Source organism: Gossypium raimondii, chromosome 8 (genome assembly GCF_025698545.1).
Source record: "Gossypium raimondii isolate GPD5lz chromosome 8, ASM2569854v1, whole genome shotgun sequence".
Classification (NCBI taxonomy): Eukaryota; Viridiplantae; Streptophyta; class Magnoliopsida; order Malvales; family Malvaceae; genus Gossypium; species Gossypium raimondii.
The window spans coordinates 1,518,104-1,662,282 of NC_068572.1; the positions used below are offsets into that span (position 1 = coordinate 1,518,104).

At 32.1% G+C, this 144,179-nt stretch overlaps 18 protein-coding genes across 23 annotated transcripts in view; 14 read left to right on the top strand and 4 right to left on the bottom strand.

Annotated features, from left to right (window-relative positions):
* The window catches only part of LOC105790133 (lysine--tRNA ligase, chloroplastic/mitochondrial), a 7,145-nt gene extending 4,219 nt beyond the window's left edge, over window positions 1-2,926 (bottom strand). The window contains exons 1-5 of the mRNA XM_012617566.2: window positions 2,409-2,926; window positions 2,201-2,312; window positions 1,990-2,098; window positions 1,542-1,599; window positions 514-582 (exon numbers count right to left, since the gene is read on the bottom strand). Coding sequence (XP_012473020.1) covers window positions 514-582; window positions 1,542-1,599; window positions 1,990-2,098; window positions 2,201-2,312; window positions 2,409-2,864 — 804 coding nt within the window. The 5' untranslated portion in view covers window positions 2,865-2,926. The remainder of the gene's footprint in view (window positions 1-513; window positions 583-1,541; window positions 1,600-1,989; window positions 2,099-2,200; window positions 2,313-2,408) is intronic.
* Window positions 2,927-17,099: 14,173 nt separating this feature from the next.
* Window positions 17,100-22,045, top strand: LOC105790134 (beta-amyrin 28-monooxygenase). Its single transcript, XM_012617567.2, has 3 exons — window positions 17,100-18,073; window positions 21,257-21,444; window positions 21,667-22,045. The coding sequence occupies exons 1-3, from the start codon at window positions 17,119-17,121 to the stop codon at window positions 21,964-21,966; spliced, it is 1,443 nt and encodes a 480-aa protein (XP_012473021.1). The 5' UTR covers window positions 17,100-17,118; the 3' UTR covers window positions 21,967-22,045.
* A 13,977-nt stretch (window positions 22,046-36,022) lies between these two features.
* LOC105790135 (pentatricopeptide repeat-containing protein At5g56310) lies at window positions 36,023-38,540 on the bottom strand. 2 transcript variants are annotated; one of them, XM_052634360.1, is made up of 2 exons: window positions 36,869-38,540; window positions 36,023-36,316 (listed from the first exon to the last, which is right to left on the bottom strand). In XM_052634360.1, the coding sequence occupies exons 1-2, from the start codon at window positions 38,336-38,338 to the stop codon at window positions 36,302-36,304; spliced, it is 1,485 nt and encodes a 494-aa protein (XP_052490320.1). In that variant the 5' UTR covers window positions 38,339-38,540; the 3' UTR covers window positions 36,023-36,301. The 2 variants fall into 2 exon arrangements, with proteins under 2 accessions (XP_052490320.1, XP_012473022.1); XM_012617568.2 differs by having other exon boundaries at window positions 36,023-38,540.
* Window positions 38,541-40,169: 1,629 nt separating this feature from the next.
* On the top strand, window positions 40,170-41,412 carry LOC105793051 (F-box protein CPR1). Its single transcript, XM_052634413.1, has 2 exons — window positions 40,170-41,280; window positions 41,408-41,412. Exons 1-2 carry the CDS (start codon window positions 40,170-40,172, stop codon window positions 41,410-41,412), a joined length of 1,116 nt encoding a protein of 371 aa, XP_052490373.1.
* A 6,010-nt stretch (window positions 41,413-47,422) lies between these two features.
* On the top strand, window positions 47,423-49,242 carry LOC128042855 (F-box protein CPR1-like). Its single transcript, XM_052634124.1, has 2 exons — window positions 47,423-48,577; window positions 48,963-49,242. Exons 1-2 carry the CDS (start codon window positions 47,431-47,433, stop codon window positions 49,097-49,099), a joined length of 1,284 nt encoding a protein of 427 aa, XP_052490084.1. The 5' UTR covers window positions 47,423-47,430; the 3' UTR covers window positions 49,100-49,242.
* Window positions 49,243-60,156: 10,914 nt separating this feature from the next.
* Window positions 60,157-61,847, top strand: LOC105793052 (F-box protein CPR1). The gene is made up of 2 exons (XM_012621993.2): window positions 60,157-61,336; window positions 61,726-61,847. Exons 1-2 carry the CDS (start codon window positions 60,157-60,159, stop codon window positions 61,845-61,847), a joined length of 1,302 nt encoding a protein of 433 aa, XP_012477447.1.
* A 2,326-nt stretch (window positions 61,848-64,173) lies between these two features.
* Window positions 64,174-65,507, top strand: LOC105793053 (F-box protein CPR1). The gene is made up of 2 exons (XM_012621994.1): window positions 64,174-65,284; window positions 65,446-65,507. Exons 1-2 carry the CDS (start codon window positions 64,174-64,176, stop codon window positions 65,505-65,507), a joined length of 1,173 nt encoding a protein of 390 aa, XP_012477448.1.
* A 5,472-nt stretch (window positions 65,508-70,979) lies between these two features.
* LOC105790138 (F-box protein CPR1) lies at window positions 70,980-72,083 on the top strand. The gene has a single exon (XM_012617571.2). The coding sequence runs from the start codon at window positions 70,980-70,982 to the stop codon at window positions 72,081-72,083; it is 1,104 nt and encodes a 367-aa protein (XP_012473025.1).
* A 5,277-nt stretch (window positions 72,084-77,360) lies between these two features.
* On the top strand, window positions 77,361-78,478 carry LOC105793054 (F-box protein CPR1). The gene is made up of 2 exons (XM_012621995.2): window positions 77,361-78,097; window positions 78,148-78,478. Exons 1-2 carry the CDS (start codon window positions 77,361-77,363, stop codon window positions 78,476-78,478), a joined length of 1,068 nt encoding a protein of 355 aa, XP_012477449.2.
* An 8,490-nt stretch (window positions 78,479-86,968) lies between these two features.
* Window positions 86,969-88,255, top strand: LOC105793055 (F-box protein CPR1). The gene is made up of 2 exons (XM_052634416.1): window positions 86,969-88,147; window positions 88,238-88,255. The coding sequence occupies exons 1-2, from the start codon at window positions 86,969-86,971 to the stop codon at window positions 88,253-88,255; spliced, it is 1,197 nt and encodes a 398-aa protein (XP_052490376.1).
* Window positions 88,256-92,859: 4,604 nt separating this feature from the next.
* LOC105790137 (F-box protein CPR1) lies at window positions 92,860-93,969 on the top strand. The gene has a single exon (XM_052634417.1). The coding sequence runs from the start codon at window positions 92,860-92,862 to the stop codon at window positions 93,967-93,969; it is 1,110 nt and encodes a 369-aa protein (XP_052490377.1).
* Window positions 93,970-98,393: 4,424 nt separating this feature from the next.
* On the top strand, window positions 98,394-99,032 carry LOC105793056 (F-box protein CPR1). Its single transcript, XM_012621997.1, has 2 exons — window positions 98,394-98,417; window positions 98,502-99,032. Exons 1-2 carry the CDS (start codon window positions 98,394-98,396, stop codon window positions 99,030-99,032), a joined length of 555 nt encoding a protein of 184 aa, XP_012477451.1.
* An 813-nt stretch (window positions 99,033-99,845) lies between these two features.
* LOC105790139 (F-box protein CPR1) lies at window positions 99,846-101,143 on the top strand. Its single transcript, XM_052634421.1, has one exon. It carries the CDS (start codon window positions 99,846-99,848, stop codon window positions 100,920-100,922), a length of 1,077 nt encoding a protein of 358 aa, XP_052490381.1. The 3' UTR covers window positions 100,923-101,143.
* A 5,402-nt stretch (window positions 101,144-106,545) lies between these two features.
* On the top strand, window positions 106,546-108,341 carry LOC105793057 (F-box protein CPR1). Its single transcript, XM_012621998.2, has 2 exons — window positions 106,546-107,673; window positions 108,190-108,341. The coding sequence occupies exons 1-2, from the start codon at window positions 106,546-106,548 to the stop codon at window positions 108,193-108,195; spliced, it is 1,134 nt and encodes a 377-aa protein (XP_012477452.1). The 3' UTR covers window positions 108,196-108,341.
* Window positions 108,342-111,545: 3,204 nt separating this feature from the next.
* Window positions 111,546-112,700, top strand: LOC105793508 (F-box protein CPR1). The gene has a single exon (XM_012622410.2). It carries the CDS (start codon window positions 111,546-111,548, stop codon window positions 112,698-112,700), a length of 1,155 nt encoding a protein of 384 aa, XP_012477864.2.
* A 5,055-nt stretch (window positions 112,701-117,755) lies between these two features.
* LOC105790141 (probable serine/threonine-protein kinase PBL17) lies at window positions 117,756-123,785 on the top strand. Its single transcript, XM_012617577.2, has 6 exons — window positions 117,756-118,454; window positions 119,981-120,285; window positions 121,090-121,225; window positions 121,972-122,108; window positions 122,372-122,495; window positions 122,967-123,785. The coding sequence occupies exons 1-6, from the start codon at window positions 118,376-118,378 to the stop codon at window positions 123,548-123,550; spliced, it is 1,365 nt and encodes a 454-aa protein (XP_012473031.1). The 5' UTR covers window positions 117,756-118,375; the 3' UTR covers window positions 123,551-123,785.
* On the bottom strand, window positions 121,855-130,679 carry LOC105790140 (TORTIFOLIA1-like protein 2). 5 transcript variants are annotated; one of them, XR_008198837.1, is made up of 10 exons: window positions 130,549-130,679; window positions 130,363-130,415; window positions 128,825-129,532; window positions 128,453-128,647; window positions 128,267-128,369; window positions 127,357-128,021; window positions 126,245-126,952; window positions 125,414-125,579; window positions 124,583-124,742; window positions 121,855-122,124 (listed from the first exon to the last, which is right to left on the bottom strand). XR_008198837.1 is itself a non-coding variant. In XM_012617576.2 (9 exons), the coding sequence occupies exons 3-9, from the start codon at window positions 129,473-129,475 to the stop codon at window positions 124,729-124,731; spliced, it is 2,502 nt and encodes an 833-aa protein (XP_012473030.1). In that variant the 5' UTR covers window positions 129,476-129,494; window positions 130,363-130,415; window positions 130,549-130,679; the 3' UTR covers window positions 124,465-124,728. The 5 variants fall into 5 exon arrangements, 3 of the variants coding, with proteins under 3 accessions (XP_012473030.1, XP_012473029.1, XP_052491170.1); XR_008198836.1 differs by lacking the exon at window positions 121,855-122,124 and adding an exon at window positions 123,780-124,070; XM_012617576.2 differs by lacking the exon at window positions 121,855-122,124 and having other exon boundaries at window positions 124,465-124,742; window positions 128,825-129,494.
* A 3,780-nt stretch (window positions 130,680-134,459) lies between these two features.
* LOC105790142 (phospholipase A1-II 1) lies at window positions 134,460-136,526 on the bottom strand. The gene is made up of 2 exons (XM_012617578.2): window positions 135,916-136,526; window positions 134,460-135,369 (listed from the first exon to the last, which is right to left on the bottom strand). The coding sequence occupies exons 1-2, from the start codon at window positions 136,438-136,440 to the stop codon at window positions 134,662-134,664; spliced, it is 1,233 nt and encodes a 410-aa protein (XP_012473032.1). The 5' UTR covers window positions 136,441-136,526; the 3' UTR covers window positions 134,460-134,661.
* Window positions 136,527-144,179: the final 7,653 nt, after the last annotated feature.

Below are 144,179 nucleotides of genomic sequence, written 5' to 3' on the forward strand. Positions count from 1 at the left end.
TTCTAGATTTGCATTTGCCAATTTTTGTAGATCATAGATGAAAGAGACTCTTTCACTTTTTACTGTTTTTGTTGTTTTCTCTATGCATTCCTCAAAGCAGTAAATACAAATTTATTCCAGCAAAACATTTTATATGTTAACAACCACACAAATTTAGACTGCCAATTCTTTTTTTTATGAAAACGAAGATGTAAATTATTTCGTTTTTCAAAAACCAAACAAACCAGTCAATTTTTTCCTTTGGAGATGTCTGCAAATTAGTTTTACATCTTGCTCTAAAGAACAGAGAAGAATTTAGCCTTTTCCTATTAAAGATAGAAATTTTAAAAGATAAAGAGCTATGTGAATTCACATCTCCACCTAGAAGAACTCATATTTCTTTTGCCTAGTAGTGTTCAACAAGAAAAAGCTTGAAGAAGTCAGATGAAAGGTGATTCAGTCAAGAATCAGCAAAATATGTACCACAACAAAGAAAGGCAACACCTAGGAAAACCACGAATTTTATTCACAAACCTGCAGAACTGGAGTTTCAACTTCAACAAAACCTCGAGATTCTACTGTCTTTCGTATCTCCCTCATGATCTACTATAAGAAAGGTTATTAAGAATACAATTTCAAAGTGTCAAAGCTCAAATCACATAGGCACCAGAAAAACAAGACCTACACACACATGAACATACATGCATGTCAAGCAATCCATAACTTAAAGCCATTTAATCAAGTTCATACAGTTCTAAATAGACAACCAGATGGTTCAAATATTTTTCAAGTCAATATCCATCATTAAAGAGGAAAAAGAATCGTCACAAAAAAAGTCAGGAAGTAAATGCTTTCCTCCAAACAAGAATTAGTATTTTACTAAAGAAACAAGCTTGCTCAAGAATAGAAAAAATCAGACAAAAACAATAATTATACAAGTGGTAAAATCAGAAAGCTAGGCTACAGTAGAAAATTGGAGAAAAGGTTTAGGTTTGGATCAACATCCATCTATGACACTTACTATTCATTTGTTACAAAAATTCGAGAAATGTTAGTGCACATTCAAAAAGCAAGGGTCTCGGTATAAATACCTAGTCCACCATTTATTGCTCAACAAATCAGGCTATTAACAAAATATTACCACCTACTAAATTTTTTGACAAATTTCTGCTAAAACCAATGACTATATGATTTTCACCATGACTAAGACAAAATTCTGCATGGTTTACCTAAAGCAAGAAAGGTAGAATATTTGAAGGAAAATGAAAAATGCACAGCATAATAATTCCTTCTACATAAGAATATAAACTGATATAAAGAGAGAGACCGACCATGTAAACCAACTTATATGTAGTTTTATTGAAGATGAAATACAATATACCCTAAAAGAACAAGAAATTCTTCCTTGGTTCAATGAGCAACCAGATGGTGATTAGAGTGTAAAAGTGACTCCATACAGTAGAGACACGATAACCAAATGATTAAAATGTCACAAAAACAACCTGATAGCAAGAAAAACAAAAGGTAATTTCAATATCATTCTGAATGTGGAAATACATCACCTTTGCTCGTTTCCGGAATATGTCAGCTACTTCAGGATTTGCAATCATGTCAACATACCTAAACATGGGAGGAGGAGGAAATAATGGTCAAAGGGGTGAAACATTCCATCAATATCAAAACAAACACCAAGAATAAAACATATAAAGAACAAACAAATCCCAATGGGTTATATTCACTTAAGTAAGAGTTATGATTTAAAAAAGCCTCCTTGATGCAATTACTAATGGCTAAATTAAGGATATTAGTAACGCAATGGTATAAAAAAACTACTGATAATTATGCTTAATAGAGACAAGTGGGGGGGGGGCAAATATCCAGCAAAATAAATTGAGTATCTCAGTAGGACGAGATAGATAGGAAATATATGTTTGACCGAGTGCGTTATAAGATGATTCAACATGAATATCAATATACATAAAATAGAAGATGAAGTTAACAACAAGTCACCTTTGACGGTATCGCTTATCAATGTCGGTTAAACCATGAAACTTGTCCGGCAGTGGAAGTAGTGATTTAGTAAGGATTGAAAAAGAATCCACCTTAACAGAAAGCTCCCCTGAACAGTGAAGCAGAAAAAACTATACAATAAAATACACTGATAGAGATTAAAATAGAAGCAACAATGAGAGTAAATTCAATGTAAATGAAGTAAGCTCACCTTTCTCAGTCCGCTTGATAGAGCCAGAAGCACCCAATATATCACCAATATCAACAAGTGTCTTTAACTGCTCAAATTGATCATTCAAAAGCCTTTCTTTCTCACAGTATAGCTACAATCATTTGATAGAAATACAATAATCTAACAATGTTAATGAATTATAGCAGAAACACTACAGATTATAACTGAAAAACGGGAAAAAAAAAACCTGAATAGTGCCGGAATCATCTCTTAAAGTGAGAAAAGCAAGCTTCCCAAAGGCTCTACGAGCCACAATTCGGCCTGCAATAGAAACATGGTGGCTCTCACTATCCAACTCTTCTCCATTGTTTAGATCCTTGTATATTTCTTGAAGCTCCTTAGCACTGTGACTCCTATCCCACTTATAACCGTACGGCTCCGTCCCTTTGCTCCGCAATTGCTCTACTTTTTTCAGGCGGATCGCACGGACGGCTTCACGGTCCGAAGTGTTAGTGGAAGTGGATGTGGAGGTGGAAGCGCGGCGGTTGCGAGAGGGAAACCTTGTGTTGGTGGCGTTGGCGGCGGCGGCGCCATTGTCTAAGCAGCGGACTAGGCCAGAGGAAGTACCTAATCCAAATAGTTGCCTCAAATTCGAAGGCCTTGCAATGGATGAAGATAACCTCCATACCTTCAAGCCCTCCATCTTCAAATTGCTTTATGCTTTTTGCTGTTATTACCAGTTTACCACTACTACCACTCTTCTTCCTCGTTTTATCTGCTATTCCATCTTAAAACATTTTCCTTTTTTCTTCTTGGTCAAATTTCCCATCAGTCCCTGAATTTGAATGAAGTTTTAAATTTAATCCCTACTCTTAAAAAATTTAATTTAATCATTCGTGTTCAAGTCTCACCATTTACAATTGCAACCTGTGCGATGATGAATTTTGTCTTATTCTTTTATATTCTTCATGCATTGTATTTTGTACTAACTTGACAATACGTTGTAATTACTTACATTTATATTTGCATTTTACCGGTGAATATACAAATACAACTTTAAATAATATGTTATATTTTCAATCCCTTTATAACAGCTCCATTTATCATTAAGTTTTATCTCATTATAGAAAAGTGGTTAAAACATATAAGAGCTGTATGAATTATTGTTTTTATGTAAATTTTATTTTACATTCTTCTACACGATTAACTATAAAGTGGTTAAAAACGTATAAAAGGTGCATGAATTATTGTTTTATGCATTATTTTATTTTGCATTCTTCCACACGATTAATTATAAAGTTCATAAGTTTATGTTGTTTTTAATTCATAATAGAATATTTAATTAGAAATTTTAATTGTATATTAAATTTATATTTTTAATAAAATATGATTCATATTTTTTATGTGAAATTTAAATATTTTGTTGAAATAATATTATAATTAAGATTATTTTTATTTAAAAATATAATTAATATGTTTTCTTATATGAAATATTTATAATTTTACTTAAAATTTTAGACAATATGTTATTATAGATAACTAATTTAATGAAAAAGTATTTCATAATTATAGATATTATTGTTATAAGTGAAAAAGTATTATATAGCATTAAAATAAAAATAAAAAAATTATTTTACTATAAACTTGGTTATTGTAGTCAAATATTGTTATAGCGGTGACGGTTAAAGAGAGGGTTAATTATAGTTTAATTGTTGGTTAAAATATACCATAAGTACGTATACTCTTGAAAATTTAAAATTTAGTCCTTGTACTTTTTTATACAAAGCCTAGAATTACCCATAATCCTCCCCAGTCCTTATATTTTATTATTAAGAATTCATCTCTCTAATTTTCAAATTTCAAAATTTAGGTCCAATCATTAATATTATTTGTTAAATTTTGGTTCATTGCTACCAAGTGATTTTTTTTCAAAATGTGATACTAAAAATTTAACGGTGATAACAATTAGACCTGAATTTTAAAATTTTAAAAATAAAAGACTAAATTCTTACAAAAAATAAAAATATAAAATTAAATGCCAAATTTATGAAAAATAAACCATAACATATTTTAATCTATTTATTGATACCATTATTAATTTTCATCAAAATTATAGTTGAATATATATTTAAAAATTTTACACTATTTATATTTTCAGTCAAAATTGAACATACTTCATAAAATTATAAATTGTTGAATTCATTTTTATATAATTAGTTCAAATTTAGAATTTTAATATTATTTATTTTAATTTTAATTTTAATTTAATTAATTTCAATTTATCAGTTTACATATTTCACTTACATTTTAATTAATTTCTCCAAACTTTTTAAATTTATCCAGTCTTTAAAAATGTACACAAAATATATGCTTCTTATCAAGCCAAGCTTGAGAGCTATGTTAGGCCTTTTCGACCATTTTCCTAATCAGGCCAGGCTGAGTGAGGCTCAAACCAAGAAATCTGTCCAAAAAATTCGACCTATAATCGATTCGGGTTTTGAGTATTAAATTTTTTTGAAATCGAGTCGTGGTGGATTATAAATGGGACAAAGCTGGAAACTTTTATTAACGAGTCAGAATTAAATTATAAATTTTCGGTGATCAAATATAATTTAATCATTGGATTAATTTATAATTTTATAGTTTTTAGATGGGTCATGCAACAATTTTACTATTTTAGACAAAGCTAAGGCCTCGGTTACGATATTTACCTAAGCCCAAAGGTTAACATGAAATTTTAAAAGAATTGTACAAAAATTAGGCTTGGGAATTGGGTTTGGGTAAAACTAGACCTGTCTATAGGGCGGATCACTCGACTCGAAAGCCTACCCAAAAAGTAGGAGGGTTTGGATAAAATATAGGCCTGAAAAATGAGCTTTGGGCAAAAAATAAGGCCCGTTTGAAAAACGGGTCAAGTATTGGGTAAGACTTTTTTGGTCTTGAGTAGGTAAAACTAGACCTGTCCATGGGGCAGGTCACCCGACCCGAAAGCTTGCCTGAAAAGTGGGAGGGTTTAGATAAAATATAGGCCCAAAAAATGAGCTTGGGGCAAAAAATAAGGCTCGTTTGAAAAACGGGTCAAGCATCTTGTAAGACTTTTTTGGTCTTGAGTGGGTATGACTAGGGGTGTGCATAATTCGGGTAAAATCGAAAAAATTCAGTTAATCGACCGAATTCGGTTAATCGGTCGGTTAACCGAATTTTTCGGTCGGGGGTCGGTTAATTTTTTTTATGATTTTTTAGTTAACGGTTAATTCGGTTTGAAACCGGTCGGTTAACCGAAAAAATTAATAAATAAAATTATCCAACCCAGCCCAAACTCAATTATCCAACCCAATTACCCAACCCAATAAAACTAAAACTAAAACTAAAGTTTACCCAATTACCCAATCCAATAAAACTAAAACTAAAAGACAACTCAATTTACTAAAGTCTAAAACCCAATTTACTTTAATAATTTATAAATTTTAAAAATTTTAAAAATAAAAAAAATTTCGGGCAATTCGGGTATTTTTCGGTAATTCGGTTAATTCGGGTAATTCGGGTAATTTTTAACCAAAAATAAAAAATACATAATTTTCGGTTAATTCGGTTAACCGACCTTATTAACCGAAAAAATTTCGGTTCGGTTAATTTTTTTTTAAAAAAATCGGTTCGGTTAACGGTTAAAATTTTTGGAAGGTCGGTTAATTCGGTTATAGTAATTTCGGGTCGGTTAACCGAATGAACACCTCTAGGTATGACCCTCCCGAAAGCTCGCCTGGAAAGTGGGAGGGTTTGGATAAAATATAGGCCCGAAAAATGAGCTTGAGGCAAAAAATAAGGTCCGTTTGAAAAACGGGTCAAGCATCGGGTAAGACTTTTTTGGTTTTGAGCCCGACTCCCGACTTGAATATGCAAAAAAAAAAGCTGTTGAATTTTTTTTACTGTTTTCTTACATTTTTTATTGTTTTATTACTATTTTCTTGTTATTTTTTTCATTGTTTTGCTATAATTTCAGTATTATATTGCTACTATTTTGTTGTTATTATTTGGATATTGTATAACTCGATCGAATACTCACCCCTACCTCTAAAAGGAAGAGGGGAAGGACCCTTACCTGCATTAAGTTTTGTTATTATTGGACCAATAAATTATTAGCATATTTAATAGATAATAGATAAATACCCGAATAAACCTAATCCAATAACCCAAAGTTGGTTAATCAAAAAAACTAATCAAATCAAAGTCAGTTCGATTTGATCAGTTTTTTTACTTAAGTCGATGTCGAGATAAAATTTAAAATTTTGAATTTAAAACAACTAAAAATTTAACTTCCAAATGGGTAAAATGCAAATTTTCCAAATACTTTTGAAATACTAGTAATATAAGTACTAGACTAATAATTATACCTTTTTGCAATTACTTTTGAAAGTCACCTAATTATCACTTTAGACTATGAAAGGGTTTAATTGAAGTATTCTACAATTCATTGTTTTGATACCGAAATAGATGAGAAAATACGAGACAAACTTTTTAGGTCAAAAGCTTCACTTTTTAATCTTTTTTGCCATTCTTAATATATCACTAAATCAAGTCAAGCAAAGGGCAAGATACACTAAGGTCTTCCATTATACCTTTAATTAAAAAAATGTTTTCACATCTCACCTAACTCAATTGACTTCAAAAGATTTTTGTACTCTAATTGCACCCAAAAATATAATAATAAGAAATTAGGTTAGGTTTTTCAGATTCAAAACCATTGTGATTAACAAAAAAAAAATTTATTTTAAACAAATGAGATAAAGATTTTTTTTTATCTAATATTAGAGGTAGGAGATGGGGTAATACGGTTTGAACTCGTGCCAAATGGGTGTCTGACAAGAGTCAGGGGCGAAGGCAGAAAAGTTTTGAGGGGGGCCGAAATTAAATAATTTTGCCATTTTAATAGCCTGTATCTTATAATTTTTAAAGGATTAAATCAAAATTTTTTTCATTTTGGGAAGGCCAAAGTGCAATTTTACCATTATAAATTTAAAATTTTAAGGGGTCTAAATGAAAATTTTCTATTTTAGGGGGGTCAGGGCCCCTGCCACCCCCTGGATTCACCACTGACGAGAGTTTTAATCAATACTCCATTCAAGTCAAGACATAAATGACATAACGATAAATTTAACTGTCAACGCTTACATCTTTTGTCAAATTGGCTTTTTATTCTTTTTTTTAACAGAAATACTGATTAAAGTATTAATTTATGTATATGGCAATCCACATGTGTTTCATGCTGACATGGCACTGGTCTTGTATGCCATGTCAACAAATAATTTAATAATTATAAAAATATTAAAAAATATATAAGAAAATAACTCAAAATAAAAAAATCATAAAATTAGCATGAAGTACACATAAATTGTCATGTGGATCGTCGTTTAAAATTTTAACATTTTAGTCAATATTTCATTAATAACAGAGCAATTCAACTTTTTTTGAAATGTTGATGATCAAATTGTCTTTTTAAAAGGTTTAGGCAAAATTTAGCTCCAAAAAGAATAAGAACCAAATTGACAAAAGATGTAAAATTAAGGGCCAAATTTGTTATTATACCAAGAAAAATATATAAAAAAATTAATATTGCTATTAATTATCATTAGTTGCTCACTTTGAGCATGAATTTTTTTGAATATTAATATTAATTATAGGTTCTTATCATATTTGCTCTTTTTGATACTATGCCTAAAACTATCCATAGCCCATCCCCAACCCTTAAATAGAAGGATAATGCACTTCAGCGCACTTGAACCCAAGTCCTCCTACATTGACAATAATACTGATACTAATTAAGTCAAGACTAAATCAACTATTCACTTTGAAAATTAACAATTTTTGTTTTAAAAAATTAACTCAAAAATATACATTTTAATGTAAATTATTTGATTCAATATAATCAATACATTTAAATTAAATTAATCATTCCCTTCTTTCTTTTATTATCATCAACCCAAAATCATTTTTTAATAGAAAAATAGTTTCTTGCTTGTTTTAGTTAAATTCCTTGTTTTCATACTTCATAGTAGACGACAAGACAGGCCAGGTTGGCGAATCTTTATTATTATAGTTCCCAGTATGGTATGACGGGGTCGAGGTTAGTCTGAAAATTGAGAGAGTTTGGATAAAAATATAGGTTCGAGAAATAAGTTTATGATGTGAGCATAGTTACGTCATGTTACGATGTAATTTGACGATGTCGAAATTGGCTTAGGTGTTTCATATGTTTGTGTTAAGCTCGAGTTTGTGCTAATATTTTATGCGTGTGTTAATTTGATAGATGAGGGTGTCATTTGTTTATATGGGTATGCGTGTGGTCATGGTGTGTTAACTCTATTTGTTTATAACAAAGTGAATTTCGTAGAAAGCACTTGGAAGAATGATGATGGGTGGGTGCTTTTGAATCATCACTTTATATTAAAATGAAGACATAAACAAGATGACCAAAGACTTAAAAAGGAAAAAAAAATATCGAAAATGTTTCTTTTTTTTTTTTTTTTCAAATTTTCGTTAGGTCGTTCGTTTTTAAAAAAAAAAATCTTATTAAGCCTCTTAACATGTAAAATTTTTAATTATATCTTTCTTTTTAATTCATTAAACCTTTTGAAATTTTATCATTATTCGCGACTAAGGGTGCCTTTGAATGAGCGGTTTGTTTACCTCCGATAAAGTTAAAAACAACGATGACGGTAAGATTAATTACTATAACTATGAAGTAAAAAATTGCACCACATCACTGCCCATCCAAAGCCACCCTAAATAAATTACTTCCAATAAATGCATTTTTTAAAATTTTAAACTTTTTTTTTTTTTATATTCCTCCGATGCAAGAACGAGATTGTAACCTCTTCAACTAACAACCACTTCAACTAACAACTAGTTCACTATTAAAAAAGAGAGTTTTATGAATGGTTCTAATATGATCGATCATTAATGCAACAATTAACTAACTAGAATAAATCTAATTACAAGCTAAAAGTTGAACAACTAATTTAACTCTAATAGTCTAACTAACTAGAATAAATCTCACTACTAACTCAACAATTAACTTAGTTCTAATTAACTAAATCTCATTACCAGTAACAAATTGAATAACTAATTTTAACTCTAACGGGTAAAATCTCATTACATGTACTGAATTGATCACTTAACTCTAGAGTTGGTTATGGGTCGGGCTGGGTTAAATAAAAAATTTAGGCACAATTTTTAGACCCGAGCTTAAAAAATGGGTCTAAAATTTTGCCGAAGCTCAGCCTAGATGAAAATGCTAAAACTCGAGCCTGACCCAGCCAGTCCGTATTAATTTTTTTGTATTATTTTTTATATAAAAATAAATTTTAAAAATATAAAACATCAAATACACTAAAAACATTAAAATAAATGTTTCCTAACAAATGGAAAAAATAAAAAAAATACTTAAATAACACTAAGATAAGTGCAACTTAGCAAACAAATGCCTCTAAAATAATAGTAAAATTAATAATAAAATAAGAGTTGTACAATATACAAACAATAACAACAAAATAATAGCAATATAATAGCGAAATATAGCAAAACAATGAAAAACAGTAAAAAAAAAAGCAATAGTTTCTTTTTGCAACTTCGGGCCAAGTTGGGAAAAAAAGCTTACCCTAGGTCTGGCCCATTCAAAATCGAGTCTTATTCTCTGTTGAAGCCCATTTTTCGAGTTTATATTTTTGTCCAAACCCTCCCACTTTTCAGACGAGTCTTCAGGCCGGGCCACATAGACAAGTCTACCTAACTCTAGTGACCTAAATCTCATTACAAATATTGAATTAAATAACTAACTCAACGTAATTCAACTCTAATTACCCAAATCTCATTACAAGTACGAAATAGAATAATTAACTCAACTCTAATTGACTAACTAATTAATAAAAATAAATCTCGAGAAAAAAAAACAATATATTTGTATAATATGAGACTTGATTTTAAAATTTCAAAATTTATAAATCATAAACTTAAAACTTTTCCATTATACCATTATGCCCCCCAAAAAAAATTTCCCCATTCAACCAAAAGCCTAAATACTATGCGTTGTTTGACTTAGGCTTAGCCAATCATTTTGGTGACATTAATAAGGTAGACATTTCTTAGCGGGTTCTATCCTCAAAACGTTAAACATGAAACCATTAGTAGCAGTGAAACATTTTTGTGTTGTCTTTTTATTAGTAAAGATTCTATTTGCACATATTACTCCCACTTTAATAATTATATTATTATCTTTTTTCAAAAAATATTATTAGTTTGGTTGGTATTGATATCGACATTGTTGTCAGTGTAAGAAGACGTGAGTTTGAGTGTGCTAAAGCGCATTTATCCTCCTATTTAAAGGTTGTGATGGATTATGGATAGTTCTAAGCATTGTATCAATTAGAGGTGATCATGGGTTGGGTTGCACCAGAATTTTAGGTCTATTTTTTTACCCAAGTCCAGCCCGAATAAAAATATTAAAATCCCAACTCGGCTTGCCTGTAATAACCATATATATTATATTAAATTAAAAACTACCAAACGATGATAATGATTGGATTACAATTTTTAAATTAAAAAAAAATTAAAGGATTGAATTTTTAACTTTTAAAATATAAGGACCAAATCCCAATTTCTATACAAGTACATAGACTAACAAAATATTTTAACCATATATATTATATTAAACATAGTAGTCAGATCATTATGGACCAAGAGCAGAATGGAAAATTAATGGAAATTAAAGGAGGATTGAACTAATGTAAAATCAATTAGACCGATAGAAATTAGTTAAAAATCGTTTCAACTAGATTTAAGGTAATTTATATTTATTTATTTGATTTTGTTATTATAATTTATACAAAAATGTTTACATTATTATTTATTTATTTTAGAATTTAAAAAAACTATAATGATTAAACCCAAAAACTAGTAATTTAATCAATTCAATTATTGATTCAATTTTTACAACTTTAATATTAAGAGGGGTGTAGCTAAGGGGGCTCGCAGGGGTTTCGCCCCCCTAAAAATTTTAAAATTTTAAATTAATAAAGGTAAAATTACACTTTGACCCCTAAAATGATAAAAAATGATTTAGTCTTTTAAAATTATAAATATATAAGCTATTAAAATGATGAAATTATATTTTATTATCGTAAAATTATAATTTAATTTGAACCCTTCGACCTTGACTACTCTTTTAATATTGCATGATTGTCTTTTTGGTCATGTTAGTTGTAAGGTTTTCCAACATGGAATATATTTACATATTAAAGATGTTAAAGTCTAGAGTTACTTAATAGGCCAAGTGCCAGTTCAATACCATAAAGTATATTATATGCTAAGTATCTTCCTTTCTATATATATAGTTACTTATAAATGGCAAAAGAATAACAAAACAAACTGGAAAAAAAACAATGCCAGATGGATCCTATATATATATATATATATATATATATTAATGCCAAATGGAAAAAAACTGATTGAGAATAAATATTAAAAATTATAAAAACAAATTAAAATCAAATATGATTTTGGTTTTATTGGTAAAGTTAAAATAGCAAGAATTATGATATTTTAGGTTCAAATCTTATTGTGTTTGTAATTTTCTAAATTGATATAACAAATATAAAAAAACTTTTAAAATGATATTTGTTTCTTTGTAAGAATAATGAGTTTTTGGTAATTTCACAATCGAGTCAAAATTGATTGATGGATGATATCAACTCAAAAAAAAAACATTTGGTAGCCATGTAAAATAATAGCATTGTAATGAATCTAAATTTTATAATTGATTTTTAAATCCAAAAGTTAAAGATAAAAAGTAAGAGGATTAAATTTCAAATATATAAAACTACAGGAGTTTGAACACAATTTAACATATTTCCTTAATAAAGTGCACACCTCACAAACTAAAGTTGAAAAAAAAAGATAGGCTACCAATATTTGACTATAAAATTAATATTACCTTTCCGTAATGCTATCTCACTGAAGACTTTTTTCTTAATATTAAAAGATAGGTTTAAATGCACAAATCACTGACTTGAGATGGTACTAAAAATATTTTTAAATAAAATTTAGGTTTATTTTGGAATTATTATATATATATATTTATAAATTATTTATCCATCCCGTGAGTGTACAATACAAAATGTTGTCTCTTTTTACTAACATTTTATTTAAAATAAGATGAGTGGAGCAATATTTATGAATTGGGTTGGGTTAGGGTTATGATTTAATATACGTATTTTTTAAAATTTTAAGTTCGAATTTAAGCTTAACTCAATTTGATTCGTTTAAATAATAAATTTAAATAAAAATATATTTTAAGATTATTTAATTGAAATTCGAGTCGAAAAGAACTAAATTGAGGTCAAAAAATACTTTTCTAAGCGTGACTCAAAGTAAGCGGACTAATTGGATCAGGTTAACTGGGTCCAAGTGTTACGGGGCTAGATCTTTCGTCTTGCGATCCGTGCAGCCTTAGGCAACCCGTTCGCTCCAAACTTGCCTAAGTCAGCCTTTACACCTAAAAGTGATGATTCCTTTAGAATTCCTCTCAGGCACCAATTTGTATAGAGAAAACAATTGTGCCAAAAGAAGCTACAAACGAACAATAGAAAGCCAAAAAAAGAATGCACACAAACACACAAAATGTTTGAGTAAATGCTGAAAGATTTCTATTACTTTTAAGAATTCAACATACAATGGATGAGATACAAATGAGGAGGAGGCTCTCTATTTATAGTTGAACTCCCCAAAATCGACTGTCAAGATCAAATTACATCGACGGACGAGATTAGCCTATCCCTTAATTTTAGGGATTTACAAGATTACATCATATCAAATCAAATTTACAAGATATGATTCCCCTACTTACTAAAAATAGCCTAAGTTGCCATATCTTCATTACTGGGCCAACTAGGCTTCAATCTGACAGACTTCTCCAATAGTTCTTTGAATCGAGCCAGTTCTCGTAGGTTAAATGTTCCCCATCTAATTGATAGACCTCCATGGGGAGCATCTTGTGCCATGGTCACGGGATTTGTACTTTGGCATGTGACATTCTCCCCCACCCATTCTCGCAACGCCCTCGTTGCGACTTCTAAATGACACAAACTTGATTCACCTTGGAACTTTCTCGTTGCCTTGTCTTTTTCCCGACTTGTCTTGCGATTGAGTTGTCCCTTCCTTCGGAACCTTTGCCTCGGCTTCCGTCGCCTCTTAACTTGAACCATTGCACTCGTTGGTACATTTCGTTGGCAAGAAGTCTTCGCTCTAACTTGCCCCAATTTTGACTTGTTCCCATTGGAATCCTCTGGATTCTCACATCTTAGCTTCGTACTACCTACAGTCCCTCGGTCTCCATGCTTAAGAACTTTTAAAGGGCTCTTACGACCTTGCCAAGCCAACAAGTCAGAATTCAAATCACTATTAGAGTGTTTGCAATGTACCTTATTCGCAACATTTACTCGTTTCGACTACTTTTGCATCGCTTCTTTCCCCTCAAAGTCCGATACACAATCCACCTTCCCCAAAGGTGAAGGCTCCACAGTCGACCTCACAGGTCTCATATCAGTCTCATGCTCCACTAACTTTTTCGAAGGGGCTTTTGTAGCATTCTGTTCTATCGAGTTAATGTTTCTCCCATACGAAACATCTTCGACTAGTTGAATTGATGACAACACGTTGGTCCCAACCTTCATATCCCGATGTACTGGCACAATAATGTGATAATAGACCAGTGACAATATGAATTTGATCAACCCATGGAAATAGAATTGTCTGAATCATGTCAAGGAAGTTTAAGCCAAGTACATAACCGTAATCATCTAATTGGATTACCTCAAAGTCTTCCTCGCCCTTCTATTCACCGATTTGTAGCTCCACATTATGAACTACTCTCACAGTTGGAGCCTCCTCGGAATTTACTGTCTTGATATTCTTATTCAATTTCTTAATCGACAGACCAAACTTCTTTGCAGCTTTTTCTGATATGAACAAGTTTAATACTCCCGTATCAATAAGAGCACTCTGCTTCTGACCCGCAATGTTGATATCCATAAACATCAACCCTTCTTCACCATTCCTTTTCTTAGGAATGAGCACCATTGAATTGACCCTCTGTGTCTTTCCCTCAATAGGCTTCGTCTCTTCCTTCGGCTCATCTTTCTTTTTAATAGCCGAAATCATCAATTTCTTTAGATATTTTTGTGCCATGTGTGGTCCTTGACAAATGAAGCATTTTATCCTCTTTCTCTTATCCCTTGGGTTGTTGGATGCATCTCGTGGTTTCTCATTACCACTTGTGCTATCGGTACTGTTGCCATCATCGCTATGTCCCTCTTCATCTTCCTCATGGTTTTTCTCACCATTGCCCTTTTCATTGGGCTTAGACGACTCGAACCTGTCTTTTGTTGGACCAAGCTTAACAAAGAACTCTGCTTCGGTCATGGCTACAGTAAGTTCGGTGATCCCTTGCCTATGCAACTCGTGCTTTACCCACGGCTTTAACCCATCCTCGAACCAATAGAACACTTCTTTCTCGCTCAAGTCAGAGATTTGAAGCATCAACTCGCTAAATACCGGAACATACTCCCGAATAGTGCCTTGTTGTTTGAGATGACGTAACTTAGCCCGAGCCTCCTTCTCGGTATACTATGGGTAAAACTACTTCTTCAACTCTATTTGGACCTCCTCCCAAGTCCCAATTGTGTTCCCACCACGTTTCTCATCCGTGGACCGACGATGCCACCATAAGAGAGCCACATCAGTAAAATAGATTGAAGCAGTGTTTACCTTATGGCATCATCCTCGATGCCCATCGCTCAGAAGTATTGCTCCGTTTCCTATAAGAAGTTGTCCACATCCCTTGCAGACCTTGCACCTTTGAACTTCTTCGATTTGAGAAGTGAGAACATTCATTGCTTGTTGCTTCGGCCTTGAAGACAACATCCCATTACTTAAAGCAGCTTTGCAAATTGTGAGCTCCCCCTTAAGCTATTCAATTTCCTTCTTCATGGCTAACACCATATCCTCGAGATTCTCATCTCTCTCTGCCAGTTTTTCCATAGTGGAATTGACTAATTCATTAATCTTTTCCGCATTGGCACCGAGAGAATCCAACACAAAATCTCTGAGTTGCTCTTCCATTGAGTCAAACCCATTTGTGTGTCCCTCGACCAACTCAAGCGACTCATTCATGTTCCTTACGGACTCCTCGAGATTAACCCACTCGATTTCCAAAGTTGTCAGCATGTTTCTCGAGCGACTTACTTTTCTGGCCCTTCCACGGGTTTGCATTGGCTCATTCTGATCAACAAATTCTTTCGACATCCCAACAGTGCCTTCGAACCAATAGCTCGGATGCCACTTGTCATGGGGTTAAATCTTTCGTCTTGCAATCCGTGTGACCTTAGGCTGTTCGTTTGCTCCAAACTCGCCTAAGTCAGCCTTTACACCTAAAAGTAAGGATTCCTTTAGAATTCCTTTAAGACACGAGTTTGTATAGCGGAAGCGATTGTGCCAAAAGAAGCTACAAATGAACAAAAGAAAGTCAGAGAAAGAATGCATACAAAGTGTTTGAGTAAATGCTCAAAGAATTCTATTACTTTTAAGAATTCAACATACAATGGATGAGATACAAATGAGGGGGAGGCTCTCTATTTATAGTTGAACTCTCCCAAAATTAACGGTCAAGATCAAATTACATCGACGGATGAGATTAGCCTATCCCTTGATTTTAGGGATTTACAAGATTACATAATATCAAATCAAATCTACAAGATATGATTCCCCTACTTACTAAAAATAGCCTAAATTGCCATATCTTCATTACCGGGCCAACTAGGCTTCAATCTGACAGACTTCTCCAATAGTTCTTTGAATTGAGCCAGTTCTCGTAGGTTAAATGTTCCCCATCTAATCGATAGACCTCCATGGGACGCATCTTGTGCCATAGTCACGGGCTTTGCACTTTAGCCCTGCAGTTTGGCCCGTGACACAAGCACAATCTAAATAAAATGAAGGAAAGCATTAGCGTGTTTAGCATGGATCATAAAAGCTAATTTTCCAGTTGTTGGGTCAACACAATCAATACTTTATTTGCCTTTTTATTTAGATGAGATTGAGTATAATAAATAATTTTATTTATAAAAAAATGGAATAATTACTGAAATTTTAAATATTTTACTTTTTAGGTGAAACTAGATTTAAAAAAAATAAAAAATAATATTTAGTCTTTAAAATTGATGAAAAATTTCAATTTAGTACCTAGTTTTTATCTCGCATATGTTAGTCTTAGAACTTGACAAATTTTTCATTTTAATTCGTATGATGGCATGTCACTCTGAGATTGTACCACATCATTATCTACAAAATTATAATCTTAGAGTGCCACATCGTTGTAGATGCCAAAATTAAAACATATTGTCAAATTCAGTGACTAATATGAATAAGTAAAAAGTTTAGGGATAAAATTAAAAAATAGAAAAGTGGTGAAGGCTAAGCATTATAAAAACCCATGGCAAAACTATGGAATAAGTTTATTTGAGTGTAATAAAATTATTTAAAAAAGTTTTTGAACTTAGTAAATTTTTCACTTTAATCCCCCATGTCGGTTTTTGAACTTTGCAACTTTTCGCAGTTTTGATATGTATAATCAAGTGGCACTTGTGTCATGTCATCTCTTAAAAGAATTTAGGTGATGATGTGGCATAATCTTAGAGTGCCACATCATTATAGGGATTAAAATTGAAAAAATTATCAAGTTCAAAGATTAACATGAACTTAAAAAAAAGTTTTGAGATTACATTAAAAAATTGTTAAGTTTAAGGACTGAATGTAGAAAAGTAGTGAAGGGTAGAGGCATTATAAAAACCCCTTAATGGATGCAAATAAACTTACAAACATAAACTCCAAAGATTCCAAAGGCAAAAACTATGGAGCATTTCTATATCACCCTTTTGTTACTCTTTGTCTCCTTCGTAACTCTCTCCCTCTTCGTCCTTTTTTATAAACACCGCTCCAATTACTCCGCCGATAACCTCCCTCCCGGTCGGCCAGGTTTACCCTTCGTCGGCGAGACCCTCGAGTTTCTCTCCACTGGATGGAAAGGCCACCCGGAAAAGTTCATATTCGATCGCATGGCCAAATACTCTTCCCAAGTCTTCAAAACCAACATCCTCGGTGAACCAGCAGCCGTCTTCTGCGGTGTCGCCTGCAACAAGTTCTTGTTTTCGAACGAGAACAAGCTTGTTACCGCATGGTGGCCGAGTTCCGTCGACAAAATCTTCCCTTCTTCATTACAAACATCGTCAAAAGAAGAATCAAAGAAAATGAGGAAGCTATTGCCTCAATTCTTAAAACCAGAGGCTTTACAAAGGTATATCGGAATAATGGACGCCATTGCCAATGAACACTTTGCTTCTCAATGGGAAAATAAAGAACAAGTCCTTGTTTTTCCATTGGCTAAAAGATATACTTTCTGGTTAGCTTGTCGGTTGTTTTTAAGTATTGAAGATCCTCACCATGTTTCAAAGTTTGAAGGACCGTTTCATTTATTGGCTTCGGGTATTATTTCACTCCCCATTGATCTTCCCGGAACGCCATTTAATCGAGCCATTAAAGCTTCGAATTTCATTCGGAAAGAGCTTTTAAAGATTATCAAGCAACGAAAAGTTGATTTATCGGAAGGGAAAGCGTCGCCAACTCAAGATATATTGTCGCATATGTTGTTGACGAGTGATGAAAATGGACAGTTCATGACGGAAGTGGATATCGCCGATAAGATTCTTGGGTTGTTGATAGGTGGCCATGATACTGCCAGTGCTGCCTGCACTTTCATCGTCAAATATCTTGCTGAGCTTCCTCACATCTACGAGCTCGTTTACAAAGGTAATATTTTTTTTTCCTTCAAAACGTGATACATGCTCCACCAATTCCTTCACTGGTGAGTACAGTTTTAATTAAATAATTTATTATATTTGCTAAAAACTCGATTTTCTTTGTCGAAACTAAAATACTAATCAATTTTCGATTAATCTATACTCGTTTATTTTTCGGGCTACTCTTTTAATCTGAAGGTTCGTCCGAAATTTGAAAGAGTTTAGGTAAAAATATTAAGTTTGAAAAATAGGTTTGGATAAAAAATTGGGTCCATTTAAAAAATGGGTTGGGCTCGGACTTGAACATTCAAGGCCCAAGTCTAACTCGTTTTAAGTTTATAATATTTTATATTTCGTTATTTTTATATATTATGTAATTTAGAATACATTAGAAAAATAAACCTATATTAAATATATAATACTACTCTAATATAAACATTAAAATAATTTTAAGATGACTATATAAAAATATTCAATAAATAAAAAAATATTAAATTATTAAATATTAAAATAAAATAAAATAAATATATTTTACAACTATGAGTGAGTTTGAGTAAAATTATAAGTCATATTTCAGGTCGAGTCGTATTTGAGCAAGCATAAAGATGTCAACACCATGCTTAGGCCTATCCCAAACCAAGCCCAGGAGCACATAATTCAACTCATTGATTTGATTAGACAAAAATAGGAAATACAATAATAATAAAGGAAATAAGCCGCTTTTAAATATTTATCATTAATAAAATTAAAAATGATAAAAAAAGGTTTATCTTAAAAGTCTTAAAATTTAATCAAGTATCTTAAAAATAAAATATATTTATCTTATTATTATATAATTATAATAAAATATATTATAATTTGACTCGAAGTCCGATCCGAAATGCCCCTTTTATATATATATATATTTCTAAAGACCTTTAAGTAGGAGAGAAAATTCTAGACACGCCGTTAGATTATCTTCTTCTTCTCTATTTCTTCATCATCTCCCTCCTCCACTTTCACTGATACCGTGTATCAATAATTATAAAAATAAAAATAATTGAAATTTACGTTAATTTTTAATATAAATAATATAAAAAAGTCTATATATAAGTCAAGGTGCCTAATAGGTTGGTAACGTGAAGAAATTAGAGTGAAATAAAAAATAAATAAAAACCATACAAGTTTTGAAAATAAATAAGATTTTGTAATTATTTTACGTAAACCCATCAATCTTTTCTCAAGAGATACTTTTTGAAAAAGAAAGTTCTCTCTTTTCTTTTTCTTTTTATTAAAGTGAATTTTTTATTATTACTTATATTAAATAATCTAAATCTTAATTATCACGAAATGTTTTATTTCAAGAAATTAACTCATCATTTCACCAACCCTTTGAATTGAATAATACCCACTCACTTACAATACTATACATATAATATTTATAATCGAGTTGATATGTAGTTTTGAACAATTTTATTATAGGTTCTGATTATATCTGTTTTTTTTATACAATATCTAGAACTATCCATAGTCCCTCCCTAATTTTTAAATAGGAGGATAATGCGTTTTAACACACTCGAACCTACGTCCTCCTGTACTAACAACAATATCGATGCCAATCGAGTTAGACTCAGTTAGCTTCATATTAATTTTTTTGTTTTAGATTTTTAGATTTATTTTAACAAAATGAGTTTTGTTTTATGGTTTTTAACATTATTTCATGAAATTTCAAAAGCAAATTATAAATATTTCTAAAAAAATAGAATTTTGAGAACTTTTAAATTATTTTTATATCATAAAAATTAAAATTAATTATATATTAAATAAAAATAGATTTTGGTTCAGTTTTGAAACTTGCATATCATAAATCGTCCAAACATCCTGATTTTAGTTGGTTTTGAATTTTCAAATATTCTTATTCAGCCCCAATCATAAATCAATCGAATATAAATTCAGTTGAAAAATAATTAAAACATATTTATTTATAAAATAATAAATAAAATTACAAGAATATTTTACCTTTTATATTTTTATATAAAAATATAAAAATCATTTAAACTTATAATAAATCTAAAATATTACACACGTAGGATGAAACTCAAACCTGAAAAATCTTCAAAATTTATTTTTTTCATTTCAATAAAACCCTCATTTATTTTTATATTAATTTTTTATAATTCTTTTCACTTATATCATAAATCTAATTATAAATGTTGATTAAGTCCAAATTTAGGACAATTTTTATTTATAATTTCCAAGTAAATATAAATGTCATTTTCAATAATATAATATAATATAATATTAATATAATGATTCCTTCGCTTGTTATACCCTTCTCTTTTAGTAGCCGGTGATTGTTTTACGCGTTTATTTGTGTATGCATGTGTGGTATATTCATTGAGCCGGCAAGAACAGTTTATATAGTTAGAAATAGAACTGTCAACAACCGGATTTCTTTGAAGTCAACTGCATGATTTTCGTATCGGATCGGGTCAATAATTGGTTAGAGTATCAGTCTAAAAAACGGTTTTAGATTAGTTGAGTAGCGAATCGGTATGGACCGATTGAACAGGGTTAAAACACTAGTTGAATCTGGATGCTTTATTTAATAATTATTCATATCGGTTGAATTGGTGGTTGGGCTGGTTCGACCATCGGTCCTATTATGAAAACCTTAAATTTTCATAAAAGGTTAATTCAAATACATTTAGGCTAGTTTAGCAAAGCTTTTAAGAAATACTTTTGGGACAAAAAATGCTTTTGAGAGAAAAATACTTTTCAAACGCCAAAAATTGGCCAAATACAGAAGCAGAAAATTTGAGCTTTTGTCAAAAAGCGCTTTTTGTCTCTAAGAAGCATTGCTAAACTAGCCTTTAATCTAAATCTAAAATGATTGGAACTCCGGATGATCTTGAAAATTTTAAAGGATTTGAGCCCAAAATGCCCTACAAAAGTTTGAAACCTAAACTGACCCGATCAAGATTAATCCGACCTTAAACCAACCATATCTGCCTAATTGATAGGTTTAGTTAAAACGTTTGAAACCTAAATAAACCCTTGAAATTTAAACTAACTACGAGTATATTAATCAAATTAGTAATGATTTGAATCTGATTAAATTATGTAATCATATTTAAGAGATAATTTTCAGATTCCAACACCTATAATCTCATTGATTTTTTTTTTTCTAATTTTATTTTTTGTTGATTTACAGAACAAATGGAAATAGCAAAATCAAAAGCCCCAGGTGAATTGTTGACTTGGGACGACGTTCAAAAGATGAAATATTCATGGAATGTTGCTTGTGAAGTGCTAAGACTTGCCCCACCACTACAAGGTGCTTTCAGGGAAGCCATCAATGACTTCATTTTCAATGGTTTCTCTATTCCAAAGGGTTGGAAAGTAAGTCACTTAATTCATTCATTGGGCCACTTCTAAAAAACTCACTAAATCATCAATAAATTTACGTTTTGGTTATCCGACTTTAAATAGTTCAGTGACTAATTTATAAATTTTTGAATATAATTGACCAAAACGTAAACCTACTAATAATTTAGTAACATTGGGTATAATTTACCCAAAACTCAAAACATATTTACTAACTTTTCATGAATAATTGTACAGTTATATTGGAGCGCAAACTCAACCCATAGAAACCCTGAATGTTTTCCAGAACCGTTGAAATTTGACCCGACAAGGTTTGAAGGGAAAGGGCCAGCGCCCTACACGTTCGTTCCGTTCGGCGGCGGTCCTCGAATGTGCCCGGGCAAAGAATATGCTCGATTGGAAATACTTGTTTTCATGCATAATATTGTGAAAAGGTTTAAGTGGAAGAAATTAGTGGCTGATGAGAAGATCATTGTTGATCCCATGCCTATGCCAGCAAAGGGTCTTCCAGTTCTCCTTTATCCGTATAAATCTTAAATTATTTTTCAACTTTCATAATTATCTATGTACCAATGCAAATGAAGCAATCTTCTTTGCTCTTTTTTTTTTTTTTTGTTTTTATTTTCAAATTTCTGTGCTTGTAATGTTTCTGAATCAGTATATGTGCTTGTTTATTATAAAAAATTAAATTTATTACTCTTGTTTAGAATTAGATAATGATATTATATTGAGAAAGGACCAAGTGTGTGGTCTAGACCTGTTTATGGGTTGGACTACTCTTCCAAGTTAGAAGGATCGTTCGAAATTTGGGAGGGTTTGGACAAAAATATTAGGCCCAAAAAATGAGCTTTGGCAAAAAAATTAGGTCCGTTTAAAATATGGGTCGGGCTCGGGCTTGAACATTTAAGGCCCGACCCGTTTTAAGTTTATAATACTTTATATTATGTTATTTTTATATATTATGTAATTTAGAACACATAAAAAAATAAAACTATACTAAATATATAATATTACTCTAATGTAAACATTAAATTAATGTTAAAATGACTATATAAAAAAATGAATAAAATTATATTAAAATGGGCTTGGGTTAGTGTTTTGCAAATATAGGCAGGTTTGGGTAAAATTTTAAACCCAAATTTCGGGCCAAGCCGAGCTTGGACAAGTATAAAATATGTTAATATCATGCTTTGGCCTGACCCAAACCCGACTTATAGCACCTCTTGTGTGGACTAATTATTTTAAAACATTATTTAAAATTTTTAAAAGAAAATTTATTTTATTGAATGAGTCGGATGTGAATGGGCATTTTACCAAAAAAAACCTTTTTTTTTAAAAAATTACCGAAATTGGCCCATTATTTCATTATTTACCGGAATGGTCCATTTTCCGGCAAATCGCGTCCACGTCAGCGCGATGTCAGGGAACGCGTCAGGAAATCGCTACCACGTTAGCGCGAGTTGCTGACGTGGTAGCGATTTCCTGAGCCATGTAGCGCGTTTCGGGGGACGCGATTTTGCCGTTTTTCCCACGTTAGGTTTTTTCGGCTTTTAGGGCTTAGGGTTCAGGCTTTTTAGGGTTTTTAGGTCTTGGAAGAAATAATTTCGAGTTGACGTTTCTGATCAAATAGTATAAAATCGCTTCTAGCAGGATGCTATTTGAGAAGAATTTATGAAATCGCGCCCTCGTGGACGCGTTTTTGCTACAGTAGGTCATGGAAGAAATAAATTTTTTTGACGTTTTTGAGCAAATAGTATAAAATCGCTTCTAGCAGGATGCTATTTGAGAAGAATTTGTAAAATCGCACCCTCGTGGACGCGCTTTTGCGACAGTTGGTCATGGAAGAAATAATTTTTTTTGACGTTTCTGAGCAAATAGTATAAAATCGCTTCTAGCAGGATGCTATTTGAGAAGAATTTGTGAAAATCGTGCCCTCATGGACGCGCTTTTGCTACAGTAGCACGTTTGGGCTGAGGCTATAAATTAGGCATAAAATGTTCTCAGAATGCATAAGTCACAGCAGAAACAATTTAGAGAGGCTAAGAAGGTTAGAGTTTCAAATATGAGTGAACGTATTAGTGCTGTTATTTACTATGATGGTGAGGTTTGCCACACCCAGAATGGTGTTGTTTTTTTGTCGGAGAATACGGCGCGACTGGTTTTTAACCAGAACATAGATTTGATAGAACTTCGTAAAAGAATTAGGCGTAAAATTTTCGGAACGACGCCAATGAAAGTTCTGTCTATCACGTATCGATTTTGTTCTTCTGTTGATCTGGTGACATATGACTCGTTCGACATAAAATGTGCTCGTAGCTTGGAGGCAATGGTGCAGACTCATATTGCTAGTGGAGCACATTATATTGAGTTATATATACAATTTACATCGCCAACTAATGTACTTGTGACCGATGTTTGAGATGTATACACGATCCTTGACCGATACTCGGTTAGCGGGTTACAAAATATGGAACAGCCCATGTTCAGTAGCGATGTCGAATGCACATCCCCCGCAAGACACTCTGTCGGTGGATGGGACATGTACGTTGGTGGCTCGACATTTGATGCTGGAAATACGTACTGGGGAACGACATCAAGTTCTAGTGGGTGACAATCTACATCCAATTGGGGACGTTATCAAATGCCCAGAAGAAGGGATGACGTACTCCCTACGACGTCAACCAGTGAGGGGACCTCGTACGCTGCAGATGATTGTGGGTTAGAAGATGACTCCGATGTGGATCCACGTTGAGAGCCCGGGCTGGATGGTGTAGAAGTTGACTTATTTTCTGAACCGGAGCCTATTCCAACAGAACCTGAAGATGCTGAAAGGAGTTCAGATAAAGAAGAAAATCCACGATTCAAAGCATACTCACCTCTAGCCCACATACATAATGTCGATCTGTCCGTAGATGATGCGTTAGAGTTTCCAGATCTACCATACCGGTTGCGTAATTTTACAAGTTCGGGGGTAGATTCCGGTGAATTTGAAGTTGGTAATCAGTTTACCAACAATGATAGTTTTATTGGTGCTTTGAAACAACATAGCATCAAAAATGGTGTTAACTACCACGTCGTTAAATCCAAATCTGATAAGTTTGAGGCGAAGTGTCCAGTCCAAGACGGCATATGTTCATGGAAAATCTACGCTTCGTTAAGGAAAAGGACAGAGTTGTGGGAGATTAAAAAGTACAAAGGTCTACATACATGTGCTGCAGGTATAGTATTGACGGTTTTGTGAATAATACTTTTATTATGCAATATTGCATTATTTAATGTACTCGGTTTATAGGTGTTTCACAAGATCATCCCAAGATGGATTCAGCTATGTTAGCTAGCTTGATACTGCCTACGGTAAAAGCAGATCCCAAGACTTCAGTGCCGGTGTTAATTGCCAATATCCGTAGCCAAATGGGGTACACGCCCTCTTACTGCAAGGCTTGGATAGCTAAGCAAAAGGCATTGGAGAAGATGCATAGTGGGTGGGACGCCTCATATAATGAAATATTGCAGTGGTGTCAGATGCTAGAGAGATACGTCCCAGGTGCCATCACAGACCTTAAAACGGAACATGCGTACTACAACGGCCGATTGCTACGTGGATGCCAAGTGTTCAAATGCTTGTTTTGGACCTTTAAGTAATGCCGAGACGCATTTCCATACTGCAAGTCGTTGGTACAAATTGACGGTACATTTATGTTCGGTAGGTATTCTCATCGGCTATTGCTTGCAGTGGTACAGGATGGCGGTAGGAGAATTCTTCCAATTGCATTTGCAATAACACCGAGGGAGTCGTCTGATGACTGAGATTTCTTTCTCTCAAGGTTAAGGAGGCATGTGTGCCCCCAATCTGATATCTGTGATATTTCAGATCGGGGCATCGGTATACTAGCTGCATTTGATCGACAGGAAAGCTTATGGCAGCGCACACACCATAGATATTGCCTAAGACACGTTGCTTCGAACTACTACAGACAATATCCATCTAAGAGCGAACGACGACAAGTGACCAACATGGGTATTTAGTCTATATCTGTGTTATTCTGTTTGTCAATTTGAATTAGTTTTATTGGTAGAAGTGGCATAAATTATTCGCTATGATCTTATATTGGCAGGGTATGAAATAAATAAAGATCGTTTTCACGAGATGTTGGCAATTTTACGTTCAATTAACGGAGAAGGGGCGGACTACCTTTGTAACATACGTTTCGAACAGTGGGTACAATCATACGATGGCGGCCTACGATATGCCCATATGACGTCAAACCTGGCTGAATACATCAATTCTGTTCTTAAAGGAACGCGCCATCTACCGATAACATCGGTTGTGCGAGAGATATATTTTCATTTGGCAGCGGTATTTCCAAAGTGAGCAGCAAGTTATGCAGGCCAGATGCAGGGAGGACATGTATGGTGCAGTAAGGTAGTTCAAGAAATTAACAAGGCCAAGGCGAGGGCAAACACCATGCACATAGTGTGTCACGATCGAGGCAATTTATGGTTTCGCGTGACAGATATTGACAGACCGCACCAAGGTGTTGTTGGTAGGCAATATCGTGTACACCTGCGAAATAGGACTTGTGACTGTGGGATGTTTGATGCACTTCGTTATCCATACGCGCATGTTATTGCAGCTTGTCAGAATCTCCGTCGGGATCCGATGAGTTATGTGAATGAAGTGTACAAATTAGAAAACATGTACAACGTCTGGAGACACGTTTTCCCACCGGTCCCAAATGAACGTAAGTGGCCGCCCGTATCTCTTGCTCCTTTTAAGCTGTTACCGGATAGAGAATTACGTCGCAAACTAAAGGGTCGACCTTGCTCGACTAGAATACGTAACAATATGGATATCCGAGAAATAGCCAGTCAAACGATGTTGTGCGGATGGTGTAGGAATCCAGGCCATACAAGTCGATCATGCCCTAATCGCAATAGTTGAATGTAATTGTAAAAAAATTAAGTTTGTGAAATTATTAATTGATAAATTGTATTAATGGTTAGTAAAAATTATCAAATTATATAAAATTATTAATTGTTAGTACCAGTCAAAACATTTTTCCAAATCTAACATTATGTGAATGTAAAATTATTAATTGATAAATTGTATTAATGATTAGTAAAATTATCAAATTATATAAAATTATTAATTGTTAGTACCAGGAAAAACATTTTTCCAAATCTAACATTATGTGAAAGTAACATTATGAGTTTAGTTGAGTTCTTAATTAGGTATTAATTGGGTGAATTTAGTTTAATTAAGAGAAATTAGGAAAAGGATCAAATTGAATTAGGGTAAAAGTTGAATTATAGATTAATAGAAAATAAAAGGATTAAAATGGCAATTAAGCCATTAACAAAAAAAATAGGCGTATAAGTGATAAAAATATGAGATTTTTATGTTATGTATATTATTTTATTATATAATATAATATAATATATTATATTATATTATTATATATATTAAATAAAGTAAATAGATGACAAATGTATGGTAAAAATTGAAGGCATGTGTAATAGTAATAATTACATAGGTACACTTGTAATAAAAATAAATATGTGCTTAATTAATAAGTAAAAGATTTTTTATAATAATATATTATTAATGTTATTAGTTAAAATAAAAGAAATATAGTAAGGAAGTAAAACAAACAAAAAAAAGAAACAAAAGAAGAACAGAATAGAAACAGAGAAAGAGACGAAAACAGGGGAAGAAAAAGGGGAAAGAAAAGAAAATGGGAAAATTGGATTTTAAAGCTTCAAGCTTAATTGGTAAGATAAATTTAGCCCTTTTCTCTTAATTTTGATGATTTAAAAGCTTTAAAACAAAGTTTTGTTGAAATCAAGTGGAGGTTATGGAAGTTCATAGGTTTTTGAACATGATTCATTTTGAACAAGTTGTTAAATTAGGGGTTTAGTTGATAGAATTTCTAGTTAGAATAGATAAAAAGATTGATTTGTAAACTAAGTTATAAATTTTACATAGTTGGGATTAAGTTATAAAAAGTCTTAAATTAGGGTTTAATTATGAATATTGAAAAGTAGAGTTAAATATGATAAGACATTAAGTAGAAAAGAAGTATGAATTAAGTTAGAAAAATAAGTAAGCTTAGTTAGAATTAAATTGGGAATAAGTAGGAATTGAATAAAATTTAATTAATATTAATATTAATATTATTTTTAATGCTGTAATTAATAGTAAAAATTATTATTATTTTCATAGCTAACAAGGAAAACGAGGCATCGGCATCCAAAGGAAAAGAAAAGATCGTTGAGGAGTAAACGCGTATTCCAGGTTTGTATTATTATAACTTAAACTATTTACTAAATGCTATATTGAAATATATGTGAATTGAAATAATAGATGTTTTGAATTATTTGAGTATTTGAGATTGTTGTGGAAATGAATTCGAAATTGGAAAAGTAAAATAATACCCTATTAACTTATCGGACTAAATTGGATACAAATGGCATGCCATTGGATTTGTGATGTGATGATGAGATTTGTAGTTCGGCCGAGAAGATGATTATATTATTATATGCTTCAGTTTATCCGAAGAGGCATTTAATGCCTTATTGGTGTGTTCTGGAGGATTTAAATAATTCCAGGTGTGTTTAGGTTGGATATTCTGGTGTGTTTGGGTGGAATCCTCGTATCTGTCAGAGTCCGAGCCTTGTTAATAGGGTAAATAATTGAAATGAAAATTTGAAAAAGAAATTGGTTGATTTGACACTATAGAAAAATACGAGAAAGAATGTATGAGTTAAATTATAAATTTAATTTGTATGTAAATATATATATATATATATATATATATATATATAAATATAAATTTAAGATCTATGGAATGATATATGAATATGTATATTTAATTTAAAGTGATTTATAAGATTATGGTCAATATTTGAAATTTTATTATTAAATAGTTTAATTTATAGTAATACCACTTGAGTATGAAATACTCAAATGACTGATTGTTTCCGTGCTGTGAGTTGTAGAAGTCAAATCTTGAATCGACATCCAAAACCGGACCGACTTCAAACAAATTTTGGTGATGTATATTTTCTTTTAATAATGTGGCATGTACATAGGATGTGTATAAACGTTATTATGTTTTGAATATAAATAGTTAAAAATGTTAGTATTATAAATCTAAGAATTTTAATGAAAGAAATTTATCCATTCCAATTTAATTAGTACATTGATAAACTTAAATTGATATTGAATTAATTGAGTTTGATTAGAATGTATTTAGAATAGAAAATGTGAATGTGAAATGAATTGGTTGAATTGGTTATGTTTGGAAAAGTTATTGTTTTATTTGCAGGAGGTTTAACGTAAAAAAAAGCAGAAATGTTGCCGAATTTTTTATAAAAAAAAAAAACCGAATGAAGTCAATTAGTAATGTTTATATGAATTTATGATTTATATATATATATATATATATATTTTAATATGTTGGTTATTTATGATTTGTTTATTTGTAAATTTTTAATATGTTCGGTAATGTCTCGTAACCCTGTTTCGGCGACGGTTTGGGGTTAAGGGGTGTTACAAGGATTTTCAATTTAAGGGCATTAATGGTTAGTAGAATTCTCAAATAATATAAATTTTTTTTATTTTATTACATCAAATAATCTTCTATTTTATTACATCAAATAATATCAAAATATTCAAAATATTTGTACAAATAAATTTAAATACGGCAATCAATGTCTATGCTCGGGGGATTCAGTGCCACATGGCAACCGTCAACGGTTACGCACTGAATTCCTCCTTTCTCTAGCTTTCGACGGCGGTTGTTGTTCCTCCGGCGGGGATTCTGGTTCTTCCAGTACGGCATCTGGTTGTCGGACTTGGGACGATGATCCACCTTCAAAGAATAGTGTATGTGGAGGTGTTTGCATCACGAATGGTGACGGTGTTTGAAACCCATACGTTGGTGGGGATTGGTAAAAAGGAGAGCTCCCCGACAGCCTCTCTTATGATTCCTCGTGCGCCGCTGGCCTATACATCGGCGGTCCATTCGGCATAACAAGAAATGGAGCTGAATCGGGCATTTGGCTCCAACCTGCCATAGGACTCGGAAAAGGATACATATAAGGGTTAGGATGCATATAAAGGCTAGGAAACGCAACTGGCATCATCTGAAAAGGCGGTTGCGTGGGTATTATCGGTTGAACTGCTGCGTCGGGTGACTGTGTCGGTGCTCTCGTTGGGCCTGGTGATTGCATGGCCGCTGATGATGAGTCGGGTGAATGTTTGGGCCTCGTTGAGGGACTGCCTTCGTCGTCTTGGATTTAGAGGCCTGCGCCTTTCCCTTTCGACACGTATTTGCCGCTGCCTCTCCTCTTGCGTTAGTAAATACGGCTTGCTGTGGATCCTAAACCATGGCATGTATTCTGGAACGCACGCTAACTCCGGAACGATAATTGGTAAAATGCCCGATTTTTTAAATAATTTTTTTAAAAAAAGTTTTTTTTGGTAAAATTCCCGATGTGAATATCTAATCCAATAATTGATGAATACGTAGATGAACTATTTTCAATATGATAGGGGGTTGTTTATCTATAGAACCTATTCGGATTCAAGTTTTTGGGGAAAAAAGTGGAGCCTTTATTTCTTCGATTTTTTTCTTTTTTACTCTAGTTGAAAAATAAAAGGGATATGTGTCATTTAATTAACAATATCCTTTTGTATTCTCTTTATATTGTAATAAAACAACATTTAAAACAAATTTATATTGTATTGGAATTAGACTCGATCATAATACAGGTCATTCGGCTCAATCCGAAGATTCATTTGAAAAGTGTGAGAGTTTGAGTAAAAATATAGGTCTAAAAAATGAGTTTGAGAAAAAAAAAAGACTCATTTAGAAAACAGGCCGTGTCTCGGGTAAGCTTTTTTTTGTTCGGGCCCAACCCGAATTTGCAAAAAAGAAAAATTGTTATTGTTTTTTTCACCTTTTTATTGTTATTTCACTATTATATTGTTACTATTTTATTGTTATTATTTTGATATTGTATAACTCTTGTTTTATTGATAATTTTACAACTATTTTAGATGCATTTGCTTATTAAGTTGCATCTATCTTAGTGTTATTTAAGTATAAATATTTTTAAAATTTATTTTCAATTTGTGGGGAAACATTTGTTTTAATATTCTTAATGTATTTAATGTGTTATATTTTTTTAAATTTATTTATATATATAAATAATATAAAAAATTAATACAGGCAGGTCGGGTTGGACTCGAGTTTTACTTTTATCTAACATCCTTAATTTCTTATAAAAAGGTTCAAAATTCACCCAAATTAATTTTAAAATAAATTTATCCATCGCCAACCTCGAACGTTGACTCGAGAATTTAAGGCCGTTACAACTATTAAGTTGGTCAGTTCTGTTAAGAAATTGAATAGCTGATAATTGAGTGACATAACCAAATAAATCGACCTACAAATACTTTAACTGTCAAAATCGACTAAATCTGATTGATGGGTTAAATTAAATGCTATCCCCTAGAATTAACCGTTGATGAGTTTTTGAAGATTGAAACACCAATGAATGACCATTAATGTTTAATTTTCTAAATCAATATATTTTATTGAAAATAAATATATAAGCTAAACCTAGAAAATGAGAAATTTGGCCAAATCTAACATTATAGGTCAAGAAAAAAACAACAACACACACTAGAAGCCAGTCAAAAGACAACATAAACAACAGGCAAAAAGTAATCCGATCATCGTCGGATTCCCAGGTAAACCGGTCAGCTTATCAGATCATGCAACGTAGCTACTTGTTGAAAAATGGCGAAATTTGGGGTAACTCCTTTTCTCATGTAAAATTACCACCTCACTACTTACTATTTTTTAAAATTACAAATTAAATCATTAAACAAACAAAATGTGTAATATAAAAATTTTGAGGGAAAATATTTGGTACCCTTTGTGGAATAAAAAAAAAAGGTTATCAGTAGGGGTGGACAAAATCCGACTCGATTCAGAAAATACAATAAAAAATTCAAATTCTGAATTAAATAGTTTAAGTTAATCGAGTAATTCGGATCTACTTGAATAAAAAATCAAAATTTTCAATTTAACTCGAATATGAATTATACAATTCAAGTTATCCGAAAATCCGAATAAGAAAAGACAAAACTACGTCGTTTTTATAAATATTTACCCATTAAGTTAAAAGTAAAACCATTATATTGTTTATGTTGTTAAATAATCTTGTACTTTGTCTACTAGTTAAATAATCGTCCATGTAATGCAACATTGAGTATAAATAATAGGATTTGTTTGACTTGATTTGATTTGATTCGAAAAAAATTCAAACTGAGTTCGATTGCTAAAATAGGATTCGTCAACTCGAAATTTTTTGACTCGACTCGATCGAGTACTCACCGCTAGCTACCAGTCTATCAAATCCCATAACCCCTCTCCAAACCATAAATAGGAGGATAATGTGCTTCAGCATTCTCAAACTCATATACTCGAACTCACATCCTCCTACATTGACAACAATACACATGCCAATCGAGTTAAGACTCAATCATCAAAATTTATATTGTTTTAAATAGTATTGATATAAATTAAAACTACAAAATAAGGTTAGGCACTCATACCAATACAATAATAAGTTTGATTTAAATGTTGTTTTAAAGTACAAACCAATGAGTGTTACAAAAGATTTTAAAGATGCCTTATCTAAGAGGTTTGATATTAGGTATTTTAAAAGTAAAAATCATAGGAATAAAGTTAAGTAGTGGTGTGCAAATAATTAATTCAATCAGTTTGATTGGTATACAATAATCGAATTGATCGATTTATACAGTGTAACCCAATTTAGCTGAATTGATTTAACATTGGTTGGTTAAGTCAGTTTAAAATAAATATATTATAATGTATTGAATTGAGTTATTTATTATAAAAATATAAAGATGTTTAAACTAATTTAAAAAAAATATTATTAAGTTGGTCAGTTAGATTATGAAATTCAATAGCTGGTAATTGACTGACATATCCAGATAAAATCGACCCTACGACCAAATTAACTGTCAACATCGACTAAACCTAATTAATCGATTAATTAACTCGGTTGTAAGTGACTTATGCTATCCCCTAGTGAATGATCAATGTCGTTTGATTTGATTTAAATATATACACAAATCATATGCTAAACCAATATACTTTATTGATATATATATATATATATATATATATATATAAGCTACATCTGGAAAATGAGAAATTTGGCCAAATATAATATTATAGATCAAGAAACAAAAAGACAGACAACATAAACAAGAAACAAATAATTATTAAAAAGTAATCCGATGATGGTTGGATACCCAGGTAAACTGGTCACCTTATCAAATCATCCAATGTAGCAAGCAAGTCAATCAAAACATATGAGAAAACAATCCACCACCATGCTCTGTAATGTATCACACAATTGGATCCCACCCTTAAACACGATTAAGTTGGGATTCCATAACACACCAATTTGAAATCCCACCCAAATCCGAACCCGATTTCAAGCTAGATCGGTTCCTATGTATCACCACAGAGCGGTTCCAAGACATTCATGACGATGGCACAGCAACCTGTGGCATCAGCACCATCACCATTCCCTGACAAAAAAGGAAGGCAGCGTGGGAGGCCGACTAAGCCATCAGCACGGGTTATGGCCCCTTGAGCCAGGGGTGCACCCACCACCATGCACAACACCAACAGACATGCAAGCTTAAGGGACATTGAGCTAGCCATATGGATTAATCACAAGAAAAACAAACTTGTAAGGAAAATGGTTGCTTGGAGTATTGCTGATTGTTGCGTGGTTAGGGGTTGAGGGTAGGAGGGTTTTTATAGCCAAAAGTTAAGTTTTTATTTTCTTTTTTTCAGCTTGGTGGTAGCAGGGATTCTTTTGTTTTCCTCTGTACTTTTGGTTGTTGTTTTTGGGTGATTCCTTTAGGCTTGTTTGCTGCTGTTTTTAGGCTGTGTCTCTGTCAAAACAGATGTACTGATTTTGTGTGTGCCAACTTTCTTTCAATTGAATCATAATGGCCCTTCCCAAAATAGTTAACCTAAAAATTTGCGTACCGAAGTAAACCCCTATAGTTGCTTACTTATAAAACAGAAAACCTTATCTTTCATAAAGATGGCTAAACCTACAACACGTGACATTGGGGTCGGCAATCGGGCAACAGAAGCGTGCGTCGTTTCTAATCCGGATTCTGATTTAGAGGCATTCAATCATAATCCACCGCATGGTAGCTTTGCGCCACTAACTTTTTAACTAAGTCCGATGACCATCAGTAAGATAAAACTAACCTGTCTCACGACGGTCTAAACCCTTGTGAATATTTAATCCAACAATAGGCAAATATATAGATTAACGATTTTCAATACATTTTAAAATAAATAAAATATTGAACTCTTGTGATTGATTTGGTGGTCAAGGGTTATTCACCCATAAAACCTACCCGAAATAATATTAAGATAGGTGTAACTTAACAAACAAATGCCTTTAAAATAATAACAAAATTAACAAAAAAACAAGAGCTATACAATATCTAAAAATTAATAAAACCCCTAACCCCTCTCCGCCAACGGATTAGGGTCACGGGCATTATTATCAAATCAATCATAATTAAAATGCAAGCTAATTCATTCAAATCACAGTAAAAATTACCCATTTAGTCCTAAATACGAGTTTACAGGACCCTAAAATGATTTAAGAACAAATGGGGGCTAATTTGAAACAATTCTAGAAGTTTAGGGTGAAATCTCAAAATGCCTAGAAACAGGGGACACACGATTGTGTGGAATGCCCCAGACCGTGTGACTTTCGAAGTTGGGACACATGGCCGTATCCCAGCCCGTGTCTCTATCCGTGTAACTCATTGACTTGAGATACACGACCGTATGTCAGCCCGTGTGGAAACTACACCTATACTATTTTTCAACACGCTCAGGGCACATGCCTGTGTGTGACACACGGCCGTGTGATAATAACAACAAAACAATAACAATATAATAGTGAAATGACAATAAAACAGTAGAAAAACAACAACAACAATTTTTTTTTGTAAATCTGGGTTGTGCTCGGACCAAAAAATTCTTACTCGAGGCCCAATCCATTTCCTAAACAGGCCATAAAAACCTTATTTTGTGTGTCTCAGCTTTCTTTCAATTGAATCATAATGCGCCCTCCCAAAATAATTAACCTAAAAATTTGCATAAGTAAACCCTATAATTGCTTACTTATAAAAAGAAAACTTTTTATTTCATAAAGATGGCTAAACCTACGACATGTGTCATTGGGGTCAGCAATTGGGCGACGGACGCGTGCATCGTTTCTAATCCGAATTCTGACTTAGAGGCGTTCAGTCAAAATCCAGTGCATGATAGTTTTGCGCCACTGGCTTTTCAACTAAGCGTGATAACCAATTGTGCGAATCAATTGTTCCTCTCATACTAGGTTGAATTACTATTGTGATGCGACCATCAATATGGTAAAATTAACCTGCCTCACGACGATCTAAACCCAACTCACATTCCCTACTGGTGGGTGAACAATCCTAACATTTGGTGTATGAAAGAAAATATTTTCTTTTTATAAGTAAGCATTTATGGGCATTGATGTTGAATGCTTTGCCGTTATAGGTAATATGATTAATATGAAAGAAAAGTTTTCTCTTTATAAGTAAGAAATTATAGTGTTTAGTTTCTACGCAAAATTTTAGGTTAACTATTTATATATATTTGTGGGAGGGAGCATTATTATTCAATTGAAAGAAAGCACACACAAAATCGAAATTCCATCACTTCAAGTAAGATTGATTCCTAATAATATTCTATCGGTACCCTAAAATAGAAAATTATCTATTAAGGTCCTTTAGAAATTTTAAAATTTAAATTAAAAAAATAAAATTATACTTTAGCCCTCTTAAAAATAATAAAAGTTTGATTTAATCCTTTAAAAATTTTAAAGAACTAATCTATTAAAAATTATAATTTAATTTCGATACTCTAAACAAATTTTCTAACTTCGCCCCGCACAAGAAACTACAAGCTTTTAAGTTGAAATATAACATCTATAGACAAGTTAGCCATTACCAGGTTTCCAAGAATTCAAGAATTCTTCTGTATATTTACAAAATAAAAAAAGGATGTAAGTGCTTTGTATATTTTGGAAGTACAATTAATTGATAAAAATATCGTGGAACTGGAAGCCCGTGTACTAGGAGTCAGATTGCATTTTGCCATTTTTATTCAAAAATGGACAAATTAGTCCCTGTACGTTAGATAAAAAAGCAATTTGATATTTACTGTTAAAAATTTCATCCATTTCTACAGTTAAAAACCAACGTGGCTAATAGAATAATCAGGCAGTTACACATAATGTGCCACGTGTATCTCATTCTGACATACATGGACTGATTTTAACAGTAGAAGTGGATGGGATTTTTAACAAAAGCACCAATTTGTTCTTTGATCTAATGTATAATGACTAATTTGCCTATTTTTTTAATAAAAATGGTAAAATTCAATCTAACTCCTAGTATATGGGGCTTCCACAATCCTTTTACCCTAATCAATTATTGTACATATTTTTATTGATATAATAACAAATTTAATCTGCAACATTTACACATTTTATCAACAATTATATAAAATATATAAACATCAAACGCTAAATTTATAATGAGGCACCCCAAGAAAATTGATCGTCTGTTGGTGCAATCTAGCATCTTTATGTTGTAATAAGGCTTCTGTCCTTATGGCATCTGCAAATTGGTTCTTTGAAACTGCAAGACTCCATCTATGGCCTGAAACACGCACCACAAGCTTGGCATCTAGAGCTAAGTAGTTTTCCTCTGCAACATGATTAAGAACTCGGTTTCATATGTTTGTTTATTCATCTATGTTAAGGATTCCATCCTAATTTTATTTCTTGGTTTATGTGAATTATCTTGTAGTCCTTGGAAGTAATAATAATATGATGTTCAGTCTTTTCTGGCAACAATTGTCTCTTATATTAGTCTTAAAATATCATGGTCTCTGAATTATTTGATGTGTTGAGGTAATCTAAAGTTTACAAGGATTGTTTCTTTCCTAACTGTTACGTATCAGTATCGGAACAAAAATGATACATCTGCTGATACGGTACTGACTACATTGCTTTAGATGCACACTCCTTTAGTGGACCTGCTCACTGTTCTGAATTGAGAACAAGGATGACATCAAAATGAACTGCAATAACTTATCGATGCTGGTCCGATATCAGAATCATGATTATCGAATTCGTTTATCGGATCATAATGAGCAGTTTTCATCTGCTCGTTCATGGTGAATAGGGTTCCATGTATTCTATCAAACTGAGGGTGTGATATATCCCCTGCAATAAATTCATGAGTTCTAGTACTCACCTGAATGAAACTCCAACCCGGCATCTTTCGAACACCTTTGTCTCTCATCATCTTCCTTGCCATTACAGATTTATCCCACCTTCCAGCTGAAGCATATATATTGGATAAAAGTGCATAGTTCCCACTATTCCAAGGCTCCAATTGTACCAAATGGAGCAAAGCTAACTCTCCCAGCTCAGCATCACCATGAATATTAGAGGCAGCAAGAAGAGACCCCCATATAGCTGCATTTGGCTGAAACGGCATCTCACTAACTAGTTTGAGTGCTTCTGCTAGATAACCGGCTCGACCAAGTAAATCGATCATACAACCATAGTGCTGAATCTCGTGTTGAATCCCGTACCTGTATTTCATAGCATGGAAATAATATCGACCCAAGTTCACCAATCCTACATGAGCACACGCAGAGAGGACTGCGATGAAAGTGATATCATTCGGTTTAACTTGAGCCATTTCCATCCGAGAGAACATGTCGAGAGCTTGTGTGCCAAGTCCATGGAATGCAAGTGCTGATATGATGGTAGTCCAAGATATAACAGTTCTACGGGTCATATTCACGAACACATGCAAAGCATTGCTTATATTGCCTGAATTCGAATACATTTCAATTAGTGCATTTTTAAGGGTAACCATTTGATCAAACCCACGTTTTTTAACGTAGCCATGAATGCATTCTCCCAATCGAATATGAAAAGCACCCAACTGCGCACAAGCGGAAAGCACAGCCAACATTGCTATTTCATCAGGCACTACATTCTCCAACTGCATTTTGCGAAACACAGCGATGGCTTCGTCGGGACGATCCATTTGAGCATACCCTGCAATCACTGATGTCCAAGTAATAAGTACCGCACCATCGGTTTGAGTTCGAGGCATACGGCTCAACAAATCCATGGCAGTGTCTGGATCCCCAACCTTGACATACCCAGCAATCATTGCCATCCAAACCACAACATCATCTGAACAAACAGAGGCGAGAGGCATTTCATCAAACACCTTGCGAGCATCCGAAATGCGCGCGCACGAGGAATACATTTGAATGAGAGCCGAAACCACGTGAACATTGGATTCGAGCCCCGCACATATGGCTTGTGAGTGAATCTGGGTACCCAAACTCATTGCCCGAAGATCAACAACCGCCTTCAACGCGAACGGGAAAGAGTAACAGTCGGGTCGCAACCCGACCCGCCCAATGCTTTTATAAACAAGGAGAGCCTCAAAGGCGGAGTTGCAGAGTGTCATCCCCTTGATCATGGTGTTGAAAACATAAATGTGAGGGTGGCTTTGGGAATTAACTGAGAATACGGAGTGGGCATAGGCGGAGAAGCCCAGAGAAGAACATGTTTCGATGAATTGGCTGAGAAGAAGCTTGTCGTGATGGAGGGCTGTTCGAACCATGGATCCATGAGCCGTCTCAACATCTTTAAGGTTAGAGCAATGCTTTAGTAAGTAAAGCAATCTCTCTCTCATTCGCTAATGCCACTAAGCTAAAAAGCAGCGCCAGTACTGTTCTTTCTTATTCATACTGCAATGGCGGACCTGAGCCAGATTATTTGTGCAAGCTTTGGCTTGAGTTGGGAGTTTATACTTCAGAGATTTAACTTAAACATTGGTAGCTAAATAATATATTTCATCATATAAAAATATATTTAAATAAAAACTTTGATCAGGGTACTTGATTTCGATTTGAATGGAACTGCTCGACATGAATATTATTTACAATTAATATCTAAATTGATTTGTTTAAGCTTTTTTCTGGGATGGTATAGTTCTTAACCAAATCATTAATTAATTTTTAAATTAAAGAAATATCTCTTCTTTCAACTTATAATTAATATTAATATAATAGAATTTTTCATGTTTTTAGTCATCTTTAATTAAAAATAAAAATCGAACATGTATTCAATAATATTAAAATACATACTTTTCATGATGTAAAATTATATTAAAATGAAAAGTTTGATTAAGCTTATAAAGTTTGAATTGATTAGGATGCTTGAATTTGATTTGAATGAAACTGCTAAAGTTGAAGGTTAACTTGATAATTATCGGGTAAAATATCAAAAAAAACCCTTTTTTTTTAAATTTACCGAAATGGGCCCGGCATTTTATTATTTATCGGAATGAGCTATTTTCCCCGAAATCGCGTCCACATCAGCGCGATGTCAGGGGACGTGTCAGCAAATCGCGTCCACATCAGCGCGCTTTGCTTACGTGAACACAAATCGCTCCTACGAGGACGCGGTTTGTCGACACATCGCCAAAGCGCTACCGACGTGACGCGATTCTTGACACATCAACAAAGCGCTACCGACGTGGACGCGATTTGTCGACATCGCCCCCGACATCGCTACCGACGTGGACGCGATTTCGGGGAAAATGACCCATTTCGGTAAATGATAAAATACCGGGTCCATCTCGATAAATTTTAAAAAATAAGACTTTTTCGGTATTTTGCCCAATATGTATTACTGTAATATGTAGCTCAAATTATGTATTGTAGTTAATATTCATAATATTGTAGCTCAAATTGTCAATCCGTCTAAACTATTGTACTAATAACATATATTAATGTAATATTGAAGAGTTAATTGATAAAAAATAAATGCAACCAATACAAAAAGATTCAAAATTATTACCAACAAGATTTGAACCAAGGTACTAAGGGAAAAAAAAACAAGCATCTTAACCAACTAAGCTAAACTAATTAATTGACATATTATAAAAATATTGTTATTATCTTAATTATATTACTTACGTTCTAATGATTTATCGGACCTATTCCATACACGTGCCAAATCAGAAAAAATAATATAACAATTCTGTAAAAAAAAAATCCGGTGTTTACTTCAAATAAATAAGAAAAATAATGATTTGAATATTTCAAAATTCAATTTTAAACCGAAAAATCAAAATTTAGAGGTAAAAAATCGGACAACCGAGCGAAAAGTTATGGCATTTCAAAGTTTTCCAAGCTAAAAAACATAAACGGTCAATTTTTTGACCAGTGGGTACTGTTCACGTGCGGCGCAAATTGCGTCCACGTAAGCGCGATTTGCTGACGTGCCACGTAAGTAATCGCGCTGACGTGGACGCAATTTGCTAACACGTCCTCTGACATCGCGCTGACGTGGACGCGATTTCGGAAAAAATAGCCCATTCCGGTAAATAATAAAATACCGGGTCCATTTCGATAAATTTTAAAAAAATAAAGCTTTTATGTGTAATTTGCCCATAATTATCAAGTAGACTTTAAAAACCTTTTTTCTTTGCTTAATTCACCCATCCAAAAACCCTAACAATGGCTACCCTCTCGCATGATATGATCATTGAAATACTAGGTTGTTTAAGTGTAAAAGATCTTCTACGCTTCAAGTGCGTTTCAAAGCTCTGGTGTTCTTGGATCGAGGATCCATATTTCATCAAACTCCATCTCTCGTATTCCCTCAAAACCAATACCAATCACTCCCTTATCCTCCATCACAGGAAGTTCCAGTTCTTGTCCGTCAACTACGACTCACCCAAAACAACTCGAAGACTCGAGCAGCCATTCGGTGAACAAAAAAACCCCATTCAAATATTGGGTTCTTGCAATGGTTTGCTGGCTGTAGAATATGACTACAATAGAATATTTTTATGGAACCTTTCAACGAGAAAATACCAGGTATTACCTTCCACTAAAATAGACTTTTCATCTTCATCGATTTGCTATGGCCGTTCAATATATTACGGATTTGGGTACGATCTCGTTTCTGATGACTACAAATTGGTTCGAATGGTCCAATTACTTGGAGAAAATGATGAATATTTTCATTCTGAAGCTAAGGTTTACAGCTTGAGGAGCAACTGTTGGAGAAGGATTAAGGATTTCTGCTTTTATCTTATCTTCTATCGAGAATTAGGGTTTTTGGCTAACAATGTTTTACATTGGATGGTTTCTAAAACTCCCGAATCGAGTAATAGAAACCTTGTAGGTTTTGATCTTCGGAGCGAGGAATTCCGTGTAGTTGAATTGCCGGATTTTTGTTTAGATGAGAATTTCTATTTCGACGTAAAAGCCATGGGTGGTTACCTTTGTTTGACTGCAACTCACAGGGAATTGAATGATGTTGTGGTTGATGTATGGATAATGAAGGAATATGGGGTTAAAGAATCTTGGGTTAAATTGATGTCGTCTACCCAACCTGACCTTCTTCCAGGTTCTCCATTTGAAGTACCTTTGGCTTTTTCAAAGAATGGTAACAAAGTATTATTCCACAATAAATACAGTCGGGGCAACAGGGACAGTCTTGTATGGTATGATTTGGGAAGCAAAAGGGTTGAGAAGGTTGCGATTGAAGGTGTTCCAGTTGTCTATGATGTGTACTTGTATGTTGAGAGCCTTGTCCCTCTTAATGACAGGCGCCCCAGAGGTAATTTTTCTTTGTTTAATTGCATTTCTCTTTGTTATGTTATGACTTTTCATTTATATTTTTCTTTCTAGATGTGTTTAACCTCCAACTATAGCATTGAATAACTTTTTTTTTTTTTGATTGTTAGTATGAAGAAAATGTACTGCTACATCAAAAAATAGATTCATCCAAAACAGTGATATTATAATTAGAGCCTTTTGTCCCTCTTAATAGCCCTATAGAGGTCATTTTTCTTTATTTAATTGCTTTCTTTTATGGAAATATGGGCTTTTTTTTATTTAAATAACCCAAATAATTTAATTAAGTACTTAAATGACCCACCTTTTTAATTAAATATCAAAATGACCTGAAATTTATATTAAAAGTTAGTGGAGCCAAATTATATGGCGCCACTAACTTACCATGTCAGCAGGGAGCATTAAAAAATTAATTTTTTTGTGAAGCCATGTAAAATAGCGCCACCTCTATAAATACTATAGAAATACTGCAAGTTTTGGAAAAATGGGAGACTTAAAACAATTTTCCATTTTCTGGTGGAGCCAACTTAAATGGCGCCACAAGACCAAACCTGACACCTTTTTTTTTTTTACTTTTTTTATTAACTTTTGTCTTTTTTTTAAGTTTTATATTTTTCTTATTTTATTTTATTTTATTTTGTTTATTTATTTATTTATTGTTATTAATTTTAAAAAATTATAAATATATATTTGAAATGTTTTATAATATATATTTTTAAAATTTTAAAATTATTTTAAATTATTTTTAAATTTTGAATATTATTTTTAAAATATTAAATAAAAAACTAATCTTATATAAGGGTGGTTTGGTCCCCTTCAGAAGAAAGAAAGAGAGAAAAAAAGTTAGTTAATTTTTTATATCTTATAGTTATTGTAATATAATAATTATTTATATTGTATTTATGTGTTTTTTTATATTATGCAGATATCAAAATATCTTCTGGAGATACAGATCACACTTCATCGAGGATCGACGAAACAGTAAAATTAATTATGAATTAAATAAAAAATCGTTTTAGTTTCTCTTTTTTTCTTGCTAAGCACTACTTTGCTCAACGTGCTTTGATTTATGATTGTGATCTCTATTTAGTTATTATTATTCCTTTTAACTATTTTCTTACATGAAATTAATCTGTATGTGTTGGTTATAATTTTTAATTTTAGTACACATTCATAAAATTATGTACTTAATATATACTTTTAATAGATAAAGGCAAAAAGATTTTCTTAATAGATTTAAAATCTTTAAAAACTTAAAGAAATTAAATATATTAAAAATGTTATGTATAGTCAATTTTAAAATTTTAATATATTTTTAAAAATTAAATATATTAAAAATGTTAAGTATAACCAATATTAAAATTACAATATATTAAATATATTTTTAAAAATATATTTTAAAATGTTAATATATTTTTAATAGGAAAAGAGAAAATGATTTTTAATATATTTAAAATTTTAAATATGTTAAAAGAAAATGTTGAGTATAACCAATTTTAAATTTTTAATAACTGAATATATTTAAATATATTAAAATTTTGAAAATATTAAAAAAATTTAAGTCCATATATTATATGTAAGATAAAAGTTCTCGTATATAAGATAAATTTTCGAGTTAGAATATGCTTAGTTTATATTATATGTAAAACTCTATATATTATTATAGATATAAATTCAATAAAAATATGTTTTTTTATTTTTATATTTACCCATACAACCTATAGTTTTTTAGGATATTATTATTATTTTTATGTACTTTTTGTTGTTATATAGTTGCTGTAACACCCCCTAATCTCAAACTGTCGCCGGAACAGGGTTATAAGGCATTACCGGACATATCAACAATTTACACATAATGGTTAAATAATTAACCAACATATTATAATAATTCATAAATTGTTATAAATGTTACTAATTGATTTCATTCATTTTTATAAGAATTTCGGCAACATTTCTAGTTATTTTTACATACAACCCCTTGCAAAATTTCAAACATAACCAACCCAATTCCAGTATTTCAACCAAGGCATTTATATACTTAAATCTTACTTGACATATTGACATAACAACTTAATTAATCAAAATCCTATTATCATTTCTAGTTAATACATAAAACTAATCAAGCCATTTCAATTTGATACCAGTGCCATAAAGGATTTCTACCATTTTACTAATATAATCATCAAAACACATAATATCTTACTTTACAACAAAACTATATAACATACCAAAATAACTATTATAATTCTTATGTACATGCCACTTTCTCTTAAAGAAAGAAAACATCACCAAAATTTTATGTTGGAGTCGGGATTGTCCTGGATGCTGAACCGAGACTCTGACCCTTTTTTTTTTTCTTTTCAACCTGCGCACGGAAACAACCGTACGCTCAGTATTTTATACTCAGCGGTATTACCATAATTCAAATTATAATAGCAATAAAGAATTATAATTACTAAGCATGTAACTATCCGATTTCTTAAATATCAATTAATTTATAAACTTTATTATTTAACAATAACAATACAATTTTTCTTTAGCTAATTTTCGATCTCAATCACATATCACATGTAACAATTTCAATCACAACATAAGCATTAATTTCATGCCTTTCATTTTCAATATCAATTTCAATCCGAAATTTTAAATTTTCTCATATTCAATTGTTCACCCTATTAACAATCTGGACTTTAACAAATACACGGATTCCAACCCAAACATACCAGTACGGCACATTGTGCCTAAAACGGTACATAGTACCTGATCAGTATACGACACATAAGTGCTTGAAACGACACACGAGGTGCCTGATACGACACATAAAGTGCCTGAGATACGACACATAAAGTGCCTGATCGGCAAAGCCGATAAATCCCGTACTCTTCTAAATCCTATGGCATGCCAATTATATCCGACTCAGCCCGACTAATTAATAGGGTATATAAATTTCACAATCTAATTTTCACTTTTATTTCAAAAATTCATTTTCAGTATCACTTATATTTTTTTCCATTCACTAATTAAACACAGTTCAATACCAACACATACTTTTCTCATTCAATTTATTTATTTATTTATTTTTTTAAATTCAATTCAACAAAGTCACTTACCTTATCGTATGCTTACCATACACATAATTTAAACTTCACATCAAATAATAAATTATTTGAATTATAGTAATACAAACCCGATTTTTGCTCGATTATTCTTCAATAACCTTCCCTTTCCTTTGTGTGCCGATGCCTCGAGTTCCTTGTTAGCTATGAGAATAATAATGATTTACACCATCAATTACAACATTAATTAATAATAGTAATAGAATTTCTATCTAATTTATACTTTAATTCCAATTTAATCCTAACTAAATTTATTTACTTTTCTAATTTAATTCACACTCTATTTCTATTCAAATTTCTTCTAACTCAAATTTAACTACCAAATTTTCAGCATATTTCATTAATTTCGAATTTTCCTCAATTTAATCCCTACAAACATAAAATTTATAGCTTACTTCACAATTTAATCCTTTTATCAACTCTAACTAGAAATTCTATCAAATAAACCCTCAATTTCATCATTTATTCAACATAAACCCTACTCATAAATCTATTAACTTTCAAATTTTCAACTTAAATCCATGAGTATTTCACTCTAGGGTTCCAAAAACATCGAATTTATGAGTATTTCACTCTAGGGTTCCAAAAACATCAAATTTAAACTTCAAGCTTCAAATCCCTAGTTTTCCCTTTTATTTTTTCTTTCCCCTTTCCTTCCTTTCTTTTTCGTCTGTTCTCTGTTTCTATTCTGTTCTTCTTTTGTTTCTTTGTCTTTTTATTTTACTTACTTTACTTTATTTCTTTTATTTTAACTAGTAATATTAATAATATATATTATATAAAAAATCTTTTACTTATTATTTAATTATATATTTATTTTTATTACAAGTGTACCTATGTAATTATTACTATTACACTTATCTTAATCTTTACCATACATTTGTCATCTATTTAATTTATATAATATAATACAATATAATATATATAAAACATAAAATATAAGATTTTTATCACTTATACCGTCCCATTTCTTGTTAATGGCTTAATTTCCATTTTAATCCTTTTTATTTTCTATTAATCTATAATTCAACTTTTACCCTAGTTCAATTTAGTCGTTTTTCCTAATTTCTCTTAATTAAACTAAATTCACCTAATTAATACCTAATTAAGCACTCAACTAAACTCTTAATTACTTCTAATAATTATTTTCGAACTCAATTTACTAAGACGGAGGCCGATATTATACTTTTCCGATGCCCGTAAATTTTTGGGTCATTATAGTTGCCTTTAGTTTTAATGCTTAACTATGATTAATATTTTATGACATATCTTCATTCTATTATTAATGTATTATTACTTATTTAATTTAACTTAAATAAAAAAATACTTAGAATGGCTACATTGATATAGTATAAGTGTGATATTTTGTTTTCTCAGCCTTTCAATTTTAGTCTTCAATATATAATTTTATGTTTAAATTATATAGATAATTGATTTATCATAATTTTATAAAAAATTACCATACATGATGGTTATCGGGTTTTGAGGTCACGGTTTTATTTTCCCAAGTACGTTTGAATATCTTTAAAATTAATTTTAAAATTAATAATTTATGAAAATTATATTTAAAATTTTAAAAATATATTTAAAATATTATAAAAAAACAATAAATTTGAAAGGTCATATCTTTAAAATAATATATTTTAAATAATTTAAAATCATAATTTAAAATAATTTAAAAATCATAATTATAGAAATTATAAAAAAATTAAAATATACATTTAAAATATTATAAAACTAATAATAAATTAATACATTTAAAATCGTTCTTATTTCTATTATAATTTGTAAATAAAAATATTTATGATTATGACATAATATATACCATGGTAAAATACATTAATAATTGGTGATTAATAATATAGGTGTCATTAGTTGTTGATCTATCTATGGATGCAATAATATATATATGTAATGGTGAGTTGAAAGTGTAATTGGACCAATTTTATATAATTTGTAAATGTGGAGGGTTAATTTTATTAAATTGTTAAGAAATAGGGCCAAAATGATAAAATGTGCAAGTGTTGATGACTAAATGTGTTAATATATCAATTAACTTATAATTTAATAATAATAATAAAAAGGGTAAACTACACCCATGGTCACTTTTGTTTACCTTAGGTTACATTTCAGTCACTTATGTTTGAAATGTTACGTTTTAGTCACTTATGTTATCGTGTTGTAACATTTTAGTCACTGAGCCGTTAATTGTCGTGAATGGTGTAATGGTAAGCTGACGTGGCACATTAAATCATCATTTCAAACAAAAACTTTAGGTTAAATTATACAATTGGTCCCCATAATTTTTCGTTTTGAGCAAATTAATTCTTTTATGTTCTTTTAACTTTCTTTTTTTTCTTTTTTCTTTTTCCATTCTCTTCTGCTTCTCCCTCTGTTTTTCTACCTTCGTTATTTCTTTTAACATACCAGGAAGTCGAATTGGTAGTGAAGAAAGAAGCGTGGTATGGGTTTATGGGTTTTGGTTATAGGCAAATGATGACAGTCGACTTCCTACTTCTTTTTTCATTGCCAATTCGACTTCCTAATATGTTAAAAGAAATGGGAAAGGTATGAAATCAGAGGGAGAAACAAAAAAGAAAGGAAAAAGAGGAAAGTTTAAAGAACATAAAAGAAAAAAATTAAATTACTTAAAACGAAAAAATATGGGGATCAATTGTATAATTTAACCTAAAATTTTGTTTGAAATGATGATTTAACGTACACGTCACCATCGTTACACCATTAATGGCGATTAATGGCTCGTTGACTAAAATGTTACAACATGATAACGTAAATGACTAAAACGTAACATTTCAAACATAAGTGACCAAAACGTAATCTAAGGTAAACAAAAGTGATCATGGGTGTAGTTTAACCTAATAAAAACTTACCTTTAAAATCGTTGTTTTTCATGCTATGCTACGCTTTTCTCTACTGCTAAACCCTTAAAAAACTTTTCTTCTTTGATTAACCTACACATCCAAAATCCCTTGAAAATGGCGCCGCTCTCCCATGATATGACTCTTGACATCTTTCGGTGTTTAAGTGTAAAAGATCTTTTACGCTTTAAATGCGTTTCAAAGTTCTGGTGTTCTTGGATCGAGGATCAAAATTTCATCAAACTTCACCTCTCCGATTCCCTCAAAACCAATATCAATCGCTCCCTTATTCTCCATCACGGTAGGTACGAGATCTTCTCCGTCAACTACGACTCACCCAAAACAACTCGAAGACTCGAGCAGCCTGAACAAAACAAAAACATTCAAATATTGGGTTCTTGCAATGGTTTGCTGGCTGTAGAAGAACAGAACGGTAGAATATTACTATGGAACCCTTCAACGAGACACTACCAGGTATTACCTAATTCGACTGAAATAGAGTTTTCACCTCCACCGATATTCTATTACCATTCAACTTATTCCGGATTTGGGTACGATCCCGTTTCTGATGACTACAAATTGGTTCGAATTGTCCAATTACTTGGAACATATGAAGAATATCTTCATTCTGAAGCTAAGGTTTACAGCTTGAGGAGCAATTCTTGGAGAACGATTAAAGATTTCTGCTTTTATTTTATTTCCGAACGACAAGTAGGGGTTGTGGCTAACAATGTTTTACATTTGTTGGCTTTTAAAATTCCCGAATCGTGTAATAGAAGCTCTGTTGATTTAGATTTGTTCGCTTATAAAAATCCCGAATCGAGTTATAAACACCTTGTTGGTTTTGATCTTCGGAGCGAGAAACTCAGTTTAGTTGAATTGCCGGATTTTTGTTTAGATGTGGAAGCCAATGTCGACGTAAAAGCCGTGGGAGGTTACCTCTGTTTGACTGCATCTCATAGGGACATGTTTGTTGCGGGTGATGTATGGATAATGAAGGAATATGGGGTTAAAGAATCTTGGGTTAAATTGATGTCGTCTACCCTATTTGACTTTTTTCCAGGTTCTCCATTTGTAGTACCTTTGGCTATTTCAAAAAATGGTAACAAAGTATTATTCCACAAGAAAAGCTGTAAGGGCAACATGGAGAGGGACAGTCTTGTGTGGTATGATTTGGGAAGCAACAGGGTTGAGAAGGTTGGGATTGAAGGTGTTCCACCTCACTATGATGTGTACTTGTATGTTGAGAGCCTTGTCCCTCTTAAAGAAAGCTGGCGCCCCAGAGGTAAATTTTCTTTATTTAATTGCATTTCTCTTTGTTATTATGTTATGATTTTCCATTTATATTTTTCTTTTTAGAAATTAAAATAGATGTGTTTAACATCTAACCATAGCATTGAATAACTTTTTTTTTAAATCTTAGTTAAAAGAAAATATACTTCTAAATAATAAAAAAAATGTAGATTCACCCAAAACAGTGATGTTATAATTAGAGCCTTGTCCCTCTTAATGAGAAGCCCCATTGAGGTAATTTTTCTTTATTTAATTGCTTTCTTTTATGGAAATATGTTGCAATATGAATTTCCATTTAGGTTTCTCTTTGTATAAATTAAAATAAATGTCTTTAACATTTAACTATAGCACTTAGTAATTTTTTTTTTGAATGACAGCTCGAGACAAAATTTTAGGCCCGTTTTCTAAGCTTGAGCTTGTCCCGAAATATGGGCCTAAAAAATTATCCAAGCCCGGCCGGAAAAAGAATTACTATGCCCGAGCCTGGCATGACCCGGCCCATATATTTGAATGACAGTTCAAGAAAAACGTAATTCTACATCAAAAAAGTAGATTTGTCTAAAATACTTTACTTGATGTTAAAATAGGAGAAAAGATATGAGGGTTTCTCGATTACTTTATGAGTATGGTATTATTATTTTTATGTATTGGAGGATGGTATCATTATATTTTTATTTGGTATCACTTTTATATTTATTATTAAATAAATTAACATTGAACAGAAAATATTTTCTTTCATGTACATATTTCTTATATTACTCAATTGATAAAGTGTTTAAAATCGTTCTTATTTCTATTATAATTTGTAAATAAAAAATATTTATGATTATGACATAATACCGTGCTGAAATACATTAATAATTGGTGACTAATAGTATAGGTGTCATTATTTGTTGATCTATCCATGGATGCAATAATATATATATGTTAATGGTGAGTTGAAAGTGTAATTGGACCAATTTTATATAATTTGTAAATGTGGAGGGTTAATCTTATTAAATTGTTAAGAAATAGGGCCAAAATGATAAAATGTGCAAGTGTTGATGACTAAATGTGTTAATATATCAATTAAAAAAGGCTACATCATCATCCTTCTTTAATGGAAAGTGACCAAAACAGAACTAACTGAAAATGTTAGTGATGAAATTGAAAGTTTTTGTAATTTGATAGCTAAAACAAAAACAGGCAAATAATTGAGACCCTTTTATTTTTACAATAAATATAATCAATAAGATAAGATATTGAATCCAGTTAATAATTTTATTTTTATTTTGGTCACTGAAAATGAAATACTTGTAATTTTGTCAGCCAATTAAGCATTAAATCTCTAATGACGATTAATTGTACACGCCACATCAAGTTAACACTTTCATTTTGGTTACCCAAAAAATATTCTTTTTCTAAATATTGGTCAAGGCAAAAAAATTAAAGATTAAAGTGAAAAAAAAATTAGAATAGTAATATTTAAGCGACGATTCGATGATCAATACAATGAATTAATACTCAACGACGAAAAGAAGAATATACCTTACATCCAAGTCGATCTGACGATCAATGTCGAATATCAAAGAAGAAAGCTGTTTGAATTTTAATTTATAGATTCGTGATGTTTAAAGCGGTTTCATGAAAAAAAATTGAAGAGTAGAAGAGAAAATGAATGAAAGCTTTCGATTAGTGCAAAAAATGTAAACAGAGAAGACCATATACAACAATAATTTTAACAGGTTAGTGACTTGAATGAAAACTTTCAAATAATTTTATAATCATTTTATAATTATGTGATTAAAATGTAAATATATTAGTAATTTAGCGAACGTGATTTACCCTAAAAAAACAATGTTAAGTACCAAGATTGGAGCAGGACATGGGATTGCAAATTTTGCAAGAGAGGAGGATAGAGAGGGTGGTATAAGCATGCAATCGATTAAGGCGGAGTTGCTGAGTGTCATCGCCTTGATCATGGTGTTGAAAACATAAATGTGAGGGTGGCTTTGGGAATGAACAGCGAATACGGAGTGGGCATAGGCGGAGAAGCCCAGAGAAGAACGTGTTTCGATGAATTGGCTGAGAAGAAGCTTGTCGTGATGGAGGGCTGTTCGAGCCATGGATCCATGAGGCGTCTCAACATGGTTAAGGTTAGAGCAATGCTTTAGTAAGTAAAGCAATCTCTGTCTCATTCGCTAATGCCACTAAGCTAAAAAGCAGCGCCAGTACTGTTCTTTCTAATTCATGCTGCAATGGAGGACCTGAGCCAGATCATTTGTGCAAAGCTCTGGCTTAACGGTGTAATTGAGTGCTGGCTCGATACCTGGCTTTAGCTAAATGGAATACCAATTTCTAAACTTGAGAAAGGAGTTTATACTTAAAAAGATTTAACTTAAATTCAAACATGGGTAGCTTAATAATAATTGAAAATATAATTTGACGATATAAGAATAGATTTAAATAAAAAGTTTGATCGGGATTCTGAGCTTTGAAATTGATTAGAATGCTGGAATTAGATTTGAATGGAATTACTTAAGCTTAAGCTCGACATGAATAATTGGAGTTATATAGCTTGTAAATCTCTTACTCGAATCACCAATTCAGCTATGAAATTAAATAAATATATCTTTTTTTATCTTATAATTAATAATACCAACACGGGGGGGGGGGGGATACAAGGATATTATGTTATTTTAATATATTATTAATATTCATTATGATACCAACACCGGGGATACAAGGGATTTGATAGTATGAGTGGAAGGAAATATAGACTCTTTTACAAACACAAAAAGGTTACAAAAAAGAAAACTAAAAAGCAAAGTATTTTGTAATTTACAAGATGCTATACAATTGAGCTTTCCTCCCTATTTATAGAGGAATTCTAAAAATTTTATACAATCGTCTTTTGAATCCCGAATAGTGCTTCTGATAAGGACTCGGCTTATTTACGAATGTGGTTGCTTCCACGTCTCAAGTCTTTTTGCATGGCTATGGTTGATTCCATGTGTCATGCCTCCATTTAATGACCGCTTTCCTCACTGGTTGTGTCACGGCCGCTCTTGTCACTGCTTACATCATCATTGTTTTAATGATGATTAAGACTTTTTGTCTTCTTCATTAATGGTTGCCTCCATCATAATTCATCCATCAAGATGATGAATGGTAGATATATTTTGATGACAATTTTCTCATGTATTTCTGTTTTGTTGCAGAATACTAGATGGAAAATCTTCAATGTCCATGTCTGCTATATTTTTTAGCAGATTGATGCCGTCATCATTTTCTTCAATAAGATATGAATGATATGCTAATATCCTTCTTCCATCAGTTCTAAATTGATAATTTCTTTCTTGAAGAAGATATTTAGTTTTAGCCATTAAATCAACACCGGCTTGGATCTGATAATAGCTTGAATTATCTTGACACTTGTCAATTGTTGTTGCCAAGTATTCTTTATCTTCATTTAAAGCAGATAGTCGGGGGCTTCCGAGCATTCTGTGAATTTCCCATATTTGATATGGCTGAAAATTTTTTTCTTTTTCAGAAATACCAATAAGAGTACTTATTTGAATATAAAAATAATAGAAAAAGTCATCATTTTTTATGATGGTTTGTAATAAAGATTTGAGTACTGCTGGAAAATCTTTTAAAAGATGAAAAGAAAAGTTTTGTACTACTATTTCTCTAGCAAAACCCCGCTTGATACTTGTTATATCAAATGGTTCATGATCCAATCTAAATTTTATAGTGGATATTCATTACTTATAAATTTTGTAAAACATAAGATTATAGAAAATATTCGAAAATGATTTTTGATATTGAATTATCTGCGATTACAGATAGTTCTATTGATTTTGTTGAATATTTCTACTTGGTAAAATCTGCCTAGATTTGTTATATAAACAGATTCTAAATATCTTATTTATAATAGGAGTATTTTTCCTTTATAAATAAAATATTGGAAAATATCAAGAAGATTATTTATCTCCTCTATTTCCATAAATTCTATTTGGAATTCGTCCCATTCCTGAATAAAATAGATTTTAATAATAAATCCTCGGCTTCATTTTCTTTAGTTGTTTTTTCAACTAAAAATAATGAAAATTTGGTAAGAGCTCTTCGGAAATTAGCTCTTTGATTTGAAATATGGGTTTTCCATATCTCATTTATAAAATCATAAAATTCTGGTGACAAACCAGGATTATAAAAATCTTTTATTTTTGAAAGATCTTTTTCTTCTTCAATTTGTTGTTGTTTCAACAAATTTTCTGAACTTTTGATGATTTCAGCATAACTGTTTTGTGATGCTAAATTCGTATTTTGAGACATCGGTGATTGATACACCATGTTTGAAAATTTGCTTCCAACTGGTTGATTTACCATTGGATATTTTAAAACATTTGGTCCAAGTGGTTGGTTTACCATTGGATAAGACACATAATATATTTGGTTAGGATAGAATGGTATTTGTGCAGGTACAAATCCTTTTTTGAAATTTGATTCTGCTTTCCCTTTGTTGGGCTTTTTGTGAACGGTAGTCCATTCACCTACTATTTCTTGTAGAGGCTTTTTACCTCTATCCATTATAAGGCTTGCTAAAAAAAAATCAACAAATATTAGTAATAAGTTACAAATATTTATTAATTTTTTATTAGTGTAAATTTTTTATTACACACAACTTTATTATCTTTTTCAAGTGAAATTTCCACAAAGTCTTCTTTTACTATAACCAAATAGAATGTTTATCAATAATAAAAGGTAAATATTTACATATAAAATTATTTCCTAATACAATGTCTCCTTGCATATTAGGAAAACATAATATTTTAGGAATTAAAATCTAACATTGTTTACGTAGATTGGTATGTTTTAGCTTTATATTCTATAATAGTTTTACTTCCATCTATGTCTATTATTTTTATAGGTTTTTAACTAATTCCCATTTTCTACAGAATCGCGTTTTTTCGTAACTTCTGATTGTAGCTCCAAGATCTATTAAGGCATTTAGAGAATATTTTTATATTTTCTAAATTGAAATGTTGTTTTAATGTTTATTCCAACTTTTGACTTTTTATCAATTGTTGAAGTTTGAATTTCTTTCATTTTAGTTTTTCTAGAATTATTACTAGGATTAGTAGGAAATATAGGAATTTGAAAGTTTTCATTCCTATTGGTGTCTTGTTTGTACTAATATTATCCTCTTCTTCTTCGGTTGAGAACTAGAGGTAAAACTAAATTTTCATTTGTATTAGTTATAGAATTATTTTTAAAATACAATTTATTTCCTGATGACATATATTCTATAGTACTAACTGGTTTAGAAGTACTAGAACTATTAATTTTTTCCATCATCCAATCTTTTGGAATTGACAGGTCTCTTAAATCTAATAATTTTGGCTGAATTTCAGTAGTGAACCTGTTTGGTTCAAAGAGTTCAATAATTTTGTTATTAATCTCTTTTATTTCTACTTCGGCTGTATTAGTATATTCATTAATAGCAGTCCAGCTGATTGCTAGATCTTCTGCTAAATCATTGATATCAGAATTTTTTGTCTGAATTCTGAGACAAAAACACTCTTCTATTAGAGGATCCGTGATAGAAATAAAGTAATTTGGTTTAACTTTAAATCGTATTACTCCTGTATGTAAATTAGACTGAATTCCTCCAATAAATGCTTTTATTGGATTTTCAAATCTTTTATCTAAAAGGACAGCAATTATAGGAATATCATGACCTCTTCTAAATAAAGCTCTAATAGTAATCATGATTATACCTAAATGTATATATCTAACTGAGGATATTTCTTTCTAATCCTCTTAATTTTTCTTTAGTAAAGAGAGGATTTTGTTAATCCTCCTTTAGTATCTTTAGCGACAGTATTACCTCTAAGTTTTTCTATATGTCTCGTGTCCATATTTTGAACCTAGAGATTTTATATATTTCTTCTTTAGAAATATGATTTTATTAATCTTTTCTATTATTTCATCGAAAAGTCTTTTCTTCTCCGATCAAATTTCCTAACTTAATATCCTGTGTTTGAATTTGGAATTTCTTCTAATTGTTTATTAGAACTACTTCCTATATTAAACATAAAATATATTCATCGTTACTATCGTAATCATTTCGATATTAACTCATATAATATTTCTTCAGGATTTGTTTCCTTTTGAAAACATATTTCTAAGTCTTGTTCTTCAAGACTTTTAATCATTTTCCTAGCATTTTTCCCTTTATTAGGACAATTGCTAGCTATATGGCCTTCTTCGACACAAATAAAACATTTACAAATTTGTTTCTTTAGTTTAGAAGTCTTTTTCTAACCATTTTTGACTTTTACTAGAGAATTTTTTATTGCCCGGTTTCCATTTTCTTAATTTATATTTTTTACGCTTTTTAAATGTATTAGGATATATTGGTTTACATCCAAATTCCCATTCATTTTCTAAAATTTTATTACAATACCTATCACTTAATTTATGCTTGACTTGTTTAGCAGCTTTACTTTGCAGACAATGTAAAGTTATTCTTTCACGTGCAAAGTTTATCCTATTGCCTATAGTATCTATGTTTTCTATTGGAAGCCCAGATGATTTATTGTGCTTATCTAAATAAGATACATATTTGTTTATACATATCTCATCCCAGGGTGGGGGTAATTTATGAAAATATTGGTTTTCCAAAATTCTATATTTTCATTTTTAACTTTTGATATTCATGAAGAAATTTTTTAGAAAATTCTTCTAAATATCTAATATCACATATTTTAATCTTTGAAAGAATATAACTAGCGGTACCATCTTGATCTTTTTTATCAAAATAATCACAAAATTCTGTTTTTAGAATTAATGTTAATCCTTTTAATAAATCTTTAGGGGTTCCTATCTGGTTGATTAATTGCCCCTTTTGTTCTTTACCTTTCTCAGACTCTTCCCATCGTCTAAGAAACTGTAGAACATCTCCTTGAAATGTTCCAACAAAATAATTTAAAAATTTTTCTTTTGACCATGTGTTGTTGTTTACAACAATAGTCATTGACTGTGCCCAATCATCTATAGTTTTTTCATAGTTTGAAATAGGAGTATTAGTCAAATCTAAATAAATTCCTCCTTGGGCCACATTTCTTTTATTTAAATCATCTATTCTTTGTTGAACAGGTTGATTAGACGTTTCACCTGGGTATTCAGGTTTTATCTCATTTGTTGCTATATTTTCGGTTTTATTACCAAAAATTCTAATTTTATCACTTATTTCAAAATCTTTATTTAAATGTCTGAGATAATCATCTGTTTGGCTATCTGATTCTATTTTTCTTTTTCTATATGGATCTGTTGGTTCAGTATCCATAGGTTCTGGAATATCTATATTTTCATCTTCAGATGAAGTGGTTTCCTCATCAGTATTATAAGTCGAGACTTTTATGTCTTCATCCTGATCTGTTGAAGTTTTTTCTTCATCAGATTGTTTCTTTAATAATTCTGTGTTTTCAGAATTACTTGAGCTACTACTATCATCATATTTTAACATATAATGATAATTAAACATACTAAATAGATCTTTATGTTTTTCATAAAGTTCTTCTTCTATTAGTTTTAAATATTCAACTCTTTCTAGTTGATCATTACTATTAGTAAATTTCTCTTTCCAATGTTCTATAAGGGTTTTATAGGATTGGAAATCGTATTCTTTTGTTTTTTATTATCTTTTTACGTTTTTATGCTTTTTATAATTTTTTAACATGGATGTTGACTCATCAAAAGAAGTGTTTTCTTCTTGAGATAAAACTAAAGTATGATCTTTACCATTACCGTAGTATAAAGAACCTAAATCTACATCGGACTCAATATTATTATTAAAACTTGATCTAATTTATTATTAACACTAGTTAATATTTCTTTAGACTCATGGTTTAAGTCTAAATCTTTTATATTACCTAAATTATTTACTTTTTCTTCTACAGAACTGACCTTACTAAATAACCTACGAAAATAAAAAGAAGTCATATCAATAAGACTATTTAGACCCTTACTCAGAGATGAAATGTTGTTTTCGTTTCTAGAGTCTATATGCGTAATATGATCGCAAGTTTTATCTTTAAACTGACACTCGATTTGCTCCATAATGTTTGTTTCTGGTACCTAAGACCGTCTATTATCTTTATCATTTTCACACAACGCCTAAACGTCCTCCCTGGACTCAACGGCAACAAGAAGACAGAATAACAGATATATGGGTTTTGAAACAAACAACTGTGAAACAAACAGAAATGTAAATCAAAGAGTAAAACTTACAATGGATATTACGATATTATTTCTCCAGAAAGTCGTTACACCGGAACCTCTGATACCAACATGGGGTGGATACAAGGATATTATGTTATTTTAATATAAAGATTTGACTACTGCTTGAAAATCTTTTAAAAGATGAAAAGAAAAGTTTTGTACTACTATTTCTCTAACAAAACCCCATTCGATACTTGTTATATCAAATGGTTCATGATCAAATCTAAATTTTAAAGTAGGAAATTCATTATCTAAATAATCAGTAAAAACATATGCTTGTAGAAAATATTCTGAAAAGGCTTTTGAAATTATTTTTGTCATTCGCAAATCATATCATTTATTTTTGTGAATATTTCTACCGTAATAATTTCCTAGCTTTATTAAACATACATATTCGAATACTTTATTCATAATAGAATTGTTTTTCCTTTATGAATAAAATATTGAATAATATCAAGAAAATTGTTTATCTCCTTAATATCCATAACAAAGAGTGAAATCATCCCAATCTCTATATAAAATAGATTTTAATAATAAATCTTCAGCTTCATTTTCTTTAGTTGTTTTTTCAACTAAAAATAATGAAAATTTGGTAAGAGCTCTTCGAAAATTAGCTCTTTGATTTGAAATATAGGTTTTCCATATCTCATTTATAAAATCATAAAATTCTGGTGACAAACCAGGATTATAAAAATCTTTTATTTTTGAAAGATCTTTTTCTTCTTCAATTTGTTGTTGTTTCAACAAATTTTCTGAACTTTTGATGATTTCAGCATAACTGTTTTGTGATGCTAAATTGACATCAACCTTCTTGTCTATTGTCGAGATTCATTTCTTCAATCTCGTCCAAATGTAAAGAATCTGATGAAAGTCTTGGTGGTGAATTCCAAGCCTCCAATGTTAGCTATCTTTTTTAATAGCTTCACAGATTCTTCGTTTTTTTCTTCCTAGATATTTCCATTAGGAAATGCCAATATTCTTCTCCCATCCGTCCAAAGTTTGTAAACTTCATCATAGAGAAGATAATGGGCTTGTGATATCAAATCTAGTCCTGTTTGGACTTGATAATTATCAAATTTATTATAACATTCATCAATAGTTTTTGACAAATGTTCTTTGTCTTCATTTACTGCAGATAATTGGGGGGGTTCCAATCATCTTTTTAATAATCCAAATTTGATACGGCTGATAAAATTTTTCTTGTTCAGCTATACCAATTAGACTACTAATTTCAATATGAAAATAGTAATAAAAATCATCATTGTTTATGATGTTTTGTAAAAGCGATTTTACAATAGTGGAAAATCTTTTAAAAGATGAAAAGAAAGATTTTGCACAACTATTTCTTTGGTAAAACCCCATTCAATATTGGTTATATCAAATGGTTCATGATCTAATCTATATTTTAAAGTAGGAAATTCATTATCTAAATAATCAAGAAAACATATGCTTGTAGAAAATATTCGAAAAGGCTTTTTGAAATTGTTTTTTTTGTCGCAAATCATATCATTTATTTTTGTGAATATTTCTACCGTAATAATTTCCTAGCTTTATTAAACATACATATTCGAATACTTTATTCATAATAGAATTGTTTTTCCTTTATGAATAAAATATTGAATAATATCAAGAAGATTGTTTATCTCCTTAATATCCATAACAAAGAGTTGGAAATCATCCCAATCTCTATATAAAATAGATTTTAATAATAAATCTTGAGCTTCATTTTCTTTAGTTGTTTTTTCAACTAAAAATAATGAAAATTTGGTAAGAGCTCTTCGGGAATTAGCTCTTTGATTTGAAATATGGGTTTTCCATATCTCATTTATAAAATCATAAAATTCTGGTGACAAACCAGGATTATAAAAATCTTTTATTTTTGAAAGATCTTTTTCTTCTTCAATTTGTTGTTGTTTCAACAAATTTTCTGAACTTTTGATGATTTCAGCATAATTGTTTTGTGATGCTAAATTTATATTTTGAGACATCGGTGATTGATACACCATGTTTGAAAAATTGCTTCCAACTGGTTGATTTACCATTGAATATTTTAAAACATTTGGTCCAAGTGGTTGGTTTACCATTGGATAAGACACATAATATCTTTGGTTAGGATAGAATGGTATTTGTGCAGGTACAAATCCTTTTTTGGAGTTTGATTCTGCTTTCCCTTTGTTGGGCTTTTTGTGAACGGTAGTCCAATCACCTGCTATTTCTTGTAAAGGCTTTTTACCTCTATCCATTATAAGGCCTGCTCAAAAAATCAGCAAGCAAATTGTCATCACTTTTAATAAAAAAACTTCAAAGTTAAAAGTACATAAATCATTATACCACTTAATTCTTCTAGGTATAGTTCCTAAACTGTTATTAGTTAAAAACTGTTTAACTGCTTGATTATCAGTTCTTATAATAAACTTTTCGGTGCTAAATAAATGAGGAAAGTTTTATTCCTTTTTAATAGCTAATAGTTCTTTTCATAAATAATATAATTAACTTCATTTGGTTTAAATTTTCCTGAACTATATCCACATATAAGTTCTTCATTATTAGTTGTTTTAGCTTTTAAAATACATCCCCAATAGTATTGCGATGCATCTGTTTCTAAAATTAGTTTATCTCCTGTTTTAAGCAAATAAACTTTTGGATTGTAAGTAATTTCTTCTTTTATATTTTTATAACTTCTTCATCTTGTTTAGACCAACAAAAGCAAATATTCTTTTTAATTTATCATATAATATACTGCTTTTTTCAGCTAATTTTGGAAAAAGTTTCTTCCATAATTAACTATTCCTAAAAATTGTGAAAGATGTTTTTATCTTCAATTTTTCAGGAAATTCTTTTATTTTTACAATAATATGATCTTGAAGTTGAAGACCATGTGCAGATAGTTTTAATCCTAAAAATTCAATTTCTTTTTTCTAGCTCTATCTTTTAGGGCTTAATATAATTCCATGTTTTAGGAATTCTTGAGAAATAATATTTAGTGCTTTCTATGCTCTTCAAGTGTTTTTGAAAAGACTAAGATATCATCTATATATACCACATAAAATTTTTATACAATTTACAAACACAAAATTCAAATATCGAATGTGTATTGAGTTTTTTCATGATATATAAATATATTAAATTTAATATTTAATTAGGATATTTGAATTCGACTCGAACACAAATACAATAATTAAATAAAAACAAACTTACCTTTAAAATCGTAGTTTTTCATGCTATGCTACGCTTTTCTCTACTGCTATACCCTTAAAAAACTTTTCTTCTTTGATTAACCTACACATACAAAATCTCTTGAAAATGGCGCCGCTCTCCAATGATATGATTCTTGACATCTTTCGGTGTTTAAGTGTAAAAGATCTTTCACGCTTTAAATGCGTTTCAAAGTTCTGGTGTTCTTGGATCGAGGATCAAAATTTCATCAAACTTCACCTCTCCTATTCCCTCAAAACCAATACCAATCGCTCCCTTATTCTCCGTCACCGTAGGTACGAGATCTTCTCCGTCAACTACGACTCACCCAAAACAACTCGAAGACTCGAGCAGCTTGAACAAAACAAAAACATTCAAATATTGGGTTCTTGCAATGGTTTGCTGGCTGTAGAAGAACAGAACGGTAGAATTTTACTATGGAACCCTTCAACGAGAAAATGCCAGGTATTACCTTCGGCTAAAATAGTGTTTTCACCTCCACCGGCATTCTATTCCTGTTCAACTTATTCCGGATTTGGGTACGATCCCGTTTCTGATGACTACAAATTGGTTCTAATTGTCCAATTACTTGGAACATATGAAGAATATCTTCATTCTGAAGCTAAGGTTTACAGCTTGAGGAGCAATTCTTGGAGAACGATTAAAGGTTTCTGCTTTTATTTTATTTCCGAACGACAATTAGGGGTTGTGGCTAACAATGTTTTACATTTGTTGGCTTTTAAAATTCCCGAATCGAGTAAGAGAAGCTCTGTTGATTTAGATGTGTTCGCTTATAAAAATCCCGAAACGAGTTATAAACACCTTGTTGGTTTTGATCTTTGGAGCGAGGAACTCAGTTTAGTTGAATTGCCGGATTTTTGTTTAGATGGGGAAGCCAATGTCGACGTAAAAGCCCTGGGAGGTTACCTCTGTTTGACTGCAACTCATAGGGACATGTTTGTTTCGGGTGATCTATGGATAATGAAGGAATATGGGGTTAAAGAATCTTGGGTTAAATTGATATCGACTACCCAACTTGACTTTCTTCCAGGTTCTCCATTTGTAGTACCTTTGGCTTTTTCAAAGAATGGTAACAAAGTATTATTCCACAAGAAAAGCTGTAAGGGCGACATGGACAGGGACAGTCTTGTGTGGTATGATCTGGGAAGCGAAAGGGTTGAGAAGGTTGGGATTGAAGGTCTTCCACTTGCCTATGATGTGTACTTGTATGTTGAGAGCCTTGTCCCTCTTAATGACAATGTCCCTCGTAAATACAGTCGCCCCATAGGTAAATTTTCTGTATTTAATTGCATTTCTCTTTGTTATGTTATGATTTTCCATTTATATTTTTCTTTCTAGAAATTAAAATAGATGTGTTTAACATAGCATTGAATAACCTTTTTTAAAATGTTAGTTAATAAAAAATATACTTGTAAATCAAAAAAAGTAGATTCACCCAAAACAGTGATGTTATAATTAGAGCCTTTTATGTTGAGAGCCTTGTCCCTCTTAATGAGAAGCCCCATTGAGGTAATTTTTCTTTACTTAATTGCTTTCTTTTATGGAAATATGTGTTGCAATATGAATTTCCATTCATGTTTCTCTTTGTAGAAATTAAAATAAATGTCTTTAACATCCAATTATAGTACCGATTAACTTTTTTTTTTTGAATGACAGCTCTAGAACCTCGAGAAAAACGTATGGCAGATCTAGAAGCTCGTAAAAAACGTATTTCTACATCAAAAAGTAGATTTGTGAATAACAGCTGGAGAAAAGCGTACTTCTACGGCAAAAGATAAATTTGTCTAAAAAACTTTACTCTTTACTTGATGTTATAATAAGAGAAAAGATATGAAGGTTTCTCGATTACTTTATGAGTATGGTATTATTATTTTTATGTATTGGAGGATGATATTATTATATTTTTATTTGGTATCACTTTTATATTTATTATTAAATAAATTAACATTGAATAGAAAATATTTTCTTTCTTGTACCTATTTCTTATATTACTCAATTGATCAAGTGTTTGAAATCGTTCTTATTTCTATTATAATTTGTAAATAAAAATATTTATGATTATGACATAATACCATGGTGAAATACATTAATAATTGGTGACTAATAGTATAGGTGTCATTATTTGTTCTTCTATCTATGGATGCAATAATATATATATGTTAATGGTGAGTTGAATGTGTATGTAGACCATATTTATATAATTTGTAAATGTGGAGGTTAATTTTATTGAATTGTTAAGAAATAGGGCCAAAATGATAAAATGTGCAAGTCTCGATGACTAAATGTGTTAATATATCAATTAGAAAAAGACTACATCATCATCCTTCTTTAATGGAAAGTGACCAAAACAGAACTAATTGAAAATGTTAGTGATGAAATTGAAAGTTTTGTAATTTGATAGCTAAAACAAAAACACGCTAATAATTGAGATCCTTTTATTTTTACAATAAATATAATGAATAAGATAAGATATTGAATCTAGTTAATAATTTTATTTTTATTTTGGTCACTGAAAATGAAATACTTGTAATTTTGTCAGCCAACTAAGCATTAATCTCTAATGACGTGTAATTGCACACGCCACATCAAGTTAACGCTTTCATTTTAGTCACCTCAAAAATATTCTTTTTCTAAATATTGGTCAAGGCAAAAAAAATTAAAGATTAAAGTGAAAAAAAAATCGAATAGTAATATTTAAGCAACGATTCGATGATCAATATAATGAATTAATACCCAACGACGAAAAGAAGAATATACCTTAAATTCTAGTCGATCTGACGATCAATGTCGAAGATCGAAGAAGAAAGCTGTTTGATTTTTAATTTATAGATTCGTGATGCTTAAAGCGGTTTCATGAAAAAAAATTGAAGAGGAGAAGAGAAAAGGAGTGAAAACTTTCGATTAGTGCAAACAATGTAAACAGAGAAGACCATATACAACAATGATTTTAACAAGTTAGTGACTTGAATGAAAATTTTTAAATAATTTTATAATTATTTTATAATTATGTGATTAAAACGTAAACTTATTAGTAATTTAGCGAACATGATTTACACTAAAAAAAACAATGTTAAGTACCAAGATTGGAGCAGGACATGGGATTACAAATTTTGAAAGATAGGAGGATAGAGAGGGTGGTATAATCATGCAATAGATTAAGGCGGAGTTGCAGTGTGTCATCGCCTTGATCATGGTGTTGAAAGCATAATGAACAGCGAATACGGAGTGGGCATAGGCGGAGAAGCCAAGAGAAGAACGTGTTTCGATGAATTGGCTGAGAAGAAGCTTGTCGTGATGGAGGGCTGTTCGAACCATGGATCCATGAGCCGTCTCAACATGATTAAGGTTAGAGCAATGCTTTAGTAAGTAAAACAATCTCTCTCTCATTCGCTAATGCCACTAAAGCTAAAAAGCAGCGCCAGTACTGTTCTTTCTTATTCATGCTGCAATGGAGGACCTGAGCCAGATCATTTGTGCAAAGCTTTGGCTTAACGGTGTAATTGAGTGTAGGCTCGATACCTGGCTTTAGCTAAATGGAATACCAATTTCTAAACTTGAGAAAGGAGTTTATACTTAAACATGGGTAGCTTAATAATAATTGAAAATATAATTTGATGATATAAGACTATATTTAAATAAAAAGTTTGATCGGGATTCTGAGCTTTGAAATTGATTAGAATGCTTGAATTAGATTTGAATGGAATTACTTAAGCTTAAGCTCGACATGAATAATTGGAGTTATATAGCTTGTAAATCTCTTACTCCACCAATTCAGCTATGAAATTAAATAAATATATCTTTTTTTACTTATAATTAATATTATTATAATAGGACTTTTTATGTGTTTACAACATCTTTAATTAAAAATTCAAAATCGAATGTGTATTCAGTTTTTCATAATATAAAAATATATTAAATAAAAAATTGATTAGATTCAATATTTGATTAGGATACTTGAATTCGACTTCAACAGAAATACAATAATTAAATAAAAATAAACTTACCTTTAAAATCATTGTTTTTCATGCTATGCTTTTCTCTACTGCTAGACCCTTGAAAAACTTTTCTTCTTTGATTAACCTACACATCCAAAATCTCTTGAAAATGGCGACCCTCTCCCATGATATGACTCTTGACATCTTACGCTGTTTAAGTGTAAATGATCTTTTACGCTTTAAATGCGTTTCAAAGTTCTGGTGTTCTTGGATCGAGGATCCATATTTCATCAAACTTCACCTCTCCTATTCCCTCAAAACCAATACCAATCGCTCCCTTATTGTCCGTTACTGTAAGTACCAGTTCTTGTCCGTCGATTACGACTCACCCAAAACAACTCGAAGTCTCAAGCAGCCACTCAGTGAGCAAAAAAAATACATTCAAATATTGGGTTCTTGCAATGGTTTGCTGGCTGTAGAAGACGACGACGGTAGAATATTACTATGGAACCCCTCAACGAGAAAATACCAGGTATTACCTTCGACTGAAATAGAGTTTCCATCTCCTCCGATACGCTGTTCCCGTTCAACTTATTACGGATTTGGGTACGATCCCGTTTCTGATGACTACAAATTGGTTCGAATTGTCCAATTACTTGGAGCAAAGGATGAATATTTTCATTCTGAAGCTAAGGTTTACAGCTTGAGGAGCAATTCTTGGAGAAGGATTAAAGATTTCTGCTTTTATTTTATTTCCTATCGACAATTAGGGTTTTTGGCTAACAATGTTTTACATTTGTTGGCTTTTAAAACTCCCGAATCGAGTAAAAAAGACCTTGTTGGTTTTGATCTTCGGAGCGAGGAATTCAGTTTAGTTGAATTGCCAGATTTTTGTTTAGATGAGAATATCTATTTCGACGTAAAAGCCATGGGTGGTTACCTTTGTTTGTCTGCAACTTATTGGGAATTAGGTGACATTGTGGCTGATGTATGGATAATGAAGGAATATGGGGTTAAAGAATCTTGGGTTAAATTGATGTCGTCTACCTATCCTGACCTTCTTCTATGTTCTCCATCTGAAGTACCTTTGGCTTTTTCAAAGAATGGTGACAAAGTATTATTCCACTTTAAACTCAATCGGGACAGAAGGGACAGTCTTGTGTGGTATGATTTGGGAAGCAAAAGGATTGAGGAGGTTGGGATTGGAGGTGTTCCAATTGTCTATGATGTGGACTTGTATGTTGAGAGCCTTGTACCTCTTAATCAGAAGCCCCCTAGAGGTAATTTTTCTTCATTTAACTGCATTCTTTTATGGAAATATGTGTTGTGTTTCTATTATTTGTATTTGTAAGTTGCAATATGAATTTCTCTTTCTTGAAATTAAAATAGATGTCTTTTAACATCCGATTATAGCACTGAATAACCTTTTTTTTGATGACAGTTCGAAAAAAACGTACTTCTACATCAAAAAAGAAGTTTTGTCCAGAAAGAGGTAAATGTTAAGCGAAATTTGTTTCTCGATTACTTTACGAGTATGGTATCATTATTTTTATGTATTGGAGGATGGTATTATTATATTTATATTTGGTGTTATAATTAAAAATCTAAAAATTGAACATGTGTTCAATAATATTAAATATTAAATAAATTAACATTGAAGCAGATAATATTTTCTTTCACCCATGTAATGTATGCGATAAAATCTAGTATATATTAAACAACACAAATACCATGTATTTCATTTTATTTATTTATTTTATTTAATTCCTTTTTCTTTTATGTATATGTGTTTCTCATATTACTAATTGATTTAAGAGTTTAAAATCACTCTTATTTCTATTTATAATTTGTAAAGAAAAAAAGATTTATTCAATTGATTAATAATTTGTATTAGTTGTTATTTCTATTAAAGTTTGTAAATTTATGATTATGACATAATACCATGCTGAAATACATTAATAATTGGTGACTAATAGTATAGGTCTCATTATTTGTTGATCTATCTATGGATGCAATGATATATATATATATATATATATATATATATATATATATATATATATGTTAATGGTGAGTTTAATATGTATGTGGACCAAATTTATATAATTTGTAAATGAGGAGGGTTAATTTTATTAGATTGTTAAGAATTTAGACTAAAATGATAAAATGTGTAAGTGTTGATGACTAAATATGTTAATATATCAATTAAATAAAAGCTATATCGTCATCATACTTTAATGGAAAGTGATCAAAACAGAACTAACCGAAAATGTTAGTGATGAAATTGAAAGTTTTGTAATTTGATAGCTAAAACAAAAACATGCTAATATTTGAGACTCTTTTTGTTTATACAGTAAATATAATCAATAAGTTAAGATATTAAATCTAATTAATAATTTTATTTTTATTTTGGTCGCTCAAAATGAAATACTTGCTATTTTGTCACCCAACTTTTAAAACACTTTTATTTTAGTCACCCAAACATTAAATCTCCAACGACGATTAATTGTACACGCCACATGAAGTTAACGCTTTCATTTTGGTCACTCAAAAAAATATTATTTTTTAAAATATTGATCGAGGCAAAAAAAAAGATTAAAGTGAAAAAGTTCGAATAGTAATCTCTAAGCGACAATTCGATATCGGTACAGTGGATTAGCACCCATTGACGAGTAGAAGAATATACCTTAAATCCAAGTTAGTCGAACGATCAATATCAAAGATCAGAGTAGAAAGGTATTTGAATTTTAATTTATAAATTCGTGATGCTTAAAGCAGTTTCATGAAAAAAAATTGAACAGTAGAAGAAAAATGTAATGAAAGCTTTCGATTGGTGCAAGCAATGCAAACAGAGAAGGCTATATACAATAATGATTTTAACAAGTTAGTGACTCGAATGAAAACTTTCAAATAATTCTATGATCATTTTATAATTCAGTGATCAAAACGTAAACTTGTTAATAATTTAGTGAACTAAGTGTGGTTTACCCTAAAAAACAAGATTAAGTACTAAGATTGGAGCAGGACATGGGATTGCAAATTTTGCAAGAGAGGAGGATAGAGAGGGTGGTATAATCATGCAATAGATTAAATTGTAGTGTCTCTGTTTTGTTATGGCTATGGATTTTTAACATTCATTTTTATTATGTAGACAACAGTATTTCCCTTCCATTAGCTGATCCCAACTTCCATGGCCACACTTCACTTAACGCAGCCACCCAAAACAAAACATTCATCATCGATACCCATAAGCGATCAACTTTGGGTCATTTTCTTTTTCCCTAATGATGGAGGCTTTGAGCAGTACCTTCAATGACTATGAATAGACAGAAACAAAAGATAACAGAAAAATATGAAAAATAGAAGAAGAGAAAAGTATTTTAATCTTTATTTCATAAAACTAAAAACCTACCTTTTACATAGAAGACTTCACTATTTATAGGGAACTAAGATAAATAACTGAAGCAGCAACGAGTTAGCTAAATTAGTCTTACTAACCACCTAATCATGACTTATAATCCTATTATCATCATTGTTCTCTCCTTCTACTAAAGTAGATAGACATGAAGAGATTTCATCAGTAGAAGCAACACAAAGCTGATGCTGCAAGTGAGTAAAAAAACCAGCTGCCAGTGGCTTAGTCAGAATATCTGAAATTTGATGTATAGCCGGATCATAATGAACATCAACTTCACCAGCAGCCACCTTTTTGCAGACAAAACACAAGTCTAACTCCGCATGCTTCATCCAAGTATGTTGCACTGGATTGCTAGAGTGTGCAACGGCACTAGTTTTATCACACCAAATGATCGGAGGTTAAGCAACAAGTTGAATTCCCATCTCAGTCAACAATGATTTCAGCCAAGCTATTTCACACACAATATTGGCAACACTTCGTAATTCAGCTTCTGTAGACGATCGTGCCATAACACTTTGTTTCTTGGAACTCCATGCAACTATGTTGTTACCAAGAAACATAGAATACCCAGCTGTAAAACGACAATCATCAATGTTGCTTCCCCAATCTGGGTCAGAGTAAGCTGTAATGTGTAAGGAGGGACAAGGTCAAAAGACAAGTCCATGTTGTAGGGTGTAGGATCGCCGGCACCCCTACGGCGCAGCGAAAAATTTAATAATTAGCGACCCTAACCACGGATCCATGTGTGAGGAACGAATCGGGGTCAAAAAGGTTACGAAATTACCTAATGTTTAATCTGAGTAGACAACAACTTCTAAACCACGTGTAGTCTGATCTACAGTCGAACCAAGCCGCAATCTATCGAGACTCCGACCTCTACGTAATCCATTCAGTTGACTACGAACGGAAGAAATCCCAAATCAATTTTCAAAAGTGGTCTTTCTTTGACGGCTGCTAGACCCTTAAACAAAGAAAAACGGGATTCTTATATATCCTTTTAATTTTTAGGGTTTTTAGGAATTAAATAAATATAACAATATTTTAAACCAAAAATTATAATTACATTAATTATAATATAATTTCGGTAAACCATATATTTATTTTAATTCATATGCTAACCAAATTCATGTCCTCATTATGCGTACAACAACCTTGTACATAATGTGTTGGAAATTTGATTACCGAATTAAATTAATTCTATAATTAATTTAATTCAAGCGACACCCAAAAAATAATACCAACTATGGTTTATTCCATTCATTTCAACTATAGGGTGTGACCCTGTAGGTTTCTGTAACGTTAGCAGTAATACTAGAACGATTCCAATGTTACAAACAATGAGTGGCATCTAGCAATGCATCATTGCTACCTAAGTCACAAGAGATCATGATTCGACATAACCTTTTATGATTAACCTTTTATGCAATAATCCTTAAGTCTTTTATCTCTGGATTGGACACAAGTCATGGAATAGTCACACTTGTATAGTCCATTCCATGTTCCTTGATATCTTAAGTAGACTACGATATACAAATAAGTATGACATCTCATATCAACTTATTTGAGCATGGCTATGCATTTCTAGTCTCACTTAATCAAGTGGCCTAAGATATTACTCCCATTATGTAGGAGAGACTTATTCTATATCGACCAACCATATCCCTCTACATTGATTGTGGTATATCCAACATCAGCCTTTATAGAACTTGTTACGGTGTACGTTTGACTGTATCAAAATGTACTACTCACGATGTTGAGATTATGATGATCTCAAGTCTGAGGATCATATACATATTAATCATTATGAGTAATGTCGTGACAATTACATAATAATCCAAGAAACATACTCATAATGGGTCAGTCCAATATGTTGTTCTCTAACACACATATTCATGCATCGATTCTGACATTCCATATCAATGATAACACTTTATCATCAATCAACTACAGGTTAGTCTTAATGCATTATCGTTGTCCTATCCAATAATACTTGACTAAGGATCTTTTAAGAATAATCACATTATTCTTAGGACATTAATATAAAACAGTTTATTTATACACACAGAAAAGAAACTGAAATAATAATGGTAATGCCTTATATTAATAAATATGATAAATCAAGTATGTTATTACAACCATCTCATGATTGATCTTTGGGCATACTCTAACATAAGGTACCTTTGAGATAACAAACAATCCATTTTACCGCCTTCCAATGCTTGTCAAGTGACATTGCATGTAGTGACTAACCTTATTAACATTATAGGCAATATTAGGGCGTGTAAAGCAAATGTGTTGGAGAGTACCTGCTGTTTGTCGATAAAGAGTAATGTCAAGAAACGGATCTCCATCATAAGCCGTTAAAAGTGATGTAGTAACCATCGAAGTTGGTAACAGTGTGGCATAATTCAATTTGAGTTTATGCAAAAAATCTAGAACATGTATATATTTTTACTGAAAACTAGACTATCAGATGTGTGATGAACCTCCATGCCTAAAAAATAATTGAGTTTACCCAAATCCTTTAGCGAGAATCGCTCATGTAGAGCTGAGATGATGGAATCAACATCATGCAAGCTGCCACCTGTTACAATGATATTGTCAACATAAACTGCTAAATAAAGTTGACCAGCCTACTCCAAATCGTTAATGAATACTGAGGAATCAGCCTTGGAAGCTCGAAACCTGAGATACCCAACAAGAAATGAAGTCAGCTTCTCAAACTAAGCTCGTGGAACTGGCTTGAGCCCATAGATTTACTTGTGTAGTCGACAGACCAGTGGAACACCACGCTCATCACATTGCTCAAAACCCGGAGGTTGATCCATATATACTTCTTCAGTAAGATCTCCCTTCAAGAAGGCATTATTAATATCAATTTGTCTGAGTTGCCAATTGTTGGTCAATGCCAAAGACACCAAGACACACATTGTAGGTTGCTTGATGACCGGACTAAATGTTTCTTTATAATCAAAACCATTTGCGACGGGCTACCGACCCATTTGCATTTTTCTTTGTCTTAAAAATCCATTTGCAACCAACATTGGTTCTATTATTCGGAAGAGAAACCAAACTCCAAGTTCCATTGAAGATGAGTGCACAGGTTATGGCCCCTTAAGCCAGGGGTGCACCTACCACCATGCACAACACCAGTATACATGCAAATTAAATATTAGCTTTTTTTAGTGAAACAAGTTGCGAATGTCGTTCAATATATAAGAGGATTTAAACAAAATAATCTCTCTTGAAATATGGGTCAAACTTGGTAAAAATCTGTTTTCTACTTTTACAATTAATATGAATGTTTTTTAAAAAATAGGCTAAACTACAGATGAGGTCATTTAGTAACTTTTTAAAATTGAGTTACCAAAGTATAAAATTTCCAATAGTTTAGAAACATTAAAGGTAATTTAACCATAATTTTAAAGAAAATGTAATAATTAAATAAAAAAGAAACTTACCTTTAAAAACATTGTTTTTCACGCCATGCTTTCCTCTTATACTTTAAAAAAACATTTTCTTGTTTGTTTACTCTTAGCCATCTGAAAACCCTAAAAATGGCCAGACTCCCACATGAAATGACCAGTGATATACTATGTCGATTAAGTGTAAAAGATCTTCTACGCTTCAGGAGCGTTTCAAAGCCATGGTGCCGTACGATCGACGACCCATATTTCATCAAACTCCACCTCTCCCATTCGGTCAAAACCAATACCAATCACTCTCTTATTCTCAGTCACGGGGAGGACAACTTCTTCTCCGTCAACTGCGCCCTGTTCGAAACTACCCAAAGACTCAACCACCCATTCGGTGATCAAAGAAAAACCCTTCAAATATTGGGTTCTTGCAATGGTTTGCTGGCTCTAGTAGACGACAAGGATAGAATATTTCTATGGAACCCTTCAACTAGAAAATTCCAGGTATTACCTTTCAATGAAATAGGGTTCTCATCTCCATCTTCAACTTATTATGGATTTGGGTACGATCCCATTTCTGATGACTACAAATTGATTCGAATGGTCCAATCACATGGAAACAATGATGAATATTTTCATTCGGAAGCTAAGGTTTACAGCTTGAGGAGCAACTGTTGGAGAAGGATTAAGGATGTCTGCTTTTATCATAAGTTCAGTCGAGAATTTGGGTTTTTGGCTAACAACGCTTTACATTGGATGGTTTTTAAAACTCCCCAATCGCGTAATCAAGAGCTTGTTGGTTTTGATCTGGGGAGCGAGGAATTCCGTTTCCTTGAATTGCCGGAATGTCGTTTAGATAAGGTTTTATGGTTTCACATAAACGCCGTGGGGGGTGACATTTGTTTGACTTCAACTTATAGGGAAACCGATAATGTTGTGGTTGATGTATGGATAATGAAGGAATATGGGGTTAAACAATCTTGGTTTAAGTTGATATCATGGAAGGAACCCGACCTTATTCCATGTTCTACAGTTGCATTACCTTTGGCTCTTTCAAAAGATGGTGGCGAAGTTTTATTCTTCATTGAATACAAGTGGTTTAATTGGGGCAGAAGGATCGACAGTTTTGTGTGGTATTATTTGAGAAGCCAAGAGGTTGAGAATGTTGTGATTAGAGATATTCCAACTTCATTTGAAGTGAACTGGTATGTTGACAGCCTTGTCCCTCTTAACAGTAATGCTTAACAGTGAGATGCCCCCAGAGGTAAATTTTCTTTATTTAACTGCATTTTTTTTATGCTTATGGATTTGCACTTATATTTGTATGCTGCAATTTGAATTTCTAAATATTTTATTGGTTTTTATGCTATTAGGTACTGTTTAACTGGTTTCTCGATTCAATTGGTCTGAATTTATTTGTGACTCAATTGGTCTAGTGTCTCTTCTTGAATCGATATCCTAAAAATTAATTTAATTTCTTTCATTTACGCAAATATGTGTTGCATTTCTCTTTGTATGTTGCTATATGTATTTCCATTGATATTGGGTTTTTCTATGTTGTTAGGGATGATTTTCTGTCCAAGAAGCTTCACTTGGTGTTATAATTAGAGAAAGGATATGAGTTAATTAAATGTTAAACAAAGCTTGTTTCTAGATTACTTTAAATACAAGTATTTTCAATTTATATTTTTATGTATCGGAGACTCGTATCATTATATTATTAATTCCAATTAATGGAAGAATTGGTTTGGTTTGATTTGATAATATATTATTAGTTTTATGTTATTAGGTAATGTCTTTAGAACCGAATTAATAGTCGGACCGGTCATGTCGTCAATTCCAATTAATGGAACATTTGATTTGGTTTTACTTGAATTATTTTGATATTTATTCCTAATTGAAATTGTTTAGAATTCGGATAATTTATATATTGTTTTCATTTGAGTTGTGTGGTATGATATCTAATAAGCAAAAGGGTTGAATATGTTATGACCGGAGGTTTTCTCTGGTGTTTTGATGTTATAAGTTAGTTTTTCAATTATTTTGTGAGTATCATACATGACTACATATTTTTAATTATATTTAATTGCATTTTTGTTGTTGCTCATATTGATTTGCATTATATTTCTATGGTGCAATGTTCTTAGAATTGAGTTAGTAGTCAATTTGGTCATACCATAAAAGAGATCATAAAAATCGGTTCAATTAATTTTCCGATTCAATTGGTTTGTATTTATTTGTGAGTCAATCGATCCAGTGTCTCTCCTTAAATAGATATCTTGGTTTGGTTCCGTTCAAACAAACATATTGTTAAAGAAATTATACAAGTATTTTCACGTGATTATCTGATATGAATATTTTCAATTTATGTTATTTTTGAATGTATTTAGAGGACCACATCACTATATTGATATTTGGATTTGCTAGACAAGCCTGTGCTAATCCTAAACCTTAGAAATTAATTTAATTGCATTCTTTTATGTGCATTTCTCTTTGTGTGTTCCGATATGAATTTCCATTTATATTGGGTTTGTCTATGTTGCTAGGGATGATTTCTTCTAAAATAGAAGCATTTTTATATGATTTTCTCATTTCTATTATTTTTTATGCAATTTGTATCGTAGTATATATATAATTATAATTTAGAAAATTTATTGGAATAGATAAGTAATGACATAAAAAATCAATCATTTTGTTTTAAAATAGATGTCTTTAACATCCAGCTATAGCATTGAATTTTTTTTTGAATGGCGGTTTAAAAAAACGTACTTCTACATCAAAAAACATTCGTCCAAGAAGATTCACTTGGTGTTATAATTAGAGAAAGGATATGAGATAATTAAATGTTAAACGGAGTTTCTTTCTCGATTAATTTACTGAGTATGAGATACAATTATTTTCATTTTATATTTTTATGTATTGGAGACTAGTATCAGTATATTTACATTTGGATATGGTTGTAATTAATGGAAGAATTGGTTTCGCTTGATTTCAATTAAAGTTTATGTATGATGTTAATATTTATCCCTAATTGAAATTGTTTGGAATTTGGATAATTTGTATATTGCTTTCATTCGTCCCTATTAATCTTAGGCATCATTTCTTGTTTTTCAATTATATTTTGAGTATCATATGTGAATATATATTTTAATTATATTTATGTCTGGATATGTGTCGAAAGCACATGAATAATTGAAGTCATATAACTCTATTGTAATTATTTATAATTAATACATAAATTGATTTATTTAAATATTTTATTGAGTTGGTGTCACTTTTAATCCAGTCTACGATTCAGTTATGTAATTAAAGAAATATCTCTTCTTTAAACTTATAAATAATATTATTATAATAACACTTTTCATCTTTAATTAAAAATACAAAAATCGAACTTATGTTCAACTTGAACGAAACTACTCAAACTCAAGCTTAATTTGATAATTACCAAATAAACATTGGTTTTGCTTTTTCACTTTTATAAAAAAAAAACCTTTTCTTCTTAACTTAACCATCCAAAAACCCTAATAATGGCAACCCCTCGCACGATATGATCATTGAAATACTACGTACTTTAAGAGTAAAAGATCTTTTGTTGAACACGTATTCAATAGTATTAAAAGACAAATTTGTTATCATTATATATTGAAATACTACGTGGTTTATGTATTGTAGGATGATCATTATATTTATATTTGATTTTATAATTAAAATCCAAAAATTGAACACGTGTTCAATAGTATTAAAATACAAGTTTGTTACCACTTCTATATTCATTATTAAATAAATTAATATTGAACAGAAAATATTTTCTTTTGCCCATATCATGCGTGCCACAAAATCTAGTATACATTAAACAATCGATATAATTTGCTTCTAACTTTAAATCAATTTTATATATAGAAAATACGATTTTTGATTTCATTAATCATACAAATTAGTAGAATAAAATATAATTATATAAATGAAAAGTATAAAATTTAAGTTGTTTATGAAACAACATTTTGATAATGTTAGTTACGAAATTTAAAATTTATATAGTTGAATCAGTAGTAATTGGTAGCTACTTAAGTGAATTTAAACTCGACTTGATAATTATTAAATCAAATTTGATTTAAAATTATTGTATGGCCTTCTCTATTCACATAGCTGGTACTAATAAAAACACTCTCTTTCCAATAGTCCTAAGCCTTAACTCTTATACTTTAAAGGGTAAATTATACCAACAGTCGCTCAATTTTGGGGTAGCTGACAAAGCAATCATATTGGTTTCATTTCAGTCACTCAACTTTAGAAAAATGACAAAACAATTCTTTTTGCCGTTTTTCGTTACAGACGTAATAGCAAAGTGACATGGCAAATGATGACTTGCTTCGTGTCATTAACTGTCCAACTGGCCGGTTAGCACCAATTTAAACAACCCTATTAGCAGCAATTTAGGTTGATGCAGTCCTATCAACACCAATTCAATTTATGTTTTTATGTATTGAAGGATGATATCATTATATTTATTAATAGTTTGAAATTGTTCTTATTTCTATTTATAATTTATAAATAAAAAAGATTTATGATTATGATATAGGTGGCAATCATAAATGTAATACCAATTCAGGATTTTTTCTAAGCGGAGATTAGATACTTCATTTTATTGGTCCAACCATGCTGAAATTACATTGTCAAATTAATTAGTTACCATCTCATGAACATAATTGTATGAACTAGTCGGACTAAACAAATTCAATATAATTTGGTTCTAACTTTAAATCAATTTTATATATAGAAAATATGATTTTGGATTTCATTAATAATACAAATTATGAGAATAAAACAATTATATAAATAAAATTATAAATTCCAAACACAAGTATTCACAAAAATTTCAAGATTTCAAATATAAAATAACATTTTTGATAATGTTAGTTACGGAATTTAAAGTTTATATAGTTGAATGACCAAAATAGAAATACACTAATAATTGGTGATTAATAGTAAAGGTGTCAATATTTGTTGATCTATCTATGAATGTAATATTATATATATGTTGATGGTGAGTTGAATGTGCATGTGGACCAAATTTATAGAATTTGTAAATGTGGAGGGTTAATTTTATTAAATTATTTAGAGCTAGGACCAAATTGACAAATTGTGTAAGTGTCGAGGACTTAATTTATTATTGTACCAGTTAAAAACAAGGTTAAATCATCATCTTTCGGTAGCGATTTAATGGAAAGTGACCAAAACAAAACTGACCGAAAATATTAATGATGAAATTGAAAGTTTTTGAAATTTGATAACTAAAACAAAAATGTGCTAATAATTAAGACCCTTTTATTTTTATAATAAATTGATATGTCTATTTACGATAAATATATAAATTGATTTGTTTAAGCATTTCTTGAGTTGATGTAACTCTTAATCGAATCACTAATTCGATTATGGAGTTAAAGAAATATCTCTTCTTTTTAACTTATAATTAATATTATAACAATAACACTTTTCATGTGTTTACATTTAATTAAAACTCAAAAATCAAACACGTGTTCAATAATATTAAAATACATGTTTTTTTTCATGATATAAAAATATATTGAAATGAAAAGTTCGGTTAGGCTTGTGAGCATTTGAATTGATTAAGATGATTGAATTTAACTTAACCAGAATTGCTCAAGTTCAAGATTGCATTGATAATTATCAAACTATATAAGAGGATTCAGATAAAAGTATGACGCTAAAAAATTGGCTCTATCAAAAAACAACTTCACTTGAAATATGGGTTGAATTTAGACTTTAACATTCAAGGCGAGTTTGGTTGAACCTGTTTACAATTCGATTTAAAAAAAAACAGGGTAAATTACACTTGAGGTCACTAAACTATAGATAATTTTACGTTTAGTCACTTAGCTTTAAAAAATTATAAAATGGCCATTGAACTAATCGAAAGTTTTCATTTAAGTCTTTAAGATGATAAAATCATTGTTATATGGTCTTCTTTGTTCGCATAGCTTACACAAATCAAAAGCTATCATTCTTTGTCTCTTTTACAATTCATTTTATTTCATAACACAATTGTGAATGTTACAAATTGATGAACTAAGATCCAAATAGCTTTCTTCTTTGATCTCCGACACTAACGTTAGATTGACTTGGATCTAAAATATGTTCTTCTAATCATCAAGGGGTACTAATCCACCGTATCTATCATTGAATTGTCGTTTGGAGCTCACTAACCAGACTTAAGAAAAAAGAACAGCATAATGATTTAAATAAAAACTTTCTAATACTTCAATGATCATTATGTAACTTTTAGAAGTTAAGTTATCAAAACGTGAACGTTCCAATAGCTTAATGACATTGTATGCAATTTACCCATAACTTTAAAACACATTTTTTAAATAAAAATGAATCTTACCTTTAAAAACATTGTTTTTCACCCCATGTTTTTCGCTACTCCTAAACCCCAACTATTATATTTTAAAAAAAAGCTTTTCTTCTTTGCTTACACTAACCCATCCAAAAACCCTAACAATGGCGACCCTCTCGCATGATTTGACCATTGAAATACTACGTGGTTTAAGTGTAAAAGACCTTCTACGCTTCAAGTGTGTTTCAAAGCTCTGGTGCTCTTCGATTGATGATCCATATTTCATCAAACTCCACCTCTCCCATTCCCTCAAAACCAATACCAATCACTCCCTTATTCTCCGTCGCTGGGGGTACGACTTCCTCTCCGTCAACTACGACTCACTCAAAACAACTCAAGTAATCAATCCCCCACTCACCAATAGTCCCATTAAAATATTGGGTTCTTGCAATGGTTTACTTGCTCTGATAGACGACAAGGATAGAATATTTCTGTGGAACCCTTCAACGAGAAAATCCCAGGTATTACCTTCCACTGAAATAGAATTTTCATCTACATCGATTAGCTCTGCCCCTTCAACTTACTATGGATTTGGGTACGAACCCATTTCTGATGACTACAAATTGGTTCGAATGGTCCAATCACATGGAAACAATGATGAATATTTTCATTCTGAAGCTAAGGTTTACAGCTTGAGGAGCAATTGTTGGAGAAGGATTAAGGATGTCTGCTTTTATCTTAAGTTCAATCGAAAATTCGGGTTTTTGGCTAACAACGCTTTACATTGGATGGTATTTAAAACTCCCCAATCGGATAATAGAAACCTTGTTGGTTTCAATCTCGGGAGCGAGGAATTCCGTTTCCTTGAATTACCGGATTTTTGTTTAGATAAGCTTTTTTGGTTTGGCATAAAAGCCATGGGGGTGACCTTTGTTTGACTGCAACTTATAGGGAAATCAATAATTTTGTGGTTGATGTATGGATTATGAAGGAATATGGGGTTAAGCAATCTTGGATTAAATCGATATCATGGAACGAACCCCACAATATTTCAGATACTCCGGTTGCAGCTCCTTTGGCTTTTTCAAAAAATGGCAACAAAGTTTTATTCAACATTGCATACAAGTGGTGTCATTTGCGCAAAAGAGACGGTAAGTTTGTGTGGTATGATTTGGGAAGCCAAAGGGTTGAGAATGTTGGGAATAGACAGATTCCAACTTCATTTGATGTGGACTTGTTTGTTGACAGCCTTGTCCCTCTTAATAGTAATGCTCAACAATGAGATGCCCCCATAGGTCAATTTTCTTTATCTAATTGCATTTTTTTATGCTCATATGGATTTGCATTTATATTTAAATTTTCAAACATGTTATTGGTTTTTACGTTATTAGGTAACGTTTTCATAATTGGGTTAGTAGCCGAATCGATTACGATTCAATAAAATAAATTATTAAAAAATTATAAAAATTGATATAACTGATTTTTCGATTCAATTGGTCTTAATTTATTTGTGAGCCAATCGATCTAATATCTCTTCTTAAATATGAGTAAGTTGATTGTGAGAAATGAGATGAAGTAACGTATTTGTATGATTTAGAGGACCACGGCACTTATATTTGGATAATTTAATTGCATTCATTTATGCAAATATGTATTGCATTTCTTTTGTATGTTGCAATATGAATTTCCATTTATATTGGCTTTTCTATGTTGTCGGAGATGATTTCTTCTAGAATAAAACTATTCTATGCGATTTTCCCATATCTATTATTTTTATATAATTTATATCGCGGTATATATATATATAATTATAATTTAGAAATTTTATAGGAATAGATATATAATGACATCCAAAATACCGATCATTTTGTTTTAAAAATAGATGCCTTTGACATCAAACTATAGTATTGTATAAAAAATTTTTGAACGGCAGTTCCCAAGAAACATACTTCATAAAAAAAGTGTATTCATCAAAGAAGCTTCACTTGATGTTATAATTAGAGAAATGATATGAGGTAATTAAATGTTAAACGAAGTTTGTTTCTCGATTACTTTACAAGTATGGTATCATTATTTTTATGAATTGGAGGATGGTATCATTATATTTATATTTGGTGTTATAATTAAAAATCCAAAAATTGAGCATGTGTTCAATAGTATTAGAATATAAGTTTGTTATCACTTAATATTAAAATCATTATTGTATGGCTTCTCTATTCGCTTAGCTTGCACCAATCAAAAGCTCTCATGCTCTGTCTTTTCTCCAGTTCATTTTATTTCATGACACATATTTGCGATCCAACATCCAAATCGATTTCTTCTTTGATTTTCGACACTGACCGTTAAATTGACTTGGATCTAAAGTATGTTCTTCTAATCATCAAGGGGTACTAATCCACCATATCGACCATTAAATTGTCATTTGGAGCTCGCTAGCCATGGTTAAGAGAAAAAGAACAATCCAGTGACTTAAATAAAACCTTTATAATAATTCAATAACGTTTTTGTAACTTTTTGAAGTTGAGTTACCAAAACATAATCTTTCCAATAGTTTAGTGACATTAAATATAGTTTACCCATAATTTTAGAATTTTAAAAAATGTAATAATTAAATAAAAAAATTACCTTTAAAAATATTGTTTTTTGCTCCATGCTTTTCTCTACTCCTAAGCCCCAACTATTATACTTTAAAAAACCTTTTCTTCTTTGCGGCCATCCAAAAACCCTAAAAATGACGACCCTCTCGCATGAACTGACCATTGATATTATACATGGTTTAAGTATAAGAGATCTTCTACACTTTAAGTGCATTTAAAAGCTCTGATGCTCTTTGATCGCCGATCCATATTTCTTCAAACTTCGCTGTTTAAAATTCGGTAAGCCCAACACACCCACTACAAAGGACCTATGACCTATAACTAATGTTACACCAACTCTCTAAAGTTGATAAACCTTTTATTTTCTAACTTCTTAATGCATTATAATACTCAAACGGCAAAGCCAACTATATATCATTCATGCAGTAGAGCCGACTATACATAAAAGGTAACCCAAGTGCACTAAGTGCTTAGACCCCTAAGGCTTAACCGAGAATAATTACCAGAAAAAAGAACATTTTTTTATTAATACACTTACAGGAAACTTAGTGGACAATACAACAGGTTATTCACTTCTCTTTTATGGATGGTTTTTGCGGCTACAACCAAATAAAGATGCATCTTGAAGACATGAAAAAGACCACATTCGTAACTATGTGGGGAGCATTTTGCTATAAAGTGATGTCATTCGGATTGAAAAATACGGGAGCGACGTATCAAAGAGACATGGTAACCCTATTTCATGATGTGATGCACAAGGAAATCGAGGTTTATGTTGATGATATAATCCCAAAATCCTGAATAGAAGAAGAACATATATAGGTCCTGAGGAAATTGTTTTTGAGATTGAGAAAATTCCAACTGAAGCTCAATCCAGCAAAATGTACCTTCGGGGCTAGGTCAGAAAAATTGTTAGGATTCGTAGTTAGGGAGAAGAGAATCGAGATTGACCCGGAAAAGTCAAGGCTATACATGAGTTGCATCCGTCGCACACTCAAAAAAAGGTCCGGGGTTTCTTAGGGAGATTAAATTACATCGCTCGGTTTATTTCAGAACTAACCGAGAAATGCGACCCCATATTCTGTCTCCTTAAGAAACATAATCCAGGTGTATGGGATGAGGAATGTTAGAAAACCTTTGATAAGGTCAAACATTACCTATCTCATGCCACAATGCTAATGCCACCTAGTCTAGATAAGCAGCAAATACTGTATTTGGTAGTATTTGAGAATTCTATAGGATGCGTACTTAGCCAACACCATGAGTCAGGAAGGAAAGAAAGAACAATATATTACCTCAGTAAGAAATTCACTAAATGTGAGACAAGATACTCACCGATTAAAAAGTTGTGTTATGTTTTAATCTGGACAACTCGATGACTGAAACAGTACATGTTGTACTATACAACTTGGCTTATCTAAAAAATAGACCCTCTAAAGTACATGATGGAGTCGATTGCTCTGAATGGATGAATGACCCGATGACAAATTCTACTTTCTGAATTTAATATAGTCTATGTGAACCAGAAGGCAATTAAAGAAAGTGCAATAGTAGATTTTCTAGCCAGTAGAGCTCTAGAAAATTACGAGCCTTTAAACTTTAATTTCTCGAATGAAGATCTGATGTATGTTGCGACTACTGAAGAGGGTGCTTAATAAGAACATCCTTGGAAACTAAATTTTGATGGGGCTTCAAACGATGTGGGTAATGAAATCAGGGCAGTTCTAGTATCCCCAAATGGAGATTATTATCTCTTTACTAGTATATTGAATTTTAATTGCATAAAAAATATGGTAGAATATGAAGCACATATCATGGGCATCCATGCAGCCATAGAACGCAAGATCAAAGTATTAAAGGTATATGGGGATTCTGCACTAGTGATCTATCAACTCAAAGGTGAATGGGAGACAAGAGATCCCAAGTTGATCGAGCATTGAAGGGTGGTCCTGGAGTTAATTAAAGAGTTTGATGACATCACCTTCTGCTACCTTCTGCGATATGAAAATCAGATGGCTGATGCCCTAGCTACTTTAACTTCCATGGTCAAAATAAACAAACAAGAGGGTGTAAAACATATCTAGATGAGTATTTATGAGGCTCTGGCTCATTGTTACAACATAAAGGAATAGGAAAAAGATGATCACCCTTGGTACCATGATATACTGCGATATGTAAAGAATCGTGAATACCCTAATCAGGGGATCGAGAATGATAAAAGGATGCTAAGGAGACTGGCCAATAACTATGTCTTAAATGGGGAGATCCTATATAAAAAAAGAAAGGATCAGGTACTACTAAGATGTATGGACGCTGTTGAGGCCAAGAAAATCTTAGAAGAGGTCCATAAGGGTATTTGCGGAACACATGCTAATGGTTTTACAATAGCCAGGCAAATCATGAGATTCATATATTATTGGTCCACCGTAAAAGAGGATTGTATCAATTATGCCAAGAGATGTCATAAGTGTCAAATTTATGGAAACAAAATTCATGTATCTCATTCTCCTCTCCATGTTATGATTTCTTTATGGTCTTCCAATATGTAGGGCATGGATGTCATTGGGCCGATATTGCCAAAAAATTTCAATGAGCATCGATTTATCTTCGTAGTCATTGATTACTTCACTAAGTGGGTAGAGGCCACTTCTTACACCAATGTCAAGAAGTCGACAGTCAGGAAATTCTTGAAGAAAAAATCATATGTCAGTATGAGATGCCAGAAAAGATTATATCTGACAATGCATTGAACTTGAACAATAGCACGATAGCGGAGGTCTGTAGTCAATTCAATATCAAACACCACAACTCGTCGCCATATTGCCAAAAAATAAATGGTGCGGTGGAGGTATCCAATAAGAACATTAAGAAGATCGTGGGGAAAATGACCGAGAGTTATAAAAATTGGCATGGGAAGTTACCATTTGCCCTCTATGCTTATCAAATGTTTGTCAGGACCTCCACCGAGTTATAAAGACAGTTTTTCCCATTAAAGTCGAGATTTCTTCTCTCCGAGTTTTGTCAGAGTTAAAGTTAGATGAAGCAGAATAGATCCAATCTCGATATGATCAGTTGAACTTGATTGAAGAAAAGAGGTTGAAAACCATCTGTCATGGTCAAATGTACCAAAAATGAATGATGCGAGCTTATGAAAAAAAGGTCCGCCCCAGAGAATTCCATGAGGGAGACCTAGTATTGAAAAATATCCTTCCCATATAAAAAGACTTCAGACGAAAATGGATGCCGAACTGGGAAGGACTTTATGTGGTAAAAAAGGTCTTTTCTGGAGGAGCGCTAATTTTGATCGAGATGGACGACAAAAACCTACCTAACCCTGTGAATTCAGGCTCAGTCAAGAAATACTTTACCTAAAAAAAATGGAGAGGCCAAGGTGAAAAATCCCCAAAGGGCGCCTTAAGACCAAAGAGGTTTTGAGTTGAAAACCCAAGAAAGGGCAGCTCAAATTTGGATTGAAGATTGAACATATGGTAGTCTTGTCCTCTTAGAAATAACAATGAGGAGAAACTTTACATCTTGGGGCATCAACAAAGTACTCTAGATCTTCTAGACATATATCAAGCTAAAAATGGTCTTCAAGAAGTTTTGTGCAGGGAAGCTCATTCTGCAATATTTGAGGCACCTACTTTCATCTTACTCATTTTGTATTTTAGCAACGTTTGCTATCTTTGATTAATCTATCGATATTGAGCTCTGCTCCCAGTAAATTTCAATCTTGTCCATTGTTACGATCTTTTTCAAGCATTTTCATTGAAATATCGATTAATGGACAAATAATATTCAAGTAAAATGATTTATGCATATTGCTCTGATAGGTTTTATAAATAGTACAAGGATCTGAAAAAGAACCACTGGTTAGAACTAACCAAATCTAAAGGTGGAAAATATCTGGTAACGAATAGTCTAAATTGTTATTATTTCTTCGAGTTCTCTATAAAAAAACCAGCTAAACGAGAAGGCAGGATAATGCGTCAGTGACAAAACATTGATGAACTACGAGTAATGTCAACCTAAGCATTAAAAGGGAATCATTCTTGAAACATGACATTCTGTATTCATGCAAACATTATTAATACACATCTAGTTAGGATCATATGATTCATTCGGATCATAGCATCCTAATCGCTTGCCATAAATATAGGCCCATGAAATAGATTCTACAGGTCATGTTCCTCAAAGAACGGTGTAATAGATCAGTGAAACCACAAATTCTCTACCCTTGAAGTTGCAATGAAAAAAGATTGAAGTTACAAAACTTATCTCCTTGAAGTTGCAGTGGAGTAGATTAAAGCCACAAATCTTATCTTCCTGAAGTTGCAGTGGAATAGATTGAAGATAGCAAATCTTATCTCTCTGAAATTGTAGTAGAGCAAATTAAAACTACAAATCTTATTTTCCTAAAGTTGCAGTGGAACATATTAAAGCTACAAATTACAAATCTTATCTCTCTGAAGTTGCAGTGGAGTAGATTGAAACATAAGTCCTATACCTCTGAATTTGTAGTTGGTCAGATTAAATCCACCATAGCAAGTCTTATCTCCCTGAAGTTGCAGTGGAATAGACTAAAGCTACAAGCTACAAATCTTATCTCCCTGAAGTTGCAATAGAGCAAATTAAAGCTACAAGTCTAATCTCCTTGAAGTTGTAGTGGAGTAGATTGAAGCAACAAATCATATACCTTTAAAGTTGCAGTGGGTTAGAATGAAGCTACTCGAAAAAGAGGAGCATCAAAGAGGTCGATTTTTTGTGTATTTAAAATTTGTATTGTTATTTATTACTTTATTTGCACATTTTATTATTATTGTTTATTTTTCCTTTATTATTTAATTAATAATAAAATAACAATTATTAGAATTATTGCCATTGTTATTATTTGGTGTTTTATTATTATAATTATATTATTATATCATTCCTTTATTTATTATTTATTATTTATTATTTTAGTATTCTACCCACATAGTTACTTCACATTATTTCATCATCATTGTATCATACACTATGTTTAAACATATTTGTCCGTTTTTCATACGATGCCCGAATAAACTAAATATATTTACCATTTTAAGTGTTACATTTTTTTTACTCGATGCATAAAAAGGAAGTTTTTAAAATTAAGGCAATGTTCCATATTTGGAGATTCAAAAAGTCGTGCCCTAACTTACGGGGTTTGACTTTCTCTTTGAACCTACATAACCGAACATTCCTTTTAAAATTAAAACACATGAGATTTAAATAGTAATTAAAATAAAGAGCAACCTTATTTTCGAGGAATCGAGATGTCGTGTCCTAACTTACGAGATGTGACCTTTTGTTAACTTGAGAAAAGAGGGCCTTTTACATACGTTTTGATTTATTCAAGTGATTTTAATTAAAAATAACATTATGCAAAGTGGGATCACATTTTAAATTCTCTTCAATTTTTTTAATTTTCGGTACTAAGATATCGAGTAATCAATTAGGTACCAATTTCGGGCGTAACGATGGTGCTAATCCTTCCTCGGACATAACCAACTCCCAAACCTATTTTTTGGATTTCGTAGACCAAAAATCATTGTTTTAGTAAATCAAGCCTTTTTACGAGGTGATCCGATCACACCTCATAAAAAAAGATTGGTGGCGACCCCATCTTCGTTTTCAAAATATAAGTCGATTTCAAAAAAGGTTTCGACATACACAATATAATTACAATATGACACACACTTCTCTCTTGGATCATTACAAGAATGAAAGCTCCTACCACTATTTATAGAGTTTAGTGGCCGTTGGATTGTTGACACATGTCAACATCCTTATCATTAATTTTACAAATATCTAATAACTAGAATGTTCATGTATAATATCTAGTTCTAGATAATATCCTATTTCTTTATTTTATATTCTAGAATATTCCAAATAAACTATCTCTTAAAAGATAAGTTTGACTTTTATCTAGAAGTTGTATTGGCTTTCAGCATTCCCCTTCAATGCAAACTTCTTTCCATAAATGATTTGCAGATCATACCGAGTACTTCTCTGAACTTCTCAAACTTTGGTCTATTCAGACTCTTCATGAATATGTTAGCAACTTGCTCATCTGTCTTTGTTGGAACCATCTTGATCTCCCCTTCAAGGACTTTCTCACGAATATAATGATAGAGCACTTCTATATATTTTGTCCTTGCATGAAAGATAGGATTCTATACTAGACGTATGGTTGATAAATTATCGTAGAGAAGCCTTAATTGGTAGTTTGTTGGCCGACAAATATCTTCCATCAGTTGTTTCAGCCAAGTACTCTTTTGTGTCGCTGATGCCGCCGATCGATATTCTAGTTCGGTGCTTGATAATAACACTGTTGGTTGTCTCTTACTGCACCACAATATTGCTCCTGATCCAAGGCTGAAGATGTACCCGATTGTCAATAGTCACGTATCATAATCTTCAGCATAGTCGATGTCACAATATCCAACCACCAGACATTCTTTTGTTTTCTTGTATAAAATACCAAAATTAATGGTGCTTTTAACATACCTCAGGATATGTCGCACTGCAACGAGATGAGGCTTCTTAGGATTGCTCATGCATCGACTAGCCACTCCAACTGCATAAGTTATGTCTAGTCAATTTAGAGTGAGATAGGTAAAACTTTCAACTAGTTGTCAATACATGGTTACATATTTTAAATGTTTTCCTTCATCAGCTCGTAATTTTATGTTGGGATCCATGGAAGTGGAGATAGGCTTACAGCCAAGCATCCTATACCTCTATAGAAAATCCTTTGCATATTTCTGTTGGCCCAAGAATAATCCTTCCTTCATGTGTTCTACTTCAAGTCCAAGAAATTGTTTGAGTTCTTCTAGTTCTTTCATATGAAATCTAGTTCTTCCATTGTATCGATTATTGAATTGTCGCTTGGAGCTTGCTAGCTAGACTTAAAAAACAGAGAATAGTCTTGTGACTTACATAAAAACTTTCTAATAATTAAATCATTGTTTGATAACTTTTTAAAATTGAGTTACCAAAGCGTAAATATTTCAATAATTTAGTGACATAAAGTGTAATTTAACCATAATTTTAAAACACATTTTTTAAAACATTGTTTTTCACGCCTTGCTTTCTCTTAGAGTTCAAAAAACCTTTCTTCTTTGCTTACACTTACCCATCCAAAAACCCTAACAATGGGGAGAATCCCACATGAAACAACCATTGATATACTAGGTCGATTAAGTGTAAAGGATCTTCTACGCTTCAAATGCGTTTCAAAGCCATGGTGCTCTTCGATCGAGGACCCATATTTCATCAAGTTCCACCTCTCCCATTCCCTCAAAACCAATACCAATCACTCTCTTTTCCTCCGTCACCGGGAGTACCACTTCTTCTCCGTCAACTGCGACTCACTCGAAACAACCCAAATACTCAACCACCCATTCGGTGAACCAAAAAGAACCATTCAAATATTGGGTTCTTGCAATGGTTTACTGGCTCTAGTAAACGACAACGATAGCTTACTTCTGTGGAACCCTTCAACAAGAGAATCCCAGGTATTACCTTCCAATGAAATAGAGTTCGTATCTCCACGTCCAGGGATTTGGTTGTACGTTTCACAGCGTTCACCTCCATCGGGTTACATAGCCCGTTCAACTTACTATGGATTTGGGTACGATCCCATTTCTGATGACTACAAATTGGTTCGAATGATCCAATCATATGGACTCCATGATGAAAATGTTCATTCTGAAGCTAAGGTTTACAGCTTGAGGAGCAATCGTTGGAGAAGGATTAAGGATTTCAGCTTTTATCTTAACTTCAGCCGAGAATTTGGGATTTTGGCTAACAACGCTTTACATTGGATGGTTTTTAGAACTCCTGAACCGCTTAATAAAGAGCTTGTTGGTTTTGATCTGGGGAGCGAGGAATTCCGTTTCCTTGAATTGCCGGATTGTTATTTAGATGAGGCTTTTTTTTTTGACATAAAAGCCATGGGGGGTGACATTTGTTTGACTGCAACTTTTAGGGATTTCATTAATGTTGATGTATGGATAATGAAGGAATATGGGGTTAAAGAATCATGGATTAAATTGGTATCATACTACGAACCCGAATCTATTCAAGCTTCTCCATTTCCAGTACCTTTGGCCTTTTCAAAAAATGGTGACAAAGTTTTACTCTTCATTGCATACAAGTGGTGTCATACGGCCACCAGGACCGGCAAATTTGTGTGGTATGATCTGGAAAGCCAAAGGGTTGAGAAAGTTGAGATTAGAGGCATTCCAGCATCATTTGATGTGGACTTGTATGTTGATAGCCTTGTCCCTCTTAATACTAATGATCTAATGTTCTACAATGAGATGCCCGAGGTAAATTTTCTTTATTTAACTGGATTTGCATTTATAATCGTAAGGTGCAATTTGGATTTTCAAATATATTATCGGATTTTACTTTGTTAGGCAATGCTTTCGAAATGAGTTATCTCTCAAATCCATCGTACTATCGATTCAATAAAACAAGTAGTTAAAAAAATCATAAAAAATCGATTTAGCTGGTTTCTCAATTCAATTGATCTGTATATGTTTGTGAGTCAATCGATTTAGTGTCTCTCCTTGAATCGATACCTGGACATTAATTTAATTGCTTTCATTTATTCAAATATGTGTTACATATCTCTTTGTATGCTGCAATATGAATTTTAATTTATACTGGGTTTTTCTATGTTGTTAGGATTGATTTTTGTCCAAGATGCTTCACTTGGTGTTATAATTAGAGAAAGGATATGAGGTAATTAAATGTTAAATAAAGTTTGTTTCTCAATTACTTTACGAGTATCAGATACAAGCATTTTCAATTTATATTTTTATGTATTAGAGATTGGTATCATTATATTTATATTTGGATATGATTGTAAATAATTCCTATTAATGGAAGAATTGGTTTGGTTTGATAATATATTATTGGTTTTTGCGTTATTAGGTAATGTTTTTAGACCCAAGTTAACAATCGAACTAGTCAGGCCATCAATTCAATAAAATAAAAATTGATTTAATTGGTTTTTTAATCAATTGATCTTAATTTGCTTGTGAGTCAATCGGTTTAGTGTTTCTCTTGAATCAATACACTAGAAATTAATTTAATTGCATTCATTTATGCAAATATGTATTGCATTTGCAATATGAATTTCAATTTATATTGGGTTCTTTTATGTTATTAGGGATGATTTCTTGTCCAAGGAACTTTACTTGATTACTTTACGAGTATCAGATATAAATATTTTCGATTTATATTTTTATGTATTGGAGGATGGTATCATTATATTTATATTTGGATATGATTGTAAATAATTCCAAAATTGGTTTGATTTGATAATTAAATAAACATGACATTTTTGTAACAGCATCCTCTGGTTTTATCTAAGTGGATACATGCAGGAATATATATATATATATATATATATATATATATATATATATTGAATTCAATGAATATAATTAGTTCATTGATAATTGAAAGGAATAAATATTAAAATAATACATGAATTTTGGTTCAATGTGTAATTATATACATAAATTTTGATTTTGTGTAATTTTTAATTGATCCAATTCTTACAAATTATTAATACAATTGTTGATATTGAATCATTTTATGTTTGTAAATTGCACACAAAAATATTTATATTTATCCCATATAAAATAAATTGATGTATTTCTTTCTTTCAATGTGCTTGATGAACCAAAATTGAAGCTTCATATATATATATAAAGCTTTGTGTGTATAAATGCACCAAATTAAAGTTCATGTATCAAATTGCATATTGAATCAAAATTCATGTATAATTTTGATATTTATCCCTAATTGAAGTTGAGTTGTGTGATATGATATCTAATAAGCAAAAGGGTTGAATATGTTATGATTGGAGGATTTCTATGGTGTTTTAAAGTGGAAAGGTTGGTTGAGACCCTCTTAATCCTAGGCATAATTTCTTGTTAACATAAGTTTGCTTTTCAATTATTATTATTTTTAATTAGATATATGTCGAAAGCACATAAATTGATTTATTTAAACATTTTATTGAGTTGGTGTCACTCTTAATTGAGTCACTAACTCAAATTAAAAAAATATCTCTTCTTTTAATTTATAATTAATATTATTATAATAACACTTTTCATGTTTTTACATCATCTTTAATTGAAAATCCAAAAATCGAACTTGTGTTCAATATACATGCTTTTTCATGATTTGATGTGGACTTGCATGTTGAGAGCCTTATCCCTCTTAATAGTAATGATCAACAATTAGATGCCCCGATAGGTCAATTTTCTTTGCATTTCTTTTATGCTCATATGGATTTGCATTTATATTTGTACGGTGGAATTTGAATTTTCAAATATATTATTAGTTTTTATGTTGTTAAGCAATGTTTTTAGAACTGAATTAGTAGTTAAACTAGTCATATCACTGGTTCGATAAAATAAATACTTGAAAAAATCATAAAAAATCGGTTCAATTGGTCTGTACTTGTTTGTCGGTTCATCAGTCTAATGTCTCTCCTTGAATCGATACCTTGATACGGTTCTGTTCAAATAATCATGTTGTTAAAGATGATTTCACGTCCAAGGTGCTTCACTTTGTGCTATAATTAGAGAAATGATATGCGTTAATTAAATGTTGAATGAAACTTATTTCTCAACCATTTGATATGAGTATTTTCAATTTATGTTTTTTTTTTTGTATGTATTGAGAGGAATATTTAATTGCATTTTTTATGCTCATATGGATTTTCATTTATATTTCTACTGTGCTTTAATTAGTTTTTCGATTCAATGGGTCTCTATTTGTTTGTGGGTTAATGGGTTTGTTGTTAGGGATGAGTTCTTGTCCAAGACGCTTCACCTGATACTATAATTAGAGAAATGATATGAAGTAATTAAATGTTGAACGGAATTTGTTTATGGTACATTCAATTTCTATTTTTCGTATGTATTTAGAAGAATATTTATAAATGGATATGCTAGAGAAGCACATGCTAATCCTAAATCCTAGAAATTAATTTAACTACATTCATTTATGCAAATATGTGTTTCATTTCTTTTTGTACGTTACAGTATGAATTTCCATTTATATCGAGTTTTTCTCTGTTGTTAGGGATGGTTTCTTCTAAAATAGAAGCATGTTATATGATTTTCTCATTTTTATGCAATTTGTGCTGTCCAAAAACTATTTTAGTAGAAACATTTTCTTTCTCATGGTTCTTTTGCACTAACTTTCATCTAATCGCATACATTTATTATACTTTTAGTTAATGTAGAAATTAATCACTTATATTTATCGTTGATAACATATTAATTTCTTTACCTTAATACTTGTCATAATTATAAATCATATTCACTCACTCGCTTGAAAATTTGGCGCCTCTTCATGTCATATGAATAAACTAAAATATACATATTACACTTTTCATTCACAATATATTTAACTCAACGAATTGAAATACAAGGTTAATTTGAAAGCTTACCTTTTTTGACAAGAAATTCTTCTCTTTTGCTTCTCTTTCCATCTATTTTTCTTCAGTTCCATCTACTAGTTTCTTGCTTCTAAATTGATGAACATACTCTCTAAGATCTTTACTTTCATTTTCCTTTTTGATGCTCATAGAAATTCTCATGGTGAAATTGAATAATCAAGGACCAAATTATAAATGAAGAAAATATTTTTTCCCTCCATATGTCATTCATTTTGGGGAGACAAGGATGAAGAAAATTCTTCATCTTTCCTCCCTTTTATAATACCATTTTTTATTAAAATATTATCAAAACATCATGATTACAATCCAATGGCGCATATTTTATACTTCAAGATAAATAAATCTAATGGCCATCATTCACCCATCCAATGGCATTTTGGTAATTTTTCTCAAAATTATTTATTTATTATTTTATTAAATGACCATTTTGCCCCTGGTCAAATTTCATATATTCATTTATGTCCTTTTCACTTTTGATTATTTTCACTTTCAGTCCTTCAACTTTTTCAATTTACACTTTAACCTCTCAACTTTTGAATACTCACACTTTGACCCCATCAATTTTTATTTTTTCACAACTTAGTCAATACCTCAAAATTATCTCACAATATAATACTGTACATTTTATATTATTTTATATTTTATTCATTTATTTTGGACATTCTCCATTATCCAATACCTTCCTCTACTAACACTTTATTTCATTACTCAATAATTCAACTATACACTTTTGAATATAACACTTTACAAAATTTAGAATGATGATTTTAGGGTATTACATTTCTCCTCCTAAATGAAATTCCGTGCTCGAAATTTTCTTAATTCGAGTAATTATAAATTTCATTATTTCTAATAATATGATTTCAAATTATAATTTACTTAATTGAATTTCTTATTTCATTTTTCTCTAACATCCCTTATCATTTACTTTCTTTATATCTTATTTCACTAAGAATCTATCTCATATTATTTTTCTACCAAAGGGGGTTTGAGGATGTTAAATGTTGTATGACCTCTGTTCGCATACCTTACACCAATCAAAAGCTCTTCTTCCACGTCTCGTCTACAATTCATTTTATTTCATGACACAATTTTGAATGTCAAAAATTTGTGAAATAAAATCCAAAAACACTTTTTTCGGCCTTTGACACTGATTGTCAGATTGATTTGGATCTAAAACATGTTATTCTAATCATCGAGGGGGGACTAATCCACCGTATCTACCATTGAATTGTCGCTTGAAGCTTGCTAGCTAGACTTAAGAAAAAAAGAACAGTCTTGTGACTTAAATAAAATCTTTCTAATAACTAAATGATCATTTAGTAATTTTTTAAAATTGAGTTACCAAAGCATAAAATTTCCAATAATTTAGTGACATGAAATGTAATTTAACCGTAATTTAAAAACAATTTAAAAATAAAAATAAAAATGTAATAATTAAATTAGAAAGAAACTTACCTTTAAAAACATTGTTTTTCACGCCATGTCTTTCTCTTCTGCTTTAAAAAAACATTTTCTTCTTTGCTTACTCTTAGCCATCTGAAAACCCTAACAATGGCCAGACTCCCACATGAAGTGACCAGTGATATACTATGTCGGTTAAGTGTAAAAGATCTTCTACGCTTCAGGAGCGTTTCAAAGCCATGGTGCCGTACGATCGACGACCCATATTTCATCAAACTCCACCTCTCCCATTCACTCAAAACCATTACTAATCACTCTCTTATTCTCAGTCACTGGGAGGACCACTTCTTCTCCGTCGACTACGACCTATTCGAAACTACCCAAAGACTCAACCACCCATTCGGTGAACGAAGAAAAACCCTTCAAATATTGGGTTCTTGCAATGGTTTGCTGGCTCTAGTAGACGACAAGGATGGAATATTTCTGTGGAACCCTTCAACGAGAAAATCCCAGGTATTACCTTTCAATGAAATAGGGTTCTCATCTCCATCTTCAAGTTATTATGGATTTGGGTACGATCCCATTTCTGATGAATACAAATTGGTTCGAATGGTCCAATCACATGGAAACAATGATGAATATTTTCATTCGGAAGCTAAGGTTTACAGCTTGAGGAGCAACTGTTGGAGAAGGATAAAGGATGTCTGCTTTTATCATAAGTTCAGTCGAGAATTTGGGTTTTTGGCTAACAACGCTTTACACTGGATGGTTTTTAAAACTCCCCAATCGCGTAATCAAGAGCTTGTTGGTTTTGATCTGGGGAGCGAGGAATTCCGTTTCCTTGAATTACCGGATGGTTGTTTAGATAAGATTTTAAGGTTTCACATAAAAGCCATGGGGGGTGACATTTGTTTGACTTCAACTTATAGGGAAACCAATAATTTTGTGGTTGATGTATGGATAATGAAGGAATATGGGGTTAAACAATCTTGGTTTAAATTGATATCATGGAAGGAACCCTACTTTATGCCATGTTCTATAGTTGCACTGCCTGTGGCTTTTTCAAAAGATGGTGACGAAGTTTTATTCTTCATTGGATACAAGTGGTTTAATTGGGGCAGAAGGATCGACAGTTTTGTGTGGTATGATTTGGGAAGCCAAGTGGTTGAGGATGCTGTGATTAGAGGTATTCCAACTTCATTTGATGTGAACTTGTATGTTGACAGCCTTGTTCCTCTCAATAGTAATGCTCAACAGTGAGATGCCCCAGAGGTAAATTTTCTTTTAACTGCATTTTTTTTATTCTCATGGATTTGCACTTATACTTGTATGCTGCAATTTGAATTTCCAAATATATTATTGGTTTTTATGTTATTAGGCAACGTTTAACTAATTTCTCGATTCAATTGGTTTGTATTTGTTTGTGAGTCAATTGGTCTACAATCTCTCTTTGAATCGATACCCTGAACATTAATTTAATTTCTTTCATTTATGCAAATATGTGTTGCATTTCGCTTTATATGTTGCGATATGAATTTCCATTAATATTGGGTTTTTCTATGTTGTTAGAGATGATTTTTTTGTCCAAGAAGCTCCACTTGGTGTTATAATTAGTGAAAAGATATGGGATAATTAAATGTTAAACAAAGTTTGTTTCTCTATTACTTTAAATACAAGTATTTTCAATTTATATTTTTATGTACTGGAGACTCGTATTATTATATTTATATTTGGATATGGTTGTAATTAATTCCAATTAAAGGAAGAATTGGTTTGGTTTGATTTGATAATATATTATTGGTTTTATGTTATTAGGTAATGTCTTTAGAACCGGATTAATAGTCGAACCAGTCATGTCATCAATTCCAATTAATAGAGGAATTGATTTGAATCAAAATTTATGTATTATTTTGATATTTATTCTTAATTGAAATTGTTTGGAATTTGGATAATTTGTATATTGTTTTCATTTGAGTTGTGTGGTATGATATCTAATAAGCAAAAGGGTTGAATATGTTATGATCGGAGGTCTTCTATGGTGTTTTGAAGTGGAAAGGTCGGTTGAGACCCCTATTGGTCCCTCTTAATATTAGGCATCATTTCTTGTTAAGTTATAAGTTCGTTTGTCAAGTATTTTGTGAGTATCATATATGGGCAATTTTTTGTTGCTAATATGGATTTGCATTATATTTTTATTCGCAATGTGCTCAGAGTCGAGTTAGTAGTTAAACTGGTCGTGCTATCGATTCGATAAATTAAATAATTAAAAGAAATCATAAAAATCAGTTCAATTAGTTTTCCAATTCAATTGGTCAGTATTTGTTTGTGAGTCAATCGATCTAGTGTCTCTCCTTGAATAGATATCTTGGTTAACATATTGTTAAATAAATTATACGAATATTTTCACGTGATTAACTGATATGCGTATTTTCAATTTATGTTTTTGTATGTATTTAGAGGACCACGTCACTATATTTATATTTAGATGTACTAGAGAAGCCCGTGCTAATCCTAAACCCTAGAAATTAATTTAATTGCATTCTTTTATGTGCATTTCTCTTTATATGTTGCAGTATGAAATTCCATTTATATTGGGTTTTTCTATGTGTATTTGGATATGGTTGTAACTAATTCCAATTAATGGAAGAATTGGTTTGGTTTGATTTGATAATATATTATTGGTTTTATGTTATTAGGTAATGTTTTTAGAACCGGATCAATAGTCATGCCATCAATTTCAATTAATGGAAGAATTGGTTTGGTTTGATTTGATTTGATAATATTTTATTGGTTTTATTGTTATTAGGTAATGTCTTTAGAACCGGATTAATAGTCGAACCAATCATGTTATTGAATACGTGTTCAATAGTATTAAAATACAAGTTTGTTATCATTATATATTGAAATACTACGTGGTTTATGTATTGTCGGATGATATCATTATATTTATAATTGATGTTACAAGTTTGTTATCACTTCTATATTCATTATTAAATAAATCAATAGTGAACAGAAAATATTTTCTTTTGCCCATATCATGCGTGCCATAAAATCTAGTATATATTAAACAACACAAATATCATGTCTTCTTGTTATGATTTAAAGTTAGAAACAAATTATATCGATCTCTTCAACATAATTGTATGAATTAATTGGACTAAACACGAGATCGATGTAATTTACTTCTAACTTTAAATCATAGAAAATACAATTTTCTTATTTCATTAATCATACAAATTAGTAGAATAAAACATAAATATATAAATGAAAAGTATAAAATTTTAAGTTGGTTACGAAACAACATTATTAATGTAATAGTGACTCAAAACAACATTTTTGGTAATGTTAGTTACGAAGTTTAAAATTTATATAATTGAATGACAAAAATAGAAATACAGTAATAATTGGTAACTACTTAAGTGAAAATATAATTTTATGATATAAAATATATTTAAATAAAAATTTGATACTTTGGAATTGATTAGAATGTTTGAATTTGATTTAAATGGAACTACTTAATTTAAGCTCGACTTGATCATTATTAAACCAAATTTGATTTAAAAATATTGTATGGCTTTCTCTATTCACATAGCTGGTACTAATAAAAAAACTCTCTTTCCAATTGTCCTAAGCCTTAACTCTTATACTTTAAAAGGTAAATTACACCAACAGTCACTCAATTTTGGGGTAGCTGACAAAATAATTACCTTGGTTACATTTCAATCACTCAACTTTAAAAAAATGACAAAACAATCCTTTTTGTCGTTTTCCGATACAGACGTAATGGCAAAGTGACATGAAAAATGACGACTTGCTTGATGTCATTAACTGTCCAGCTGGTTGGTTAACACCAATTTAAACAACCCTATCAACAACAATTTAGGGTTTATGCAGTCCTATCAGCACCAATGTAAACCTTTTATTCTTTCTCTCAATCTCTTTAAATTCATTTTAACCTTAAAATTTCGTAAACACTTTCCACCTCCTCTCTTGCCTCTCTCATTTGCTTATTTTCATAAACTTTTTTCCAGATCCCTTTACTTTCCCAGATCTCTCCCATGTCTTCTCACACCATAACTAAAACTTTCATTCACAGCAAATTCAAACTAAGCAAAACTCTCCCTTTCCCTTTGTGGGGGAAAAAATCCCAAAAAATATTCATAAAGGTTTTAATCTGTTGGAGTAGTCATAGTCTTCTCGGTGTGAGGGATTTAAAACCTAATGAAACACTAAGTCTCTTCTCCTCATCTATTTTTGTAAAAATTTTGATAAAAGAAAGATAATTTTTTCTCTTTGTTTTGGGTTTCGAATTAAAATACGAAAAAATAGAACACCAAAAAAAAGTTTTATTTTGATTTTAAATGTGACAAGTTTTTGTGTTTATGCACGGTTAAGAGTTTAGATTTTCGTGCTTTTGTTTAGCTTGGGTTTTTGGTTCTAATTTGTGTGCTCCCTTTTTTTCCTTTCTTGTTTGCAGGATCTGGTTCTGTATTCTTTATTTATTTTAATGTTGGAAATTTTTCTTTTTGGAGGAGGTAGCTTGATGGGGGGTTGATTTTAGGGTTTTTTTGCCATTGATTTGCAAAATGGAAAAGATAGGGTTTTTTTTCCCTTTTTGATTCCACCACTCTCGCCCTTCCTTTGGCTTTCAGAGATTGAGCAAGAGATTGAGCAGCTCCTATTTTCCCTTCTATTCTTTTTCTCCATTTCTTTTATTCTTCTTTTTACCCTTAACCAATCTTTTTTTTTTACCCTTTTGATTACTTGTCCAATGTGTGGGAAGCAGGGATTTAAATAGCGGTCCGTTACCGAAATAGCGGCCGTTATATAGCGGTAACGGCACCGTCCGAAACCACTACTGCTGAAACTGCTATTATATTTTACAATAAGTTGGGTGATTTTTTTTTAAAATTCACGACCACGATACCTGCAATGACCACAATAGCATTCGTTATGTCTACAACCGCGATAAACGCAATGTGACCGAAAATGCGGCCACAACCGCAATTTAAATCACTGGTGGGAAGTTAACTTGCCACATTAATTAGTTAACTTGCTACATGAGCTGTCTCGTTACTTTTTAATAACATAGTAATTGTTTTGTCATTTTTTAAAATTGAATAATTGAAATAAAATCAAGGTGGCTGTTAGCTTGAAGTTTTGTGATTATTGGTGTAATTTAATCCCCTTTAAAAAAAACCTTCTTTCTTTGCCTACTCTTACCTATCTAAAAACCCTAACAATGGCGAGAGTCCCGCATGAACTGACCATTGATATACTATGTCATTTAAGTGTAAGATATTCTATGCTTTAAGTGCGTTTCAAAGTCCTGGTGCTCTTCAATCGAGGACCCAGATTTCATCAAACTCAATCTCTCCCATTCCCTCAAAACCAATACCAATCACTCCCTTCTTCTCCGTCCCTGTGGGTACCACTTCTTCTCCGTCAACTACGACTCACTCAAAACAACTCAAACACTCAAGTACCCACTCGGTGAACCCAAAAAAAAACCATTAGAATATTGGGTTCTTGCAATGGTTTACTGGCTCTAAAAAACGACAACAAGAGAATATTTCTGTGGAACCCATCAACGAGAAAATCCCAGGTATTACCTTCCACTGAAATAGGGCGTGCCGGTTTAACATTTTACGGATTTTGGTATGATCCCATTTCTGATGACTACAATGTTGTTCGAATGGTCCAATCAGGTGGGCCATTTTCGTTATGGAGCTGAGGTTTACAGCTTGAGGAGTAATTGTTGAAGGATTAAGGATCTCTGCTTTTATCTTCAGTTGAATAAAAGATTTGGATTTTTGGCTAACAACGCAGTGCATTGGATGGCTTTTAAAAGTCCCCAATCGGGTAAGGAAAACCTTGCTGGTTTCGATCTTGCGAGCGAGGAATTCCGCTCCGTTGAATTGCCGGATTTTTGTTTAGATGAGCCATTCTGGTTTGGCATAGGAACCATGGGAGGTTACCTTTGTTTGAGTGCAGTTCATGGGGAATTAGGTGATATTGTGGCTGATGTATGGATAATGAAGGAATATGGGGTTAAAGAATCTTGGAGTAAATTGATATCATGGAACCAACCGCACTATATTCCATCTGTAGTAGTACCTTTGGCATTTTCAAAAAATGGTAAGAAAGTTTTATTCAACATTGGATACCAGTGGTTTAGTTTCGACGAAAGGGACAGGTTTGTGAGGTATGATGTGGGAAGCGAGAGGGTTGAGAATGTTGAGATTAAAGGCCTTCCAAGCTCATTTGATGTGCACTTGTATGTTGAGAGCCTTGTCCCCCTTAATAGTAATGCTCAACAATGAGAGGTAATTTTTCTTTATTTAATTGCATTCTTTTTATGCTCATATGGATTTTGTATGGTGCAATTTGAATTTTCAAATATATTATTGGTTTTTATGTTATTAGGCAATATTTTTAGAATCGGGTTAGTAGTTGAATCAGTTCTGCCGTCAATTTGATAAAATAAATAATTGAAGATATCATAAAAATTCGGTTCAACTCGTTTTTCGATTCAATTGGTCTGTATTTGTTTGTGAATCAATACCTTGATCTGATTCGGTTCAAACCATATTGTTAGATATGATTTCTTGTCCAAGACGCTTCACCTGATGCTATAATTTGAGAAATGATATGAGGTAATATCAAGGTTTTTTCTAAGCGAAGATTAGATATTTCATTTTATTGGTCCAACTATGCTGAAATTACAATGCCAAATTAATTAATTACACTTCTATTTTCATTATTAAATAAATTAAAAAATATTTTCTTTCGCCTATATCATCGGTGTGATAAAATCTAATATATATTGAATTGTCTTTTACAGCTCATTAGCTAAACTTAAGAAAAGAAAAAGAATAATCTAATGACTTAAATAAAAGCCATTTAATAATTTAATGACTATTTTATAATTTTTTTAAGGTTAGTTACCAAAATGTAATATTTCTAATAATTTAGTTACAATTTACCCATTATTTTGTGAAAACATTTTTTAAAATTAAAAAAAAAAAGCAAAAAGTAACTACCTTTAAAAACATTGTTTTTCACGCCATGCTTACACTTATACTTTAAAAAACCTTTCTACTTTGCTCACTCTTAGCAATCCAAAAACCCTAGCAATGGCAACACTCCCGCATGAAATGACCATTGAAATACTACTTCGATTGAGTGTAAAAGATCTTCTACGCTTCAAGTGTGTTTCAAAGCCATGGTGCTCTTCGATCGACGACCCAGATTTCATCAAACTCCACCTCTCCCATTCGGTCAAAACCAACACCAATCACTCCCTTATTCTCCGTCACTGTGAGTACCACTTCTTCTCCGTCAATTACGACTCACTCAAAACAACTCAAAGACTCAACCACCCACTCGGTGAACAAAAAACACCCATTAAAATATTGGGTACTTGCAATGGTTTGCTGGCTCTAATAGACGACAACGGTAGAATATTTCTATGGAATCCTTCAACGAGAAAATCCCAGGTATTACCTTCCACTGAAATAGAGTTTTCATCTCCATCGATTTTCTTTCCCCGTTCAACTTATTATGGATTTGGGTACGATCCCATTCCTGATGACTACAAATTGGTTCGAATGGTCCAAGTACATGGAAAAAATAATAGCTACCTTCATTCGGAAGCTAAGGTTTACAGCTTGAGGAGCAATAGTTGGAGAAGGATTAAGGATTTCTGCTTTTATCTTAGTTTCTATCGAGAATTTGGATTTTTGGCTGACAACGCTTTATATTGGATGGTTTTAAAAACTCCCCAATCGGGTAATAAAAGCATTGTTGGCTTTGATCTGGGAACCGAGGAATTCCGTTTCGTTGAATTGCCGGATTCTTGTTTAAATAAACGTTTCTGTATGAACATGAAAGCCATGGGAGGTTACCTTTGTTTGATTGCAACTTATACGGAATTCAATGATGATGTGGTTGATATATGGATAATGAAGGAATCTTGGATTAAATTGATATCATGGAAGAAATCCGAGTCTATTTTAGGTTTCCCAATTGTAATACCTTTGGCTTTTTCAAAAAGTGGTGACAAAGTTTTATTCAGCATTGCTCTACACAAGTTTGTGTGGTATGATCTGGGAAGCAAGAGGGTTGAGAATGTTGGGATTAGAGGCCTTCCAAGCTCATTTGATGTGGACTTGTATGTTGAGAGCCTTGTCCCCTTAATGGTAATGCTGTAATGAGATGCCCCGCAAAGGTAAATTGTTTTTATTTAATTGCATTTTTCCTATGCTCACATGGATTTGTATGGTGCAATTTGGATTTTCAAATATATTATTGGTTTTTATGCTTTTAGGTAATGTTTACAGAACTGGATTGGTCGTTGAATTGGTCATACTATTCCGTTCTCGTTTGGAAATTGGATAATTTGTAATTTGTTTTCACTTGAATTGTGTGGTATGATATTGATTGGAGGTTTTCTATGGTGTTTTAAAGTAGAAAGGTTGGTTGAGACCCCTGATGGCCCCTCTTAATGTTTGGCATGATTTCTTGTTAAGCTATGATTTTTGCTTTTGAATTACTTTATGAGTAGTAGATATGATTTTTTTTTTAATTATATTTATGTTTAGATATGTGTAGGGGTGAAGTCAGTGTTATGGGGTCGAATTTAAGTTATATATTTTTACGATAGTAAAAATATAATTTCACCATTTTAATAGCTTATATCTTTATAATTTTAAAGTATTGTATCAAAATTTTATATTTTGAGAGATTAAAGTGCAATTTTACCACTAATTTAAAATTTTATAAATTATAAACAGGCCCAAATGGAAAATTTTGCATTTTCTTAGGGGAGGGTCGGTCCCTGCTAGCTCTCTGACTTCGCCCCTGGATATGTGTTGAAAACACATGAATAATTGTAGCTATACAACTTAATTGTAATTAGTTACAATTAATATAAAATTAATTTATTTTAAGTACTTTACTAAATTGATGTTACTCTTAATTATGAAGATAAAGGAATATAGGTCAAAACAATATAGATAAAAATCCGTCATAGCCAACCTTACTGAACGCAATGTCAACTGCCCAGTCCACATTAAATTTCAAAAATACAAACACCAAACAATATTGTTAATTAGTGGGTGGATGGTTAATTAAGGTAGAAAGATTAAACTGTAAAAGTAGTAAAATTTAATTGTTATAAAATTTTAATTAATTGAAGGACCAATTGAGCAATTTGACTCTTTTAAATATAGTGGACGGTGGTGATAGACAACTATCATCCACCAAAATAGCTAATGAACGTCAATGTTAACAAATTATGATTAATTAATTAATTAATTAATTAATTAATTAACTAAGTTAAAATTTAAAAGTCATCATCCATTTTTTTATTTTTCTTCTTCACCGTGGAGAGAATGAAACTTTGAGAAGCCATTCACAAGGCTTCAACATTTGGCCAACTTTAGCTTTATGCATGATAGGCCATTTTCACTCGTTTTTTTTTTTTTTGTAAATCTTATATTTTCAGTATCGTTGTAACTCGTCTTAGTTAATATGTATGTTCATTTTTAAAACTATTATGGTTTCAAAAAGTTATCATTGTCGATATTTGAAGCTTTTAATGTTAAGTTGTTGGATATAGATCTTAGAAATGAAAAGGACTAGTTTGTGAAATGAGAATTATTAGTTTTGCACATAAGGATTAAATTGTTAATATCTTAAATTTGGCATGTAATTTCTATAATTTCTATAATATGAGGTTGTAATTGGATGTATTTGAAGTTGGTTTAAAATTTGGAGTCTAAATTTGAAAGTTATGATAAGTTTGATTTTAGGGATTAAATTGAATAAAATGTAAAATTTGAAGAAATAACCAAAAGATAAAATTGAGCTTACATATATTTGTAACAAGTTGTTATATGATATTTGAGAGATTAAATTGAAATAAATCCATACTATAGACCAATATTTGAACAAGACGATTGATAATCGAGGAAAAAGGAAATTTACAAACTAATCTCTAACCCTTCTGCTTATGCCATTTGCCCCTGGTAAGTTCATATAGTATAAATATGTTTAAATTGTTGTTGAGTTTCATCTGTATGTTCATTAATGTTTTATTGATATCCTGAATTGGCTATGAATTAGTACCTAGATTGAGAATTGAATTCGATTGAAAAGGATTGTTGCGAAATGGTATAATGTGAGATTAAACCTGGACGAAATTAGTAACAGTCTCGTATATGAGGTTACAGGTTATTTCCCGTACGCCCCGAGCTCCAACTTGTGTTGCGGACTCGAGAATACAGATATATTAAGCCCTGGTCAAGCTATATGTTGTGTAGGCTCAACCCTAACGGGTGACCAAGCACTCTTCTCTAATTCATGTAGGTTTAACCCAAAAGGGTAACCAAACACTATATTTCTCGTGTAGGTTTATCTCAAATAGGTAACCAGACACTATACTTTCACCTATATATTGAGTTCTTTTACGATGTTTCATTAGGTAAAATTGTAAAATGGAAATGTGATGGTATGAAGTTGATGTTGGCAAGATGATAGTTCATTATTTGTATATTTGAATCAAGTTAGATTATGATAGAAATATGAAAATTTGAGGTTATATGTATGGTTTGAACTCAAAGCCTTATGTATCTTAAATTGTTACATTGTATCTTGATAGAGATACTTATTTTGCATAATGAATTGAATGTGTGATAAGTAATTGAGTTAAGTAATCATTCATATTGTATGAGCTTATTAGGTATTTTAAATACTTACTCGTGTTGCTAATTTTCTGTAGATTTTGGATATCCAAAACGTGTCGATCGGATCAACGAGAAGCACGCACTTTTTGTCTTTCGAATTCGGTAGACTTTTGATGTTTTGAGTTTGGTTATTTTTGGCATGTACATAGGATGGTTAAACTTGGATTAAATGTTTGGCATATGTGTTAGTTGATATTTGTAGTATATGCAATTATAGTACCAAGTTGTTACATGTGGTAAGTTGTGTATATTTACCAAAGTAATGGTATGATTAGGATTTGTGTATGATTTACTTTGGTAAAAGTTAAGGCATAATTTAGGTTGCTAGAAAGGTAAGGTTGGAAAGTATTATGGTAAAATGCACATTGGTGTTCATATATGCTTGTATAAATGGTTAGGTTGTATTTTTGATTTGGTTGTGATGGTACCAAATGGCACATTGGTTAGGCACTTAGGAATGATATTTTAATTGATGCTTTGGTATGTTTTTGGTACATTTTAATGTGCTTTAAGGAATTATTAAAATGCATATGTGGTATATGAAAGTTTGTGGTTTACAACCTGCCTTGTAGGGTACACATAAGTGAACACAGTATGACACACAACTGTGTGCTTCACATGGGCATGTGGCACAGCCGTGTGCTCTGAATGAACTAATTGAAAGTTGTTTGACACAAACACAATTAATTACACGGTCTGATGACACGATTGTGTGACCCTGTATTACACGGCATTAGCCTTGTACACGTTTGAAGTACACGGCTGTGTGGTTCGGCTCCACACGGCCTCAGTCTGTCACACGGCTTGGCCACACGGCTTGGCCACACGGCTATATGATCCCATGTTTTGTCTTTTTATCTTTTTTTTTTGTTAAAAGTTTCAAAATGATCCTAAATTGGTTCTGAGCCGGATTGAGAGCTTTCTAAGTAAGAATAAGACTCGAATTTAATTGTATATCATAATATTTGAATGATTATGACATGATTGATTATTTGGTGGGTTTATTTATTATTTAATTGATATGTGATTTGGAAAATGTTACAAATTAGTCTTAGTTAAATTCTAGGTTGATATCATGGCATACGTAAGTTTGTACAAGGCCTGAGAAAAACTATATTTGAGGATGATGCCTTGAATTGATTATCATTGTGTTATTGTGTGACTCATGTTTTATTTGAATGTTAATTGTGTGTTTATGAAATAGTTTCATGTTTAATTGAAATGAAGATTATGAATTGTTTTTATTGTTTAATTGAATATTTAAAGCTAGAATTATATGTGATGATGATCTTTGTTTATTATAGTGACATCCCGCGGCTCGAGTCTAATAACCGGGCCGGGTATGGGGTGTTACAAAGATATCAATGTGTAAGTGTTAAGGATTAAATGTGTTATTATACCAAATAAAAACACTACATCATCATTTTCTATTAACAATCTAACGGAAAGTGATCAAAACAAACTAATCGAAAATGTTAAGTATGAAGTTGAAAGTTTTTGTAATTTGATAATCAAAACAAAAGCACGCTAATAAATTGAGACCCTTTGATTTTTATAATAAATATAATCAATAAAATATGATATTGAATCTAATTAATAATTTTAATATATACATATATATATACATATATAAAAATGTTTGTATCTGTATCTTCTATAAGATGTCAGAGGCCGTCACTGCTATTTAACCTAGCATCTTTATGTTGTAGTAATAAGGCTTCTGTCCTCATGGCACCTGTGAATTGGTTCTTTGAAACTGCACAAGTCCATCTATGACCTGAAACAAGCGCCACAAGCTTGGCTGAAACTGCACAAGTCCATCTATGACCTGAAACAAGCACCACAAGCTTGGCTAGAGCTATGTAGTTTTCCTCTGCAACATGATGAAGAACTCAGTTTCGTATGTTTGTTTATTCATCTATGCTAAGGATTCCATCCCAGCTTTATTTCTTGGTTTATGTGAATTATCTTGCACTCCTAGGAAGTAATAATAATAATAATATGATGTTCAGTCTTTTCTGGCAACAGTTGTCTCTTATATTAGTCTTAAAATATCATGGTCTCTGAATTATTTGATGTGTTGAGGTAACCAACACGTGTTCAATAGGGTTAAAATACATGTTTTTCATAATATAAAGATGTACTGAAATTAAAAGTTTGATTAGGCTTGTGAGCATTTGAATTGATTAGGATGTTTGAGCAAAAAATAATTTCATTTCAAATATGGGTCAGACTGAGTTTGGATGGGCGGTGCGTTTACCCGTGGTTAGTGTAAAAACAGTGGTGGCGGTGAGATTAGATACTGTAACGATACTGTAGCATGAGACAAAAAGTAAACTAAACGCACCGCACCGCACCCAATCGCCCATTCAAATCCACCCTTAGACTTTAACATTCAAGGCTCAAGCTTGGTTGAACCTGTTTTATACTTTTATAATATTAATGTTTTTTAGAAAAAGAGTAAACTACACTTGAGGTTACTAAACTATAGGTAAATTTACGTTTTAGTCACCTAACTTCAAAAAGTTAAAAAAATTCCCATTGAACTAATCGAAAGTTTTTATTGAAGTCTCTAGAATGTTAAAATAATTGTTGTATGATCTTCTATATTTGCATAGTTTACATCAATCAAAAGCTCTCATTCCTTGTCTCTTTTACAGTTCATTTTATTTTATGACACAATTTGAATGTCACAAATTTGTGAACTAAAATCTAAATTATTTTCTTCTTCGATCTCTAACACTGACCGTCAGATTAACTTAGATCTAAAGTATTTTATTCTAATCATTGAGGGATACTAATCCACCGTATCGATCATTGAATTGTCGCTTGGAACTCGCTAGCCAGACTTAAAAAAAAAAGAACAACCTAATGACTTAAATAAATAATTAAGTTAAACTTTCGAATAATTTAGTGACATTAATGGTAGTTTAACCATAATTTTAAAAAACACTTTTTTTAATAAAAAATGCAATAATTGAATAAAAAAGAACCTTCCATTTAAAAACATCGGTTTTCACGCTTCTTTTTATGGTTTAAAAAACCTTTTCTTCTTTACTTACACTTACCCCATCCAAAAACCCTAACAATGGCGACCCTCTCGCATGATTTGGCCATTGAAATACTACGTGGTTTAAGTGTAAAAGATCTTCTACGCTTCCAGTGCGTTTCAAAGCTCTGGTGCTCTTCTATCAACGATTCATATTTCATCAAACTCCACCTCTCCGATTCACTCAAAACCATTACCAATCACTCCCTTATTCTTCGTAAATCCGGGTACGACTTCGTCTCCGTCAACGTCTACGACTCACCCAAAACAACCCAAAGACTCAACCACCCACTCGGTGAACAAAAAAAACTCCTTAAAATATTGGGTTCTTGCAATGGTTTGCTGGCTCTAATAGACGACGACAATAGAATATTTCTATGGAACCCTTCAACTAGAAAATCCCAGGTATTACCTTCCACTGAAATAGACTTTTCATCTGCATCGAGTTTCTTTCCCCGTTCAACTTATTATGGATTTGGGTACGATCCCATTTCTGATGACTACAAATTGGTTCGAATGGTCCAATTACATGGAAACAATAAAGGCTATCTTCACTCGGAAGCTAAGGTTTACAGCTTGAGGAGCAATTGTTGGAGAAGGATTAAGGATTTCTGCTTTTATCTTATATTACATCGAAAATTTGGAATTTTGGCTAACAACGCTTTACATTGGATGGTTTTTAAAACTCCCCAATCATGGAAACAAAACCTTGTTGGTTTTGATCTCGGGACCGAGGAATTCCGTTTCCTTGAATTGCCGGATTTGTGTTTAGATAAGCTTTTTTGTTACGACATAAAAGCCATGGGAGGTTACAATTGTTTGACTGCAACTTTTAGGGATTCCAATGATGTTGTGGCTGAGGTATGGATAATGAAGGAATATGGGGTTAAAGAATCCTGGGTTAAACTGATATCATGGAACCAACCCCACCTCCTTTCATGTTTTCCATCTGTAGTAGTAGTACCTTTGGCGTTTTCAAAGAATGGTGACAAAGTTCTATTCAGCAGTGATGTACACACGTTTGTGTGGTATGATTTGGGAAGCAAAAAGGTTGAGAAGGTAGGGATTAGAGATGTCCCAATTATCCATGATGTGGACTTGTATGTTCAGAGCCTTGTCCCTCTTAATAGTAATGCTCTAATGATCAACAATGAGATTCCCCCACAGGTAATTTTTCTTCCTTGAATTGTATTTTTTAATGCTCATATGGATTTGCATTTATATTTGTGTGGTGCAATTTGAATTTTTAAATATATTATTGGTTTTTATGTTATTAAGCCATATTTTCAATGTCAGGTTAGTACTTGAATTCGTCATCGCATCGGTTCAATAATTAATTAATTAAAAAGTTTTTAAAAGAAGGTATGATTAGTTTTTCGGTTTAATTGGTCTTTACTTATTTGTGGGTTACCTCTCCTTAGATTGATACCTCGACTCAGATTGGTTCACAATCATGTTGTTATATCTGGTTATAATTAGAGAAATGATATGAGCTAAATAAATGTTGAACAGATTATGTTTTTCGAGCATCTGATATGAATATTTTCAATTTATATTTTTGTTATGTATTTAAAGCACCGCATCACTATATTTATATTTGGATATGCTGCAGAAGCACATGCTAATTCTAAACCCTAGAAACTAATTTCATCGCATTCTTTTATGTGCATTTCTCTTTGTTAGGGATGATGTCTTGTTCAAGAAGCTTCACTTGGTGTTATAATTAGAGAAACGATATGAGGTAATTAGAAGTTAAACGAACTTTGTTCCCCGATTATTTTACGAGTATCAAATATAAGTATTTTTAATTTATGTTTTATGGATTGGAGGATGGTATCATTATATGAATATTTTATTTTATAATTCAAAAATCGAACACTTGTTCAATAGTATTAAAACGCAAGCTTGTTGCCATTTCTATATTCATTATTAAATAAAGGGATAAGTATTAAAATTATATATGAACTTTGATTTAATTTGCAATTGTATACATTAACTTTAATTTGGTGCAATTATACACGTTAAACTCGATTGTTACCATAGTTCATGTATAGTTTTAGGATTTATCCTTAAATAAATTAAAAATAACATTTTGAACATAAAATATTTTTTTCACCCACGTCATATTAAACAACATACATATATACCATGTTGGCCAAGTATTCAACTAGTTTGAAATCACTCTCATCAATATCTATAATTTGTAATTAAAAAAAATTATTCAATTGATTAATAATTTGAAATCGCTATTATTTCTATTTATAATTTGTAAATAAATAAAAAAAAGATTTATGGTTATGATTCATTAGAGGTGCTCATGGGCCGGGCGGCCCGACGGCCCGCCCGAAATATGGGAGGGTTTGGGTAAAAATATAGGCCCGAAATATAGGCTTGGGCAAAAAAATGGGGCCCGTTTAGAAAACGGGCCGGGCCTTGGGCACCACTTTTTTGGCTTGGGCCTTGCCCGACCCGGCCCGATATAATAAATATATTTATTTTTTAAATTTTTTTAATTTTAAAATACTTTTAAAAAAATTTAATTTTAAAATATTTTTAAAATTTTTAAAATAAATTTTTGGTATTTATTAAAAAATGGGCCGGGTCGAGTCGGGCCCGGGCTTATGATTTTTTCTCGGGTCGGGCATGGGCAAAATTTTAGGCCCATATTTTGGGCCGGGCCGGGGCCAGGCCTAGGACCTGGGCCGAAATTTTTATGGGCCCGGCCCGAACCCGGCCCATGAGCACCTCTAGTTATGATATAGGTAGTAATCATAAATGTAATACAAATTCGGGGTTTTTTTTTTTAAAACGGAGCTTAGGTACTTCATTTTATCGGTCCAATCCAACCAACCATATTGAAATTACAATGTCAAATTAATTAAATACTATCTCTTGAACATAATTGTATGAACTAATGGGACTAAACACATGTTTTCAAGATGAATATAATTTGCTTCTATTTTATATATAGAAAATATGATTTTGGATTTCATTAATCATACAAATTATGAGAATAAAACATAATTATATAAATGAAAAGTATAAAATTTAAAATTAGTTACGAAACAACATTAATAGTGTACCAAAACAACATTTTGGTAATGTTGATTCTGAAATTTAAAACTTATATAGTTGAATGCCTAAAATAGAAATACACTAATAATTTGTGACTGATAGTAAAGGTGTCATTATATGTTGATCTATGAATGCAATATTATATATATGTTGATGGTGATTGAAAGTGTATATGTGGACCAAATTTATAGAATTTGTAAATGTAAAGGGTTAATTTTATTAAATTTTTAGAACTAGGACCAAATTGATAAAATGTATAAATGTCAAGGACTAAATATGTTATTATACCAATTAAAAAAGACTACATCATCATCTTATTTTAACGATTTAATGGAAAGTGACCAAAACGAAACTAATCGAAAGTGTTTGTAATGAAATTGAAAGTTTTATAATTTGATCGCTAAAGCAAAAGCATGCTAATATTTGAGACCCTTTTTATTTTTATAATAAATATAATCAATAAGATAATATATTGAATCTAATTAATATTTTTACTTTTATTTTACTCGCCCAAAATGAAATATTTGCAATTTTGCCACCCAACTTTTAGAACGTTTTTATTTTTGTCACTCAAGTGTTAAATCTCTAATGACGGATAATTGTACATGTCACATCAAGTAAACACTTTCATTTTGATCACCCAACATCCAAGTTACTTTCATTTTGGTTACCCAAAAAAAATAATTTTTTTAATATATATTGGTCGTGGTAAAAAAAGTTAATGATTAAAGTGAAAAAAGTTCGGGTAGTAATCTTTAAGCGACGATTCGATGATCGGTACAATGAACTAGTACCCATTGACGAGTAGAAAAATATACTTTAAATCCAAGTCGACCTAACGATCAATGTCAAAGATTAGAGAAGAAAGTTGTTTGAATTTTAGTGTATAGATTTGTGATGTTTAAAGCAAGTTTCATGGGAAAAAATTGAACTGTAGAAGAGAAAGGGAATGAGAGCTTTTGATTGGTACAAGTAGTGCAAACAAAGAAGGCCATACAATAATGACTTTAACAGCTTAGTGACTTAAATGAAAATTTTCAAATAATTCTCTGATCATTTTAAAATTCAGTGATCAAAACATAAACTTATTAATAATTTAGTGGCATTGAATTCATTTACCCTAAAAAAAAGCTTAAGTACTAACATTGGAGCAAAACATGAGATTTAGACAAAAATATGAGGCTCAAAAAATAGGCTCTAGCAGAAAATAACCTCACTTGAAATATGGGTTGGACTTAAGTCTTTAACATTCAAGGCTCGAATCTAGCTGAACCCGTTTTATACTTTAATAATATGATTGTTTTTTTAAATTACTGCTTGGAGTTCGATAGCTAGACTTAAGAAAGAAAAAAGTACAACCTTGTTATGATATTTACTATTACCAACCCACAACATGGATGGGTCCGGGTCAGATTCTACACAGTTTGCATATTGAGCTTGTATATCGAGCTCGCACATTGAGCTCGTGTATCGGGCTCGCATGATACTAAGTGTTTGCAGGAGGGGCACTTAAACCCTCCTCCGAGATCACACGTGAGATCGCACATGGGACTGTGCAATGTGGGTTCGCACGTCACTATATAGGAAAACTCCCATCGTATAAATACGTGTTAAGTCTAGAGTAGGGTAGGTGCTGGCATGCATGAAACTTACATAGGATATCACATCAATTAACAATAATCATATAATAGAAATATACAATCTTACCATCTAAGGAAAATAGGGAAAAACACTCAACAAAGCTAGTGACTTAAATTAAAACTCTCTAATACTTTAATGATCATTTTGTTACTTTTTAAAGTTGAGTTACCAAAACGTAAATTTTTTTATAATTTATAGTGACATTGGATATTGTTTACCCATCATTTTAAAACTTTTTTTTTAAAATAAAAAAGAAACCTATCTTTAAAAGCAATGTTTTTGAATAACCTTTTCTTCTTTGAGGCCATCCAAAAACCCTAAAAATGGCTACCTTCTTATTGGATGAGATGATCGAAATCCTATGCCGTTTAAGTGTAAAAGATCTTCTACGCTTCAAGTGCGCATCAAAGCACTGGTGCTCTTTGATCGATGATCCATATTTCATCAAACTCCACCTGTCCCATTCCCTCAAAACCAAAACCAATCACTCCCTTATTCTCCGTCGGTATGAGTACCACTTCTTCTCCGTCAACTACGACTCAGGGGAAACAATCCAAAAACTCAACCACCCACTCGGTGAACAAAAAAAGGCCATTAAAATATTGGGTTCTTGCAATGGTTTGCTGGCTCTAATAGACGACAACGATAGAATATTTCTATGGAACCCTTCAACGAGAAAATTCCAGGTATTACCTTCCACTGAAATAGAGATTTCATCTCCATCAATTTGCTTTGACCGTTCAAATTTTTACGGATTTGGGTACGATCCCATTTCTGATGACTACAAATTGGTTCGAATGGTCCAATTACATGGAAACAATAAAGGCTATCTTCACTCGGAAGCTAAGGTTTACAGCTTGAGGAGCAATTGTTGGAGAAGGATTAAGGATTTCTGCTTTTATCTTATATTTGCTCGAGAATTTGGATTTTTGGCTAACAACGCTTTACATTGGATGGTTTTTAAACCTCCCAAATCGGGGAAACAGAACCTTGTTGGTTTCGATCTCAGAACCGAGGAATTCCGTTCCCTTGAATTGCCGGAATTTTGTTTAGATAAGCTTTTTTGTTATGACATAAAAGCCATGGGAGGTTTCATTTGTTTGACTGCAACTTATAGGGAGCTCGATACTGTTGTGGTTGATGTATGGATAATGAAGGAATATGGGGTTAAAGAATCTTGGATTAAATTGATATCATGGAACGAACCCCACTTTATTCCACGTTTTCCATCTCTAGTAGCACCTTTGGCTTTTTCAAAAAATGGTGACAAAGTTCTATTCAACATTTCTTACAAGTGCAGAAATTTTGGCAAATGGTACAATCTTAGGGACAAGTTTGTGTGGTATGATTTGTGGGGCGAAAGGGTTGAGAAAGTTGAGATTAGAGGTATTCCAACTTCATTTGATGTGCACTTTTATGTTGAGAGCCTTGTCCCTATTAATGGTAATGCTGTAATGATCAACAATGAGATGCCCTAGAGGTAAATTTTCTTTATTTAATTGCACTTTTTTTTATACTCATATGGATGTGCATTTATATTTGTATAGTGCATGTAATGGCCCAAATTTGAGGTTATCGGAACAGTGGTTTCGGGACCACAAATCCGATGAGAAAAATTTTATTTTTATTATATTTTTATGGTCTACAATTTCACAAGATGATTTCGTGAAAATTTCGTTCGAAAATTTCGACGTTTGGGCACTAAATTTAGCCAAAAGGACTAAATTGTAAAAAGTGCAAAAGTTGAGTTCTACATTTTAGAGGTGTCCAATTGTTATGAAACTTTAAATTAGAGGTCCTTATATGGTAATTATACCATTGGTAACTTGGTAGACAAAAATGGACATGAGATAAGTGAAATAGAAAATTTTTAAGTTAGGGGCAATTTGGTAATCTAGTAATTAAAATGAATTAAAAGGGAAAAAGATGACAAATTATGCTCATCTTCTTCATATGAACGAAATCAGCAAGGGGGGAAGCCATAGTTAGGGTTTTCAAGCTTCCAAGCTCCATAGTAAGTGATCCCAAGCCCCGTTTTTAATGTTCTTTACGTTTTTGAGATCCCGGTAGCTTAATTTAGCTTATTCTAGCAATAATTTAGCCTAGGGTTTATATTTGGAAAAATACCCATAGGTGAAAAGTGTTTATTTTGATGTTTTATGATAGAATATGAAGCTATAAATTATGTTAAACAACTTTTGCTAAGCGATTTTAAGTGCAAACGAGTAAAACGACATAATCGGTAAAAATACCTAATGTTCATAAGTACATGTTAGAGTGGGAATTTGATGTTTCCATAGAAGGGAAAAATGTTCAGAATGTTATAAAACATAAGAATAAGAGATGAAGTTTAATTTCCGAGCCTTGGGGCAAAAATGTAATTATGTAAAAGTTTAGGGCAAAATTGTAATTTTGAAAAGTTAGAGTCGAGGATGTTTTGATGAATGTGATTATTAAATAAGTTAAATTTACTATTTTAGATCAAGAAGTACGAAACTCGAGGTTAGACAAAGGGAAGAATAAAGTTGAAGACTAAGTTGGTGAATTTGGCTATAATTGGTACCGAGGTAAGTTTACGGTAAATAAATGCAATATTTCAATATTTATTATTAATGCTGTTAATTTCCAGTAATTATGAATTTATTTTATGAATTTATTTGATGATGATCCAAGCATGAAATGATAGATAATTAAAATTTAAAAGTCCCGTTGATACATAAGGATGGTAATCGATACGAATGTCATGACATTTGGGTAAAGAGATCCCATGTAAGACCATGTCGGGACATGGCATTGGCATCCTTAAGATCATAAGAGGTCCTCAGTAAGACCATGTCGGGACATGGCATGGGCACCGAGACGAGAGGTCCCATGTAAGACCATGTCGGGACATGGCGTTATAACCGAGATGAGAGGTCCCAGTAAGACCATGTCGGGACATGGCATGGGCACCGATATGAGAACATCCCATGTAAGACCATGTCTGGGACATGGCTTTGGCATGTTATTATCGGAAGAGACCGAGTATCCTTATTATTCCAATGTAGCTCAACGGGCTTGTAAACGAATTATGTTCATGAAAGTTCGGTTTAAAGCATAAATGGCAAGCTCGGTAAGTTGTAAGACTTAAGAACTTATTATACTATCAATTGATGTTCAACGATGCAGCAAGAGTTGAGTAAGTTATGCACACAAGTATTATAAGTAAACAAGTAAGAGAACTAGTATAAGATTAACTAAAGAGTAAACTAGAGATATAGTCACTTGAGTTTAATTATTTGTGTGTAATGTTGTTATTTATTTGCTAGTAAACTTACTAAGCTTTATGCTTACTTCTTTTATTTCTCTTTCTCTTATAGTATTGCAAAGCTACTTCAAGGATCCTAAAGAAGTCGGAGATCGTCCACACTATCAACCACAACTGCTCGGTATTTTATGTCAAAATACGTTTGAGTTATGGCATGTATAGGGATTTAGTTATTTTGTATGTTTGTAATGATGATTTTGCTAATGAGTGATGTGTAAGTATTTGATGATGTATGGTCATTAAAATGGTTAAGGATGAAGGTGTTTGTTGTTATGAAAGATTAGGTGATAAATTATGCATGGAAATCATGAAAGGATAAAATTTGGCAAAGAAACAGAATTCAGGCAGCACAGTGACGTGAATTTGAAAAATCACCTAGGATGGTATAAAATGAATTAGAGGGTGAATGATATATGAAATTAAATCTTGTTGAGTCTATTTTATGTAAAAATAACAGTGTAGCAAAAGGAAATTTATATTTTAAGATATGTGAATTTTAGTAAGATAGGGTCAGAACTGTTTTGGAGTCCCTGTTCTGAGTTTAGAAAATAATTACAAATTGTACAAAAATGGTTATGAGTTGAAATTTACATGCTTAGATTCCTTAATGAGTCTATTTTCTGTAGGAACAAGTGGAAATAGCATATGAAAATCCTATAATGAGAAAATTTATTTTTAGTAACAAGAGGGCAGAATAGTCGAATGGTGAAACAGGGGAGACTTTAATTAATAAACTGTACTAATTGGCTGAACCAAAAATTCTAAAAATTTTATGGTAGGAAGATATATGAGTCTAGTTTCAAGGAAAATTTACGGAGTTAAATTTTGAGTTCCGTAGCTCAAGTTATAATTAATTTAGTGACCGCTGCGCAATTGGACAGCTTTGCTGTAAATAGTGAAAATAAATTTTCAAACCTAGTTTTTATGCTCCGAATTGGTAAGATAAGCTAAGTAATGCCTCGTGCTCGACTCCGGAAACGGTCTCGGGTAAGGGGTGTTACATGTGCAATTTAAATTTTTAGGTTGTTAGGCAATATTTTCATAATCGTAGTACTAGTTGAACTGGTCATGTCACTGGTTCGATAAAGTAAATAATTAAAAAATCATAAAAAATGGGTTCAATTGGTCTTTATTTGTTTGTGGGTTAATTGATCTAATGTCTCTCCCTAGATCGATATTCTGGTTCGGTTCAAACAACCATGTTGTTTGAGATGATTTCTTGTCCGAGGCACTTCACTTGGTGCTATAATTAGAGAAATGATATGAGGTAATTAAATGTTGAATGAAATTTGTTTCTGGAACATTTGGTATGAGTATTTTCAATTTATGTTTTTTATATGTATTTAGAGGAATATTTATATTTGGTTATGCTGGAGAAGCACATGCTAATCCAAAAATCCTAGAAATTAATTTTATGTGCATTTCTCTTTGTATGTTTCAATATGAATTTTCATTTATATTGTTTTTTTTTCATGTTGTTAGGGATGATTTATTGTTGAAGAAGTTTAATTATATGAGGTAATTAAAGTTAAAGCAAGTTTGTTTCTTGATTACTTTACGAGTATTTTAATTAATGTTTTTATGTATTGGAGGATGGTATCATTATATTTATATTTGGATATGCTACTAAACGCATGAATAATCGGAGGTACATAACTTTATTGTAATTAGTTCAAGTAATGGAAGAATTGGTTTGACAAAATGCAATCTCGTCATTTTAATAATCTATATCTTTATAATTTTTAAATGATTAAATCAATTCTTTATTATTTTTGCGGGGGCCAAAGTATAATTTTATCGTTACTAATTTAAAATCTTATAAATTATAAAGAGTCTAAATAAAAAAAATTTTCATTTTAGAGTGGAGCCAGGGCCGCCCTCCCGTTGGCTCCGCCCCCGTTTAAAGTGAAAATGTTGGTTGGGATCCCTATTGGTCCCTCCTAATGTTAGGCATGATTTCTAATTAAGTTATAAGTTCGCTTTTCAATATTGGATATAAATATCTTTTTAATTATATTTATGTTTAGATATGTGTCGAAAGCACATGAATAATTAGAGTTATATAGCTCAATTGTAATTAGTTACTAAATTTGTATAACATCCCATACCCGTCTCAGTCGTCGAGTCTAATCTACAAGATGTTATAACCTTTGTCGTAAAAACTTCAATCAATCTGATAACATATCAATTACACCTGTAAATACGTATCAACCACATTCAAAACATGATACACAAACATTTTTAAATCTCACACGAACTTACGAAAATTATTTGCCGTATATAATTCTAAAAAGAGAGAATCCGATAATATTACCCGACCAGGCAAAAGGGTCAAAACAGTACCATTTTCGTTTCGTAGAGCTCCCATAGCCAACCGTAGAGAGAAAAATGACGACCGCTCATAAAACCAAATTGAGCCACTCTCTCAATAAAGTGGAGAGCTTCAGTAAACAAATTGTTTCACATTTTTTTTTCTATTTTTATTTTTTAATAATTATTAAATTAAATTAAAAATCAAATTTATAAATGTAAAAAAATCACACAATAGCTACTCATGGTTACGAAATTTAAAGTCTATATAGTTGAACCATCAAAATAGAAATACAAAATGGTATGGTGTCATTATTTGTTGATCTATTTAACTTTTATGTAAAACTAGACTCAATAATCTTTAATTTTCAATATGAAAAGTGACCGAAACAAAAATAATCGTAAATGTTAGTGATGAAATTGAAAGTTTTACAATTTGACAACTAAAACAAAAACACGTTAATAATTGAGACCCTCTTTATTTTATGATAAATATAATCAATAAGATGAGATATTGAATATAATTAATACGCTTTTATTTTAATCATTCAAGAGTTAAATCTCCAACGGCGATTAATTGAATACGTTAAATTTACGACAAAAAGATTATATGGCTATTTTAAAAGTAGTATAATAATAAATTTACTCTCAACGCTTACCCGACTTTCATTAAAATTTGAATATTTGAATATGTGACATTTATCAAAAATCCGTTAATACTAGTGTTATCAATTAATCTTAAATCAAACAAATAAAGGGACTAAATTTCAAAAGCTCAAAAACTAGAAAGACCGGAGACAAAATTAGACCAATTCGATTCGCTAGTAATTACAATAGCTGCTCCGTCAACGTCACCGGCGATTGATCCATGGTGGGAAAATGAAATGGAAAAAAAAATCTAAATATATATCCGATTAATCCCCACATTTCATGCTTTACTTGATCAAAAAACCATCACAGCTCATGTTGATGAAACTATCAAATTAGTGTGAAACAAAAATCAATAAAAATTTCCTAAAAAAGAAGTTTTTTTTGGATCCAAAACCCGAAAACATTGGATAAAATTGAACCCAAAACCTTGCTTCCATGGATAAGTTAGGAACGAGTAAATGGCATTTGCCATGGCAGCAAAACAATTGGGTTCCGCTTTGTTCGCCATTAATGGCGGCTTATCCTTTGAAAAACCAAAAAAATAAAATAAAATAAAAACAGTTAATCTATCGTGGATTCTATCTGGAGATATTGTTTATCATTGATTTTTTGGATGAGTTCTTTTGGTTTCATCTTTGGGTCGGTTTCATTTTTTGGAGACCCACCTGAGCTTCGATCTTACCCAGAATCGGATTTTAGATCCCCTTCTTTTTCGTTACATCGACTTAAAAATTTTCTTCATTTAGATTGAACTAAGAAACCCTTTACATAATATATATTATATAATATAATGTAATCTATATAAATATATATGTCGGTGTTTAAGGTTTGGGGAGGTGAAATCCGAATTCAGGTTGAGATTTAGAGTGTGGGATTTTTGGATTAATGGGGATTTGTATGAGCAGTAATAAACAGAAGCTGAACCAACTTAAACACGGCCAATCTCGCAGGAAGAAGAGTCCAGGTTTATTATAAATTCCATTTTCTCATTTTTATTTTTTTGATTTGGAACTTTGGGTTTGTTTTTTCATGGTGAAATTTTATTATGTTATTTCAGTTGTTTTTTGAAATTTTTGTTGTGACATCTGTTTAAGTTTATATTGTTTGATGAAATCTGGACTTGGAAAATGTTCTCTTTTTTTGTTCAAATGGGGAGTGGCAGTGTGGAAAGCTTTGATATGTATAATGTTATTATGAGATTAATTGCAGAAGAAAACTAGAGGAATCATGAGAATTGATTGATTAGGATACTGACTTCTGGTCGTGCCTTTTGTGACCGATAATGAGGATGAATTTTGATGTTTCCGGTATGATCATGTCCGCGAGGGCTTAATTTAAGCACTCATGAATATGATCGTATCAGTTTCATGCTTAGAAAACCAGAGGAATCATGACAATTAGCTGAATGAACAGAGTTTAAACAAGCTAGAACTAGTGAACTAGACTGATTTCCGGTCATGCCTTATGTGACCGGAGGATGAATTTCAATGTTTCCAACATGAGCATGTTCGCGAGGGCTTAATTTAAGCGTTCTTGAATATGATCATATCAGTTTCATGCTTAGAAAACTAGAGGAATCATGAAAAATTGTTGAATGAATAGAGTTTGAACAAGCTAGAACTAGTGAACTGAGACTGATTTCCCATTCTGCCTTGTGTGACCAATCTTTTGAAAATCATATAGAACCATTGAATGAGGATAAATTTTGATGTTTCCTGTATGATCATATGCACGAGGGCTTAATTTAAGCGATCTTGAATATGATCGTATCAGTTTCTTGCTTACTAGAGGACTCATAATAATTAGTCTTTTGAATTAAGTTTGAACAAGCTAGAACTAGTGAACTGAGACTAATTTCCAATTCTACCTTGTGTCATGTGTGACCGGAGGATGAATTTTCCGATACAACCATGTTCGCAAGGGCTTAATTAAGCAGCGGTGAATATGATCGTATCAGTTTCATGCTTTAGGAAACTAGAGGAATCCTAAAAACTAGTTGATTGAATAGAGTTTGAGCAAAGCTAGAACTAATGACCCGAGACTACCATCTGATTCTGCCTTGTGCAACCAATCTTTTGAAAACTGTATAGAATCATTGAATGAGGATGAATGATGCTTCTGATACGATCATGTTCTCACGAAGGCTTAAATTATGTGCTCGTGAATATGATCGTATAAAAACACTAAAGGAATCATTGACTATGAGTGACTGAATAGAGTTTGAACAACCTCGAACTAGTGGAACTGAGAGCAATTTCTGATTTTGCCTTGTGTCACCTGTAATTGTTTTTTTAAATCCGTATAGAATTATCAGACTGAGGTTGAATTTTGATATTTCTGGTACGATCATACTCACAAGGGCAAAATTAAGTGCTCGTGAAGACAATCGTATCAATTTCATGCTTGAATCTTTTCATATCAGTTTATAGAATATTACTTTTAACATCAACAACTTCAAATTGAGGACTTAAACTACTTTGTTTCCAACAGAAATAAGAACAGAAACGCAGGGATCAAATGAAATCAAAACTCAAACCGTCGTTCCTTTGACACCTGCCAGGGATGTCAAAGATCTCCGGCAGAATCCTGGATATGACAATGTTTGCATATTCACATATGAGGAGACAAGGTTGGCTACAAACGAATTCCGGCCGGACCATATCATCGGTGAAGGAGGATTCGGGGTTGTGTATAAAGGAGTCATAGATGAGAAGGTGAAGCCTGGTTACCCAACTACTGTAGTCGCCGTTAAGGAGCTTAATCCTGATGGGTTCCAAGGTGATAGAGAATGGCTGGTAAATCCAATCTCCTTGTACTATTCTCTTTTAATCTGAGGTGTTTTTGTTTTATTTATTCTATATCTACATATATGAACACTTAGTAAAAAGTTTCATTGTATATTACTCGTGAATGCTTAGAGTTCCATCATGAATACCTAGGTAAACATTTCATCCTAGGTTACTCGGGCTCGAGTGTGAATGTCGGGTCATTTTTTCTAACTTGTTTTCATGTATTTGAAGAATCATTTCTTTATACCTATATCCAAAAACATGTCGGACACGTTTAGTTAAAGTTCCATCTAGCTGGAGAAGAATGCTCATACGTATGGTCGGATGCTGTTGTACTATTATTCTGATTATAAGATAGAGATCATGTTATTTCGACTTCTCATTTTTCTTATGGACAAATATATGTAAAAACTTGGATAAAAATAAATAAATCTATTCAAATACATATTCTGGCTTTTAGTACTCTCACCCAAATTTGAGTAAAAGCTGTTTAGAGTTATATTTTTCTCAACTTTATGGATTCAATCATAATTGGGTGCGTCGGGTTAGTTGTGGATCGATACAATTTGAATTTGGTCAATTTGGGTTTTCAAATTTCAAACTCAGTTTTAAGTTTGGGCCAATTTCGACCTCAAGTCATTTCAAGTATGAATCATTTCAAATTCAGGTAATTTCGTGCTATAGCGAGTTTATGTCATTTTAGGTTCAAGTCATTTTAAGTTATTTGTTCGGATTTCTTTGGGTTTGGGTGGTTTGAATCGATCAAATTGGACTTTCAAGTTCAGGTTTGAATTGTTTTATGTTTTGCAGGCTGAAGTCAACTATTTAGGGCAATTCAGCCATCCAAATCTTGTGAAGCTCATCGGATACTGTTGTGAAGGTGATCATCGATTGCTTGTCTATGAATACATGGAAAGTGGAAGCCTCGAAAGACATCTTTTTCGAAGTAAGTGTTAGGATAGAACAAGTGATATTTAAGTCAATGGGAAAAAAGGAAATAAATTCCATCATGAAACTTATTTAAAAACCTCCTTTAGTTTAGCCTATTTGTAAACCAGATTGAAGTGATACAATGTTACTCGGATTTAAGAGTAAATGTCGGATACGGATATGTGCCCATCACTTCCTTGCTCCTCCAAGCCTTACTAGGATTACATCTATTTATAATGCACCTCAAGGTTGTAAAATTTGGATTAAACCTACCAACCCAAGAGGTTGAACCGGGAATTGATTGGTTTGATGAGCTGAGCTTGAACCAAAAAATTAGAGAACTAGCCAAAACCGATAAAAACCAGAAACTAAAGAACCAGTTCATCTAGTTCAATTTAGTGAAACAAAAACAAGAGATTCAACCGATTCAACTTTCGATTTGTTTTGTTTTTCAATCATGATGTGTATATAGTTCCTTCGGCATTCCTTTGATTCAATGATTGGTTAATAATATTAGGGTAAATAGTAGCTATGTTGCTCTGACTTGAAATATCCATATCCAACTTATTCGAGTATGAACAAAAAATAGGATCTTTCAAATACATTAAAAAGGACAAAAATAATCATATCCAGCAATCACACTCGAGCCCAAATAATAAAATTTACTAGAAAAATTATATGCTAAAAGTATTTACACTATGCATGCATGTCAAAGAAAGAGCATATCTTTTGTTATTTACCATATTTATTGCTGGTTGTTAGGAACCGATTGTAGTTTGACTTGGTCGAAAAGAATGAGGATTGCTTTAGGTGCGGCAAAAGGGCTTGCTTTCCTTCATGGTGCTGGAAGACCTGTCATATACCGAGACTTCAAGTCGTCCAACGTCTTGCTCGATGCAGTTATTCATCTTTCCCCTTTGTTATTCAATGTTATTAGTTTTCTCTCGGACTTGGTGTTGTGAGTATTAGATACATGTTCAATTTAGAAAACCCTTAAGAGGATTATGTCCACATGCCCGTATCTAAATGTGTGTCGGACACAAATAATCAAAGTATCCATGCCTCTATTTATATTGATACCTAGTCTAAGCTTCCATTTAGTATGCATTCTCTTTTCTGTAGGATTTTAGTTTCCGTCACTAAAAATGCGTGTAAAATGTAGGACTTTAATGCAAAGTTGTCTGACTTTGGACTCGCAAAGGATGGGCCAATGGGAGACCAAACCCATGTTTCAACACGAGTGATGGGAACACATGGTTATGCTGCTCCTGAATATGTTATGACTGGTTAGTAACAAGCAAGAAAGTGAGAGAATAGTTTTACACAGAACTGCTAATTGGATGGGTTGGGTCAATTTGAATTGTACATTAAAATTTTCAGGTCTAATTAGATTTTAAAATTTATGAAACATTTCACTTCAGGCCAATTTCAAGTGCAGGTCAATTTGAGATTTCCTTAATCTCAAATCAAATCTATTTAAGTTTTGGGTTTAGGTCATTCTAATTTGAGGATCAGTTTTACATGTTCGTATCATTTAATGTTCTAATTTGTTGTGGTTTGAGACATTTCCAGTTAGTTGGATCATTTTAAGTTTGGGTTTATTAAGTGTTGATTGTCGAATTTTTATGGTCAAATCGAGTTAGATTGAATTTTAAGTTTTGGCTAAGATTGGCAGGTCTAGTTTACTCATGATGTCATGTTATGCCGATACTAATCAATGACAATGGCTAACCAAGTTGCGGTACTGATATGAACAGGCCATTTAACAGCAAGGAGCGATGTCTACGGGTTCGGAGTAGTATTACTAGAGTTGCTGATCGGACGAAGAGTGATGGATAAGGGAAAGCTGGGCCCAGAGCGTAACCTAGTCGAGTGGGCTCGACCACTCTTGAACCATAAAAAGAAGCTTATAAAGATCCTAGACCCTAAAATGGAAGGACAATTCTCACCTAGATCTGCACTGAAAGTAGCCCATTTGGCCTACCTATGCCTTAGTGAAAACCCAAAAGGACGACCTCTAATGAGCCAAGTGGTCGAATGTCTCGAGACGATTCAGGTAAAAGATATTAACCAAGAGGAGGCATTGCTTCTCAAAGGGTCTCGCCACGGCGTTGGAACCGTAAATGAACTTCCCCGTAAGTCCCCCAGGACAACTACGAGAAAGAGAAATCCTAATAGAAGTGAAAGTTACAAAGATGGATGCAAACATAGAAACGAACCTGGAAAAGGGAGAAGCCAAAGTGAACCGCCAACAAAGGTTCATCTTTCCGAGCCATCGAGTTCTGAAGCCGAAGATAAGGTAGAAAATGTAGCGGAAGTGTCTAGCAAAAGAATTACCTGAGAGCTGCCATTTTCACTTGCAGTGGAATATATTTGAGCTGCTTCTCTAATAGTGCCTGGATCTTTGCCCATTTGTCCTTACCATTTTGGAAATGGTGGGGAAGATTGGTCAGCAAGTATTGGTCTCAAATGGTAGGTCAATTTGTGCTGGCATGGCTGCTGCACTTTGTAAGTTTTGCTTCCCAACGTTTCTTCACTTGAATTAAATGATAAATTTATAATTTAAGCAAACCAAATCCCCACACCCCCCATAAAAAAGAACTATTTTCCAATTTACTCACCTATGTTTTCACTAGCAAAGTGGCTTATTATCAAGTTCGGCCTCAATCCAATGACTGGGATTCAATCTTTGGGCTTCGGGTTTAAGCCATTCGGGAACCTTTTTTTTCTTGAAAAATCTGAGTTTGGATTCGTGATTAGGAGGCCGTCAAAACCTTTCGGGTGAAATTTGGGTTCATCGGCCACCGGCAAACGGACCTTTGTATCACTTGATTTAGTGATCAGTTTCCAGGGCATACATCCTGACATCTCCAGCTTGTTATAAACCAATAGTTAACACCAATATTTAATAACCGGACTGATAGTCGACCTTGTCAGATCACTAATTTCCAATTCAATTCAGTATGAAAATATATTAAAAATTTATAAAATTAATTCAACCAATTTAATTGCCGATTTTGTTCCAATTTTCTGTTTTTCATTGGTTTCAAGCGGTTCAGTCAAAGACTGGTTAAACCCCTATGTCTAGACTGATATACCAGCTAGTTTCCGGTCCGACTGTTCTAACCGGTTACTTCTCGGTCCGATTCAAAAAACATTGGTTAACACATCTTTTATTGAACTCTTGTTTAGAAATTGTATCTCGAAACGAACATTTTAGCTCTCTGGAAAAAAAGATAAGCATAGACTAGCAAAGAGACAAATACTGGGAAGATTGGAAACTTGGTTAAGAATTTTTAACAAGTTAATACCTAATAACCAAAACAAGTTATACAATCCACATGCAATACTGCAATAAAAGACAAGAGAGTACCTGAACAGACGAATTATAGAATACTTCGTAAAGATGGACCTTTATACAGCAAAAACAATCGGGACAAGGGACAAAGCATATGCCGCTTAGTGCTGTTCTTCCGATGATCCGAACCAGAGCAGAATTTTTGTCCAACGATTTCATAACTATGAGCATTTCCCTGTTAATAAAGAAAAAATATATATCAAGAACTAACAAGTGAATTTACTTTCTTGAAAGCAACTATATTGACAAATGATAATTATTCTGTCCACTGCTAGTGGAGTAAAAAAATTCCACAAGCAGGTCTAAGAAAATGCCAAGTGTCTTTTTTAATTATTTAATATTATTTTATTATACCTAAAAACAAATTGCATCAACCCAGCCCCGCTTGTGGAGCTTTTTACTCCACTGGCATTGTCAATAGGATTATTATCCTATTGACAATGCCAAGTATGCACTAATAAGTTGTCACATAAAGGAATGGTATATTGGCATAGCCTTGAGTAAACATCAAGAAACTGACATTTAGTCGGGAAATATTAAAAGTGAAAGCAAATACTATTGTGATAAAATAGAAAATGACAATGGTAAGCTACAAACTAAGGAGATGTCTTTGATATCTAAAGGGCATAAATTTGAAGTCTTAATTGAGGATACACGAATCAAGATCAAGCACAATTATGAACTACGAGTCCTCTCAAATCCTTTCGGCAATTTTTATTTTTTACAATTTCCTCTTTCCTATTTTGCATGGGAGGAGTAGATTCAGGAAATTCAGAAACAGGGAAGCTGATCTCTCTACTCTAGCCAAGGTGACAAATGAAATCAAATACAAGCATATTTGCTTACCCCATTCTTGGTGGAACCTTATTGCCAGTGATGTAACTGATCTTCTTTCGGCAGGGTTAGAAAATTCCATGTTCATGGCCTCCTGTATTGCAGATAAAATCTCCCTTCTTACTTTAGCAGAGGGAATAAGGAGATTTGGTCCATGTATAGCACTCAAATCAACCACCTAAAAACCAAGGATCATAGCGGGTTAAAAGTACTACTTGAAAACATAGAATTTTCATGTATCAAATTTGAGTGATAAGCCACTACAAGGCTCAAGACAAGACAAGCCGAATCATCGCACAGAACAAGAGCATTAACCCATCACCACAGCTTTTAAGATTTTAACTTTCAAGATTATTAGAAAAACATCTTTGATGGTTGATAGTATTTCTTACAGGTAGTATGTTTAAGACATCAAGAAACATTTTTTGTCAGGTAATATGTTTAATACTAAACCAAGAGAATAATTTTTCTTAAACTTGAAATTTGAAGGTGTACAAAATAGCATTACTGGAAAAACACTGAAAAAATTAGACGGGTAGTTAATAAAATGATAGAACTTTAGAGAGAAAATAGAAAACAACCATGTTCGTCAAGTACTCACCCTTGGACGGCCAGACACAGTTACACTGTTTAGGCAATCAAGTGGAAAAGCAAGATAAGTAGGGCACAAGTGCACAACAATACTGACCAGACAACATGCATGAATGTTTTTACCAATATTAAAGGCCATATCATTAGGTTCTATTATATATCTCAAAGAAACAGATATAAACCTATCATCTTCCGGAATGTGAAAAATAATCATGTATATCAGGAGTCTGAATAATATGATCTATAACTTGCCTGCTGCAACCATGGGATAATACAGTTCATAAACCTCTGTTCCAAGAGGTATGATGCCAAAGTACTGAGAATATTGTAGACAGTCTTTTGGGAGAGACTTTCTAGAACAGGACCAGTTCTATCAAGAAGCTCAATGAGGACAATTTCATCTCCAGAAGATAGAGCTTTTGCATACGCAGAGTCTAGGTCCCCTTGGCATAGAAGACTTTTCACATGTTGCCACAGACCATCTTTGTTGTCTGGATACTTCTGTCTGCCACTCACATTTGGAATGGAAGAACAAGTAGAGGCAGCTTCATTTTTTCTGATCTGGCCAATGCCTTGTCCCCCATGCCCAGAGCTTTTGTGCACTTCCTTCCCTGTTGGATTTCTACAAAATTTTACAGTATGATTAGTCCATATCTCCATGCCCTGCTTTGCACAATTGGGTGACCTATTTCTACCAAGTGTTTTTTCCTCCCAAACATCAGAATTCTTCACTGACAGCAAAGAAGATTGTCTGTTACAAATATCTACGGAAGCCCTTGGAGTGCACGAAGACAGTCTGGAAGAAGCACCTTCACCCTGCTTCTCAAGTCTGGAATTCACCAAACCAGGATGCTTCCCTCCCTGCATAAGGTCTTGCACCATACGATCTACTACATGTTCTAAACTTAAGACCTTTGACTGTAGCATGGACATGCTATCCATTATACCAGTTGAAAACACCTAAAAAAAATAAAATTCATAATATAATTCTTTGCAATGAAAAGGGTAATATGAGCCGTGAAGCAATTAGTACTGGAAGAATACTTTTTCAAACATAGACATAGAAAATAAAAAAAACTCAAGACCTCTAAACAATACAAATAGTGCTCAGTTTGAATTGGGGCCTAGGATTAATGGACAGAATAGGATGAGACAAGATCAGTGAGTATAATGACTCATGCTCCAGATTTCAACTTTATATTCCTCAAAAGTATAAAATGTGCCAAGGTCAGTCCTTCATGGTGATGAAATCTGCACATGACAAGCAGTTTATGCAAAAGAATAAATCCTCAACACTAAGAGGTCATCCTATGGCTTAGAATGGTTTGGAAAATGTTTTGCACCTATTGTCTATTGAGATTTACCTGGAGAAGATCCATCATGCTGGACTGCTTGCTGTCAATCTCCGAAAGCTGTTTCTGAATGCCAACAATTTTATTCTCAATCCATGAACAACACATTGAAACGGTTTCCGGACTTGATTCATTGACTGCTGAATCAAGACTTCTGCGGTCCCTAATTTTTCCAGAGCACACACCATCTTCTTCATTACTAACTTCTTCACCTGCAAACCGCTGGCTTCGTCCCATAGACTTCTGCCAATGTCCCTCAGCTATATGGTCATGAGAAACAGTTACAAACTTGGACCCAAAGTTGTCACTAAGAAGGTTAGACACCGAAGAACACTCTTGTTTGTCATCCACTGGGACAAAATCATACCCTATATCTTGTGTACTTGTAGTGTCCGGCATCATTCTATCCAATGTCTTGGTGATAGTGCTCCCTTCAGATTCTTCATTCTGAAGGTCTGGTAAAGAAACATTATGTTTCTCTGAAACAGAAATTTCAATATGCCAATCATCATCTTTGCAACGTTGAGGGTCTTGGACATAATTCTGAGATGTCTTTCTAACAGACAGAGGTATCCTTCTTATAGCTGGGTTTGTAGTAACTTTCTTCCCTGAGACATCTTTCCAACAAGAGTCATTGTTACTTGTTATGTCACTGGAATCACCTCCACAAAAGTTTTCTGCAGAAAGTATAAACAAGCAAATAGGAGCATTAAAAAGAGGGAAGAGACTAGTAACGTAAACAAAATATCACCATATCATATTTAGTCAAAATTAGACTTCTTCCTAATCCAGCTGCAGAAGCTATTTAATGAGACTAGTTTATTATAATCAAATGCCACCTAAACTAAATATGATATGTGAAAAAAAATTCAGAAGGTAAGATTCTGTACAAATAAAGAGTAAAGGGCACCAGCTCCTAAACCTTTTACATAAGATCCAGCCTCAGAAGGTTCAGAAGTATCAGGTCCGGGAATGCTTCTCCAGTACTGAAGGGAATGCAGTACCGTGTCCCTAACTGGTTTGACCTATAAGAGACAAGAACCTAATAATATGGTACAATCAATCATGAGAAAATTCCCTAGAGTAAAAATCCTTAACAAATTCTAACCTTGTCAAAACGACAAGACTCAAGGGAACGGATGCAGGAAGCCCTGAAAGATCCCAGAAAAGAAGCACCACTTGAAGCAATCTCCCCCAATGCTATAGAAGCAGCTTTGCGTGTTGTCCAGTCACTGTTTTTGAGGGCTTCTTGAATGCTAGCCATTGCTGCAGCGAGAAGACTTTGTGTTGTAGCACCACCTGCCTGGAATGAACATTAAAATGCCAGTTTTACCATAATTTAAGCAGGTATATTAAAAACAATAGACACAAAACAATGATAAAGAAGGAGCATCAGTTAAAACCAACTCCATTATTGAAACAGTAACAACTTATATGTAACTTGCTGTGTCATTTCTTAGACATCCAAGCTAAAACTAACCTGAATAATGCTTCTGTTTAACTCAATTACTGATGATTTTGCCATTAAGTGTGGATTCTTGAGCAATTTTATGGTCCGACTCAACATCCGCTGCAAAATGGAAACTGGAGGATCATGGGTACTGTCAATGACCCTTGCCAAGCACAATGCTGCACCCGATTGCACATGCTTACTCTGTTCACCTAATGCTTCAAAAAGTGGCTTCACCAACATAACAAAAACTCCATTATTATCATCTTCATGATTACTCAATTTTGAAGCCAAAACACCCATTGTTTCATGGCAAGCATCCCTCACAACTGAGTCTGGGTCCTTAAGCCTCTTAACAATGCTAGCAACCATCTTACTTAGGTATGGAAGTATAAGGCCCTGATGAAATCTAGCTAATGTAGCCATCAACCTGACAGATTCCTTTCTAACAGCACTCTTCTGCTCTGAATCAGTATCCAATATACACGACAAAAATGGGGAAATCTTATCTGGTGTTAAACATTCTGCTGTTTTCTCAAGCTCATCAACTCCTAGTTGATATGTATCCCTATCAGCTAACTTGTTCAGCGCAAGATTCACCTTATTCTTTAGCTCAAAAGCTACCTGTTGTGAGTTGATCTTAGAGGGTCCTTTGGCTTTCCTATGCATGTGTGCCTTCATCTTGTTACCAACTATCAAGCTATTTTCACAGGGTTAAAGAGTTTAAAGGATGCACCACTGCTTGTAACATGAATTTGCGAAGAGAAAAAGCAAACAGGAAAAAAATGTAAGATTTCTTCATAGCAATAAAAGTTTCAAGTATTTACATAGTAAGAAAGAGTAAAGCAACATGGAAAACTAGAAACAGTAAACACCATTTTCCATTCCCATTATAATAAATGTTGGAAGAAAAAACAAAAGGGGAAAAGGAAACAATAACTGATCTTATAAACAGAATTACAGTAGTTAAAACCATTCTGAAAGTGACAAAACACGAAACCCTTTTTTGAAAAAAAAATAAAATAGGAAAACTCTAAAGTCCAAACCCTAGAACAACACAAAACCCTGGCTTAAATTGAAACCAAGAGGGCGCCGATTTCAAGATTTCCATTTCCTTTCTCTTTTTCTTTCCTTAGATTTTCCTGTTAAACAAACAGAAACTTCATAAACTGTCAACCAAAAAAAAACTCTAAACCCCAGCTTAAATTGAAACCAGCAGGACATCGATTTCAATCTTTCGATTTCCTTCCTCTCTGTTTTTAGCTTAGATTTTTTTTGATAGAATAGATTTTCTTGTTAAACAAACAGAAACTTCATAAAATGTCAACCTAAAAAAAAAGGCTCTAAACCCCAGCAACTTAAATTGAAACTCTAAGATCACCAATTTCAAATTTTCCACTTCCTTTCTCCATTTTTCCTTAGACTTTCTTGTTAAACAAACAAAAACTTCATAAAATGTCCACCATAAGCTTACTTAGTAACAAAGTATAGAATACTAAAACTAAAAGGACGAGAAACAACATCATTTTACAGCAACGAAAACAAAAATTGAAGGTTTAGCAACTTACTCCCAAAACACCAGAAAAAAAAATCCGTGAACGAAGCTCCAAAGCTGATTAACCTGAAAAAATAAAAATTAAAAAAAAAAGACAAATTTTAAATTTAAAAAATATATATTAATTTTTTTTAAATAGAAAAAGGCACGAATCTCAGAGTGAGCTGAGAGAGAAAATAAAATTTGAAGAAAAGCTTACCCGTTGTCTGCTCTGCACAAATCACAAATGAATTTTTCCGTGCCTTGTGTTTTCCTTTTTCGCATTTGGCTCTGGCTTCAGTTTTCGCGCCTATACTGTGTGTTTCGAATTTTGGGGTAACTTGCGTGACCTTTGATTTCCTCCACGTGTTCTTTTCTACGGCTTCGATCGTCTTTTCTCCTCTGCGTTCAAATTTTTTTTATTGATAATGATATATTGCATGAATATGCGTATTTTGATTCTATTTAAATGGTTAAAATATGTCGTAGGTCCATGTACTATTTAAAAATTCATAATTTAGTCCCTATATTTTTATTTTCAACAATTTAGTCTCTTTACTTTTCAGATTTCAAAATTTACGTCTGATTATTAACATTGTTAATTTTTTATTAAATTTTCAGTAAACATTTTGAAAAACAAAATACTCACTTAGTAGTAATTTTATTAAAAGAAATTTAGTCCGTCCACTTTTCAATTTTTTTGTAAAATTTATTGATGTGCCATTTGAAATAATAATAAAACTTATTTGGTAGCCATATAACAAAAGTAATGACTTGTAATGACCTTGAATTTAATAAAATAATTTTAACAATATTAACAGTTGGACCTAAATTTTAAGATTTGAAAAGTACAAAGACTTAGCTCCTAAAAATAAAAGTATACCAGTATAGGGACTAAATTTTAAATTTGTGAAGAGTACATAGACTTGTGGCATATTTTAACCTTTTGATAATATTTTTAAATATAGAATTGGGTTAATATAACATTCGGTACTCTAACTTGTCACTTTTTCTAATTTAGTATCTAAGCTTTTTTCTCAATAGAATACACCAAATTGACATATGTCATACAAATCACCCCAATATACTAATGTTGTATCGCTTACTTTTGTCACCACATTAAAAATAAACATCGTTAATAATCGAATAACTTGTATCACATTTGTCAAATTAAAGCACCGATTAAGTACCAATATATATATATATATAAAGATGTCAATCTCGAATACCAAATATTATATTAAACCTATAAAATTATAGTAAATTTAATGTGGATGTCAATTTTAACTTTCAAATAATTATCATTAAATTTTATAATTTAATTCTGTAAAATAAATTTGTGTTATTAAATCAAATAAACGCTTTAACCATTGCTTTGAATGAATTTTGGTCCGTCAATTTCATATGTTTGATTAACTTTCAAAATACTAAATAAATATTTTGGGCTCTTGTCATTGGTATTTAATTTGCAATACATTTGTCAATTAATTCGATTTCATTTTGTTATTGAAAATTTCAGTTAAATGCATTTAATCTCGATTATATTTAAAATCAAATTGAACTGAATTTTTCGACAATTTCTCAATGCTATTTTTTATCATTTATAGGATTCAAACCTCAACAAAATTGAGCATCAATTGGACGAGTTAATTCTTATTGTGAAAACAATCAAATTTTTTAACTCCAAACTAGAGGTGATAATGGATCAGGTTCAGGCAGGGTCGTAACAAAATTTCATTCCCGTTTTATACCCAAAAAATGGGTCTAAAGTTTTGTTCAAGTTCAACCCGGATAAAAAAGTTAAAAATTCGAGCCCGACTTTGTCCGTCCGTATTAATTTTTTTAAATAAATATAAATTTGAAAATATAATACACCAAATACACTAAAACCATTAAAATAAATGTTTCCCAACAAATTGAAAATAAATTAAAAAAAGTCTTTATACTTAAATAACACTAAGATGAGTGCAACTTAACAAGCAAATGCCTCTAAAATAGTAGCAAAATTAACAATAAAACAAGGGTTATACAATGTTCAAACAATAATAACAAAATAGTGATAATATAATACTGAAATGGCGGCAAAACAGCAAAAAAAACAGTAACAATTTTTTTTTTGGCAAATTCAGCCCAAGCTTGGGCCAAACACAGATTACCCGAGACTCGATCCATTTCTAAATGGGCTTTTTTTTTCCAAACTCATTTATTGAGTTTATATTTTTACTCAAATCCTTCTACTTTTCGGGCAAAACTTCAAATCTGGCTCATGATCAAGTCCAACTAGGAGAGAAATAGTCCCCATCTTCATTGCCATTTTTTTATCTTCGTCTATTGTTCTAACGTAAGTGCATAATCAAATATAAGTATGTGTCTAACATGAGTTTATTCATTTTTTTTTTTAATTTTCCAACGTAAGTAGAAAATATTTGAGGGTCATATATATACAAACAGTTGAAGAAAAACAGGAGTAAAAAAGTTTGCAAAAAAAAAATTTAAAATGTTTAAGTTTACCAATAAATCTAAAAAGGCCTCAAATAAAACATGCAAAACCCTATTTATAACCCTTCAAGGAAGATTACGAAAGAACGGATGTAAAAGATGTGATAATGAACGTGTGGATGGTGGGAGTGAGAAAAATTAGTGAGCGTGTTATACATACAGATTAAGGAGAGATGAAAGTTACAAACATTTCACAAAAGTTACGCTCATGTAATATTCTTCGTTGAACAAAGCAGTACGTGTAGGCTTAGATGCTAATGCGCTTTTTGTTCAACTAGAAGGATGAAGCACTTGTATTTCGAGAAAGGTTAAGAAGTGAACTCCTTAATAATGTTCATATATTGAGCCTCCAACATTCCTAAGCTTTGGAATTTTTAGTTAACTGTATGTTTCTTTAACTTCATTTTTATGTAATTCGAAGAATCATATATCACGTTAATGAATGTTTTGTATTACTAAATGGTTTGTTAAAAAGTATATCTTAGAGGAAATAGTATTTCTTAAAACTATAATTGATTGAAGTGTCGTGTAAGAAGGAGGAGGCACGACCCTCCTAAAAATAAAAATGGTGCTTTTAGGTTTTGAAAAATTATAAAATTTTAAGTAAATAAATGGTAAAATTATAGTTAGACCCTCAAAAATGATAAAATTTTGATTTAGTCCTTTTAAAAATTATAGAGATATATGCCGATACAATTGGTAAAATTACATTTTAACTCTAGTAAAATTATATAACTCAATCTCGAACCCTAAATTTTTTTGACTTGATTCTAGAGAAGTGTTAGTAGCTAAATACAATTGTTGATTTTTTTGAAAACTTATATAAGAAAAACTTTTAAATTAAATTTTAGAGAAGTTCAATGGAGGTTTCAATCTTAAATTTTAAATATTGTATATTTTTGGAGTTATTTTGAAACTCAACAAGAAATTAAATAATATGTGCAAAATTATATTTGACTATAACTATTAAGAAAATGTCAAGTTTGTTGGGCTTGACTAAAATTTAACTTTTTAAAAAATATTTGAAATGGTTTTTGTTGGTATGATTTGAAATTATTTGTTTGTATATTTCAAATGGTTCTAAATGCTAAATTGGTGTGTTGACTTAATGGTCAGGGTGTTTATTATTTTAGGTATGGCTTGAGTTCAAGTTGCACTAGTTATGTTGTTGTTAGGGTTAAAATTTTAAAGTGTCTTGATTTAAACGGAAATGACTAAAATTCTTGTCAAACACCTGTTTGACAGAAATAGAAATTTGTGCTTTAATCTCTTTAAAATTTTTAAAAATATATAAATTAATGCATGATAAAGTTACATTTTGATCCTCATAAAATGTTAAAATTATAATTTAATTTTAAAAATAATAAAGTTACCAGCTTTGAAAGGAAAATTTGCATTTCGACTCTTGTAGCTATCGCTTCTAACAATATTATCCCAATATTCTATTACGTTGGACCCAAATTATTAGTGAAAAATAAATAAATTATATGATGTACTTTAAATCAATAAATGTGACTACGTTTCATGATTTAAATGAAAGTCACTGACATAAATAGTTGACTTTTAAAATATACAATCTTATAATAAACAAAAATCTTTCTCGATTAATCTTTTATAAATCAGATTTATAAATAACATAAATTAAATGAAGTGATATTATTGCAAACCCGTAGGTAATATCCAAGGACCTTTGTTTATATCATAAATATATATAGAAGCGTATAAGCTTCATTTACAAACAACAAACCCTGAGCTAATATCTAAGGGCATTTATTTATATCAATATATATATATATATTAAAACCAAAGTAGCCTTCATGTTTGTCATCAAAACTCAAACAACCCTCCATCGTCCATTATCCATTTGTTCCATTTTCTTCCGATTCTCACCAACCCACCACTCCGTTGGAAATTTGTAGTCATCCTTCACACGATCTAAATGTTTATTCACGAGTGGTAAATCATAATCCAATTCATCCGCCGGTGTATCTTCTGCAATGTTTTCGATCGCAACACCATGCATATACACATCCATGTTGTGACAACTATACAGATTGTTTATCCATCCGCTGATAATTATTTCTTGAGCTTCATGATCATCTTCATTTACCAAGCTTATATCGATACCTACTTCATCTCCATTTCCATCACGGAAAGCATAACCAGTGAAGCCAAAAAACTTCTCCTTTAAGTACTTTGACACTGAGGTGTTAACGTTCAACACGTTTCCGACATCGGTGTAAGACAATAAAATTACTGGAACAAAGTCCATTTTGTTTTTCATACGGAGGAGACGAAGGTTGTCGCCCCTGAGCGAATCAAATAGTTGTTTGAAACCGTCGTTTCCGACACGGGGACAACCGAACACGAAGGCGGTCACCATGAACGGCGCCTTGCTTCCGGTGGGGTTGTTGCATCCATTGGCAACTATGTCCATTGCGGTCAATGTTGCTAATGCTCCACCTAAGCTAAACCCTGTGACGGTTATGCTTAGTTCTTCATGTTTGTACTTGTTCACTAGTTTCTTTACAGCAGTTCGGACCTTCAGAAGGGCAAGAAATGGATTAGAATTTTGAATTACTCGAGTTAGTCTGCTCAATTTGAAACTTTTTCGAACAAAGATTAATTTAAAAAAGTAAAATTAAAACATTGTTTATAATATGAATGAAGTTCAAGTTTTGGCCTGATAATTAGAGTATTTACCGTTTCAGATATGACCAGAGTTTGACTTGCCCTAATCGCATTGCTATTAGAGCTTTGTCATTCTCTTGTAGTTCAAAAAAAAAAAACAGCTAAATATTTATAAATTTAGAAATCCATTTAACTTGTTTAGCCACTAATTTTTTTTCTTATTTTGGCCTAAAAAAGAAAGTTTTGGCTTCAACCTGTTAATTTGGTCTGGTTTTTAACATCACTAATTCTAAGCTAGAGTACATTAATTTGAAACAATATGTATTTAAAAAAATTTTTGAGTTATAATAAATTTGATTTGATAAATTAATGTTAAAATAAATAAAAATGGGAAGTTTTTGGACTATTAAATAAGAACTGAATATTTAAAAAGAACATCGATTTTTTGGACTATTACCTGCTTTCTAGCACTCCTCTTGCTATGTGTAGAAGCCGGTACCGTCCCAATATAAAGCGCGTGGAAACCATCGTGCACTAAAGCGTTGTATTCAGCGGCCTTCGGGAACAAATCGGTAGGTGATACTCGCGGAATCCGTAAATCATTGATCCATTCCGATAGTGTTCTGGTCCCTCTCCAAGCAACCAAAACATCCCTCCGGCCCAGTACTTTCTTCCCTTCATCCGTGCTCACCGCCACATATCCCATCCATGCTGACGTAACTTCATTCGAGCCAGCATAAATGAAGTCAGTCACCTCGTACTTGTAGGGGTTTCCTTTTATGAGACAAGCCTCGGTGAAAAAATGTTCTTTCGAGGTTTTAGGATCGTAAGTGGTAGGGTCGAAGAGGTCTCCGACAGCTGAAGTCCTTTGACCGTAGTGAATTATATACTGACGGAGATCAGTGTCTAGTGGCTGTAGTAGACCCTCCCATTCGTTCTCCCCACTGAGTTCTCTCCAACGAGTTGCTATGGAGCTGGCCATCACTCTTTTTTTTTCTCTGTATTTTACTTGTTTTCTATATGCTTCTGAGTTCTCTCGAACGAGTTGCAATGGAGTCGGACATGGTTGGGTGCTTTATATAGGGCAAATCTCTCAGATAAGCCGAAAGCGCTCATACCAACTTTGCAATTGACTTCACATCATGTAAAACAATATATATATTAATTATAATTATTAAACATTGACAAATATAAAAAATTAAATTTAAAATTTAAGTGGGTTTGAATGAGAGGGGCACTTCACCGCACTCAATTGTTCATCTACTCACCATAAAACTTAATTGATTAAAAAAATTATAATTAATAATTAACTTAATAATAATATTTTTTTATTTTATACCAATAATGATACATCATTTTATTATTAATTAATAATACATTTTATATTAATTTTTAAATTTAATATTCGATTTTTTATTTTTGTTTTGTAACTATGTTAAATTTATGATAGGTTACGAGATTATGCCAAATGAAAACAATAATATTATTATCTGAAAATTAAACATTAGAAAAATATATATTTAAAAGTTTATACAAAATTTTAAGTAAAAAATTAAATATATATTAAAAATTCAAAAGTTTCTAAATAGAATCCAAACATAGTAAGATCTAATCCCGAATAAATCTAAAACAATGCCTACGCGTTATTTATGTAAGGTAAAATTGAAACTCAGATTCTCAAAGTTCGGAACCTTAACTTTTACTAACTGTGTAAAAACCTTATCGATGGTCACTTAAAATTTTCTTGAAAAAGTAATTTAACCAAATAAAATACATTATTTGGTTAAATGTTAACATTTAAGTCTTAATCAAAATATAATTTTACCTATTTTTTATACAAATTAAATTAAAAATATATTGACTAGCAGATTTATGGAAGCTGCTGTAGAAATTTCTTATGAAGCCCCCACTTGAAATCATCTATTTCCTTGCTACCATTTAGTTTAAGAAAATAAAATTATCAGCAATAAATATACCTTTAGAATCTCAACAATTGCAAAGAATATACAACAATAATGATAATTAGAGGTGTTCATAGGTCGGGTCGGGTCGGGTCGAGCTTAAGCATGATACTAACATACTTTATGCTTGCTCAAACTTTCCTTGGCCCGAAACATGGGTCTAAAATTTTATACGAACTCGCCCATATTTGCAAAAGACTTAACCCCAACCCATTTTAGGCCCGCCCATATTATTTTTAATTTTTTTAAAAATATTTGTTATATTTTATTTTAAAATTTCATACTTTTATACATTTTTATTTATTAAAATTTTGTATATAGTCATCTTAATATTATTTTAATGTTTATATTAGAGTAGTATTATATATACTATAGGTTCTTTTTTAATGTGTTCTAAATTACATAATATATAAAAATAACATAATATAAAGTATTATAAACTTAAAAACGGGTTAGGTTGGGCTCGGGCCTTGAAGGTTCAAACCCAAGCCTAGCCCATATTTTAAACGGGCCTATTTTTTGCCCAAGTCCATCTTTTGAGCCTAATATTTTTACCCAAATCCTCCCAAATTTCGGGCAGGACTTCAAGCCTGAACGTGTACCCCAATCCATGAACAAGTCTAATGATAACAAACAAAATTTATTTTATATATATGCAACTCGAAATCCAAACAATTTTATTCTTCACCGAATATTGAATTAACGAACAAGTATTTGATGTTAAGCATATTTAAAGCGAACCCCAATGATAACAAATTTCAACAGGTATTTTAATATATATTTTAAGACATACTTTGTTACATATGCGTAAAATTAGAGTAGTTTTACATTTCTTTTTGATTTTATGCATTCAATCGTCATATTTCACATTCCATTCATATAAATTGTGTAACTCAAAATTGACGTAAATTTAAAATTTCAAACTTTTATTTTATATAAAAAATTTAACCATTCAATAAGCATTAATGGATAGAGTGTTTTAGATCGATATGATACATATATATATTGAATTAGTTCGAAAATTTATATTCATGACAAGTACAATTATATGGATAAATTCAATACAGATGTATCGTTTAAATATTAGTAAAGTTGGTAGACATATATATATATGTGATATACTTTTTATATTCGTTTAAAAAACATATATTAATTTTTGTCCAAACCCATTTTTTAACTTATATTTTTATCCAAATCCTCACACTTTTTAAGTGGGTCTTCAAACTTAAACAGATGCTCAAATTCATGATCAGGTATAGGCTAACCCCAACGATAATAAAGCTCAAAAAGCATTTTAATATAGATTTTTAAGATAATGTTCTAACTTTGTTGTTATATAAACATGAATTTTGAAACTCAACACATTATTAAAAGAATTAAAAAATTTTAAATTCAAGTCAAAGTCAATTTTGATACCTAAGAAGCTTCGTTAGGTATCATGTTCTATTCTTATGGAGTGATTCTCTTCTTGCATTGCAATCATCCGCTTTCATGAATCTTCACAGCTAATTGCCTCGGAATAAGTAGATGGCTCTTGATTTGCATATATATCTTCAATCACATTTAAAGCATAAGCAACTAGATCAGATTTGGCAAACCTCTTTTGAGGTTTAATTTCTCTTCTAAGTTTATTCTTGGCAATAGAATATTGTGGTGCTAACTGTAGTGAAGAAGCAACTCTACTATGAGTTTCTATACTAACCTAAGGTGTAGATTTTATTATAGATCCTGGATCAATCTGAAGTTCCATCTGCTTCACATGTGTGTTTGATCTCTACCGGTCTTTATCAGAAGAGTTTTTAATAGATATGTGAGGCAGCATAGCATTTTCATCAAAAATAACATCTCTACTAATGACAACTTTCCTAATTTCAAGACATCATAACTTATGTCATTTAACATCAGACTTATATCCAAGAAAAACACACTTAATATATCTAGGTTCCAATTTATTATTATCAACATGAGCATACATATGACACCCAAAAATCTTCAAATCAGAATAATTAGTAGGAATACCAAACCATACCACTTGTGGAGTTTTTTTCTCAATGGCAATGGACAGAGACTAGCTAATCAGAAAATATGCAGTACCACCCGTTTTAGCCCAAAATGACTTCGGTAAACAAATATTTGACAATATACATCAAACCTTTTCTATTCATTCGTTCTAATACATCATTTTATTGTTGAGTTTGGAGAACTATATAAGTGTCTCACGATTCCTTTTAATTTGCACAATTAATTAAATTCATCAGAGCAGAATTCCAAGTCATTATCTGCGCAGAGGTGTTTTATCTGTTTCCTGTCTGCTTCTCAATCATCGTATTCCAATCATTAAACGTGAGCAACACATCAATTTTCTGCTTCAGAAAGAATGTCTAAACTTTTTTGGAAAAATTGTCAATGATCGTCAGCATATAATTAGCGCTACCCCTTGAAGGCACTTTAGATGGTCCCTGGAGATTAGAATGAATATAATCTAGCATTCCCTTCGTGTTATGGATTCTTCTGGTGAATCAAATTCTCTTTTGCTTCTCAAAAACACAATGCTCACAAAAATTCAGTTTGCTAATGCCTTATCCATTAAGAAGTCCTCTTTTGCCTAATTTATTCATGTCGTTCTCACTTATATACCATAGACGCATATGCCAAAGTCTAGTAACATCATCATCTAACAAGCAAGAGGAAGCGACGACTGCATCAGTAATAGTTGAACATACAAAATATATAACTTAGCAGTCTTTCTCTACCCTTTTATCACAACGAGAGAACCCTTGTTAATCTTTAGAACCTCATTTTCAGATGTGTACTTGTATCATTTTAAATCAAGAGTACTCAACGAAATCAAATTTCTCTTCAATTCTAGTATGTGTCGTACGTCACTAACTATTTTGACGACTCCATCAAACATATTAATTTTTGTCGTGCCAATACATAAAAATTTACATGAAGCATTATTTCTCATCAAAACAACACCTTCAAACATTTTTTCATATGTTGCAAACCAATCTCGATTGAGACTCATTTAGAAAGTGCAGCCAGGATCGAGAATCCACTTATTGCTTACTTTAGAGTTGTCAACAAAAGAAACTAGGAGTTCACCATCGATGTAGTCTTCTACTACATCAACTTCACCGAATTGTTCTAGTTGTTTTTCCTTTTGATTTGCAACCTCCCTTTTGATATTATTTTACAACTTACTTATAGCACTTAGACTTAAAGCATCTTTTCTTTTTGCAGAAATTACAAGTTTTACATTTGTTTGAAGATCTCAATCTACCCTTAGATTTATTGTCAGGATTTCGTTCTTGTGTCCTCCCACGATTACCACCAGTATTTTATTTTTGTCTCTCACGAACAATGAGACCCTCTTCCTGAGAGACGAATCCAACCACAAGATGTTTCATCTTGACATACGAGGCTAAGGAATCATAGACTTCATCAACTGTAAGAGATTTGCGACTATAAAAAATTGTATCTCTAAAGATTGAATAAGACAGGGGCAACGAACAAAGCAGAATTAACCCTAAATCTTCTTTATCATACTGAACCTCCATAGTCTCTAAGTCCGAGATGATTTCTTTAAACACAGTTAAGTGTTTGACCAAAGACATACCTTCTTCCAAATGATGAGAATAAAGATGATGCTTTAGATACAACTTGCTAATCAGGGTTTTCGACATGCATAGCTACTCTAGCTTCGTCCATAATGCAGCGGCGATCTTCTCTTTCAACACGTCCTAAGAATTTCATTCGATAGATGCAGATGTAAGTGTGTTAGAACTTTTCAATCCTTACGCTACTTCTTTTCAAGCGTCAATGTCAAAGGCATCTTATCCAACCCTAGTAGGGCATCCTCTAAATTCATCAGCACAAGAACTGTCTGCATCTGCCATAATGAGAATCTGGTATTGCAATTTAACAACAAAATATTATACTTCAATGTCGCCATTACTGTGATCAAGACAAGCAACCCGAAAAGTTTTGATATCGGTTTGTTAAAATTAATGTCAATAATGGCAGTAGAATGATCACAAAACAATAAGAAAAGAAAAATAAGAACATATAGATTTACAAGGAAAACCCTTTTGGGAAAAACCATGGGCAGAGGATGAGAAATTCACTAATGTTGAAAACGAATAATACAAGAGGATTTTCGACTATATCTATTTAAAAGTTGAAAAATCCTATTCTAATCAATTAATAGTATAGCTACGGTGAGCAAAGATATCGTTCCTACGAGGACTAAAAGTACTAGTAATTACTGTCTTTCTATTATTTAACCGATAAATACAAGTGATTGATTAAACTAAAATTAACTAAATTAATTAACTACGAACGCAACAGAACAAATCAAGAAAATAATCGAGTAAACAACCAAGAAGCGAAACAATATCCAGGAAAGAATTCACTTAGATTTCATCTGTCATTATCAATACAAATTACGCAATTTCTTCACTTAGTATCTTGATATGTAGAAATTCCTTAATTATACTAATATATCTCTTTAAGAATAAGATAAACTAACTCTAGGTTGACTAATTGAAATTTCTTTCTAATTAAAACCCCTATTATCGTATTAACTTGAGCTATGGATTCCCCTATTAGATTTGACTCTAATCCGGTAGATTTATGTCTTCCTATTTCTAGGATTGCATGCAACTCCACTCAATTACGCTAGATCTACTTTTAAACAGGGTCTATTCCTTCTCTAATTTAAGCACATCAAACATGAATCAATAGTCTAGAAATATTAAACCAAGAATTAAGCACACATAATTCAGAACAAGATCTAAGTATTTATTGCATAAAATAAAAATATAAATATAAAATTCATCACAGGGTTCATCTCACCTAGGTATTTAAAAAATTATTTCATTCTAGCAAATAAAAACACCAAAAATACAGTATAACCACAAGAAATAAAAAAACTCATAATAATCTCTAAAGAAATCAAAAGGGAATCTTCATTCTTGACGAAAATCTACTTCAATGATGTTTTTCGAGTTGTTTTCTTGAATATTCTCTGACGGCTCACTCTTATCTTCTTATTTTTGTCATATATACGTCTTAGCATGCTCAAAAAAACCTAAAAACCACATTTTTCCACAGGTTTAGAGTGCAAATCGCGAAATCGACAGAATGGTCCAACCAGTGTGGCTCCTGCAGCTTGCTCCAATTTTTTGATTTTCCCTCATTTTGCTCTCAAATGCTCTCCTGAGTATAAAAACTTGAATTTAAAAGATTAGGAGCATAAAATTCACCATTTTAATCGAATAATCATCCAAAAACACATTAAGAATGAGGCTAAAACATGTTACTTTTAACACTTATTAAGGTCACACAACTCTAACAATTGTATTACAAGATTATGACAAATGAAAACAATAATAATATTATTTGAAAATTAAAAATTAGAAAAGAATATATATATATATTTAAAAGTTCATAAAAAAGTTATAAGTAAAAGAATCAAAAAATTCTAAACAGAATCCAAACGTAACGGGGCTAGACCTTTCGTCTCACAATCCGTGCGGCCTTAGGCAATCCGTTCGTCCAAACTCGCCCAAGTCAGCCTTAACTCCCAAAAGTGAGGATTCCTTAGAACTCCTCCAAGGCACCGATTTGTATAGCGGAAGCGATTTAGCCAAAAGAAGCCACAAGAGAACAACAAAAAGCCAAAGAAAGAATGCCCACAAAGTGTTTGAGTAAATGCTCAAGAATTCTATTACTCTTAAGAATTCAAGTTACAATGGATGATTTGCAATGTCACGGGGCTAGACCTTTCGTCTCGCAATCCGTGCGGCCTTAGGCGATCTGTTTGCTCCAAACTCACCCAAGTCAGTCTTAACTCAATGAGGATTCTTTAAGAACTCCTCCAAGGCACCAATTGAACAGCGGAAGCGATTTATGACAAAAGAAGCTAAGCAAAAGAACAACAAAAAGAGCGCTCGCAAAGTGTTTGAGTAAATGCTCTCTACTTCTCTTATTCACAAAGAGTAATGAAACAATTCAGGAGTGAGTACAAATGAGGGGGAGGCTCTCTATTTGTAGTTGAGCTCCCCCAAAACCGACGGTTAAGATATAAATACATCGACGGACGAGATTAACCATATCCCTTTATTTTAGGGATTTACAAGATATGCCATATCAAATCTAATCTAATCTTTACAAGATATGATTCTCTCTATCTTCTAAGATTAGTTACCATATTAGCCTAAGTTGCCATCTCTTCTCTATCGGGCCAACCAGGCTTCAATCTGACAGACTTCTCCAATATCTCATTGAATCGGGCCAGTTCTCGTGGGCCAAATGATCCCCATCTGAGCAATAGACCTCCATTGGATACATTTGGTGAGATGGTCACGGGCTTTGAACTGCGGCCCGTGACATTCTCCCCCACCCATTCTCGCAACGCCGTCGTTGCGACTTCTGAATGGCACTGACTTGATTCGTCTCGATCTCGTCTCGACGCCTTAGCCTTTCCCTTTATTTGGGACTTTTGCCTCGGCTTTCGTCGCTTCTTAACTCGAGCTGCCCTACTCGTTGCATTTACTCTGGTCAACTGTCCCACATGCATCGCTTCCTTTTCATTGAAGTCCGATGCACCACCCACCTCTCCCATAGGTGGAAGCCTTGTCGATGACTCGGCCAACTCTGACGCTTCACTCAACTTAAGCCTCATTGGTCCCAGCTTCCCTGTTTTCATCGCAACTTTCTCTACTAAGTTCAATGACAATCTCACCTCTTCCTTGGG

Bases quoted from the DNA above. Each gene is read 5' to 3' on its own strand.
- LOC105790134 (XM_012617567.2), top strand. From the start codon at position 17,119: ATGGAGCATTTCTATATCACCCTTTTGTTACTCTTTGTCTCCTTCGTA. The intron at 18,074-21,256 runs GTAATATTTTTT...GTTGATTTACAG, and splicing joins CTACGAGCTCGTTTACAAAG to AACAAATGGAAATAGCAAAA. The intron at 21,445-21,666 runs GTAAGTCACTTA...ATAATTGTACAG, and splicing joins CTATTCCAAAGGGTTGGAAA to TTATATTGGAGCGCAAACTC.
- LOC105790135 (XM_012617568.2), bottom strand. From the start codon at position 38,338: ATGAGAGAGAGATTGCTTTACTTACTAAAGCATTGCTCTAACCTTAAA.
- LOC105793051 (XM_052634413.1), top strand. From the start codon at position 40,170: ATGGCTACCCTCTCGCATGATATGATCATTGAAATACTAGGTTGTTTA.
- LOC128042855 (XM_052634124.1), top strand. From the start codon at position 47,431: ATGACTCTTGACATCTTTCGGTGTTTAAGTGTAAAAGATCTTTTACGC. The intron at 48,578-48,962 runs GTAAATTTTCTT...TTTGAATGACAG, and splicing joins AGAAAGCTGGCGCCCCAGAG to CTCGAGACAAAATTTTAGGC.
- LOC105793052 (XM_012621993.2), top strand. From the start codon at position 60,157: ATGGCGCCGCTCTCCAATGATATGATTCTTGACATCTTTCGGTGTTTA. The intron at 61,337-61,725 runs GTAAATTTTCTG...TTTGAATGACAG, and splicing joins TAAATACAGTCGCCCCATAG to CTCTAGAACCTCGAGAAAAA.
- LOC105793053 (XM_012621994.1), top strand. From the start codon at position 64,174: ATGGCGACCCTCTCCCATGATATGACTCTTGACATCTTACGCTGTTTA. The intron at 65,285-65,445 runs GTAATTTTTCTT...TTTTGATGACAG, and splicing joins TAATCAGAAGCCCCCTAGAG to TTCGAAAAAAACGTACTTCT.
- LOC105790138 (XM_012617571.2), top strand. From the start codon at position 70,980: ATGGCCAGACTCCCACATGAAATGACCAGTGATATACTATGTCGATTA.
- LOC105793054 (XM_012621995.2), top strand. From the start codon at position 77,361: ATGGCGACCCTCTCGCATGATTTGACCATTGAAATACTACGTGGTTTA. The intron at 78,098-78,147 runs GTTTGGCATAAA...TGCAACTTATAG, and splicing joins TGTTTAGATAAGCTTTTTTG to GGAAATCAATAATTTTGTGG.
- LOC105793055 (XM_052634416.1), top strand. From the start codon at position 86,969: ATGGGGAGAATCCCACATGAAACAACCATTGATATACTAGGTCGATTA.
- LOC105790137 (XM_052634417.1), top strand. From the start codon at position 92,860: ATGGCCAGACTCCCACATGAAGTGACCAGTGATATACTATGTCGGTTA.
- LOC105793056 (XM_012621997.1), top strand. From the start codon at position 98,394: ATGTTGTTCGAATGGTCCAATCAG. The intron at 98,418-98,501 runs GTGGGCCATTTT...TTTTATCTTCAG, and splicing joins TGTTCGAATGGTCCAATCAG to TTGAATAAAAGATTTGGATT.
- LOC105790139 (XM_052634421.1), top strand. From the start codon at position 99,846: ATGGCAACACTCCCGCATGAAATGACCATTGAAATACTACTTCGATTG.
- LOC105793057 (XM_012621998.2), top strand. From the start codon at position 106,546: ATGGCGACCCTCTCGCATGATTTGGCCATTGAAATACTACGTGGTTTA.
- LOC105793508 (XM_012622410.2), top strand. From the start codon at position 111,546: ATGGCTACCTTCTTATTGGATGAGATGATCGAAATCCTATGCCGTTTA.
- LOC105790141 (XM_012617577.2), top strand. From the start codon at position 118,376: ATGGGGATTTGTATGAGCAGTAATAAACAGAAGCTGAACCAACTTAAA. The intron at 121,226-121,971 runs GTAAGTGTTAGG...GCTGGTTGTTAG, and splicing joins CGAAAGACATCTTTTTCGAA to GAACCGATTGTAGTTTGACT. The intron at 122,109-122,371 runs GTTATTCATCTT...TGTAAAATGTAG, and splicing joins CCAACGTCTTGCTCGATGCA to GACTTTAATGCAAAGTTGTC.
- LOC105790140 (XM_012617576.2), bottom strand. From the start codon at position 129,475: ATGAAGGCACACATGCATAGGAAAGCCAAAGGACCCTCTAAGATCAAC. The intron at 128,022-128,266 runs GTTTAGGAGCTG...TACTTTCTGCAG, and splicing joins GGCTGGATCTTATGTAAAAG to AAAACTTTTGTGGAGGTGAT. The intron at 125,580-126,244 runs GCAAGTTATAGA...CTTGGTTTTTAG, and splicing joins TTATCCCATGGTTGCAGCAG to GTGGTTGATTTGAGTGCTAT.
- LOC105790142 (XM_012617578.2), bottom strand. From the start codon at position 136,440: ATGGCCAGCTCCATAGCAACTCGTTGGAGAGAACTCAGTGGGGAGAAC. The intron at 135,370-135,915 runs GTAATAGTCCAA...GCCCTTCTGAAG, and splicing joins AGAGGAGTGCTAGAAAGCAG to GTCCGAACTGCTGTAAAGAA.